The sequence below is a fragment of the Lygodium microphyllum genome, chromosome 19, assembly GCF_053477565.2.
Source record: "Lygodium microphyllum isolate KBCC chromosome 19, Lygodium_microphyllum_v1.1.10, whole genome shotgun sequence".
NCBI classification, from domain to species: Eukaryota; Viridiplantae; Streptophyta; class Polypodiopsida; order Schizaeales; family Lygodiaceae; genus Lygodium; species Lygodium microphyllum.
In genome coordinates, this window is record NC_141153.1 from 63978047 (window position 1) to 64122225 (window position 144179).

Genomic DNA, 144179 nt, shown 5'->3' on the forward strand with positions numbered 1-144179 from the left:
AGATGACCATCTTCTCTTGAAGAATCCCAATAATTTCTCTTCAACGTGTCACTTATCATATTTATGATGGTCCTACGGTTAAGGAATGTGCCTTTAAATGAGAATAAGGATTGGATGTTGAAAGAATTTTCATTCTAGGTAAGCCTAGATAACTTGTTGGCCTTGTAAAATGTTCAAAAGCCTAATGCTCAAAACTTGAAGGTTGGTCTTTTCTTTCGGTGACTTATGATGGTGAAGTTTCTAACAAGCGATGGATTGTCTAAGTGGATAAAAAGCCACCCATTGTCCCCTTTGCAAGCATTTTGAGAAACATGATTTTCAAATATTTCGATTGTGCAAATTTATTAAATGAATTTGGCATTGGAAGCATGCTCTTTTATTCGATGAATTTGGTAGAAGGTTCAAGAGGGCCTAATTAGAGCTTAGCTCTGTAACTGCATTTTTGGAAGCATTCTCTTTTAGGCTAGAAAGGAAGGATGTCTCCAGTCCTTTTTGACATGTGGAAAATCATAAGAACTACAACAGTCTATAAGATATGGGAATGCATGAATCAAATGGCTTTTAAGGGCACAACTTAGGCTATGATGGATCTAGCTAATTGTTTTGAGAAGCTCTCTTCTTGGGCTATCAACTTTTTGTCTGTTGAGTGTAAGAAAGAACAATATAAATTCATCATCTATAAGTTGAAAGGCTCAATTAGAGCCCAAATTTCCTATTGTATTTCCTAACTTCAACAATGATAGCAAGGCTCACTATAAGAAGTGGGGATGTGTTTATGAAGCCTAGAAACCTAACATGACTCATATTTTGTTTCGAACAATGATTTCTAATGGTTTTGCAAGTGGTATGATGTAGTTCATGAGTGTATGCATGATTAGGCACATGTGCATTCGTATTGCCATGCACCTACAATATGACAAACCCCAACAACTGAAGAGATACTAGCACAAACTAGGACAAACTCGCTATAAGGCAATTATTTGTCTTGCAATTGCCTCTAGGAGACAATACATGCCAATAAGCATGAAGCTTTGAGAGAAAGCTTTATTACACAAGCAATTGAAATAGGACATGGAGTCTTGAAGCATCTTTAGCATATTGCTAAAGGAAAGAAGTTGTGGATGCTTGGAGCGAAGTTGCTAATGCACAAAGGGAGGCAAGTGAGGAAAATAAATTGGCAGTTTTGGAGATCTTGGGCTCTGCATTGATCCTCTTGGATAAAGTTGAAGATAAGTGAAAAACGACATAGATCATTGTATTGCTCTTGTTTTATTATCCTTGTTATCTACTTTCATTTAGGTTGCCATTCAAAGTTCCTTTTATAATGATTTATCCATCTCCATATTTGAAAGAAAGACTTTTATTTGGCTAAAAAGTTCACAATTGTCTATTTTCCACATGGCATCCACATTCAAAGTTGCATATTTGAGTTCATCTAATGTGGCTTTGCTTGAATACATATCTATTATGATCAAAAACTTAAATATTGAATTCTTTACAATTCATATTTTGAAAATTTTACACTTACAATGACCTTAAGTAGAGAGATGTGTGTTGACTTTATTACATAGAGTTCCAATAGGTGCTAGTCTAGGTTGTGATCGGTGCCATGTATGCTTGTGCCACAAGCACAAGTTGTGCAATTTTGAATGAGTTCATGCAGATTAAGAAGTCTACGCTACACGACCTATACACAAAGTGGCCAGTCGAGTGGGGAATGGCAAGGATAGCTACATGTTTTGAGGCCATCCATGATATACCTCTTGTGGTAGGAGTATTGGATGGTATAGCCATCCCGATCATCATCTTGATAATTTTTTCATGCCAACTATTCAATAAAAAGGAAATTGATTCCATTTGTGATGGCTAAACTTTGCATATGGGATTATGATGTGTGTCGGGCATGTGCTACACATGATTTGTTTTTGTTCTCCCAAGTCAAACTTGGCAAACATTCATTTTGCTAGGTTTGGGAGATATTATTTGCTTGGTGATTGCACATACTCAGTAAGGCAGTGCATGATATCTCCTTCAAAGGACTCTAGAATGGATTGAGTAGATGTAAAAGTCGTAAAAATCATTGGAACTTTATATAATCAAGTTTTCATATGCTCATGGAGAGGGCATTTGGAATGTTCAAGTTTATGTTGCTTAAAAGGCGTAACATGGAACTTGGAAATGTTCCTCAAATGGTTGCAATATATTTATGCTATGTATTATGTGCATAATGCATGGAGATTCATTTGTAAGTGATTGGGTACAAGAAGCAACATCAAATTTGCATACAAGTTGTTCTTGAAAGTGAGGCTCAAATAGAAGTGAGTTTGACTATAAGTGAAGTTGATATTGTATTAGCACAAGATATGGTGAGATAGTATAGAGAGGGCAAGTTGTAAAGGATGCTCCAATAGAAGAATTGTTTGAAATAAAAGTGTGATATTATGGGCGGAGAGAAGAGATAATATAGCCAAGTTGATGTACGAGAAGCTCCTCCAACAACATCTAAAATGCATGTAGGACGAACCTAACGAAGATTATCACGACAATGAAGAACTTAATTGATGCTTAAGGGAGAAAGCACAAGGGTGTATATAATATTGATAAGGTTACATACTCTACCTCTCTTGCACATTTTTGCAACCATCATGCACAAAGGAATGTTACTAATACGTACACTTTTGTTTCATTATGTTGTACCTTGTTTGCTTCTACATTGTGTTTTGTTGTGGAACAATATTCCTATCTTGAATCCTTAAGCTTCATTATATGACAGGGTGTGTGAAAGGCAATGAGTGTCTCCTTCCCTCTATCCTAAAGACAGATTTAGAGTAGCCACGTTCAAATTGAAGTGGAAAAGAGGTTTGGCTCCTCTACCCTCTCATGGGGATATTTGACAATTTTTGTCATGAACCATGTTATGCAATACTTCTAATAGCAATGTTGCTTATGTCAAAGACAAAATTGGGATCCCCTTTTTCTTATAGCAGCAAGAACCCCCTTTGAAAGCATTTTATGTATGTAGTTCCACCAATAGCATTGTTGGTGTTATATTATTGGAACAACAATTGGAACCCTCTTCTAAAGCATGCTTTTAGTTCTTACACCAATAGCATTGTTGGTGCTATATTGGAACAAGAATTGGAACCCTCTTCTAAAGCATGTTTTTAGTAGTTCTTACAATAACAAGAACCCCCCTTTTTAGACATAGATTGATATTGCATTATATTAAAGAATAATGTCACTTTTCAAAGGAGGGGATATTAGATGGCTAAAAGCTTAAGAGCCTTGCTTAGATCCCTATGACTAATTTTCCTTAGCAAACATGAAATTTATAAAAACCACTTGACTTTCTTGACCACAGTGGTCTAGCTAATTACTAAACATCGCCATTGAAATATCTTGCATTTCTTGCCTCCCATAGAAGAGGAAGAAAAGTGATGCGTATTAGTTATAGACATAGCTTGTTCAAGACCTCCAAGTTGCAAGAAATACCAAAGACACCATATTCCATGCCATGTTCACTGCCCATTAATCAACATCTCTTCTTCATTGTTGAGCCTTCTTCCATAAGCACATTTTGCTAAGTTTTTCATAGTATCTCTCTCCAAGAGATTTCTTCTCTTTCATGTTTGTAGAGCCATAGGCCTTGCAATCTTATGCATTGTTGGAGAATATTTGCAAATTCATCCCATGTGTGGGAAGAGTTGCTAATTATGGCATGCTTGTAGTATTCCAATGCACCCTCTACCATATATTTGAATTCAATTTGCATGAAGTGTCTAGGATTCAACACTAATGCCTTATGTTGGCCTTGAGCCATGTTAAACTTGAACGAGCTTAATTGCAATACACTCGAATAGTGGTTAGCTAATAAACATTTAAAGTTGATGTATGCACTTACAAAATATGGTTGCCAACAATCATCCTTAGTGCAAAGCCATCTATCCAATCTTGCCCAATATTTGAGCATGCTTCGGGAGTTGAAAGTTGGAGGTGGCTCCCTTACTTGCAAGATTAAGGCCAAATTTGTCCTCTACTACTTGCCAGATTACCAACTCCTCTCCAAGGATTCGGACAACATTAGTTGAGGCATCCCCTTCCTTGGTGATCATATTGAAGTCTCTGCCTATCAGCCCTAACTCCAACTTAAGATCCATCGATTCACTCCATGAATACTTTCTCATTATTATGTCATCGAACCCATAGATGTTGACTACATCTAGGCCATCAGCCCTGACTTCGACTTAAGATCCATCAATTCACTCCACAAATACTTTCTCATTATTATGTCATCGAACCCATAGATATTGACTACATCTAGGCCATCATCCTCCCAATCCAATGCTACTCGATTTATTATGCCATCTTCATATTTGTATTTTAACCTTGGAGTTTTGCTTGTCTTGACAATTGTGATGCACTAGAGTTTCCCCTAAGTATTCCTCCCACGTAGCAAGTGTAATCTCTATGTATGCAAAATTGTTCCCACTCCAGCAATGCATTTTGTGCTCTTGAAGTAGTACTACATCAAACTAATATTTGTAAATCCACTTCTAGAGAATGACTCTTTTGACTTTAATATTAAAAGAAGTATTTCCAACATACCCTGCTCATTAAACCCCACTTTGTTTTGTACTTCACCTTGATTAGCTGATTTGTCAAAGTTGGTTTCTGTTGTGAACCAACTATAGTATTTGGCCGCATATATTCTAGTTCCATTCTGATGGTTAAACATCTTCAATTTTGCATCAATTTCAGGATATTCTTGCTCTAGCGAAATCCTATTAATACTAATGAAGGCATTTGCTTTATTCCTACTTGATTTAGGGATGGCCACTTTATTCCAAAAATTTATAATGGCTAGTGGGTTAACCCATGTGCTCCCAAGTACTACCATTTCTTACTTTTCTTTGCCCTTCTTATTCATGACCACTTGCCACTATTCTTCATTATCATTTTTTATGTTACTTTTGGTACCATTTATCAGTGGTTGCTTTTGCTTTATAACATCCACCCAAGATTTCTTATCTATTGCCATCTTGCATGTAACTTCTTCCTCACTACCTCGCAACATTCCCTATAATAGTGCCCCAAGTTCCACAATTATAATAGATACCAACAATTTTACTCCTTGACAATTTGAAGCATAACTTGTCCATGTATGGTACATCCATATCCAAATATTTCATCTTCTATGTGTCCTTTAGAATGGAGCTTGGACACTATTGCCTAGGCAAGTTCCCATGCAAACAAATGCATGGGGTGCCACGTGGCAAGGCTCCTTAATTTGGATTTACTCCCCTGACATGGAATTAAGGCCACTTCCTCCACACTCATCCTTTGCTAGTTTTTCACCATCCTCCCTGATAAAAATATTTGGAACTCGAAGCATGTTATGTTGTAGTTCTTACAATAACAACAAGCTCCTTATAATACAAATTTATTAGCTTCTTGTTTTTACTCTTTTCAAGATTTTTATCTATTGAAGCAATGCCCATGTTGGTCATTGATGGGACTACTAGCACATCATGACAAACCTTCAAGCGAAGCATGTGACATATAGGGTAGATGGGTATCACAACTACTAAGGAGTAACTATAGTAGGTATATAGCTACTCAAAGGAAATATTGTATCACAACAACAGTCAAGATTAAGACTCCCCAATACCTCCATAGAAGCTCTATAAACCCCATTGAGATATTTGTAAAGAGATAACCTAGACAATAGCATATTCTCACAATACTTATGTATCTTAGCAACCTTAAATCAAGGTTGCCATGGCTTAGAGTGAATTGTGCTTGGCCCATTATAAATAAAGTTTATTAATTAGTTTCATATATGCTATTAGTCTCTACAACACTTGTACCATTGCAATCTTATTAAGTACATGTCCAAATGTCTTGAATTTCATGTCTCTTTCATAAACTTGATAGTAGGTAATTCTATGTGAATTATGGACCTTAGATGTCTTATGTTGATTTACACTTGCTATTTGGTATTTTTGGGCCTAAGACACATATGTGCCACTATTTGAAATATTAATTACTCATAGTGACCACAATCAACAAAATTTCTACAGAAAGGAGTTCATGCACACCCTCTCCCAAGGGCTACCTTTAGAAACCCCACCAAGTCCTCCCTAATGATGTAGGCTTCACAATTGTCATTACTCATCTCCAAAGCAACCTAGCGGTCCCTCACACACCTCAACCCACAAACACCCCATTTAGCTTTCAATCACTCACCTATTTTGTTTTGTGCCACTCATTTTGCAATCCACAAGTGTTAATTGTATCACTCACACCCACCCTTTTCCTTCCCTATCATCATGGTAATGGTAACAGTCAAACCACCCATGATTTTGCAGTAGTAAGGAGGATAACCCAAATCCTCATACACACACATGTCAAAAAGTGTGCCTTGGACAACCTAGGCCCAGTGAATGAAGCCCAAAAGTGGTAGTCCTTGGATCCCCTCTTGATGAAAAGGAAATTGCTTTGCTAATCAAAATTTCAATCACTCACTTTGTACCCTACAGTGGTACTAAAGTAACCTTTTGTTGGTGCTTTTACAAATGAAAAATCCATTCCCAATAGGTTGAGAGAATTCATCAAGAGAAGAGAAAGGAAAATAAGACCAAGGTCTTTGTACTACTCTCTCTGGCCACATTGTGATCTATCATACACCCCCACAAGCAATGTAATCAACCAAACTACCCAAGTGGGTTGTTCCCCCAAAAACTTCAAATTATGAAGCAAGAAAAAGAAATCCTCAAAGAGCAAGAACTTGGACACCATTCTTGTGAGTCCAATAGTCAAAACAACTCCAACAAATAAAATATTAGTGATAGGAATGTGCCTAAAGTCGAATAGCCCAAAAAACCTTGCAATGAAAGATGAAAGAAAGAGCACCCATGGAGACCCCATTCTCGAACCACAATTATAGCTATGGTGCACAAAGTGTGTCAATCTAGGCCACCGCACTTTGTAATGTGGACTAAATCAATGTTGGTGTGAAATTTGCTGCACTATAACACACTATAACAATATTTGTGTTTACAATGGCCAAAGACATAGACCAAGACCGTAAACTGCAAACATAAATACGGTGCAAAAAGTGCAAAAACCTAGGATATCTCACTTCCAAGTGTGGAATCAATCAACATTGGTGCAAAATTTGTCACATTAACACATATTACTAGCATTTAAGTTTGCAATAGTCGAAACCATAAGCCCCATCCCAAACTTTTGGAAGCTACATGTAGCAACTAGGCTAGTAATCTCTTACATCAATTGCCTTAATAAAGATCTCCCTTGATCCTGCAAGGACAAAAATTACCAATATGTGTGCTTACAATGGTTGGAAACTACCAACCCCATCGCAAACAGTGGTAGCTAGCTATACTAACTAGACTAGTAATCTCTTGCGTACAAATTGGCACCAAAAGGTGGGGGCTTCAAGTGAGGAATCAAAAAGAATATAGTAGGTATTGACTTCAAGAAATAATTGCCTTGATAGAGATCCCTCTTGACCCTATGTTGATAGCATTGGCCATGCCTACCGATTTCAAGGCTGTTGTGGCTACACACCCCAAAGGATGCCAAATCATCCCTAAATGTACTACTTCTACATTGAAGAAGGGCATTGCAACTCTAAGTGCTCTATTAGCCATTGATGCAATCAAAGGAAAATAGAATCAAATAGGGGGGAGAGGGGGGAGTCACTATATGTAAACTCTTTATATCATGTATGTTCAAAGGGTATTAGAAAATACCCTTACATGTTGTAAGGTAACAAAATGAATCATTTTCCTTTAACCAATTTATGGGAATTTTCCAAATTTTAATTTAAAAAATCCCTTTTGTACATGTAATCTTGTAAATTTTACCAAATAAAATAACCCTTCTATTGATCGCACATGGTACACTTACATTTTTTGAGGCGACCCCCTCGAGTAAATAAGTTAAGGAAATATAAGGCTCTTATTGGTATAATTAAAATGCAAGGAATGTATGCTCTAACTATGAATGCCATCACTTAATCTAGTGTCAAAGGCCAATCAATAAGTTAAGGAAATTATTAACCCTTAGACGAATACGGTGGAGAATCTGAAAAATCTAAAGCAGAAGACAAGGCCAAGGCAAAAGTGAAATGGAAGATGAAGGCACACCAAGAAGAATCTGGAAACACAAGAAGTGCAAAAAAGTCCTAAATCAAGGAGAAAGGTGCATAAGAAAAAGTGCAAGTCAATACTTTTGTAAAAGAGCGCAAGGGGCACTATGATTTATTTTTAGAGTGTCGGGCTCTCACCTGTGCAATTTGTAAAGGTAGATGGGCGATAGGAAGGAAGGTAGAAAGATAGGAAGACAATGGGAAAAAGGGCCTAGGTCATAATCGGCCATGTAAAAAAGGGGATAAGGAAATGACCGTCCAAAAGGGATTTAGGGTTTTGTATATAAAGTTAAAAAGTGAATGAGAAGCTCATTCTTAAGTGTGGCCAAAGTAGCTTTCCTCTTCTTCTTCTTCTTCTTCATCTTCTTCTTCTTCTTGCTTGCTTGAGCTTGTGCTTCAGAGAGGAAGCATGAGAGTGTGAGGGAGTGAGTGTGTGAGGGTGAGGGACCGTGGTGGAGAAGCTCTCCATCTTCTCCTCTCTTATTCTCTTCTCTTCTCTTGCTCGTGGCAATGGATCTTGGAGCGTGGAGCTTGAGGATTGAGCTTGCTTGAAGCTTACACTTGGATCGTGGAGCTACGAGAGTGCTCGAGAGAGGAGGCAACTCGAATGGGCATGGAGGTAAGCTCACTACACTCGTAGATAGAGATAGCACGTCGGCTATGTGAGAGGTAGCCATTAGTGCTCCGGCTTGGAATGCTTGAACAATAAGCGGTCTGTGGCTCTTGGTGGTTGAGCTTGAGCTTGCCTCTACATTTTGGTTTCATTGCCGGGACTAACGGATTCAAGCCTTGAGTGCTTGCGCACTTCGAATCGAGAATTGAAGTAGGGTTTTCCCCGAATTGGTGCTTGAGGTAGATAGGTAGGAAGCGAGGGAGTTTAAAGAGGTATTTGATCTCCTTAGCAAGTAGGCTTTTGGTTTTTTGGATTTGGAAAAGCAAGTTGGAGTAGTGTAGGTGTTTTCTTTGTGATTTTTGTTTGGATTTAGGTAGGATAGGAGCAAAACATTGTGAGCACACAATAGGATTTTTACTACTATATAACAGGCTAAAACGAGGAAAATAAGGGTAAAAAATGACCACCCGTCCAGTCGGACACTCTTTGACAATTAGACCAAGCCCTTGGTTCGATCGGACCAACCGTCTGATCGGATACCCAACCATCCAATCAAACAACCTTCCCCAATCGAACCACCCATGCAATCGGACACCCCATTTGTCCTGTTGAGCGCACACAACAATTGGATCACTCTATAGTTGGACCAACCATAGGACTCGAACCCAACTACCAATCGGACCACTCTTTGAAATCGGACCTAGTCCAGTTGAACAGTTCGACTCTGAAAGTCAGACCACCCAGAATCGGATAGTCCGATTGTGAGAATCAAACTAACAAGACAGAATAAGAAAATGTAGACCCATAGACCATATAGAGGCGAAAACACATTATAGATCTATCACTCGGTTGAAATCTAGAGCAAGTAGTTCAAAACTTGGTTATGAATGGTGGTCCTTCAAATCGCACATGGTGTTTAGTGTAATGGCCATGCGGGCCGAGGGAGACTCCCCCCCCCCCCCGGGATCCTCGCAAAGGGGGCCTCCGCACCTCCCCCAAGTAGGTTGGAGAGAAAATGCACTCCGTGACAGGTCCTCCAAATTAGATCCTAGTATAGTGATGGCTTTACACAAGCATAGATTCTCACTTGCAAAACAACAACCAAAAGCCCATACCTGAACAAAGACAAACAAAGCTAGAACCTCAATGGGCCAATCTAGCCAACAAGGGTAAATAGACCACACCATAAAAACATGTATAGGTTGTATTCGGACTAGATCTAGTCAAAGCAGAATGCAACAACATCAAGCTACAACTGCGAGGACGACTAGACATGATAGTCCTGACGATAGATGCACCTTGAATGTCACTGCACAAATGACCCAAGACATCAGTGGAGAATCCACATCTGATTGTGTAGTTGGGGACTCAAATGCATGTGTCAGAAGGCTTAAATTTATAAGCCAAGACTTGGAAGCTGAAGACATAGTACTACCTACTTATCTTAGGGTCAAACTCACCGCACAAGGAGAGCACATTGTCGATGCTCTCATCGATGAAGGAGCCAATTTTAATATCTTGACCTATGAAGCATGGACCCTACTAGGCCAACCCGAGCTCACACTGACTAATGCAACTCTTAATCCTTACGGGGGACACCCACAAGCACTTATAGGAAAGTGTAAATTCCTTGTAACTATTGAAACTGAAAGCTTGCCTATCCTATTCCATGCTCCTCCAAATAGTGCTAATTGTGGAAAGGAAACCCTCCTAGGATGACCCTTCAAAAGGGCGACGAAGTGTGAGGCCAATTATGTAGCACAGAGGATACACTTGACAATACCGGGTGGTATAAGGATAATCACAACCTTTAATAAGGGTGACCTCATCAAACCTCAAGGGAAAGACAAGGAACATTTTAACATACAAGGCAAGCCTAGTAATGAGAGCAAGGACTTGTTGAAAGAGTTGATACAAGTGCATGTTGAATAGAGAGAACCAGCGAGCGAGGCCATGCTTGAAACAAGAATGTTAGGAGACAATGCCAAGGATAGGCTTTGGACTTATAAATATTGTAGAAGACTACAAAAGAAGCCCAAGCCTTATAGACAAAGGTATCAATGGAGAGCCAGCACAATGCCGGGATGGATATCCAAAGTGTTGCTACATGCTCAAGGGTATTACGTAGGTAACCGATGGATTTGGGTACCAAAACCCCCTGCTAAACCACCTCTATCAGCGCAGATCTCATCAAAAGCAAGCGCATATGTCTTCTACCTCACTCAAGACCCTACAATCATAGATCTCTATGCTTCCCATCAATACAACCCTGACTTCTTCAGCTGGTTTCATCCAAGACTACATGAGAGGAACCCTAAGCCATCTCTTGGTTCTACACTAAAGTCACTCGAACCTCCAGAGCAAGAGAAAAACAACTCTAAACACAACACCCAGTCTGATAAGAAACAATGGAGGCATGTTCCAATGGGTAATGACAAGAGCTTAAAGCAAACACTCCTTGATTAGGAGCAACTGTCAATACAATCGAATGAGGAGCTAAATAGAGGGGAATTAGCTAAAGATCTAGACTCTCTAAGAATAGAGGTAGTTGTACCCTCACAACCTAGCGAGGTTGTTTAGCAGGCTACAGCTATGTCCCATGAGGACACACTAGAGAAAGAGAATGCTAAGGCCCAACCAAGCACATCAATAGCTAACCTAATTCAGGGTCCCAAGTCTTCAAGAGATACACCTCAATTGCCCAAGAAAAAGAGGAGAAAACAACAAAAACAACGGCAGTTGCAAGTGGTTGTAGACACCAAGAAGATTGAGACTAGGAGTGCTGAAGAGATGAGGAATAAATCATCGAGTCCATCCACGAATGAACCCATTGGCATCTCTCCTAGCAGTGGTGAAACCTCAGACACATCAGTGTGTTCTGATAAGTCAAAACAACCATTACCATCAATGGTTGCTTGCAACACTCAATCCACCGACAACAACAGAACTTGCATTGACCAATCAAGAGTGGATACAACATTGTCACAACAGGTTGACAAAACTATACCAGTCACATCTGAGGAGAACCATGACACAAGAGCAACAAAGCCTTAGGAGAAACATGAAAACCTTGGGGACATAAGTAATCCTAGCATTGACCAATCTTACTCATCTAGACCTGAGCCCCCAGCTATGCTAAAGCCTAGGGAAACTCCAAGAACCTTGCATGAGATAGCAGCCAAACAAGCCTTCATAGAACATAGAAGTGTCACATAGTGCTTGACCGAGTTGGAGGCTAAACTCAAATTATTAGCATATGCTTATATCCTTTTGTAAAACTACCAGCTACCAAAAGTTAAGGCGTCAATGAGCTCAATTATGCTACATCGTGTTGACAAAATCACAAATGATGTCTCAAGAGGCCTTTAAGTATATTTCTCCTCAACATCGACAAATTTCTCCACCCCATTGAACCCTTACTTCATCCACACATTGCTACAAGGAACCAGACCAACAGACTTCTAACTATGTAATATCTAAGTATGCACGTGCACTCACATAATATCTGCACCACAAATCTATACATTGTTTGGGTCCTCAAGTGCAAGACAATACTCTCGGCTTGCTTAGAGTTCGACTTGTCTCCCAAACTAATCAAACTATGTCTTATGCATGATAAGAAGACTAGCACTAACCCTTAGGGAGAGACCACATCTGTGGGGTTTTCAATTGTAGGTATTGCAAACTCCAACAAAAGTACCGTCACCTCTTTATCAACACTCAACTCTGAATTCTTATCCTTTATCGTCATGTAAGCCTACCAAAGAATCGTCACCCGTAGAATCCCCAGAACATCAACACCTATGCCAACCCATGAGTGCAACTCCCAACCAAAACCAGCCCTATCACTAACTTCAACAACCTTATCACCAACCAATCATGCCAACAAAGTGCCACCAACCACCTTCATCCACATCACCACCAAAACTCCTCCAAGGCAAACCACAATAGTTCCTTCCGCCCACATCTTTGGTGCATGCCAAAGCCTGCTATCTATAACGGTGAGTGCCATGGGACTGGCACTCATCTAGGAGGGGAGTAATGTTAACCCTTAGATGAACAAGGTGGAGAATTCGAAAAATCTAAAGCAGAAGACAAGGACAAGGCAGAAGTGAAACAAAAGATGAAGGTGCGCCAAGAAGAATCTGGAAACACAAGAAGTGTAGAAAAATCCTAAATCAAGGAGCAAGGTGCACAAGAAAAAATGCAAGTCAATACTTTTGTAAAAGAGCGCAAGGCGCACCATGATTTATTTTAAGAGCGTCGGGCTCTCACCCGTGCAATTTGTAAAGGTAGATGGGTGATAGGAAGGAAGATAGGAAGATAGGAGGACAATGGGAAAAAGGGCCACCACAGCCAGCCATGTATAAAAGGGGATAAGGGGATGACCACCCAAAAGGGATTTAGGGTATTTTATATAAAATTGAAAAGTGAATGAGAAGCTCATTCTTGTGTGTGGCCAAAGTAGCTATCCTCTTCTTCTTCTTGCTTGCTTGAGCTTATGCTTGAGAGAGGGAGTGAGTGTGTGAGGGTGAGGGACTGTGATGGAGAAGCTCTCTGTCTTCTCCTCTCTTCTTCTCTTCTCTTGCTCACGGCAATGGAGCTTGGAGCTTGGAGCTTGAGGATCGAGCTTGCTTGAAGCTTGCACTTGGATCGTGGAGCTACCATAGTGCTCGGGAGAGGAGGCAACTCGATCGGGCATGGAGGTAAGCTCACTACACTCGTAGAGAGAGATAGTGTGTCGGCTATGTAAGAGGTAGCCATTAGTGCTCGGCTTGGAATGCTTGAACAATAAGCGATCCGTGGGTCTTGGTGGTTGAGCTTGAGCTTGCCTCTACAGAAATATAAGGCTCTTATTGGTATAGTTAAAATGCAAGGAACGTCCACCTAACTATGAATGCCATCACTTAGTCTAGTGTCAAAGGCCAATCAATTACCAACCAAGAAGAAGTAACCAATCAAATGGGAGGCTCAAAAGGGAGCCCAACATGAAGTAGATGCTTGGCTAGATAAATTGTCATTGCTACTAGGTAAACCCCCTTATCATTGCCCAACACGAAGTAGATGCTTGGTTAGATAAATTTCCACTGCTACTAGGTAAAACCCCCCTTATCATTAATTATAGAATCATTGTGTCAAGAAAAATGCAAGGTTTATGCTTAAGATTGCTTTAAAAAAAAAGAGATACACCAATTAAGAATACTTGACACTAAGCATCTACCCTTGGGGGGATGCAAAGTATCGAATGTGGCATCAATTTTGCATTGCATTTACCTCGATCTCTGGACTATATTTTGATTTCTTTTCTTATATCATTGGGGTACAAGCATGGAGGAGAAGCTTTGCACCATTATCTTCACAAATTCAATGAAAAGATCCACACCATTGGCTATAAGGACCAGAGGAGAATATCCACACCATAGGCACACCCCCCCCCCCCACACACTTCTACTTTGCTTTATATTTTAATCACACACATATAACCATTTTGGCTAAGCTTTGTTGTTTTTATCGCTTATTTAAAAAAACTCATCGTGTAGGCGTACACATGTGCAAAGACACTTACACACATGTACATGCTCATATACACACATAGACACATATTTATTACTTCTCCTTGATTTTCTTATTGATGCTTATATATACTGACACACATGGACACACATACATACAGATCTCTCCTACACACGCACATGTGTGTGCCCGCACGCACACACACACACACACACACACACACACACACACACACACACACACACACACACACACACACACACACACACACACACACACACACATGCATACACACACGCACACACACACACACACACACACACACACATGCATACACACACGCACACACACACACACACACACACACACACACACATGCATACACACACGCACACACACACACACACACACATGCATACACACACGCACACACACACACACTCTCTCTCTCTCTCTCTCTCTCTCTCTCTCTCTCTCACACACACACACACACACACACACACACACACACACACACACAGTCACACATGCATTCTAAGATTACATGTCTAATATATGAATTATGATACGACCTTCTAATACTTTTCAGATTATATGTATATCTGTTATATTCATGTTGCTTAGTGACATGTTGGAATATTGGTCTGTTGGAATTTGTTGTAGTCACAAAGAGTACTGGGTTGACTGAATCCATCATCAACCAACTATAGGGCCTGATTATAACTGCATGATGCAAAAGTGCATTAGCTGTATAATGTTAGTTGATTCTATTATTTGTGGTATACTGGTCTCCTTGGCCAAGTTATTAACAATATTCATCTGGTCATAAATATGCATACTCATTCGACACATTAGGATGCTAGACCTGATAATTAAGTTAATGTTGTATACTTTCGTAAAGTGTAGTTTTTTGAATGTCTCTGATGCTTATGTAGGCTGCATGCATGGCCGGCTTCATCATATTTTCTAGATCTGTGATGTGTGCTGCATTACAGGCTTGGATGACCTTTTGCGATACCTTTAAGGATAGTAGTATTACTAGCTATATTTCGGGCATGTCTATATGAAAAAGAAGTCATTTGAGATGCAACTAGTGCAAACTATGCCCTGAACATGAAATAGTGAGACCCCAATATCAGAGCCTTGTGTGTGGTAGTAATAGGATTGAATGACACATGATTGTCCATATTGCAAGTATGATGTCTCATGATGATATTTCAAGGCATAAAATGGGGATACTTAAGTATTTCGTTTTTTTTTTTGGTATTATCGCTTGATGATTGTATGGGTCTTCGAGCATATTGGGGACTCAGTGGACATTCTAGAATGGATATTCATAGATATGTAGCCATATATTGGTTTAGCTTAGCCATCAAACTCTGCTAATCTTGCATTATCGCTACATAAGATGTCGATATGAGCACATACAAATGCGATCATTTAGATAAGACAGTAGTGACCTCCAAAAGTGCTCGAAGAATATAAAATGTTATGATATGCTTTAGCTTCTCATTAAGAGCAAAGAGAGCCTTAGCATCTTGGTAGGTTTGCATTGCAGGCTCATTTATGAAATATATTAGTTCCTCCATTAACTTAGATTAAGAGGATAGGGACTTGCAAAAGTGCTTAAAGAATATAAAAGGTTATGACATGCTTTAGCTTTTGATTAAAAGCAAAGAGAACTTTAACATCATGATAGGCTTGCATTGCAAGCCCATTTATGAAATATCTTATTTCCTCCACTAACTTACATTAAGAATGGTTTTTCCTTTGGAAAGTGAAACCTATTGAGGCTGCCAAGGACCACCATTACACTAGGCAAGGTTATTATGCCTATACTTAGATGAAAAATAAATACCTTGGGGTTCATTTTGATAAGATTTTTGAATCAGGTATTCCCCCTAAATTGTAGCATTTATGATCATAAATTAATGTCTCACACACACACACACACACACAGAGTTTTAGTAGCCTAGTAGTTTGGTGGGATACTTAGTGATATTATTATCTACTAAGTGATAAGGTAGCTTAGTAGCACTTTGGGCATGAGTTTAAAAGTTGGTTAAGATTTCATAGTTATTTAAGTATCTAAGGATTTACCTTGGTTAAACTCAAATATTATATCAATTCCTCACTTACCCACCTACATTGTTGTATTGTCTTGGTGTCCCTTGTACCTTTGAAAATTCTTTCTAACTAAGATTGAAGCTCCATTAAATGATCTGTGATGAATGGAATCTGTATGCTTTGATATGGGCATCCATTATACAAGCATTAGCCATGAGCTTCTATCTATGGTAGGGTTGTTGTTTGAAGTTAGGGGTATTAAGGTAGCTCTTTTTACTATTGCACTATATACCCATAGTTTTTGAGATAATTATATTGCCATTTAAAGCATTCTTGTGTATGGGCCTTACTTATATTTAAGTATGAGGGTTTAGAAAGATTGGAAATATATATGAATACATTGAAGAGACTACTTTGATTTTATGAGAAGATCTAACTTGTACCTTATATTCCATTGGATAAGGTTTCACTCAAGGGTTTTGCATGACAATATTTACATAAATCCTTAGGATTTAGTTTTTCAAGCAGTTTCATAGGTGAGACTAGGATGACAACTCAATCTGGTGATGATATCTACAATACGCACTAGAATATAAGGTTTTCACCCTCTTCTTTTGTATGGATGCATGTAATAATTGGACCCTTCTTTTACTCAAGCTGGGAAAATAACTCCCATGGACTACTTTCGACTAAATCCACTTTCTTTTCCTCTCCCTACATTGTACATTTCAATGAAATTTGAATTTGTGTACTTTCTCAAAATTAAGTAATTTTATATTATTATTTGAAGAAAAATATTCCACAGTGAAATTATTTGCTTTATATGTAAATATAATCTCATGTGGATATGTAAGGTTTATATTTATCAACTTGAATCTAGGATAATTTATTAATTTTCAAAAAATTTATATTGCTCAATTTGTTAAGGAAATTTGGTACTACACACACACACACACACACACACACACACACACACACACACACACACACAATTCTTGTTCTTTCCATGACATGATCCACTTGAGAAATTCCACATGTTCTTCGACTACCACGCCAACATTGACTTGGGGGTAGACACGGACAAGTATCATTAGTTTATTGCATTCAACATTGTATGATTCTCATTTCAAGCTATGTCGTCTACCATTTTATGGAGAATTCTAATGATAAAACTAGGTTTCGATTTAGTTGGTGGTTTTTGTTGTGAGTTGAGTATGAGTTATGAGATATTGAGTCAATGGCACTTGTTGTTTTGAAGTTGGTATCATGTGTAGTTTCTTGAATAGGTGCTAGCCTATGCTTGGGATGCTCAAGCATACTACTCCTTTTTCTTATTTTCTCATGAGGAGAGGTTTTGTGTAAATCACTCTACTTTGCATCAGGACGTGAGGTGGAAAAGAGTAAAAGGAGAAGATAATGGGGTAAGGTCAATGTCACCCAACTTGGGACAAAATCACTTAAAGATGTCAGAATCGTCTTGAAGTGGAGTGTAATGGTCAAGAATGTGTGGGCCTTCAATAAGGCAAAAAACATAGCCATCGATATCAAGCACCATGCTTTCTCATCCCAATTGACTTGCTATATCAAGCTCTTCTTGTGAAGTGAAATTTCCATACAAGGAATGTTTCTCGGGTGTTTCAACAAGTTTGACACCATGAACAGTCGAGCAAGATGTAGGTGCTACACATGTTAGGTCATCCATTACAATCAAAGTGTCTTTCTTTGCTCAACACAACAGTCATTAGTTGACTTCCAATTTTAGATGTTAAGCCTTGAGTAGAATATTGTTTTTATTTAAACACACTTTATCCTTCTCCTTTCTATTCCAATGCTTCAAGTTGAGAAGTTGCATTATTCTTTCTAGTAGCTTTGGTGTTCTCTCTTGGCTACCGAGTGGTTCTATATTCTCTACTTGTGCCTCGAGTAGTTCTTTCAAAGTTCTTTTTCCATCCTCACTAGGATTTGTGTTTGACTCTGACACTCCAAGGTTTTTTAATATCATGTGACTCACCCACGAATCCATCCAAGCCTAATGCTAGAATTATTGTAGATAAATATTCCCAAAGAGGATTACTTCTAGAAAGGAATTTGCTAAGGGAAAAGTAGGTTTTCTATTGCTTTTGGTTGTGTGCTTCCATTTGGTCTCTACCTTTCAATGGGTATCAAAGCTAAGCATTAGAGGGGCTTCTTTATCCTTTGCTTTAGCCTAGGTTCAAAGCTTTAGCTTAAGGTTTCATGGTAGCCATTTTTTATTCCCCCCTGAGGTATACATTGAGTCTTTCATTCTCCCGGCTTATTCTAACTTGTTGCTCCCAACTTATTTAGGAGGTTTCCAGGGCTTAATTAATCCTTGTTGAGTGCTTATTGAGCTAAGGAGCAACCATTCTATCCATTTTGAGTGGATACAAAGGATGTTGTATTAGTTGTGGTTGGACAACTATGGTAGCTTGATAGCACTATCATATTTTGGCCATAACTTTTGTATATAGTATTTAATTCAGGCTTTCTAGAGCTAGAAACAAAGAGCACAATGAGAGCTACAAATCTAAGTATAGAGTTGATTTTACATAGTTTTCTATTCTCCATTTCACAAAAATAGGATAGTTTTGGTTTGGATAACAGATAGTAAATTTCATAATGCATCTTTGATGCTTCAAGGATACTATTTTGGTGCCTGAATGGTATGGTTATGCTTTTGGGATATTATCAAATTGTTTAAAGCTTGATTAGCTTAGATTTGCAAAGGTTTATTGGTATCATAATAGTTTGGATAGCAAGCATACAATAGTAAGCTTCATGCTTTGAATGCATATTGTGCCTACATGGTATTTTGCATATACTATATGTCTATGGTGATGTCTAGCATTGATGTATGAGCATGGATATAGTTATGACATGCTTTGGTACTTGGATTTAAGCTACTTTTGATATACTTAGACTTTGGCCGATTGCTTTTAGCTTTTATGCTTACTTATGATAGGTATTGATGCTTCATTTGACACTTTTGCTCATAGATGTATTTGTGATGCATTGGGCTTCCTAGATGCTTTGATGCATACGTCTTGATATTTGCTTGCTCACTTTGCATTTTTGATCCACTTCCAATGGGAGACACTTATACTTTCTTGGCAGAGCTTGGTTCTTTGAGAAAGTGGAGGTCTTGGTTCATGAATATGCTCTCTTATATGGTATTAGACACAATTACCTCCACTTATGGGATGATTTGATTTTGTATGCTTTAGACACAGACACTTACCTCTATCAACAATTTGTCAGTGAGGTATATGCTTATGGGATTTATGGTTTAGTGACACTTTGAGTTTGTAATAGTCTTTGGTACTAATGGTCTATCCATAGTCACTACTAGTTGTATTCTTTGTATCCTAGTTGCTACTCGGATAACCTTGGAAGTGGGAGCTTGATTTCTCGACTACTTTCCCATAATTGGATTAATATACACTAATGTTCTTATTTCAAATTTGCTATAATTATAGTTTTTAGCATTGGCTAAGTTTTGGGGGACTAATTTGTAGTCATTTATAACAACCCATTCTCTTGGATCTTACAATGGTATACTATCATTATGGTCGGTTCTTTGAATGATAGTATTATTTTTTATATTGAAAATCTTGATGGCATAAGGTTCACCTATTGCAAGATGCAGACATGGCAAGTACTTGTTCAAAAGAAGTAGGTTAGGCCTTGGAAAACCAAGAGTGTAAAGCTTGAAGGCATTGATCATGATATTTGGAAAGACTTGGATGAGCTATGTAAATCCATTATTATATTGTCATTGTCAAAATAGATTTGATACTTCCTGAGTCATGGGACACTTTTCATACTGCCGTATGTGCTAATATGCCTAAAAATGACGTGAAACTCTTGGATATTGACGGTATCTTACTCACAAGGAGATAAATAAATAAAAATGTGGATGCATCCCATACTTCTCATACATTGATTGTTAGGTACATACATGATGATAAGAGTGGTAGTGACGACCATGGTAGAGACTCACAGAAGTCTCAATCTCATGGGCAATCTCGTAGTAAGTCACATGGTCATAAGATCTCTTTTACATATCATTATTGTGGGAAGCAGGGCCATATTAGGCTATAGTACCATAAGATGCACAATGATAAGCGCAAGGAGAAAGGCAAGGAAAAAGTGCAAGAAAAGATTAATGATCATAGCATTGTTCCTAGTAAGTCCATCAGCGTGAAAATTGAGGAAATAAATGCCTTGGAGTGTAAGTTTAATGATGACTACATCTTGGCAGCTTCTTCTCTTGATGCTAGTTAGTTGGTTGATGTCTCGCCCACTTTTTCTCAATGTTGGCTCCTTGGTTTGGAGCCTTCTTTTCATGTTACCCCACATAAGGATTGCCTTCATTCCTATCACAGCATGACAGGTTCTGTGAGACTAGGAAATGACTTGGCATTGGATATTATTGGCATTGGTGATGTTAGATTGTAGTTTGCTTCATGCATAACTTTTGTTTTATATTATGTATGCCATGTTTTGGCCTTTATCAAAAACCTACTCTCTACTAGACAATTGGATGATGCATGATATCATGTATCTTTTGGTGATTCTGCATGGAAAATTACCCATGGTAATCTTGTCTTTGCTCAAGATGCCAAGGCTAGCAGCCTTTATCCCTTGCTTGTATCTAGGTCTGTGATGGGCCAAGTTCTCCTTTGGGTGCTCTAGCGACATTAGGTTGATCTCACAAATATGTTCCATACTCTCAAAGGTTCTAGTGATTGACCCCACTCTTGCTCTGAACTCCTCAAGATCCTTTGTTTGTGGAGTGCAAGCCAATAATGTAGCTCCCCTAAAGAGTTCATGTTTCTTAGCCATAGTGTATCTATATAGTTCCATTTAGAATTTATGTTGCCTCTTATTATGTAGTGCTACACCTAACTCAATGGATAACTTATTGAGGTTTCTTCATAAAGCCTCTAGGTCTCATTTCCTACTAAGCTAATAGCTCATATTAGTAGCTATGGTCTCTTGTTCTTTATAACATGTATGCGAGCCTTCATTGAACATGTACCTCTATTGATGCTTGTACTTTTCTCTCCCATGAAGATTTGTCATTGCCTTTGCTTGAGCAATTTAGAGTGTGGCATTCATTAATTGGCCATTGATCTCTACCAATTTTTTTTGTAACTCTTTCACTTCTTTCTCCCTAGCCTTGATTTCTAAGTGATGCACTTTGAGATGAGCCTAGAGCTCATGTGGTTGTCTAATGATACAATGAACTTCCTATAGGCTTCCTGAGTCTCATCTAGCTTGCTCTAAAGTTTCTACTTGGTCTTGATTGCATTTTCTTTTCTCTTCTAAGCTCTCCACACAGCTGTTCTAAGACTCCTAATTGACTTATTATGCATTGTTCTATAGGAGGCTCTTGTGTATTATTAGTGGATTTGGAAAAGAATTGTCTTTCTTCATGGGATGTAGTGAGGACTTCCCATGAGGATTTTTATTTGGTTATCTTTATAATCTATGTTTGCATGTTTGTCATCATCAATTCATGGAGGATTTCTAGGTTAATTGGTTGTGGTTCTTCTACCACCTTCTCCTTCCCCTTCCTAAAAACTACTCTCCCCTCTTTTAGCTAGGATTTCTTCCTCAAAAGATTCCCATATGGACCTTTCATACTCCTCTTGGTTTTTCTTCATCTTGGTTTCTAGCTTCTTCCACTCCTTTTTAGACCTATTCTTATCAACATGGATTATCAACCATTGCTCTCCTGTTTCCCCCTCATAAAGTCTATTGAGATCAAGCTCAATTCCTCTTCTTCTCTTTGCTTCTTCTTTTGCATATCATTCTCTTCTATATGGTTGGGATTCTATGTTTCTTCCATCTACCTCCTTTCTTTCTTGAATGTCTTCATCTCTAAGCATGTCTCTTTATGGCGGTGTGGGTTGCCTCACAAATTGTGAGGTCAAGATTTCCTGAAGAGGAACTCCTAAACTAATAGGTATGATCCAGATGTACACATTGCCATCATTGACAATGCTATTCCTTGCCTCTATGCAGTTGGGCTTCACCCCTAGATCCTTTAAGAGAACCTTGTGGCTATTGCCTAAGGATTCAGTGACGCATTTCAACCAAAGAGTATTCAAATCTTAGTTGAGCAATTTCCCTCCATGATGTCCTCTAACAGCAATTTTGGTATCCTAGATGGAATGGTTATGGCTTTATTATACGTGAGCAAGTGATGGAACACCTATGCTATGGCTCATAACTCCTCTTTTCGAACTGTCTTCAATAAGATCCCTTTTTTGTAGTACTCATGCATCCCATATTTGTGATATCTCGGGTATTCACTATATTCTAGTATACTTTCTTATTTTTGCTCTAATCAAAAGTGTCCCTTCTATCAACTTTGGAGTGAATTCAATTCTTGCCTCCTAGTCTTCATAGCACTGGCCAAACTTATGTTAATAGAGGAATCTATTAGTATTAGTATTTGGGCTATAATTCCTTATATGAGAGTTGAACATCTCATGAAATGGATTTGAGTTTCCATGGGCTTGACATAATTGGCTAAATCATAGTTGGCTATGAGTTTGTGGGTGGTTTGATACTTTTTGATCGAGCTCAAAAGGTTGGCTAGGATTCAAAATTGAAGGGGACCCACTTTCCACATGCTTACTTCCATGTTAGAGTCTAATGTTTGTTGTGTAGATAAAACTATTTTGTATTTATTTAGGGGGTCTTTGATAAGTATTGGGAGTGGTATGGTCCTAAGCATGGGGGCTATTGAGTTGCCATCTGCAAGTTAACAAGATAAAGTGCCCATTAAGTTTACTTGGATAGAATAATTGAATCTAATTCACTTAACTTCTTTTTACCTATTTAACAAGTTACCAAAAAAGTTCACTTCATGTGGGTAGTCAAGGTCTTCATGTATGGAGGATTCGGAGGATGCCTACCATAGCTTTAAGATTTTCTCCTCGTTTAGAAAAGGATTCAAACTTATGAGCTTGGAGGAGTCAGTTAAGACGTGTGCATGATTTTTGTAGTTTTGGTTGGTTTAAATATGAGTGTTTATTTAGTAAAATATTTGTTTTCTTTTGTTTTGTAGATCCACTGGTAAAAAAATTCATGATTATACTTGAGCTCAGTGAGGACATCTAGATTCGAGGGTTGAACCATAAGTATGGATAAGTAATGCGAGTAAGGACAAAGTAATAAGGGGTCATTAAAGCAACTAGCAATGTATATAATCAATCTCAGTGAGGGCATCTAGATCCGAGGGTTGAACCATACGTATACATAAGTAAGACATAAGGTCATTGAGTAATAAGGGGTTGTTAAAGCAACCTGTAATGTATAATTCCTCTTCAATCAATATTTCATCTAGGAGTGATGATGCAGTAACTCTTTAGGCGTGTTAAGTTTGTGCTATTTGATAATGGATCTTAAAGTAGTCTCACAATATTTGGGATCACATTTTAGCAAATTGATTGCATGGCATTGTTTAGCCAAGGTAATGAGGCGGTTGCTCATAGTAACCATGTCACACCATTATCTATACTAGCTCCTTGTGAAGAACCTTATAGAGATGCGTCGTTGCTTTGAGTGCCTCAACTTTGGATTGATCTTTGAGTTTGGTAGCAGGTGCATATGTGGGAAGTATTTGACACTTCACGATTGTTCTTAGGAAGTTCACACAAAAGTTGCTCCATGAGGGAATACTTTTTTATATAATTTTACTTGCTCTTCCCAACTAAGGTGCCACTAGGAAGTAAGCACAACCGTGTCACCATCACCTAGACTCAAATCAATCGTTGCAAATAGCTTTACAAAAGTACCAAAGGTTGATTCGGGCTACAAAAAATATTATGTCACTAAAGCATTTGGTTTGTCGAGCCATTTTCTCCACCATTTTGTAAATTGAGTAGTAGTGTTGATTCTTTTTTAAATTGGTCAAAGGTAGTCGCATATGGTTACATATACCCTAAAGAAAGACACAATAATGATGTCCTCTATAGTGTAACTTAATGTTATGGCCATTTAGATGGGGTTGTGATTAGAGCAATGTTTGGTAGTGCTATTTGGTCTCCTAGGCCTTCAAATTTTGCTATCATAAGCACTTCACGAGGAACAAAAGAGTTCACAACAAGGTCCTTTGGGCCATAAACCATTGTAGACTTGGAGTTGTCATTAGGAACAAGTATTCTAGAGGTCTTATGTAAAGAATGGTTAAATTTTTTTGAGAGATTTGATAACATGGTTTGTTTTACTTGGTCTTCCTATTATTTTTTTATAGAGGGAGTAGCGGGGAAGGGCTATTATTATCATAGTTTCTATTTTTGATTTCTCATGTTGGCTTCTGTAGGATAGGGCAATGGCTCATTGTAGCATGGCTATATGATATTGAATTGTTTACGGAGTTAGAGTTATTGACAACCTTGGTAGTACCCTTGCCTGCATAATAGGGCCTTGGGTACCCATTGAGGCATCATGTGTGGCCTTTATCAAGTTTGTTTGTGCCTTTGAGATCGCCATTGAAAATATTTTCTAGCTTGAGTAGACTTCAGTCCCCATTGGGGCTAAATCTTAGACCTCCATTACAATTAAGGAGATGGGCTATACGTGTTCACGGTTGGTAATTTTGAGCCTATGCAATTAGAAGTTGCTTAAGGAGAGCAATTTTGGATGGTTGTTGAGGTGTAGCCTGGAAGTAGTGATATGGATGTTCCCTATAGTTGAATCTTTTGGACTAAAGACTAAGATGCCCTTGCATTAGTGAACTGCAAGTGAATGTGCTTGTTAACATAATTGACATTGCAATTTGTGAGATCTTTGAATGGGCATCCAAATAGTATTTATGTTCCAGCTCGTTCTCTATTCAATAAAATATAGAAAAATACATGAATGCTTTTAGTCTCCATAGTTAACATTAGCTTACATTTGCCCAACAATGAGTAGGGCTTGCCTCCATAGGTATCTAAATCAGAGAGAGTTACTTCTTGTAACAATACAGGAGGGTGTTGACTTCAACCCCCTCGTTAATGAGTATATAGGTCATATCTTTGGATGTGGTTAGGTCAATTGGATGTGAAAATAGGTGGGTGGAATTATAAGATCATCCTCTGATCCTAAGCTACTAATAGTCACTACCCAAATAATGAAGCTTATAATTTTCGGAGAAAGGTTGTTGAACATGATGTTGAGTTTGTTGCTCCATTTTCTTGTACAAAGTTTGTTTGACCACCACAATAGATTTGATGGGAACATCAAGTTCCTTCATGGGTGACTCATGTAAATAATACATGGAGGATTGTATCGTTTGATACTTTGTCCTTCCAAGACCTCTAACTCCATGTTACCTATCCTGTTAACTATGCATATTTGGTGGGGTCCAAGGCCTCAATGTCTAAGCTTTTGTTTATGGCATTTTATTAGTAAAAACAAGTCATCAAGTTCCTTCATGGGTGACTCATGTAAATAATACATGGAGGATTGTATCATTTAATACAAATTTTATTGAAGTGTTTGATACTTTGTCCTTCCAAGATCTCTAACTCCATGTTACCTATCCTGTTAACTATGCATATTTGGTGGGGTCCAAGGCCTCAATGTCTAAGCTTTTGTTTATGGCATTTTATTTGTAAAAACAAGTCATGGGTTGCCAAAAGGAAGGTTTATATGAGGCATTTGAGTTTTTTGAGACAATGGACCCAAGCCTCATGCCTTCATAGCATTATTGCACCATGATATAACGACTAGGTATGAGAAACTTAAATGGGATGACCGAGTTGGTTCTATAAGTCATCATAAAGGGGGTTTGCCCCATGGCCATCTTGTAAGTTGTTTGATTGATGGATTTCACTCGATCATTTGCTTGAGGGTAGTTCGGGCTAGACTTGCTAAGCAGGACGGATAAGGCTCAATGGGATAGCTAAGTCATGATATAACTTGCTCCCATAGGAATTGTGTCGTGCTCTTGGCATCATTCTTACGAGTGGCCCTAGCCTTTATCCACTAAGCATATAATCAATGCAACATTGATGTGCTGAGCTTATGAATACTAGGCAGCGGGATGAATGTGTCCCATGAAGTCTATACTTTTCAAATAGTTAATGGGTAATAATAGGGAAGAGTCCCATTTTGTCTTTCCAAATTAGTAGTTTAGTTCTTTGGCACTCATCACAATGTTTGACAAAATGGGCCACATCCTTGAATAGGATTGACCATCACAACTAGGCGTACTATCATGGTACTTGTATCAAAATGACCACATATAATTCCTTTGTGTGCTTCGTGTAGCACGTCTCGACTTCATGCTCATATATACATCTTCAATGTCAATTGTCTTGCCCTAGACAATATAATTGGCTAATGATCATTTGGCAAGGTCAATTCTTGATCAAGCAACAAATGAGACACATTTTCAATAGGTTAGTCTAATAGTCCATTTTCCAAGATGTGAACAATATAATGTGCCTAATGGGGCATTAGGTCTACCTTGAATAGTTGGGCTTCTTATTATATTCCAAAGAAACGAGCATCATAGAGATTATCATCAACCCTAGTCACTTTCTTTCCACTTGTTATACATGACATGGATTGGCAATGAAACATTGCTTTCCTTTCTAGACAACCACAACAAAATGCAAACCCTAGTAGGAGTAGAATCCATAAAGTTATGTGGCTTGTAGCATAAGGTTTATTCACCAAATATAAAAGCACTTGATGGCCTACAAAATAGGTGAATGCTATGATCAAGTAGTGATAAAACTTTTCAATGGGATACACCATTGCTATCCCTTCACTTTCTATCATTGAATAATTCATTTATGCTTTTTATGAGTTCTCTACTAGTGAAACTCATAAGAAAGTTCATGTTATATTCACTAGATTGGCACAACATAGCTCTAATTATGCCTTTGTGAGTTATCTACTGGTGAAACTCACAAGAAAGTCCATGTTATATTCATTAGATTGGCACAATAGTTCTAGTTGCTATTTTTGAAGTGTCAATATATACATGAAAACCTATTGTCCAATTTCCTCCTTCATATTTTTTAAATCACTTCGGGAGATCCTATGGTTTTTTCTAACTCTTGGTTTTGGATTTTTTGTCTAATAAGAAGTTCAGGAAGTCCTTTTTTCCTACGATGGATTGAGAGTTTCAATCTACCTGTGGGGTTGGATTCATCGCTTCCATTCATCTTCAAGTAGACATCTTCTATGAGTGGAGTATCAAAGGTTGTGTCTATTTCCTTAATAGCTTGCAGTACTTTCAATATGGGAACCAAGTGCAAGGATCAATATCTCGTTCATTCATAATTAAGTACTTCTAGAAACTCCAACAATTCCAACTCCAATTCAAAACTGACTACACCCAATCTATGAGAAATTCTCCTATGTGAGAGGGCTTGGGGTGCATCAAGATTTCCTTTATGGCCCAAACATCAATATCATAGTCAATGGAGTCTGTATCAAATTCCTTTTTACTTCCATTTTCTATTGGTTGTTCCCCCTCAAATTTGCTTTTCTCCTCGACATCTACACCTTACTGTTGCATTAAAAGAGGAAGAGGTCATTGTGGTAATCAAATAAAACTAGGTGGAGGTTTATCCATCATCGATTATGTCCATTAAGCAATTCATAAAAATTTAGGATGTTTGCTTCAGGCTTATCAAGGAAGCATGGTCATCATTGACTCAATATTTTATGTATTTCAAGCTTGTTCATTGGAATGGAATAGTCCTTAGTATGGTTTGGTGGCAACTCATGCATTCATGTACCTCCCAATAGTATGGGTCCTCTATGGAATGATAATTCAAAAGTAGTGGTATATGCATCCAGTTCTACTCATTCTCAAGCATAGGATGTATCTAGTGAGAGATTGTTGGGCAAGATGGTAGGGGATATCTCCACACAATATGCTAAGCATTGCATTAAGATTAATTGAGATGTTCTCCAAGTCTCGATTTCAACTCATGCCACTTTCTTTCTATTCTTGAGGAAGACTAAAGCGTTGCCCCAGTCCTCAATAAGTTGTGTGTTGCATGTCCAAAGATATCCAAGCAACAAATCATAGTCAACTCCTTTCATGGCAACAAATTTAATTGAGAATTGCACTCTAGAAGTAGCCAGTATTTAACCACACCATGTAGGAATTTGTGAATCCATTAGCATTAGTCCAATTGAAATATACCAGTTTAGTAGGTACATTTCCCCATGCACAAGGCACATCCTAGTTAATTGTGCTTACTCGAACTCATATATCAATAATTTCATATCTTATGGAGTCATTGAGGGCTTCCACTGGGAGGATAACGTGACACTCTACTCCTTTCCAAAACATGTTCACCTCTAAGCCTCCTAGAGTTGGAAAGGTTGAGAACCTAGGTTTTTAGCCATGTGGTGATCTTGTAAGTTCTATTCCATCCATCCAATTTTTGAACACTTGCCATATGGTAAGGCTTCCTTTCATCAAGATTCTTAGGGGAGTCAAGATGTTTGTGGATGCAGGGACTAAGATAATGCTAGGTTCAATCTCGTGATACTAGAATTGTGAATGCCCTACATCATAACTAGTTACTTGCTTTTGTTCTTATGGGTGTTGGCCAAAGTATGGTGGTTCAATGGTGGATTCTCCAAGGTTTAGGGGTTTTGCAAGGGCAGTCATGAGCAACATATGAGAGAGGTTGGGAAGATTGATGGTCTCTATAGCCATCTTTGTAAGTAGCTCCTCTTGCATTGTGTTAATCCATTTCTTAACCTTATTGATGGTGATGCTATTGGTTAGGATTGGGGTACTCTCCCACTTTTATTATAGTAACTGTCTCACTCTGGGGTGTTGTCATTGCAGTCTTTGCACTAGAAACATGTACAATGAGTTGAAGGGTGGTTAGGCCTTTACTCTTTAGCTTAATATTAGTGTGCTTTCACCTTTTCTTAGCATTCTTTTTGTCTACCATCAATCTATTTACTGTTGTTGGTCCCTCAATGACAATCCCACCTTTCTTACTTTATGTTAGGGTGATGCCATTGATTGGAATTGCGATGACATATCTGTCCTTGATCATTTCAATAACAAAGGGAGTTAAAGTGTAAGGTGCTTGCCCATCGGCTATCTAGGCACGCTTTAAGCGGTCTATCAAGAAACGAATCTAAGCGTCATTGCCCAGCACTCCCATGGAATGTTTTGAGTTTTGTCGCCTAGGGTTTCCCGAATCCACCTCGCAATAGAACGTTCACGGTCGAACCCACTAGGATCAACCTTAAAATTGGGCTCATAGTGGCCAAGGTCTCCTAACAGCATTCTAGCGTCGAATCCTGGGCATCCTACTTTACGGATAGATACCCAAGCCAAAGTAGACCCATGTCACACTTGGTTCAAAGAGAATGGGAAACGAGAGGGATGCACTGCTCAACCTCTCTGCCCATAAGGCATAGTCCCATTCCGGTCCCCTAAAATGACATGAATTAGGGTTCTAATCTAACAATTCCTAAGGGTCGTCGGACGTCGGTAAAACCTTGTGAGAAGTCTCCCAATTCTCTGGGACCACCCTGCCGTAGGAGAGACTTGTCGGGGGTCTGCCCACCCACTTCCCTTGATAGCTTTAGTTTTCTAATTAGGCCCTACCACATTTATGTGCGACATTTAAAATCAGCTTCATTAATTAAGCCTTTTAGGAACATGGTTTATTTGCGTAACTTATAGCACATACACGAAAACAAAGCAAGCAATCCTTTGGCAAACAAGTTCCTTAAATTATATTCAAGTTAATCTTTGTATCCCGCCCATACAGGAGAAATTATGTATCCCTTCTGTCCAACAAAAGTAACTGGTCCAAATCACATGGCACCACAAATTGCATATCTTTCCGACCCAGCGGAAGATACACAGAATTCCATAAGGGTATTCTACCCACCAAGATTCCACCCTTGTAACTAGTATTTAGGGTTCTAGGATCCCATCCTGGGTCACGAAGGGGCTCGTTAGATTCTAGGAACAATGCAGGATTTACAGCCAGAGTCCCCTCTAGCACCCACATTTCCTACTACCCGAGACTATCCCTACTGACAGGCCTTTCGCCTACGGAGCTGGTCCAAGCCTCTCGTAGCGATAATCATGACCCCCTTGGAGTAGGGTCTCGCCGCTGGGGGTAGCCTAGCGCGATCCTTCCTTAATTAAATCCTTTAGGAATCAAGTACAAATAAGGCATTCAGGCCTAATATCCTTTTCCAAGAAAACATTCCTTTATTCCCATGGCAACTTGTCATCACAGACCCTTGCCATGCATTTACCATAAATCACAAGCACTTGGAATAATCATCCAAACAACAAACTAACAACCAGTTGAATGTAAAAGGATTTTGGATGTTGTTCGATCAACCAACAAAAAAACCAATTGTATTCTTTCCAAACAATGCAAGAATAGGCGATATAACATTTCCATTGCATATTTGCTCTTCCCCTTGGGATCTAAGAGCGATACTATGTAAAATGTTTCTTAACACTTCCTTCCTTCGGCTAAGGCATATGTTAAGGGTTCAAACACTATCCATGACGTAAGTTCTATAGGTCACTTACATTTATCAATGACCCACTAGGATGGGATGACCCTCTTCGTCATACTAAACAGAGGGGTTAGTATCCTCATCATCCATTGATTCTTCAACACAATGAAAAATAACATCACTAAAGGGTGAGTAATGATTGGACCTAGGGTTTTAGGGATTCTTAAGGGTTTGATTTCAACTCTTTGCATCATTTATCTCTACTCCTAGAGGGTTATTAAGGCGAATGGTGATGCTAACTGTGGTTACCTTGGATAGTTGAGGCTACAAATACTAGTGCACAAGGTATGTGCACATGTGCAGTGTACTAGTACATGTGTGCAAGGGATGTCCCTACACACATGTACTAAGGGCATATTAGTGCATGCGTAGGGTACTAGGGCACTAGGGGCACACTAGTACATGTGTGCAACAATGTTCAATGAAATGAGTATTGTGATGTGGTCAAGTGCACAAGTGGATTGGAGTGCAAGGGTATGAGTTGAAGTGTAATGGTGTGCACCCCAAGGTATGCATAGTGGAGGTTGTAGCAGAATAAGTGTAGGGCAATGCACCTATGTGTTATAGTGTGTAGGGGTTTGCAAGGTACACACATGTAGAATGCACTATGGTGTAGGGATGTGTATACTAATAGTGTGCTAGATTGCTAGGTGGATTGTGCACATGGATATGCACTAGGATGTGTGCACTAAGATAGTGCAAAATAAGTGTATGCATGCACTAGTGGCTGCACAAGTATACTTGTGCACACTAGGTGTGAGTTAGTGTGCATTAGGATACAATGGTATTCCCTATGTGCAATGAGATATGTATAGGGTGCTTGTAGTGTGAGCTATAAAGGAGTGCACAAGGGTGAGTGCACTAGGGGATGATGCAAGGTGAGCATTAGGATGCAATGGTATTCCCTATATGCAAGTAGATATGTATAGGGTGCTTGTAGTGTGGACTCTATAGGTGTGCACAATGGTGAGTGCACTAGAATAATGCAAGGTGAGTGTCCAATGCATCTGTGCACTAGTATACAAGTTGAGTGCACTAGTGCTTGTGAGCACTCGTGTCTATTATGGGGTGGGTGCAAGTATATATCGTAGTGCATAGTGCTCAAAGGAGTCTATGCACTAGTTGGTGCATAGTGGGTGTTAGAAAGTGTGCACAAGATAGAGTGTTATGGGCTACACAAGTGCACTAGTGCACTAATGCACATATGTGCAATGTGCAAGGAGGGCGCATGCAAGATGTGCTCAAGGAATCTTAAGGCACTTGAGTGGTACAAGGGATATGTGCATATGCTCTGGGAGGCATAGTAGGGGTTCCAAAAATTAGATTAACATAGATAAGTTTAGCACATGGCATTTCTTGCGTACATGATAACTTGTAGAAGCATAGTTGCAATGGAGAGCAGGGTTGTAGCATTGTTGCATTACCATGGAGCCATCTCATGTGGTGGGATAGTTGATTAGATATTGAATGCTCCCTCCTCTCATAAAATCCTATGTGCTATGAATGTTTCCTCGCTCATACTTAAACTCTCACTTTGGAGTGATAACAATTTAGTATTGTTTTGATGTCACAAACCTTGTGCTCTTTCTCTCTATCTATCTCTTACTCTCTTTACCTCTTTCCTCTTAATGTTTGAGTAGTTTTGTACAACAATTTGGGGTAGTATGTTAATTTAAGAGGTTGTCAATTTATTGAAAAAGAGCTTTGATAGGGACCATCCCTTTTGGTCATAAATTCAAGGCAAAAGAGTGGTTGCATTGGATCTTATGGGAAGGTCATTTATTAGTCCTGTGGTAAATTGGAGATAGAGAGAGAACAAGACAAAAGATTGGTAGTGGTTATCCTCTCTTTTTGGGGATTGTGGAAGAGAATAAACGTTTTTTCTAAATTTGAGGCAAGATTATCTCACTTCTTGTTGACAATGAGTACACCTTTCATCTCTCAAGCAATTAATGAGCATGAATACATTGTGTAAATAGCATAGATATATACTATGTAGGGAATGTTGATAATAGAAAGTCAACCACAATATATGTTTTTACCATATATGGTGGTACAATCTCATGGATGTCTCATTTGCAAAAAGTGTGGTATTATGTACTACTAAAGTTGAGTATCTTAATTTGCCATAGAGGCATACAGAGAAGCCATATGTCATATTCATCTAGTGGAAGACTTGGGCCTTGGTGAAGATATGCTATTGTTGTACAGTGATAGTTAGACTATCATCATGTTGGTAAAGAATCCTGGTGTTTATGTAAAAACCAAGCACATAGAAGTGAAATATCATTTCATTTGTCTAGTTATTGAGGACAAGAAAGTTGGGCTTGTTAAAGTTTGTACTAATGATAACTTTGTAGACTTTTTTTACTAAGAGTCTATCCTTGAAAAGTTTGCGCAATGCAGGGAGTTGATATGCATTGGGTGAGAGTAACTTGTATGCATTTAACTTGCACGTTCTCTTATTCTTTTGTCTCCCTTAAAGGCACATTAGCTTTTAAGTGGGAGGTTGCTAAGGTAAGTGCCAATGTGCCTGGCCACCCATCTTACTCAATAATCCTAACTATATATGTACACGCTCTTTCATTATTCTGAGAGTCATAAGACAATAAAGTGTTGCTCACAAGCAAGCTATTGGAGACACTAAAACATAGCATCCTCTCTCTCTCTCTCTCTCTCTCTCTCTCTCTCTCTCTGTCCCCACACACACACACACACACACACACACACACACACACACACACACACAAGCATACATATATATACATATGTAATCTCCATTCTGCTTGTAGCTCCAACATGCTGCATATGTGCACAAGGAGAGAGGTGCACCTATAATCTCCAAGTGTGTATGCTTGCACTAAGTGGGCACAATACAAATTGCAGATTGCTCAAGTGTGGGGTGTCAAGTGCACAATGCACATGTGTATTGGTTGGTGCACTAATGCATATTATAATAGTACATGTGTATGTGTGCACTAGTGTAGTACACATGTGGGCGATGGTGCACTAGTGGTAGTGCATTGATACACAATGATGAATGGCCCAATGGGATTAGTGCCTAATTATCAATGAGATGTTTATATATGCTAAGTAGAGTGCAAGATACATGCACTAGGGTGAGGCTATTGTCAAGATGGTGTGCACTAAAGGGAGGGACTAGTGAACTTGGTTTAATGAATAGTGCACGATGATTAGTGATTGATGCTCAATGCACACTGCATCAAGCTAGGGTTTAATGCACAAGGATATGCACTTCTTGAGCCAAGCTAGAGTTTAGTATACAAGGATATGCATTATCGAGTGCATGAAGTAATGCAAACAAGGTTTAAGAGTGTAAGTGTGCTAGGTGGAGGGTGGGTACCCACCATGAAGTGAGTTAGGTGCACAATAAACGTGTAAAGATGGTCTAGTGTATAGGGCACCTGTGGGTGTATGTGTGCACTTGTCAATGTGAAGGATGTAGTGTACAATTGTAGGCGCACAATTCGATGCAGTGTACAATCAATGTACAAATGTAGGTGCAAAAACCTATGCACTTTAAAAAAACGTCAATGGATAGAGGAATAAGATGATGACTTTAGTGATAACCCAAACAAAGCTTTACCATCACGACATAAGAATATCATGTATGGCAACGATGAGAGAGAGAAGAGGCGCTACCCTTACTCTATAGTTTAGGCTACTCCAAACTGTCAAATTCAAATAATTTACTATGCATGAACTGAATGAGGCATACCTTGCATAAATCTCCTTTGCAACCCTTTCTCTTCTCCTTGTTGTGTTTCCAAAAGGGAGCTTCTCCTCTTCTTGTGGTGGCTTCCCCCATTTGAGGCCTAGTGGCAGTCTTTGGGCACTGTGCAAAGGGAGACAAGAGAAGAGAGAGACTAGTGGGTATGAGGTTATGCTGGGGGGGAGAGAGAGAGAGAGGTGTGGGGAGGACAAAGAGAGGAGGTAAAGATGAGGATGTGGAAATAAATGTTGCATGTTGCCTTTGATGTGATTAAACACATGCTATTGGTACAAATTGTATGTTGTGCATGAGATAACATGCTTGCTACCCTCATGATGGAATCGCTTGCTCAAGACAGCACAAATAATGATGCATACTGCCCTCATGATGAAATTGCCTACTGCAAGATGATTACACCTGCTACCTAAGAGATTACATTGTATAATGATTAAGTAATATGCTCAACATCCATTCATAGATGATGATGCCTTTTGCAAGATGATTTTGTTGTTGCAATGATGGAGCATTCAGGACATCATAGATAATGACACCAACTGCAAGATAATCGCATTTTCTACAACGATGGAGTATTTAGGGCAGCATATACGATGATGGCTACTACCCCTAATGATGGTTGCGCCTGCTGCAATATGATTTGATGCATATCACTGGAGATGACGATAGATTCTATTTTCGAAGATGATGAAAACAACAATGAAGCTACCTTTTTTGATCTTATTAATGCTAGAGTGCAACCATGCATAGACTTGTAAGACATTTTAGATGCCAAATAAGTCAAGTTTCTATCACATGGCATGCCCTTTTCTCTCCTACTTACTAAAATTATGGTCACGTTTACTTTCAAATGCAAGTAGTGATTGAACATGTGGCATGACTCTTATTGTTATAATTATCATTGCTTTCTATAGTATACTTACTTTTTTGTCCTAAGTGGTAGTCATTAGCACCTTGTTCTCATGTAGAGACTCTCTCACCCTCCTCTTTCTCTCCACGTGCCTGTGCTCATAATGAACCCTTTCATGTGGTCAAAGGTATATCTTAATCCCTTTCAAATTGTGGAATATGCTACCTTCACCATGTGAGGGTACTCTTGACACAATATAAACATAGGAATGTACAACAATAATTTTTATGTTTCCAATTCCATGTACAATAATGTCTTAGTATTTGTTTTTGTTTCACAATGTTCATTCTACTTATAACTATGATGTACCTTCATAAAATAAGTGGCAAATAAGAATTTCCTTCAACTCAATGGATAACAAAGTTTAAGCTCTCAATAACAATGCAACATAAAAAGAAAAAAAAAACTAATCATTCACATGTGTTTTGGAGATGGCACACATTCTCTTATTTCCTTATGTGAGGCGCATAAGTAACTTCATGGACAAACTTCCTTGGTCTTGGAAATGGAACCAAAATGTTTTGCTCTATGAGCTCAATGTAGGACCATTGGACACACCCTTATTATTTCCAAGCGATTCAACACACAAATTCTATGACTCTCTTGCACCTAGCCTACTCACATGCATAGAACACAACAGTCTAACTTAGCAAACAATAGCTAGATTCAAGGTGGTTATATCGAGCACACATATCGATGCTTACCACATTTAGTTGCAATGTCCTAACAAGAGTCACTTACAATCCATATACATAGCCCTTCACTCACGATCTTGCTTTCAATGTCATCCATGTATTGAGAGGGTTGTCGATGATGAGCTTGAGGAGATGAATATAATGAGAGAATTTGTTGTCACGTCCCTCACTCTCTCACACTCTAAACTTCATGTGTTCACACTCAAACATGCAACTCACCAAAATGGTAGGGAGAAGAAAAAGAGAAAAGAGTGCAAAGAGCTTTACAATGCCATGTTCCTCACTCCATACACTCCCTCTCCTTCACTCTCACATATAGACCAAGGGTAGCAAGATAGATTGTAAGCTAGAGTTGGCACACACATGAATAGTTTGTTTCATTGTTTATATACAAGTTTTTAAAGGTTAGGGTTTCCACCTTCCCCTTAGGTATCCAATCCATTTCCAAGTCTCCTGATCAATCTCATGCACCTACCTTGGCTTAAGCCTTACTTTGAATTGACTTTTGCACATTCTAATCTTATGGTGTCCGTCAAGGTTGCTTACAATTTGCATGAGCTTGACTCTCAATAGTTCACAAAAATGTGTAAGGTTAATAGTTAGTATAGTAGCTTCAAAAAATTTTCAAAATTTTTCTTTCCAAAAAGTCACGGAGGCTATTTAAGATGTTATTAGTTTTTATAACTATTTTTAAATATATTGATACTTTTGACATTTTACGTCTTAACTTTCCTTGTAGCTTTCACTTTGATTATTGAACTTAGCCTTTGACCTTTGACCCTTTTTTGTATTTGGGTAGCGTAACCCCACTTGCTAGATCATTCTAGTCACATGCTACTTGTTTTAGGTAAGAGGGGGTTTTTCAAGGTATGGATGATTTGACAAAGTAAAGGGTGGTAATTGGTGGATCATGCTCTTGCTTTGTATCTACACGAACTAACACTTCCCGTGGGGAGTATTTGTCTTTTAATGGGTGGAGGATGAAAGTGCAAGTCTATGCTAGTGTTTGAAGGGTTTATGAAGAAGTAAAGTGGGATAGAATCAAGTAGTACAAGAGTTGGTGGAATTGGTATATTGTTGGTATAGAGAAAATAAAGAAAGAGAACCTTGCTCGATTGGTAGCTTTGCTAAGATAATAAACACTGCTTACTTGTATGTAAAAATATTTTGTTATTATTATTTTGATACTATCTTTTCACATCTTAAGAAAGATGTTTAAGAGGCTAAAGTTGTTGGCCTTACATAGTATTAGAGCTTTAGACCTTATAGAAAATTGTGAGACAAAAAATAAGCTCCTTTTTAAAGGGAGTAAGAAGTAAGTAAGTGGAATAAAGTAGCAACTAAAGCCTGGCAGTTTTGGAGTCTTGCATGTAAATTGGGTAACTTAAGAAAGAGAATTTGTATGTTCTCTCTCTATCACTAAACCAATCAAGGTCCAACTTTGTTATGTAAGTGATCTTTATCAAATAAATATAATATCTTTCAGCATCCAAAAAAGATGTTTAAAAAAGCAGTTGAAAAATCCAAACAAACTACAATTACTACAAAAATAGCTTGTATGTTGGAAAAGCACTAGTTGTAGGAAGCTGAAATACCTCAACAGAAGAATTCCAAACAAGGGAGGAGGAACTTCAAAAGGAATACAAAGATATACTCTATGTAGCCCAAAGTTGATTCAATGTAGAATCTAGCAAGGTCACATTTAGAAAGGGAAAAGAGTCAATGACAGAAGAGCCACAATCGTCCAAATACACAAATTGCTCTAGAAATTCATGGTGCAATAGGATGCAATTATTGCACAACTCAACAACAAATACAACTCTATGAGAAACATGCAAGAGTTGCAAAGCTCAGTTCTAGTCCCTCAACCTACCAAACACAACATCAACATCATCATGATGAAGGAAGATACCAACCTCAATCAAGTTGAGAGAGAGCCCAACAAAACTTGCTAAGATTCAACACCCTTGAAAATGAGCTGTAGGAAGCCTTAACAAAATAAGAAAAAGCTCTTATGCCCTCATGGAAGCATAAGAACAATTGAAAAATAAGGACATGTAAAGGAGCTTAGAGGCCAAAATTGATGAGTTAGAAAGAACTAGCAAGGAGATAGTCAAACCAATAAGGACATGTAAAGGAGCTTAGAGGCCAAAATTGACGAGTTAGAAAGAACCAATAAGGAGATAGTCAAACCAACCTCTTTAGAAAAGAACTATGAATATAAGGTCTCCTGAATCAAGTTGCACCCCTTCAACAACAAAGTAAAAGGTTCAAGTTGATCATGGAGGGACTTGACATGATTTAGTCAAGCACAGAAAAGAAGTTGAGCAGGTTATGGTAGAAAGATAGCTGACCTTGAGCTACATCATAATGATATGCTTAAAAAATTTGCCATTAGTTTAGCCTCAACATATGATAGGGATATGTGGAAGAAACAAAAGCCTCTAGCCAAGATCATAATGTGGATGCAACAAAAGTTATTCATACAAGCCATCTAATAAGTCACATCTCTAGCTAAAGAAAAAAATGCTACTATCCCCTCGAGGTTAAGTTGCATGCTCTACAAATGCTTTTGTCCACAACTTTGCATCAAAAGTCCTTCACATTGATTAAATAAATGAAAAGGAGGCCATGGTTGAAGCTCTCCACTTGCCTAGCCATACCTTACTTGATTCTATCCCACTCTTCTTCTCTAACTGCTTCATTTATGTTTTTTAAATGTGAAAACATATATAATTGAATTTCAAAAAAGGATGTCCCAAATTACATAATTTGTAGGGCTAGTAGTGCCTCGACACTACCACATCAAGCTCTTCCCTATCTATTTTACCAAACATACAAGCACTTTAAAAATCCACCATGCTAGATTTTTAGCTTTTCCCCCAGTTGACCAAAGTGACCTCATTTTTAAGCATCCCTTCCTTGCCTCCTAGAGTTCCATCAAGACCAAGCACCTTAAGACTTCACAATTCCAATTTTCCATGCTTCTGCAAACAAAGGAGCCAAACTCTATTTTATAGAGGGAGTAATACATCCCTCTACAAAATGTGTCGAATGCTTTCTCAATGTCCTCTTGCAACATCACTATTTTCTAACCGGATCTGGTAGCCCAACCAATTGTCAGCATTGCATTTAGAACATTATCTAGAAGACTTCTACCCTTTATGAAACCATGTTAGGATGTAGATGCTTCTGCAACAAATGAGCCAACCTTGATGCCACAACTTTAGTGAACACCTTGTAAATGGTGTTTGTGAGTGAGATAGGTCTCGAATGGTTTAGCTGAGTGCACAGAGATTGTTTATGTATAAGGGTAATCATGCTTTTGGTCCAGGAAGAGGGCAGGCTTCCCAAACTCTGATACATGTTAACGATCTTAGTGATGCCAGTCCCTAAGAGTCCATCAACAGCTCCATTGTGATTCCATCCTATCTTGGGGATTTGCTCGTACACAAGCTTCTAAAAGCTATCTCAAGCTCTTCAATTATGAATTCTTGGTTGAGACTCTCATTGTCCGATTCTAAAATGACAATAGACACTAGTTGTAGAAATTCCTTCAGTGTTGAAGGATCAAGGCTATTGGTGGGCCCATAATAAGCTTTGGAAGTGAGTTTTACATGTATTTGCAATCACCTCTTAATATGTGATCCAACCCCCCAGGCTATCTTGTAAGGCAACCAAATTGCCTTGGCTTTGGCCCTATTTAGGGTTAACAAATGGACCTTTTCTATTTCCCTAACTAGCGCTGCATGTTTAATCCATTGTGCATGCAAGACCTCTTCTAGCTAAAAACCACCTAGCCTTCTCCCTTTGGCTTCTTCAAAGTACCATGTAAGTGTCTATTTAGCCCATCTGATCATGTATTGCTCATTTTGACACAACCATGACCCTTGGAGAGTAATACAATGCTGAAGGGTGTTGGCAAAAGTTGCCCTTGGATCATCTATTCCTTCTACTAGTCTTTTGGCCATCACATTCAAAGCACCTTCTTGCATGTAAGAAAAGCATGTTTGCTTGAAAGGGCATGAGTTAACTACTAGCAGTTTATACTGCCCAACAAACTTTTGAATTCCAAGAAGCGAATGGTAAGTACAATTGGAAAGTGATTTGATAAAAGGTAGCTCCTATCCACATGTAGCTCCACTATGGGAGGAAACCAATCTCCTCCATGGGTCGCAAACCAATGATCTAGTTGAGCCCGATATCCTAGGGAGCTAAGAGAATTGTATGACATTATTGCATCTAGACTTCCAGATTGCATCCTTTACATCCAACAAGCATAATTTGTTGGAAAAACAGGTCCATGCTTCTAGCTCTTCACCCTGCAAGAGTGCAACATGCAATGACGCATCTTCCTCCAAGGTAACCATGTTAAAATCCCCAACAAAAATCCCTTTCTAATGTCGATTTCTTACAAATTGTTCCACATCTACTTTCTCAATCAAGCCTCATCGAAGCCATATCTGTTGATCAAGTCTAATTGCTCTTCTTGCCAATCAATAGTGACTATTAGGAGTCTTCCATCACTTGAGGAGTGCTCCAATCTAGGATTCCAAATCAGTTCTCACTAAAGTGGTGCAGCCAGAGCTTCCTCCTGGCTCACTTTGCAAAAAAGCAAACCACCTCTCCATGTGGAATTGTTTTCCCACTATTAGCATGCAGATTATGTGCTTGGAGGGACATGGCATTTATTTTACTTCAAGCCATCCATTGCCAAGTGAGTCCCCTCTTGGCCTCATTGTTAGCCCATTTGATATTGAGAGTGGGCAATCTAAGTAGGTTCCACTCTATTTGCCCCTTGGCTTGTAGTGTCACGTTCCTCCTTTGTTCGCCCAACTCCCTTCTCAGCATTGACCAAAGGACCCGCATTACCAAGACCAACACCTCCCAATAATCCTAAGTTTGGTTGTACCTGAGTCATAAACTAGTCAACTCCCTACTAGCCAAACCTATGCAAATTCGATGATGCCTTGACCTTTGCCACTAACCTAAGGTACTCTTGTTCCATGTGCTCAAGAGGGACTCTATTGATTTGGGAAAAAGCATTGGCTCAGCCATGGCTATTCCTTGGAATAGCCGCTTTATTCCAAAAGTTTTTGATGCGCCAAGGCCCTACTTTTGCACAACTTGGCCCTTCCTCCTTTGATTTGTTTTGCATTGACCTTCGCTTCCTATTCCTAACTTCATGCCACTCACCATCATTGCTTTTCTGTTCGTTACCCAGATCTTTCTCCTTAAGACTTGTGCTGGACTACATCAACCCATGTTGAACCTTCTTTGCCTTGTTTGCTACCTTCCTTAGTTGTGGCCACCACAGGGCACTCTTTAGAATAGTGCCCCATTGCCCACATTGATAGCATGCTCCTACATACTTACTCCAAGTAAGTTTGAGATGGAGTTCACCCAAATCAATGTCTAAGAACTCTGGTTGAGCCATATTGGTGTCCCACAATAAGCACAAATGGTTGCGGATGGGCTTGTAAGATGGGGAACATAGAGTGGTCTCTCAAGCCTTTTTGCAATCTTTAGCAAGAAATTCCTAAGGTATGTTGGTAAATCCAACACCTCCACCCACACTGGACATTCTTTCCTGAGTTTGTCATGCCCCAACTCCACATCGGCTGCTATGCAGTAACGTACACCAAGTCTATGCCCCATAAATACACGCCCTAGGCTTGGACTTTCTATGGTGCCTCTTTCCTCTTGAATACCACCTCAAATAGACCTTTACCATTGGAATATATCTATTCAATTGCACCCTTCTCCTTGAGTATTGAATTGAACCAGGCCGTAGTTTCCATGGGCCACGGGGGACTTGCCCCTCATGAAGAGGACTAGCACCACCCTTGATTTGAAGTGCAACACATTTGCACATACTTGCTCAGCATTGAGTGTGAGGCTGGTTACACACCAAACGATGGATGCCCATTTTGCAAGTATTAACCAATCAAAATACTTCTTTAGGGGTTGGGCGTTTGTAGTCCTTTACACACTAGAGAGGACACATGGCCTGTTGTTGACCTGTTAAACATGTGAACTCCCCACCCACTTTTGGATGGGGAATCTCCCTCGCCCACTTTTGGATGGGGAGTCTCCCCCACCCAGTTTGTAAAGTGATGGACAAGGGTGCACTTTTTGTATTTGCAACCAATCAAAAAATTTATAAATATAATAACTTTTACTTTTTTGCAAAATGTGTCATTTGTGTGTAAAGGCTTTGGTGCCCATGTCTGCGCCCAATTTCAAAAATTGCACACCCACACTCTGGGTAGGGGTTGGGCATTCGCCATTTGGTGTGTAACCAATCTGACCTTCTTAGCAACTCCTTCCTTTCTTTCCTCCATATTACAATTAAGGGAGTCAGCCAAAATATCGGCCACCACTTATGGGTTAGCTTGTAGTTGGAGGTGAATATCTTCATTGGTACTGATTGACTTATTCGCCTGCTCAGATGGTGCATTATCAACTTTGGCAGCTCTGACTCCTTTTGAGCATGCTTCTAGACTGTCAAGCTATTCTTTCATTGGCTTATCCTCCCTTTTTCTTTTATGCAAGCCCTTGGCATTTGATTCGCCTCGCAATAGAGAGCCATTATCTTCTACTTCTTCGACCTCCATGTTTGCAGCATTTTGTTCTTGCTCTGCTTTGGCCTCTGACTGAGTGCTTTGCATAGAAGATCCCAAATGGAACTGTGCACATGAAGAAGACTACCACGTGGCAAGATTGGCATGTGAGTTGCCACGTGAGTAGTTAAGAGCAATTAATTGGATTAATTAAACATTACTCTTGAGTGTTTATTTACAGCTGAGAGAAGGTAAAAAACAGACTGCAAGCACCTTAGCTAGCCATGGCTCCTTCCAACCTGCTCGAGCTCGCGCTCTCAGCTCCCCTTGTTCCCACAGTTATTTGGGTTGTCTTGATCGTCACCGTGCTGCTATCCCTGATACCCTCCCCCTTCCAAAATTTCCTGCGATCCATGTTCCTGAGAGGAAAGACCCTGCAGCACCGGCCGGCTGCATTGCCTTCTGTAAGTTGGGAACAAAACCCATTTCCAATCGGTCTCTCATATTGCACCCAGCTGTTATCAGCGTCTCACAAATTACATCAGATCGCTGGTAATTGGATGCATATTACATAAGGTGATTGTGTCGATGTCGAAGATATCAATCAACAACTGACAGGAGGGTGTTACATAGAGTGCATTGCATGAACCTATGGTCGGGGCACAATCAGTTATTCCAGCAAGTGGTCATTCTATCACAGTTATTGTTTGACATTTTGCAATGTGGGGAAAGGGGCTGTTTTTCCTTGTACTTCCCTTTAGTGTTCAACATCATTAGCTTTTGCTTGGGACGCACTGCACACCTAGCTAGGTGCAGTTGGGGGCAGAAGGCTGCCAACCCCTTGGAAAAGATGTTATTTTCCCTTGTTTTCCTTACGGTGTTCAACATCAAGAGCTTTTGCTCAGGAGGCACTGCACACCTATGGTGGAGGTCTTCTTTATGGCTTGTAAATCAAGTTTGTGATACACCTTTGCATATATTTTGTATCCTAACCTCACTGTCCAGGCTTGTAAATCAAGGTGTTGAGGCTGCAATACTTGACCCTCTCATTTGCCCGTTGCGTTGATACTCCCAAATGAGGTTTATGAGGATAGTGACATCCATTTGGATGTTTTATACGATATGAATGCCAACAATTTGTGGTTTACAGTCATAGCAGCAATATAAACACCTTGTATATGTCTTGTATCCTAACCTGATTGTTCAGGTGTTGGCAGCACAACATTCTGACCAGCATCACCCTCTGAGAGGTAGGAGGTGTGTCTGCAGGAGGCAAAGGATCTTGTGCATTATTTCTGGAAGCCAGATCTTATAGGCCTTTACTGATGTATATATTCTTCACAATAAACTTATATATCGAGGAATGTTCCTCACCATAGAGCACCATAGGCTTGACACAGTTTTTTTGGGTGTGCCTTTATGGGAGTTGCTCTGTATGAAACTCTGTGCCATATGATTTGAGCTTTTCACAGTCTAAAGATTTCATCCACAGACTATGATTTCACCCACCATGACGTTGAACAGAAAGTGTTCCGTTTATTCAGCTAAAGGAAGATACATATTGTATTAGCAGACGAATGGTCTATAGATGGAAAGAGGTGCGTGTGTCTATGTGTACACATACCTTGGGAACACCACTTTCCTTATTGTTGGTGCCAAGTGCCAATAACTGATTGATGGCCCTGCACCTTGGCCATATGAAAGAATGTTTGGTTCTGGGCCTGACCAATCCCTAGGGCCTGCACAATCTCACACCCATTGTGCCATCGTGCACCTGTCAGATGGGTTTATACGGTTATTATGCCTACATACGCATCTCGTTTGCATGCTTGATGTTATTGTTGGCGTTGTAGTGATGTTTTTCTGACAGGAACAAAATAAGCAAGTCTTTAAGACCACCAACTTTCATTAGCATGCTTACTTTCTTGTCTCTTTTTAGCTTGAAGTTTCCATATGATCTTTATTTTGTGAAAATTCCTACAGGCTTTGTATATGGAATCAATGAGACATTAAACATTTATGTTTTTCCTGTTACAGAAATTCACAGTTCCACAGAGTTACTTTCTTCACTTCTATTTACTTGGTGCAGCATTTAATAGCTGCATTTTAGTGGTTACTCTTGCTTACACTCGTGTGAAATCATCACCATCACTGAACACGCTTCATAAGAGAGATACACAAGAGGATTGTAAAGCCATGTTCTTGTTGGTGCTGTTCGAGCTACAATTATTGAGAAGGCTTTATGAATCCATCTACATTTCGAAGTTCAGTGACAATGCACGAATGCATGTACTAGCATATTTGCTCGGATTGATGTGAGTAGTTTTCTGTGATTAGTTCATTTTCATGTTCTTAGAAGCTTATACTGCTACTTACAGAACTGAAATTTCTATTTTCATGTTCTTAGAGCTGATGCTGCTACTTACAGAACTGAAATTTATTTCTACAAAGCTCATCAACTAGAATTTGCTCCAAGGACACCTAGAAATAAAATGAATGATCTAGAGGAGCTAAGTAAATTGGCCTTAGTGATTTAGATAAATGTTTTTGTATGCTTTCTGAATCATCAGCTTGGATTGTGGCTGCTACTTCCACGTCTCATGATCTAATGTGCACTGGGAAAAAAAGGACAAGTGTGCATGTCACACCTTTGAATCACTCCATGACACGAAGTCAGAGTTTATTAAGAACAGTGTAGTAACCCGGTCTGTTTCTGTTGAATTTGAAGTATCTTTTGGGAGTTTGGTAGGCTCAGCTGAATAGCAACTTTATTACATAAGGGTTAAATTTGAAGCTCTAAGATGGGATCTGAACCCAAAATCTGGATCTGGGATGACTGCTCTGGTAAGCCGTTAAGTTTTAGGACATATTGCATGAAGCAAGCAAGAACTGGCCTTTTGGACACCCCTTTTTCCTAGAATAGAGTGTGCCATTTTTGGCAAGTAGCTTACATCTACCAAAACATGTCTATGGCTTTAGGCAATTGTGGTAAGGAAGTACTTAAATCCATAAGGATGTATTCCCAATGCTTATTTATAAGTAGACAATGGTTGTAGAACACCAATGATAACTTGTGAGATAGATCTCATTCACTGGCAGGAAAAGCATGGTGCAAAACTTAGTTAACAGTCTCACTCCAGCAGCTTGCAATAACATGCACGTCTTCATACTAGGATTAGCAGGATAAGGCACTGTTGGAAATCCTGATGAGCATCTAGATTAATCATGTGTTGGATGAATATAGTCATGGTGGACCAAAATAAATGTAATTACAATATTATAATGCTAACTACAATGCTGATGAGATTTAGAATAAAAGTTGAGAATGCGAGTTGATTTTAAGCAATAATCCATCACTCGTGAGATTGTTAGCTTGCCTATGTTAGTTATGTTAGTTTGTCATCTCTTGGTTGTGAGCTCTTGTCAGAGTTTGATGGAGATATAGGAGCTTTCGTAGTTTAGGTGCATTTTCTTCAGCTGTTGGCTTCTTGTGTGCAAGCCTAGGCGAGTTGCTGCTTTCCACAATCTGCCCACACTTGCGGGACATTGTCATTGTCATCTAGGATTTTTTTGGGGCCTCCCTATTTTTTTTGGCATTTTTCGGAGAGTGACCAGCATTTATGACCCTTATAGGTGTAGGTTGGCTAGTTTTTAGGTCTTTTGGCTATTTATAGGCACATCCCCCACTTGGTAGACAGACACTCTCTTTAGTCTTCAGTCTTCCATTTGCAGGTGCACACTTCGACACTTTGACACTCAGTGCTTGGTGCTGCCATTGTCATCAGCCTGATCTGGTGCCCTCATTAACGCTGTGGGTTGTGTGCTGGGAGTGATTAGTCCATCCCCATTGTATCAGCATTCTTTTTCAGTTGAGTGCAGTATTCTTCCTTTATCTTCTGCTTCTTCTCTTTCTCTTTCTCTCTTTGCTTCTCTCTCTCTCTCTCTCTCTGCGTGTGCAAAAAGAAGCGGGAATACTTGAGCAAACTAGAAACATAAATATATTCTATGCTCTTGGGACAGGACATCAAGAGAGCATGGAAAAGGATGCATGAGAGCCAGGCACCTATATAGATTCCTAGATTGGATGATTGGCATGAATATGCTTGCACACTTTATGACGTTCTTGGCCAAGAGCCTATGCCACTCCCCTCAACCTCAAGTCCAACAAATTGCAAGTTTTTCACAGAAAAAAAAGTGAGGAATGCCATATCGAAACTGAAAAATGGGAAAGTCCTAGATCATGATGGTTTTGTAGCATAACACTTCACACATACTTGTGTTATCTTGGCACGAGCGTTGGCTCACATCTTTAATAGGGCAGTCTATGAGGGCTTTCCAACTAGTTGGTCAAACCATACTATTGTGCTGCTCTATAAGAGTGGAAACCGTGTGCTACTTAGTAACCATCAAACTATCTTGATGGCCAAAGTATATGGCTATATTGTGGAACAAGCATTGAGTGAATGGGCCGAGATGCATGGCTTGAGATCAAAAGGCCAAGTTGGCTTCAAGAGGGGATATACAACTCCAGACCATATCTTTACATTGAGGGCAATTATCGAAGAAGGTAAAGCATTCAAGACAAAGATCTACTGCTGTTTTGTGGACTTTCGCAAGGCCTTCGACATAGTGCCATGTGCCTTCGACACAATGCCATGTGCTAGACTCATGGGAAGAATGCAAGACATCGATATTCTTGTAGAGATACAGTGGAGTATTTATGCCTTGTATGAGACAGTGTCAGGCAGAGTACAGACACCTAAGGGCATCTCAGGTATAGTCAATAGCACCATTGGGTGAAATAAGGTTTCCCACTTTCACAGATACTATTTGGGCTGTACATAGATGAAATTTAAGAATATGTGGACAGAATTGGTGGGCCGGTCCCGCTAGTTCTGGTTGGAGTGGTGATACCATTATTGCTTTATGTAGATGATATTGTACTTGTATCTGACTCACCTGAGGGGCTAAATAGACACTTGGATGCATTATCAGCTTTTTGCAGAGATAGAGACCTTAAGGTGAACCTTGGGAAAACTAAAGTTATGGTATTTAACACCTTAGTTGCTTGGGTGCCTAGAGCTGAGCACCAGTTTACTTTCGGTGGAGAGCCAGTGGAGATGGTTAGGTGGTATGTTTATTTGGGGATCACATTGAAGGGACCAGAGTCCTCTTGGAGAGAGACATTAGAGCATAGTTACGAGGAACGGGGAACGGGGAACGGGAACGGGAACGGGACCCCCTTGGAACGGGGGGAATGCCTAAAGTTAGGGAACGGGAACGGAGGGAATGGCGCACACGCACACACACACACACACACACACACACACACAGAGCTCGTTACGAAAAAAAGAAAAGAAAAGAGAGAGCTCATAGATTAAGCTAGTTGGAAGATTGCAAATTGGTTTATCTAGTAGCATGGTGGAAGTGAGAAGGGTGGCATGATATGCTAGGTACAATATGGGACAACTAGATTATGGGTAGTAGTATGATAGGCATTGAAAAGGTCATGTTCGAAGTGCCAATTTAGTGACCTAATGGATCACGCTTTTCAAGGGGGAACCAACAACACAATTAGTAGCAACATGATTAGTAATCATATGTCACACACACCCACACATGTGCACATGTTTGTGTATATGTGTGTGTGTATCTATCTCGTGTGTGTGTGTCTCACCCACTCACTCACTCAGGCGGGCAGGAGAGGCGGGAGCAGGTAGGGCCCAGGCGAGGCAGGCGGGAGCAGGCGGGCAAGGCAGGTGGAGCAGGCGACAGAGGCGGGAGCAGGCGACAGAGGCTGGAGCAGGCGGGTTCCAGGGAACGGTCATTCCAAATAGGGAACGGCTACTGGAACGGCGCGGAATGGGGTTGGGAATGGGGCTGGGAACGGGCAGGAATGTTCCATGGGCGTTTCGCTCGTAGACACATGCCGGAATACGTTAATCCGTTCCTAAGGCCCGGAATGGGCATTCCCTGTTTTTATGCATCAGAGGCTTGTTTGGCAAAAGCATATGTAGCCTTAGGTGCATTGGAGAGGCAATGTGCTCACATACAGTTTCATGAACCATGTACCAAAATGTGGCTTTTTGACACCTTGGTTATGCCCACGCTCCTATATGGGGTAGCTATTTGGGGTCCGAGTCTCTTCCACATGAGGAGACAGCATTTGGGAGACCGGGATGGACCATAGAAGGAATACTATGATGAGTGGGAGCATATGGAAAGACCATTGGTCATGATGATCTCACGTATGATACAAGCGAAGAGCTGACCCCACATGAGATTTCATATATAGACTATGGGAGCTCCCCCAAGATAGATACCCGTGGCTAGCCTTGGCCTCTTTTGGACAGCCAACGGTAGATGGTGACAAACATTGTTGGTATGCTCAGATGAGTACACGGATGAGTTTACTTGGGTTGTAGATTGACGGACTACCCCCCTTTGACTATAACTTGGATTGTCCTACACTTGACCTAAGTTGATCGAAGCTCAACCATGTGATCAAAGCAGACATACTAAGGTTAGATAGAGAGAAGACTTGGATCTGACCCCCCTCCCCCCATGGCACAAGGATGGCACACTATGAGACCCACTTCCTTTCAAGTATCTGAGGATGGTTTCATCACTCGACCCGGTTACATGGATACACAACTGCCTCATGGATTGCGCACAGTTATTGGTTAGATGTGCACCTCATTTCACCACTTGAGGGTTGAGATAGGTAGATGGGAGGGCATACAAATAGAGGAACACTATATCGGCCAATGCATGGTATATTATGATATATGAGGCAGATACCATTGTCTATTTCGAGAGGTTTTTGGATCCTTGAGATGAAGCATGCAATGTGAGGATCAGAGATGCGTGGATTTCTTCCTCTTGGAGCTTCAAAGGCGTAGAGTAGTTATTCTACAAAGTAGAAGGCCCCCATAGCTCGGCTCACATATATAGAGAGTAGTCATTGAATTTTTCACTACTACACGATCGAGTATCACACATACCACCACTATTGCCACACAGGCTACAAGAGTACATCATCATTGGATTTCATCTTCTATGGGTGTCCCTTTGGATAGAGCAATGGCACTCAGCTGGTCTAGGCACCCATGTCCACCTAGATGAAGGCCTAGAAATCCACACCACCGACCAATTAGAGCCATCATTGAGTGCCGCAGGAGATGGATGCTGAGATGCCTCAGCCATACAGAGATACATCTCCTTAGAGGACAGACATCTCATTGATGGAGAGTTTCCTTTTTCTACTTTTACTTTTAGATCATCGACATGCTTTCTTTTTATAGGATAATATTTCATTTTTCAGTCGTATAGGCATGTTTTTCATCCTTTCTCGTTCTAGATGAGAAACACACCATCATTGTATGTATTGCTTTGGTCTCATAGGCCACATTGGCCTTTTAGAGACATTAATATACTCTTTCTTTCTTTCATTCTTTTCTTTCTATGTTCGTGTTTCTCTTTTGTTGTGCACTCTCACATGGTATCATCTAGTGCTGTCAAGTACGAAAGGTATGATATGGCACGGTATAATAAAATATGGTACTAATTGGTACCTTAAGATTTTATAAGGTACAGTACGGTATTAGTACGAAAAAGTTTTTACTCACCTTTATATTTTGAAGTTAGATTATGGAACAAAAAGGGTGTTCCACTCAATAATAAACAATGTAGGATGTGGATTGTTTTTACTCTGGTAATTTAATTTGGATGTATTCTGTGCAGTGGGACCCAAATAACACCAAATGACCAGTGCCACTTGTATATATAAGGATTATACTATTTTCTTTGGTGGTTGTGCTCCTAATAAATTTGGGGCTATGTTGGCTGTTCGTTCTTCATTGTAGTCGATCCTTATTAGGATGTTCAAGGTAGATTCTTGATAGTGGAGATTATGTATGAGGGCAAGGCGTCAGCGAATATTGTCAGTTCATGAGTGAGTCTACACATTCCAGTGGGTTGAGCACTTTACTACCAATTGTGATGTGGTTGCTAGATTTGGGGCTTGTTTTATGGCTGATTGTTCATTTCTAGGCCGATCAACTTTTACTTACTGGTACAGGTTTACTGGCTGACTAGTTCATGATCTTGGCCTATTTATAGGTTGTGGCTCCCTCCTCTAGTTGTCATTTAGCATACACTTATATGTAGGTCCTGTTGAAGAGAGGGAGTGTTGCGCTAAAATAAGCACTACATGCTGAATTAGCCTCTTAAACAGCCCTAAACATGCTTAATCAATGAAAGCCCTAAGATGGTGCACGGTTTGAGAGAGTTTTAAAATGGTGCGTGGTAAAAGGTCCCAAATTTTTTATAAATAGGTAGGCTGCCCTCCATTCAGCCCAATCTCGTTTTTGCAAGTTTCAGACCCTCTAGCTTTGCTACCCACACCCCGTTTGCGGAGGACATGTTAGTTGAAGCTGCTTGTTTCTATCCACATCCATCACGTGCCTATTTCTAGTGTCCCATGCAGCTTTTTTGCCCTATTTGCTGCTGCCAGCTGTCAGGTGTCCTCAAGGAAGGCTGTGTTCAGCCTGGCGGCTTGTTCATTGGCTGCATTTGCTGGTTCCACCCCTACAGGTAGCGTTTGGCCCTTCTAGCTGTCGCCTTGCACTCAGATGTCATCATACTGCTGTGTTTGGTCTTGTGCTTGACTGTCCATGCTATCAACAAATCTTTGTTTTGTTGTTCTCTTACTTCTCTGCTTGTCCGACAATGATCTGGCACCATAGTCTGCTGCATTTGCTGCTATTTGACATCTTGGAGACTGCCTTGCTGCGTTTTGGGATCTGTCAAGAGTATGACACACTCTTCCACTCATCACCTTTGTCTCGGTCTTCCAGACACGAGAGTTTGGGATATGGTTTTCATTCCTTGCATGGTTTGTTTGCTACATGAGCCTTGTATATTTAGTATTCAGTCATTCATTTAGATTTTCAATGTGTTCATTGTCTCTGAGTTACCCTAACCCTAATTGTGTTTTGTTGAGTTTATGCTTTGTTGTATGCTTTTATATATGTTTCTGCGTTAGGGTATTTCTTCACATGGTATCAAAGCAAGGTTCTTTTCCACGAAATGTCAGCCTTTTATCTGAAAGCCCTTCGCAAGAAGCACGAATAATAGTAGGGCAAGATGATCATTGTGATGCTCTCGAGCCTAGCCCATCAAGATACGGGAGGAAGTGGGCTTCACAGCTTGCTCCTTCTGACATGGCCAGAGAGTCTTCGGACTACCGTGGAGTCCATAGACCATATGAGATCTAACAAGCTGAATATCGAGCTCAGGAGTTGATTGAAGGCAAATTTGAGTTTTTTCCTTTAGATTCGTTACACTAGTCTAATGAGTTTGTAAGAAGGACGGAAGCTCTAGAACATACTGGCTAGCTGTACATGAAAACTAGCATGGAGTACAAACCATTTCCTCTCTACCATCATCATCTTCATTCTTATTTATTTCATCTTTTCGATACACTTCTCCACCTACATTTACTCCTACGTCAAGTGTGCATGTTATCACTTCTCAATCTTTTGAGTTTACTTTCTCTTGTTCACAAGATATAGGTGATGGTCATGATAAAGAAACTCTTCAAACTACGTATTGGTTCATTAGCCTCGAAGAGGATAGGTTTTTCTAGTTGCACTCAAGAAAATGTAAAAAAAAATTGCAAGAATCTATGGTGAGTGCTCCTTTTCCATCTTTTCCTAAAGCTTTTACATCTCATGGTCAATTTGCTTTTGGTGAATCATCTTTTTTTATCATTTGCATTTAATGGACAAAAGAAATCTAACACATTTCCCACAACTACACAAATGACAGATCCATTTAATCTCCCAGCCATTATCTTGGATGTGGCAGGCAGCCAAAGAAGAAATGGATCTTGGGGTGGCAAGAGAAATGCCAATGTCGGTGAAGTCCGTTGATGAAGATTGCCAATAAAGAAGTTTTCCCCCTTTGAAACACCAAGGGCTAGGAAATCCATAGCCATATCACCAAGATCGTCCCTCTTTGAAAGGGATGGGGGATATGAGGAAACCGTTGAAAGAGAAGGTGGGGGATGGAAAGGAACCTATGGAATAAATGGTGCACAAGCGGGAACAGGTGTAGCAATAGACTGTTGCGGAGGATACTTCATCATAGAAGGGAAATGGAGCATGTAAGCTCTCTCTTTTGCCAACCTATTGATAGGATAGGTCCTGTAAAAGAATCCTCAATAACAATGGCATGCTCAGTGAAAATCGTAGCAGTGTTAGCCTCGTAAGGCCATAAACAGAGAGGAGTGGAAATCCGAAGTTCAGAACATGTAGGGCTTCTAAAAGGGAGCATGACATGTGGGCGGGCAATAATGGCAAAGTGCCAACACCGGTAATTGGCACCGCTACAATGTTACCAATAGTGATGGAACCCTTGGATGGATGTAGATCTTGCAACAAATCACCTTGTGGAGACATATGCCTCGAAGCACCACTATCCACCAACCAAGGTTGTTTAGAAGACATGGCAACCTTTGAAGAAGGCTTCTTTGCTAGAGCATGGATATGAAGAAACACTGACTCATGGGTAACAACAGGTGTAGAGGTAGTAGAAGGCTCCGATGTGGATCCACCTAACTCCTCCCATAGAAGTGTCTCACAGATCCTTGATGTGATGAGGTTGGTGTAGAAGGCATAGAATCAAGGAGATGATAGCTAAGTTAGAAGGTTCATAGTTATGTCTTCAAAGGATATCATCGGACCAAGAGAGGCAAGCTCACCCCTCATGTCCTTCATCTTAGTGATGTATTGCTTCATGGAAGAGGAGTCATTGATACTGAGCATCTGCAACTTCTTCTCAAGGAAAATCTTGTGAGCAAGTGTCTTTTGTTGATAGATATTAGAGAGACATAAGCTTGCCCCACATTGCTGTTGCAGTCTTCAATTTGCGAACATGAACAAGGATAGAATCCTGCAAACTCATAAAGAGGAAGGATTGGGCTGGAGAATTGATACGATCCCATAAGGTTGTGCAATCCATAGATGTCCCATCTACGAGATCCTCCTTAGGACAGGGGATAGATTTAGAAACAAGCTCCCAAAGATTGAAGGAGTCCAAAACACACTCCACCTCATAGGACCACAGGGAATAGTTGGAGCCATCCAATCGGTCCCCTTTGGGAAGCGAAAGAAGCACAGGTACTTGAATAGAGGATACCAAAGGATTCATCTTCATGTCTGTGAAAGATGGGTAGAAAAGGGATGAGTATGAATGGGAGAGTCCTCCCTCCAATGATATTTGCGATAATAGTCATGCCTTTGCTCAAAGGAGTGTTGTGAATGACCTTTCCCATCTAAGTTATCAAAGCTTGAAAATGGAAAAGACATCTTCCTCTTCTGCAATCACCCACAAAAAAAACTTGCATTTGGCTATAGACATCCTCAGAATAGAAGGAATCGGCTCGATCTTGATGTAGAAGGTCTGTTGGAGGGGAGAAGAATGTCACCTGCACACAGAAGGATGCAGAGGCACAAATTGCTGATGAATATGCTATTGCCTGCTCCACAAATGTTGCGTTTGATTGGGAAGGACTGTCGCCTAACCAATAAATTGTCGCCACCACCTAAAGGGTTGTGTTTATGCAAAACGCGGATGGAGATGTGTTGCTTGATTCTTGGAAGAAGTTGCCTACATTTGGATGATGTCGCTTGGCCTCCTGATGAAGTTGCAATCCACCAGATATTGACATCTGGCCACCAGATGATGTTGCCCACATACAAAAGCTGGTGTTTTCAGCAAATGCAAGGCTGAATATCTGCGTTTTGGATGTGGATGGTCTCCTTTGCAAGAATCAAAACTTGTGTCTCTCTCTTAGACAGTGATACTATGCTCTGATACCATGTGAGAGTGCGCAATGGAAAGGAATGGAAACACAGAGACAAAGGAACAGAGAGAGACTACAAGAAAAGAAGAACAGAATTTGCACTGAACAAGAAAGAATGTTGATACGAATGGGAAAGTGAAAAGAGATTGATCAGTCCCTGCACACAACCCACAGCATCAGTGAGGGCATCAAATCAAGTTGATGATGATGGCAGTACCAAGCATGGAGGAAACGAAGTGTTGGAGTGTGCACCTGCCAAGGAGAACAGAAGATTGGAGAGGATGAATAAGTGCCAAGTGGGGGGTTGGCTATAAATAGCCATAAAAGCCCCTGTAGGTGCAATAAATGTTGGCGGACCAACATTTAATACTGGTTGTACTGGAAAAATGCCAGAAAAATACCAGGCGACCACAGAAAAATCCTGAGTGGTAGGGACAATGTTTGACAGGTGGAGGTAGACTGAGAAATGCAAAAATTGACCTAGAAGTGCACAAAGGAAGCTGACAACGAAAGGTAACGCATAGAAAGGCATGCTCAAGTAGAGCTGCCTCCTCCATCGAAACACATGATAGACATGTCAAAGCTCCTAATGTCCTCGTTTGATTCAAATTGCAGTCACAAGAAGGAGATGACAAGGTATAATAATCATGATTGCTAACATGTTTTTAACTTACAGAACCTACATGTTAGGCCTACACTTACAAAACCTTGCAAAAGAGATTGGAATCTGCAAAATAGAGGTTAATAGTGAGATGCTCCAAAGCAAAACAAAACAGAAAACGAGAGCCAAAGACAATGCAATGAATGCGTATGTATGAGTGAATGCATCGGAAGATTGAAGAAGGGAATACAAAAGATGGGGCCACCATTGCGTACATCCATTAGCAAGTCTCTGCCAATGAAACACTTGACAAGGTGGAGAAGTGGTCCTAGATGAAGGGTGCAAAGGATGACCTAAGGATGGATGCAAAGAGTGCGATGGGTGGGGAGCTAGCAAACCAATTAGCTAATTCTTCAGAAGTACTGAAAGATATAGGCTACTGAGGTTGTTTACATGCCATATGTCCAGTAGCCGCTATGGTAGATGGAGGAGCAGTAGGAGGTGTAGCCCATTGGATTGTCTAGTAGGAGTGGAGGCAGTCGCAGTGGTTTGTTGGGGTTTCTCAGGAGGAAGGCCTCAAGCCTTGGTACGACACTCCTCGTCCACATGGCTTGATCTCTGGCAGTGTGTGCAAAACCTATTTTTCAAGAAGTTGTTGCTAAATGGGTTTTGTTGCTTTGGTTCCGCTGGAGGAAGGGGGGTCACCCTTGTTTTGGCTTGCCTTCTCATCTTGTGAGTGTTTGCCACTGCCGGTTTCCCCTTGCAAAGAAGAGGCAATGAGACCCCTCTTGCAATAAGAGTATGTGGAGAACTCCTTGTGGACTCAATCGTGTAGTCTCATGTAATACAAGAACTGGCACTTCAGCAATTAGGGCAATGAGATAATGTGCTGAATGAAATGGAAGTATTTTTCAAGTAGCTTATTTAAAAGGAATGTAACTTGATTGTCATCTGACTTCAGAGAGCTAGTAGTAGCAAACTCAGTGAGTAATTGCCGATATTTAGCCAACTTGACTTTCAAATCACCCCCTTACTTAATGGAAAACTCTTGAAGCTCAAAATCGAGATTGATATACTGAGTGCGATCTCGCACCGCATAGTAGTCAAGGAGATGACTTCAACTCTCAAATGTGAGGGGGAAATGCTATAAGTGAGAGTGAAACTCAGGAAGCAACCCTTGCATAAGCTCAACATTGGTTGTGGCATTGCCAGCCGTCCATGGACGGATGTGATCAGGGTGAGCTAATCGAGGGTCCAGTGCAGGCTCTAGACCAATGATGAGGTCCCAAAGGTCGTGAGATTCAAGCACTTGTTGGACGAAGTTCAACCAAGTGGTGAAATTCGACCTGTTAAAACAAGTCTTGTCCGTGAAGGCATTCTTGATTGGTGCAATAGGAGTGGTAGTGCTAGGAGATGGATAGGGTGTGTAATGGGGGTAGGGTGGATAGGGAGGGGGAGTGGAGTACACCTCGGTATGAAGCCCAAAGTGCCCACCACGCATGTGGGAAGTGTGCATAGTGGATCCAAATGTGGGCATGGGCATGGTAACCGCATGAGGGGCCCATGAAGGAAGGATTGGGACACATGGAGCAGAAGATAGAAATCCTTGCATAGAAGTGACCCATGGAGGGTGTGATGACGCATCATAAGTAGAGGATGGAAAGCCCTATGTTTGGAAGATCGATGAATGGGGATGTGAGTATCTGGGGATAGTTAGGGGGATGCCCATCACAATCATCCCAGGGTGAAAAGAAGTGTTCACTTGTGGGTATATAGAAGGTAGTGTTAAATGGTGGCATTCCCGCTAACGGTGTACCGGGGTGAAAAGTGGAAGTGAAGTGAGAGTAGGTAGAATATGGTGTGGAGAAAGAGAAAGTGCGAGGAGCAGAGATGCAGAATCCAATTCCTAGGGTGCTAGATGTAGAAGTGGAGTGCAATTCGAGGTTTTGGAAGGAAGAAGAGAGGAAATTGAGGTGTGGATTAGAAAGGGTGGGATGGGAGGGATTTGAGAAGAGTGGTTGACATGCTCAAATGACTCAAAAGATGTAGGTATACTTGATAAAGGATGTGTGCTTTAAGAGCCCCCTCTATTGATGTTTACATACAAAAATCATTCAGATCTTGCACACCAAAAGGAGGAATAGGAGAGAGTTTTGATTCATATGACTCAACGGGATGATACGAATGTGACATTGGGTATGGCTGAGATGAGGAAGATGGGTTGCTAGTCATCCCAAATGTCATATGCCCTCCATGATTGAAGAGGTAGCCAGCCTCACCAACTGTTTTGGATGGAGTAGCAAAGCTGGAAGGAGGGGTGTAAGCTCGACTATACATGATGTGCAAGTACTCTTCAAACTTAGAAGGTGAAGTGAAGGTGAAGGTGGGGTGTCGTCTTTCTTGCCGAGTCCATATTGCCTCCTCAGGGCCTCCAATGATGGAGAAGTCTAATAAGACATTGTGAAACCTCGAGGAGGAGGTGTTTGAGAGATTATGAATCAATTATGGGTCGATCGTGTACCTTGCACAACACCAAGCCTCCACAATATCCGCATGATACTCTTTAAAAGAGTATTGGCTTTGATACGATGTGAAGATATGCTAGGGTTTGTATTGAGGAAACACGGAATTTATTGCCATGACTGAAACACAAGGACTTAAACGGTGACGTGCAAAACTCAAACCCTAAACTCAAAGCGCAAAACTCAAAACTAAAAACACAAACACACATAGAGAAAGAAGAAAACTCTGAAGTGAATGAATTAATGTAGTAAATGAATGTAAGAGTGTACAAATGCTCAAGGGTAGAGCGAGGAGTATCGAAGAGTGACGTCCACCACCACAGATGGATCCCGAGTGTTGTAACCATCAGGTAGAGATGAGAAGACTGTGAATAATGAAGGGCAGCAGGCTGGTCACCAAAACACAGCAATTGATGACTAAAATCTGGTAAGTGCATCAGTGTACCACTAGAGAAGGCTGAAAACTGATCACTTGAGGTAGAGAACTATCATGCGACAATAAGAGAGATGCGTGTTGATGTAGGTGGCTTGTTGGACAAAAAAAATGCAAGTGCTACAACAATCGTTTGATGGGAGAGATGTGAGTAGCATGTCGCCTGATACTAGATGCTGAAAATGTAGGCTGATTAGCTGTTATGATGATGCAGCGGATAAAGACCTCCAGACAATAGGACGATGGTTGGAAACAAGCCTCCTAGGGTTGGATGGTGATGGGTTGCAGTTGGTGGCTGGATAGCAGATGGTAGGTGGGGTGAAGAAATGCTCTAAATGTAAAAAGCACGAAACCAATTGCATGACAAAGCATAGATTGATAAACTTAGAACACAGTTAGGGTTAGGGTTAGGATAACTTAGAGATAGTGAACACAATGAATAATAAAGCGAATGAATAATGAATATACAGTGTTTATGCAGCAAACACACTATGTAGTGAATATTGAGCCTCCAACTCTCGTATCTCTAGGATCAAGGTAGAGGTTATGAGCTGTAGAGTGTATCGTACTCCGAATGGAGCTTGAATTGCAGCAAAGGCAGCCTTTGAGTATCGAACACCAGCAAACGTAGCCAAGGAAGGTTGGATCTGATGTAGACTATAGGTACTTGAGGAGAGAGAAAGACTAAAAACGCAGGTACTTGAGAAGAGAGAAAAATTGGGCGACAATTGTTAGATGCAAATGCTAATGTCAAAGGTGAGAGAATGTCAAGCAGCAGTTAGAAATTGCAAATGCAGCATTTAGAGGAGAGAGAAAATCCTAATGATTGTTGACAATAGGTGGTGACAAGATTTAGCAGTAGGCGACAGCTCCCAACAGTAGGCGACAATTGCATAGGCTTAGCGACAACAACCATGTATCGAAGGTTGAAATCAGGCACCGGACGAGATTAAGGGAGAGTGGTGGGCTATATGCATATTTATAGAAAGTTTGGGGCACCCAAATTAGGGTTTTGCATGTGAGACACAATTACTGTCTAGGATCACGTTTGTTTTTTAAAATAAAAGGTTTTTTTCACTAATTAAGCACATTTTGGGGCTGTTTAAGCCAGGCTAATGCATTTTTAGCTCAACATCCCCTCTTAGACCCAAAATAGAGCCATGAGAAATAAGCCCTTAAAATATTTATTCTTTTATTCCAAGGCGTCCTATCCCAAAGTCGCTAGGGCATTTGACAAAGGGTGCATGGTGGTTGCCCGGTGACCTACCAAGACTACAGAGACGATGGTTATTTTACTAGGGGAGCCCAAGTGACAGGGCATCAGACCAGGGGTGCACGTCGGTTGCCTGGGGGCCTACCAAGTCCTGCAAAGGCAAATGGAATTGGCAATGGACTTTTTGAATTTTTTTTTTTTTTTGGATTGTTTTTTTGTGTTTGAGGGTTGGTGGTGTGATTTGTTCAAAAGATTTAGCATTAAGTGATGGTTTCAAATTAGTTTTCGTCCTATTGACTCATTGTATCCCGAAGGATGGGAATATAAGGATGGATAGTCCCACTATCTTCGTACAACAAGCAAAACAATTCCACACACTACTAGGATAAGTGTCTAGGGATATCTAAGTGGGTGTGTGCCAATCATATGGAGAATATGTGGAGAAAAAGGCAAAATGGACAAGCAAGCAAGACAAGCAAAGCCAACATGCAAGCATAGAAATAATATGTGTGTGTGTGTGCTAATCATATAGAGATTATGTGGAGAGAGGCAAAATGGATAAGGAAGCAAGACAAGTAAAGCCAGTATGCAAGTATAAGAAAAATAGTGCCTTCGGAGATTGCCATGTGCAATGCCATGATTATGGTGGATCTAGAATCGATCACTTCAAGGGTGACCGAAAGGGGATAAATGTGCAGAGATGCATGTTTACATGAACCAGAATGCCGATACACGAGGTAATGCAAAGGGGAATGCAAATATTCATGCTCATGCAAAATGCGATGCGATGGTGCTACTTGGATAGTGCCCTTGCAAGGGAAATGCTCACTTGGTGAAGCGCCCTTTTACAATCATGTCATCTTGACAGTGCGGATGAAGTTACTAATGTCCATAATACATAATACAAAAGAAATAAATGTCTGAAAGTGAAAAGCTGTAAACATCATCACTCTCACTATCAAGAGAAGAAAACCGACCCCTCTCAAATTGGAAGGAGAAGTAAAAGGGAAGCACTCTCTCCCCATCAAGCTGAAGAAGTAGAGAAGGGTGTATCCAAGCTGATCCATGGTAGAAGATATTGGAGAATCGGTCGATTGACCACCTTGGTCAAAAGATTTGCAAAATTGTTGCTTACCGGCAAAAACTCTTGATGCCGCTTACCTAGTCGACATGCTTTACAAACCTCTCAAGATAGTTTTATGCGTGGAAGGCCCTCAACCATCCCTTGATGTAACAACTTATAAAGAGAGGCATAGCCAAGATGTCCTAAGCGAAAATACCAAAGACACTCGGAGTTTGTAGGCTCTCATGCGGTGACCAAAGCTTTGAAGCAATGGAACTCCGAATCATCGGTAGTCGGTTCGGTAAAAAAGTAGATCATGTGGTAAAAGCCATTAGGTTGTGTCTTGCCACGAGCAATCACTAAACCAATTTGAGAGTCTAGGACCTCAACTATGGTCGTTGTGAAGAAAACAACTCGCCCCAACTAGCAAAGCTACTAAACGGACAACAAGTTTACCCCAAGTTGGGGGACATGATAGATATCATCCAGCAAAGTGAGATCTGGACCCAAGTCAATGGGAAAATTGATATGACATTGGGCTTGAATCGTGACCAAGGAGTTATTTTCTAAGCGAACACTCTTGGCTGCAGTGGCTCAAGAAATAAAAATGTTCTCTCTAGGAGTCATGCGATGGGTAGCTCTACTATCCACAAGCTAAACATGTATTGGCGTGCTCGACTGAGACGAGTGGGCCTTTGCAAGCACCTCATGAGGAGGTATCTTGCAGATATGAACGAGACTCTCATCCGATGTCTCTAAGGAGATGATGTGGGCCTTTGTAGACCAATCAGACAAACCCTCTGGAGTTGAGTAGTTTGTTGACTGTGATGACAGACCGGTGGTAGTGTGGGTCTAGCCTTGCCATTGCCCTTGCTGAGGGTTGCCACCACCTTGCTTCCCTTGTTGGGGGTTACTCGACTGGGATGTGGGGATTTGATTCTTGGATTTTGGTTGCGTGCCTCTTGCCTTAGATTGACACTCGTCATAATGGCCAACCTTTTGATAACATTGACAGTACCTATTCTTTTTAGGTGCATTCTGCTATCTTGGTTTTAGTGTGGATTGATTATTTCCTTGGGATTCACTAGCCCTATGTTGATTTTGATTTTGATTTGAGTTATGTATGCTTTGGCTTTGCTGCCCCTTGTGAGAAGATGCAACAAGAGCTCTTCTATCGAGGACGTGTTATGAAATTGATCGAACAACTGTGCTAATATAATAGCTAACACTCAAACTCATAAAACGTGGGCATTTGAGGTTGAGAAATCACCTACTATACAAAATTGAAATATTTTCTTGGCAGCTTGTTAAGGAATAGAGTAACTTGATCATCAGAGAACCTAGGAGCCACAATTGTTCAGAACTCGGTGAGGAGACGCTGATACTCAGTCAACTTGACTTTCAAGTCATCCTTGTTTGTGATTTTTGAAATTTTGGAGCTTATGATACAAATTGATGCGATGGGTCCTATCCCAAGCCACATAGTGGTTAGTTAAGTGTGCCCAACGCTCAGATGCTAAGTCGAATTGCTGAAGCTGAGAGTGAAACTTAGGCAATAAGCCCTGCATAAGCTTGATAATAGCAAAGGCGTTATGAGCCTTGCATGAGTAGACAACCTCGTATGGAACAAGGACAGGATTAGGTTGGGGTTCTGACCCCTGCATTATGTCCCATAGGTTTCGAGAGTCTAAGACATGTCTCATTAAATTTGACCAAGTGGTGTAGTTTGACTCGTTGAAATGTGTCTTGTCATTAAAAGCATGCTTGGCGGATAAGAAACTAGAACCATGAGGTGTCTGGAAAGGTGGATAGATGGAATAAGATGGTGGTAGTGGTTGTGGATAAGAAGGAGGAGGGGGTAAAGATGGATAGGTAGAAATAGATTGTTGATGTCTAGTGAGTGCAAATTGCTGCGAAGGTACCGAAATGGACATAGGTCCATATGATACCATAGGTGTAGGTGAAGGCACTAGGACACAATAGCCTTGTCCAAATGTCGGCTAGGGCACTATAGAATGATCGGATGTTCCACTAGGTAATGCCATAGAGGAAAATTGCGATACCAAACGATCCACACTTGAAAAATGCCTTGGGAGGGGGAAAACTCGAAAGCGTGTATGTGGGAGGTTGAGCCTCCGTCACAGATACACCTTGAAACATGTATGTAGAGGTCCTAAAGGCTATGCCTAAATGTACAAAACCCCCCTGGTGTGGTGTGTGGTAGTGGATAATGTGGTGCACTTAACGGAAGTGGAAAGGAAGGTTCCATTAAATGCACTAGATAAAGATGCATCTACTTCATATTGACCATAAGAAATAAAATCGTTGAAAGGAAACGGAAGGGTAGGAATACTTACAAGTTTTTCTTTTAGCTTCTTACCTAGTCTTGAGTTCATGAAGAAATGCCTGTCTTCCTCATTACTCACAAACCAAAGGTTGTTTTGAAGAGTCCCTTTTTGATGAGCATCTCCAAAACCAACAAAAAATACAGAATTAGTTGTCATAGAATCTGAAATAATAGGGTTTGTACTTGGCATTGGAGAAAAGTAGTTCAGTGGAGTGATATGTAATCCGAACCCGGTTCCACCTGCAGATGGCTAGTCTGTAGTGGAGATTCCAAAGGTTTTGCAAGATTATTAGTTTTGTGCACTGAATCTAAAGGAGAAAACTTAGGTTTACCTTCAATCTTCTGCTGAGTCCTATGCAGAAGGATGAGATTATACTTAGCAATAGAAATTTGATATGGTCTATGGACTCCATGGTAATTTGATGGTTCTCCCTCCCATGTCAAATCAGGCAATAGTAAGCTAGGAGGCCCACTCTTGATCGTTTTTGTCCATGTTTGGCTGTGGAGATTGGAGCGGTGTTGTGAATGTGTTCGAAATCATTTGACCCTTTTGTTGTTCCTTTTGCGAATGAGCTTTCCAATCAAAAGCCAAGGGTTCATAGAGAGTACCTAGCTCTGATACCATGTGAAGAAATGCTCTAAATGCAAAAACATAAAACCAATCGTATGACAAAGCAGAGATTGATAAACTCAAAACAGAGTTAGGGTTAGGGTTAGGTAACTTAGAGACAATGAATACAATGAATCATAAAGTGAATGAATAATGAATATATAGTGCTCATGTAGCAAACACACTTTGCAGTGAATATTGAACCTCGAACTCTCGTATCGCTGGGATCAAGGCAGAGATTATGAGCTGTAGAGTGTGTTGTACTTTGAGTGGGTCTCGAATCATAGCAAAGGCAGCCTCTGAGTGTGCTGAACACCAGCAAATGCAGCAAGGAAGGCTGGGTTTGATGCAGACGACAGTGCAGGAGAGAGAAAGACTAGACTGATGGCTGAAATCTATGCGGTAGAGTCAGAAACCTGCATAAAAGAATGGGGTTGGATCCTCCCAAATTAGGGCTTTGCATGTGGGACACACAAACTCTCTAGAGTTGCTCCCCATTTAGTGAAACCTTCTAGAACCGCTCCCCGGTTAATGAAACTTTTTGTAATTTAGTATTTTGGGGCCGTTTTAAAGAGCTGGTTAGTGGGTAATGAATTTTTAGCTCAACATAAACAATGTGCATCTTGATGATCAGCACGTGCAGTAGGGTTTGCAGGGAGGAACACGGAGTGAACTCGGCAAACATGGAGAAGAGAAGGGAAGAGAGAAGAAACTCTGATGAATTGAATGATGAAGACCTAAATCACGGAGTGAATGTGATATAAGGAAACAAGAGTGCCGTAGCACAAGGAAGATGATGAAGATAGCCACGAACCACGAACCGCAATGTCCTCTTGAAGGGGTGTGAGGGCGGTGGAGAGGCTGGAGAGAAGGGGTGACGGATTGAATGAATCAACCGTGAGGAATGAATGAGAGAGTGGCCTATAAATAGGCACAATCAGTCTAGGATGGCGCCTCTTTTTGGGGCTGCAAACCCTAAATGCAAAACGCAGAAACGCAAATGCTACATGCTAAAGAATGCTCATGCAGCAGGTGCCACTTGGACAGTGTCCCTCGTGGGGAAATTGTTCACTTGCCCAAGCGCCCTAGTACAAAGATGATGAAAATATGCAATGCATAGGAGGAATGTCGGACTTTGTGTGGTGCCGAGAACCATAAGGATATGCCCGTACTCGATCTCGGGAGTTGGCTCCATGCTGACCAAGAGACGAAGAAGATCCACCTGTTAAGAAGACTGCTAGGGTTTGCACTGAGGACACACAGAGTGTACGACCACGACAGAAACACAATGACACAGAGGGCAAAACTCAAACCCTAAACGCAAAACTCAAAACTCAAACACAAAAACTCAAACACAAACAGAGGAAGGGAGAGAGAGAACACAACTCTGAAGTGAATGAATGCTGTAAATGAATGTAAGAGTGTATAGTGTGCTCAAGGGCAGAGCAATGTTGGAGTGTGACATCCACCGAAGACGGATCCCAAGTCTGTGATCACCAGTCGGAGTGTAGGAGTGCTGAATAGTGAATGGCAGCAGGCTGGTCACCAAAACGCAGCAGTTTGGAGGCTGGAAACTGGCAAACGCAGCAGTGTACGACCGATTGGGGGCTGGAAACTGTACGCAGTCTGCTGTAAACAGTAGGCTGAAACAGTGTCTGAGAGTGTCAGGGCCTGCAATGCTGAAAACGCAGGCTGGCTGACCCTGGAGATGATGAACAGCAGGCTGAACAGCAGTCTGGGACAGTTTGGAGCAGTTGCCAGTAGCTGAGAGCTGTCGCCTACAGCAATGGACAGGCTGAAGATGATGTGGCTGCAGTCGATGATCGTTGGATAGTAGATGGAGGCAGGATTTAGGCTGGAAACTAGGCGCCAACAGCAGAGCAGAGGGTGTGTGGGCTGGTGTAACCTGCAAAACAAGGATGATTACTGAATGGGGGTAGCCTATCTATTTATAGATGTGGAAGGGCGCCCCAAAAATTAGGGTTTCCACTAAACTTTCTCAAACCGCTCCCTGTTTTAGGGTTTCCACTGAACTCTCTGGAACCGCTTCCTGTTTTAGGGTTTCCACTGAACTCTCTGGAACCGCTTCCCGTTTTAGGGTTTTACTCTAAAAGAGCATTTTTAGTATATTTTGGGACTGTTTAAGAGGCTAATCAGCAAGTAATGCATATTTTAGCTCAACACTACCCTGTAAACTGAGAATATCACCTGAAAGGAGACCTTTGAAGATAGTCAAGAGATTGGATGAGCTGTAGAATCCGAAACTCAACCTCGGGAGAGAAGCCACCAGCTTCGTGACTGCATGTTGGAAGGAATACGAAGGCCTAGTCACCAAGTCGCTGCTGAAGACCCAAGGGCCCCGATCTAGGTAGATCCTCTAGATCCTGGATATGAGTAAAGGAAATGATTGCTCAAAGGAGAGCCACTCCTCAATGAAAGGTGGTGGAGTGTGAAGAACTTCATGGCATAGAGGGTCCATCTCTGAATCTGAAGGAGTAGAAGTAGGAGCCCCCTCTGAAGTCCAAGAAGAACGGGAAGCCCCCTCTGAGGGCGAAGTAAGAAAATCTCCCTCTGAATCCCAGTCTGAGAGAGAAAGGCAATCTGACCACTCATGGCTCATGGGTTGCGAAGTATCTGATGACGAAGGAAGTGCCGCTGGTCATGCCGAAGAAGGTATTTGAGGCTCAGAAGAAAAAACTGGAAAGCATCCAGAAGTGGCCTCTTGAACTTGAGTGGAAGAGGGTGGGGAAGGAGGAGGCTCAAGATGAGCCAAGGGTGGGGAACAGTTGCGCGCTCTCAGGAGAGTGGATTGTGGAGGAGATGTGGGCCGAGGAAGCCACTGTACTCAAAAGTAGGTGGGGGAAACCTCCGCACTGTGGGGTGGTCTCCAGGAGTGCTTATCACCTCGTAAGGTCTTAGAGTCTCCGTGTGCTCGAAAGGACTTAGTGCGCATTGGGTGCGGCTTATTGCCTTGAGCATAATACTCCGATAGCCGATGCAGAACGATCTCTGTGGCCTAGAAAGAAGAGGTGGCACAAGGAGTGTTTGGCGAAAGACACATATACTCCGGAGGGGTGGGGAGCAAAGGTCGATGTTGACAGTCTTTGGTGGGATGAGCATTCGTGCCGTAGTAGGAACACCCAGTAGAAGGGCAATCTGTCGGGAGAGACGCCATGGTAACAATGTGGTAAACAAGATAAGGGAGGGTGGGAGGGAGAAAAAGGATATCTCCCAATGCGCAGCGGAAATAGTAGAGAAATCAGATGTTGATGCCGGACCTACCACTGCCGGTCTTTGTCTTCTTTGATGAGGAGAATCTTTGTGGGAAAATCCAACCAAGGAAGCCTGGACCTGATGCAGACGACAATGTAGGAGAGAGAAAGACTAAACGGAAGTGAGAAGAGAGAGACAAAAAACGCAGGTTGTAGAAGAGAGAAAGACTAAACGCAGGTGAAGAGAGAGAAAGACTAAAAACGCAAGCTACAGGAGAGAGAAAGACTAAAAACGCAGGAAAAACCAACAGTAGCAATCAATATACTGAAATCAACTCCGAACAGTGTGTGGTAGGTTGGAGCATGCACCAAACTGTTATAGACAGCAATGGCTAGCTTGGACCGTGATGTCCTCCGTGTGGAGGGTGGGAGGGAGAAAAAGGATATCTCCCAATGCGCAGCGGAAATAGTAGAGAAATCAGATGTTGATGCTGAACCTACCACCACCGGTCTTTGTCTTCTTTGATGAGGAGAATCTTTGTTGGAAAACGCAACCAAGGAAGCCTGGACCTGATGCAGACGACAATGTAGGAGAGAGAAAGGCTAAACGGAAGTGAGGAGAGAGAAAGACAAAAAACGCAGGTTGTAGGAGAGAGAAAGACTAAACGCAGGTGAAGAGAGAGAAAGACTAAAAACGCAAGCTGCAAGAGAGAGAAAGACTAAAAACGCAGGAAAAACCAACACTAGCAATCAGTATACTGATCAACTCCGAACAGTGTGTGGTAGGTTGGAGCATGCACTAGACTGTTATAGACAGCAATGGCTAGCTTGGATCGTAATGTCCTCTGTGTCCGGGGTGTGGGCAGCAAGTTGAAATACCTGAAATCTACAAAAACGAGATTGTTTTTTGAATGGAGAGTGATCAACAATAGTCGCTCTGCTGTAAACAGTTGCAAACTGTGGGTAGAAGGCTGGAAACAAGTGCCAGATTGTACATGATAGCAAGGGATTGCTGAGACTGCGATGTCCTTCGCGAAAGGGGTGTGGGCAGCAAGCCGAAAACACTTGAAACCTGCAAAAACGAGATTTTGATGCAGCGGAAGAAGAGAAGTGGATGCCGGCTTTTGATCACTTTATTCAAAAAGTGGGTTCCACGGTCCGACACTAGTTCCTTCGGTGGACCGAAATGATAGATAATCTGCTCTAAAAGGAAACTTGCAATCTCTTTTGCATTGTCCTGTCTCGTCGCCCGCGCTTCTAACCATTTTATAAAATAATCAGTTGCTACTATAATGTACCTCTTCTGAATAGTAGACGATGGGGTGATAGGACCCACAAAGTCAATGCCCCACTTCTCAAATGGAAGGATAGCCATAATAGGCGTAAGTGGGCGTTTCCTATTCTCTCTGCTGTCATGTCTTTGACAGGTATCACATGTCTTAACGTACTCAAAGGAAACTTGGAAGATGGATGGCCACCAATATCCAGCTCTTAAAGCTTTCTGTGCGAACCCGCTACCGGTCTTTGCCGTCATTGGAGTGGAGGATATTTGCCGCTGTTTGAGCAGATCCAGCTTTGATACCATGTCAAAAGATGACGTACCAGCGAGACAGTAGGGTTTGTGGGGAGGAACACGGAGTGAACTCGGCAAACATGGAGAAGAGAAGGGAAGAGAGAAGAAACTCTGATGAATGGAATGATGAAGACCTGAATCATGGAGTGAATGTGATTTAAGGGAACAAGGGTGCTGTAGCACAAGGAAGATGATGAAGACAACTACGAACCACGAACCGCAATGTTCTCCTGAATGGGTGTGAGGGCGGTGGAGAGAAGAGGTGACGGACTGAATGAATGAGCCATGAGGAACGAGTGAGAGAGTGGCCTATAAATAAGCACAATCAGTCTAGGATGGCGCCCCTTTTTGGGGCTGCAAACCCTAAACGCAAAACACGAAAACGCAAAAAACACAAACCGCAGGTGAAGGGTTTCTCAACAGAGAGTGTGAGAGGGTGGTGGTGGTGGGGTAGTTCGGCCTTGTCTATATATTCATATAGGTGCATAGAACCCAAAAATGAGTTTTTCTTACGAGTGGATGAAAGTTTGGTAGATTAAACTCTTGGAGCTAGGATTGACATCTTGGTTCATGGTACAGAGAGTAGGATTGGCTTTCAATCCAAGCTCATATGAGGCGTCACTTTGGTAGTTTGGCCAAAGGTGGGGAATCCACGATCATTTATGCAAGCGACATTGTCGATAGACATAGAGAGTTGCTTTCTTGGTTTGGTGTTCTAGTCATGGGCATACCATGTACATTCATGATGTGACCAAGGTGGCAAAACATAGACACACCCATACTTAGATCAAGCACTTTATTTAAATTTTTAGCCAAATTTTATAATCATGCCATATACACAGGTGTATTGGCAGATAAGACACCTTTCTATAATGAAAAATAATTAGTTTAGTCCACATCACAAATGATACTCAATTTCAATGCAACAAAAACACATAGATTGGATCACATTATTTCTGGTTGAGCATCACCTACCATGAAAGCATTCATGTCCCAAGGCTTGTTGTGATCAAGGATGCAATCGCATAGGTTCGTAGATCATTTATTGATTGATGAAGTATCATTGCATGAAGTGAGAACCCATGAACTAACAAACCATTCACGAATGTATCATATATAAGTTTAGTGTACACCATAACCTACCACATAATATAATGCTAAGTTAATGTGTCTAGATAAATTGGAATGCTTTTGTTTTTGTTTCCGCATTTGGGGTGTAGAGACAGCTTGCCTAGCTGAAATGTCTCATGCGCGAGGAGGTGATCTCATCCAGCACACTGATCTTCTGTCCAAGGAAGACTTGGTTCCTTGGCATATAGCAATTTCTACTACTGCTTTGCCGTGACTTTTGTACTCTTTTAGTCATCTAATTCTTGACTTTCTATACTTTTGTAGGCACTTGAACTAATATAAATTACTCATTATGAGAGAGAGAGAGAGAGACAGAGAGAGAGTTAGAGGTTGGTGTCATGTTGTTGAAGCATCCATGCATCCATGAGATTGGGCATTGGAAAACCCAAACTAATAGACTTTGTGCAACCGCATATTGTTTTCTGCTTTTTGTGTGTTTGGGGCTCTTGGCATGATTGGATTATCAGGAACGTGTTCATTTTTTGTTCCCATTCTAGAGTGGACACTAGTAGTTTAGCACCATACAATATGCAGGTCTCATCTCCTTGGATGATTTGGCTTATTGCAATGCTGCAGTTTCTTCCATTTCCTTGTTGTACATATAGTTCTCTTGTGACTTGTATTTTAACGTCGGGTGCAAACTCACCTCGCCAAGTTGAAAGGTCTTCTTCATTGGCAGTTTGACCTTGTTCTGCACCACCGATCTCCTTTGCAGGGAGGACTTGGTCCCTTGGTATATGGCAATCTCTATTGCTTCTTTGCCATGACTTTTGTGCTCCTTTAGTAATTTGATCTTTTGTAAAGCGAGGTTATGCACGATGGCCTAGAGCCATCTTGCATCTTGTTATCATGTAATCTTGTACTTTTTTCATAATTAATACAATTACCTATTATGCAGAGAGAGAGAGAGAGAGAGAGAGAGAGAGAGAGAGAGAGAGAGAGAGAGAGAGAGCATAGGCTTAGCCTTACCTGCTATTATGGTCAATGCAATTTCTCTATGTTATATGCAGCTACTATGTCATGGCTCCTTTGTCAATTTTCCCTGGGGCTAGAGAGATCATGATAGAGTTGGGTCGGTGGTTGTATTATGAAAATGGCGGTGTTGAAAATTTGGCTTTTGAGTTCAACTTTAGAGAATTTTTGAACTCTTTGCTTCATATTGGATGGTTACACTGGATAGGTGCTGCATTATTTATCTGGGGCTCAATGCATCAGCACCACTGTCACAGAATACTGGTACACATTCTATATATACCTCTGTCGAACTTTGTGGAGTTATGCTTAAGCTGTTAAATAACTGTTGACCATTTCACAGGCAGCGTTAAGACAGGATAATGGTCTGAGTAAGCTGGAAAGACGTGACTATAAAATTCCATATGGAGATTGGTTTGAATATGTCTCATCTGCACACTATTTTGCTGAGATTGTGAGTACAAATCCTCTAAAGCTATAACTGTGACCGGTAGCAATTTACAGATTTAGTGCTGGGCACAGAACTTCTATATTTTGGCAGGATCAGCTGCATTCCTTTCTGATTTCTTTTACAAATGCTATGTGAAAATTTTCTCAATTGCTACAAAAGTTTTCCTTATGTTTGTATAGGTTTTGATTGCCTGTTTCAATCATCAATTGGTTATTCAACTTATAGTTGCCCAATGAACTATGAGATGAGAAGAACTAGATCAAATTTGGCATTTTGTTTCTTGGTGGGTGATTTCCTTTCATCAGACTGTGTAGGGGTAGTACTCAATGATCCACGCTCACATAGCACTGCAAGGTCACGATTGCGGATCTTTACTCGGAGAAGCCATTCTGAATTACTGTACACTGTTGAACTTAGTGTTGCTATTGAAAGGTCCTGTTGGTAGCAATGCGAAGCTTTTGTCTTGTGGCAATTTCAAACCACATGACCTTATTAGTCACTATGTATAGTCCTGATCTGCTATGTTCGCCCCGTTAGTTTCACACAGAGGTTGGAGTTGATGTGCTAGCTTGGGCCATAGCCAATATGGTTGCAAGTGGCATGGGCAGATGGCCTAGGTGGGCAGCAAGTGACCGGGTGCCTGTAGGCTGGCAGGCACATAACTAGGCAGGGAGCACACAACTGGCAGATAATGTTGGTGGCGCTGTGAAGGGCAGGCAAATTATTACACGAGAGTCAGCCTATTGGTTAACATCCTCAAGCTGTGAGACAGGTACCCCCTTGAGCATGTCTGCTGATCAAGAAACAAACCTCACTCTCCCAGGGTAATAAGAGGTTTGCAATGATGGGATTAATAACATACAGCATTGAACTAAAGCTGATGTTCGACTTCAACTGATATCAAATTGATACTAGGCTGAGATTACAGCTTAGATTGTGTTTGAAACAAAATGTACCATAATTAAGGAAGAATGCACAAGATGTATGCAACAGAAGGCTGTAAAATACAATGTTTAGCAGTGTAAAAGCCTGGTTATATGCTAAAAATATAAGAGATCAGTGGTGCAAAATCTTAGACTGTTTCAGTACTAGCTTGAGGGCTGATTAAGGTGATCAACAAGCTATAAACATGCAGAAATGACTCCAAACGAGCAGCATTAGCTTCACCTTTCCTGTTTAGAGAAAATAAAATTTAATAAATTCCCGTGGGACAAAGTATCCCAAGGCAAAGTACAAAGATAACCCTGCAAGGGACTTTCAAAACAAAAAAATTATACAACAAAGTGACAGTTTATTACAAGGCTTGAGTGAATAACCAATCAGGAGGTCTTTAGTGTCAAACCATGTTTGGCTGACAGTGAAAGAAAGTCTGTCCATCCTAGAGAGTCGCTGCAGTGGATATGTTTGTCCAAATCCTAGAGGGTCACTGCAGTGGATATGTCCAATAGATCTATGGTATGACTACATCTAGCCGGTGTAGTCATGCCATGATCTCCATACCACCTTGTATCCTCTCCCATCTGCCTTAGACACTATGGAAATCTCTGTCCAAATCCTAGAGAGGCAGTGGATATGTCCAATACATCCATGGGATGACTACATCTAGCCGTCCAAATATACTAGGCAATGATGCTAGCTATGAGCTCCCAGCCATGGTAGTGCCCTTGAGTCCACAGTGACTCTCAAAAATCTGGTGGTTGACAGTGAAAGAAACTGCCAGAATCCCAGGTCTCAAGAAAAGCATCTCTCCTTTTCCTTATAATCACCATACCACCCTATATACTCTCCCATCTCCCTTAGCGGCTATGGATGATCTCTGTCCAAACCTCAAGTCCTTACTAACTCTCAAAATCTGGTGTGGTAACCCTACTCAAGAGCTGACTTGAAATGAGAAAGGCATGACTCCCCTACGTATCCTCATATCCACAAGCTGGGTTTTATAGAGCTACTTAAATCAGGGAAAATGCACCAAAATCCTCTATTAATACAGTGGTAGCCATCCCTTTATCCCATTTTGATCATTCATCATTTCCCTCAGCCTACAGCCATCTTTCCTCACACTGCTGCCCATAGCCCATCTTGGAGTTGTGTAGCGTACACAGGTGCTTGATGGCTTACCTCTCTTGGAGAGACCTCTTGAGCATGTATGTGAGGGATGCATTTTGGAAAATGCATTGATTTCATTTCTTCATGATGTTGCTTTTAGAGCAACTGCGAGATTACAGATTGTGCACTCGGATGTATGTGGTCCTACGCAGACAAAGTCATTGGGTAGCTGTTACTATTTTGTCACTTTCATTGATGACTTTACTCATTTTTGCTGGGTCTACTCTTTGGTGAAAAACTCAGAAGTGTATGATGCATTTTTGGCTTTTGTAGCACTTGCTGAAAATCAATTTGGTTGCAGGATTAAGACTCTCCATTCGGACTGAGGGGGGAATACGTGTCTTTCATGTCGAATAAAATTTTGAAGCAGAAAGGGATCGTCCATCAATACACTATTGCTTATACTCCACAACAGAATGGGGTTAGAGAGAGGAAGAATCGGTCACTCATGGAGATGGCCAGATGTATGTTGAAAGCAAAGAGCCTTCCACATAGTTTTTGGACAGAAGCTGTTATATGTGCTTGCCATGTTTTGAATAGGTGCCCTACAAAGGCATTAAAGAATGACACGCCTTTTGAGGCTTGGAACAACCGGAAATCTTTTGTTGGACATTCTCATACTTTTGGGTGTCTTACGTATGCTCACATACCCAAGGTACTAAGAAAGAAGTTGGATTACAAGGCTATTAAATGCATTTTTGTGGGGTACAACAGTGAGAGAAGGATATAGATTATATGATATTGTCTCTAGGAAGGTTTTTGTCAGTAGGGATGTGGTTTTTGATGAAAAATCAGAATTATCCCTTGCTGGTTTTGATACATATCAGGCTGCCAATGATGTATTCGAAGGGTTGCTGCCCATTTCTTTTGGTGATACTATTGGAGCTTCAACAAGTGAACTTAATGTTCAGCCAGTTGCTCCATTGAGTAATCGAGAAAATCAGCCATAGGAAGTTCAGCAGGAGCTTATACACAGTTAGGAAGCTAGGCAGATGCCTAGATGGTATTTGCAGACTATGAAAGATAGTCATTTGGATGCTCCTATTGTTGGTCATACTAGAAGGCAAGCTCGTATGTATCATGGTGCACATACAATGGAGCTTGTTATGGCAGCAGATACACTTGACGATGAGGAGCCTAAATGTTTTGAGGATGCACAACATAGTGTGCATTGGAAGGCAGCAATGCAAGCTGAATTTGAATCTATCATAAAGAATCAAACATGGGATTTAGTGTCCTTGCCTGTTGGGAAGAAAGCCATTGGTACAAAGTGGATCTATAATCTGAAAAGGAATGCAACTGGATCCATTGACAAATATAAGGCCAGGCTTGTGGCAAAAGGCTACGCATAGAAGAAAGGCATTGACTATGAGGAGACATTTGCTCCTACATCCCGCATGACTACCATTCGGTCTATGGTTGCTTTGGCAGCCCATTATGGTTGGTGGATTGTGCACCAGTTTGATATTGAGGTAGCATTTTTACATGGGGAACTTCAAGAAGAAGTGTATGTACAACAGCCCATTGGTTTTGCAATTGTGAGTTTTGAATACTTAGTGTGCAAGTTGAAAAAGGCTTTGTATGGTTTGAAGCAAAGCTCTCCGAGCTTGGTATGCAATGATTGATGCCTTTTTACTGAGCCAAGGGTTCATAAACAGCTCATCAGAGTCTACACTTTACATATGTAAAGAGGGGGGATCCTTGCTGATCATATGCCTTTATGTTGACGATCTTCTGCTTACAGGGACACATGCTTGTCAGATTTCAGCATTCAAACAAAATTTGCAGCAAACTTTTGAGATGTCAGATTTGGGGCCTTTTGCACTATTATTTGGGTATTCAGTTCATTCATGATGCTAGAGGCATTGGATTATCATAGTCTAGATACATTGGTAGACTTCTTGAGAGGTTTGGCTTACAGGATTGCAAGCCAATTTGTACACCAATGGAGATAGGACTAAAGCTAAAGCTATCCTTGCATGATGATAGTGATTTGTTTGATATCCATACGTATGCTCCAACAATTGAATGTCTCATTTACTTATGCAACACGAGGCCGGACATTCAGTTTGCAGTCTCAGCCCTGAGCAGATATATGCACTAGCCACGCATGTCACATTGGCAAGTTGTGAAGCGTGTTCTTTGTTACTTGTAGGATACTAGGACTCTTGGTTTGCTTTATGCCAAGGGGGGACCACTGCAACTACATGCTTACAGTGATTCAGTTTGGATTGGTGATTTTGATTCTCGTCACTCCACTAGTGGTAATTGTTTCTTTCTTGGCTCATCTTGCATCTCTTGGCTTAGCAAGAAACAATACACTGTTGCCACATCGTCATGTGAAGTTGAATACAAGGCAGCTTTTACTACCATAGTTGAATGTGTATGGTTGAGATGTTTGTTGGCTGATTTAGATGTATTTGTCATAGAATCTACTCCTTTGTTTATTGACAGTCAGAGTGCTATTGTAGTGGCATGGAATCCAATGTTTCATGCATGTACGAAACACATAGAGATCCACTATCGCTTTGTCAGAGAGAGGCTATGTGCAAGTGATATTAGTCTTGTCTACTGTCCTACTACCAATAATGTGGCCGACATCTTCACCAAAGCTCTTCTTGATGACAAATTTGAAGCATTTTGCAATGCTTAAAATTTGATCTCCTTTGGTGGATGATCCTTGTATATTGATTACTCTTCACTCCAAGGCTGTTTGTCGGGTTTGACTCATGCCTACGCTCACAGAAGAGTGCCAGTAATCCTCGGTAGGACACTGGGGTACTTTTTATTCTCATTATAAGAGGTTTTTTCCCCTAGATTTATTCTCTTTTATTTTATGTGCCCATGTTACATAGTTTGGGCACTTATCGTGTTTTACACCTTTTGGGTGTGAACACACTCTGGCAATCCTAAGGTTAAAAGGGTTGTACTTTATACTTGCACCTTACACTCTTTGATTATTGTATTGGGAGTTGTGCCTTCACTCTCACACACTCTCTTCACTTTCAACTGTACTCTCAGCTGAGCCTCGATCTCTGTGCACTCACACCTCTCACGAGAGAGAGAGAGAGAGAGAGAGAGAGAGAGAGAGAGAGAGATTAACGTTTGTGTAAGGCCAATGTGGCCTATGAGACAAAATCCAGAGTACATTGATGTGTATTGTCATCTCATCAATAAGGTGGAGATAACATTAAAATAAGTAAGTCGTCTATGAAACAATGTTAAGAATAATTGTACGATGGAACTATGCTAGAGTAGAAACATGTCTAGTGTTGTCCCATTAGTAGAAAGAAAGGGAGACCCAAAGCCAAGAGAACTATGTATAGAAAGGCGTGATAGAGACTGCAGGCTCTAGTTGATCTCAAGGTTTGCACATGATCTTAGCTATAATGCAGTCCCTAACTGCTCCACTAATAGGTGGTGAGTCTTCAGTGTCTCGAGCTAATGCGTTGGATTGGATTGTGGTGCGGCCTCCTCGAGCGTGGTCTTGGTAGACGGGGTTACCATGCTCAATGAAGTGAAATGGCTCTATCCAATGTGACTGCACGGCATGGAATGGGAGGTGTTTGGCAAGGCAGCTTTGTCTCTACTAGGCTAGTAGTGTCAATAGGACTAGATCTGTGACAAAAGCATTGTCAGTGCTCTCTATGTGGGTCTCTTTGGGTGAGCTGGCCTCTTGTCTCGTAGTTGTGTTGTGCGGTGCCTCTGGAGCTCCAAGAGGAAGAGACCTAGGTATCTTCGATCCTCATACTTCATGACATGATGAAGAGACCCAAAGCCATCACGGAAGAGATAGTGGTACCGTCCTCATATGTCATAGTATACTGTACATTTGCATATGTAGGGCTCCTCTATTGCAGGCTCTCGTCCACAAAGCTGGCAAGTCCTATCCTCTAATGGAGTGTCCATCTACCTGTCTCCATTTGTAGCCTATGAGTGGAGGTGTGAATTTATTCAATAGCGGCCCATATACTGTGGTAGAGATGGGTGTCTATATATAGTGGCCGAATTGTGAATCTATCATCAAAGAGACAAGAAGTGACTCCAGTAGAACTCCATCCTCAATCCTAAAGGAAATGGTGGGTGGATCCATATCCTTATTGTCTCACTCCTCAAGATATCAGCTTTGATCACCTAATTCAGCTTTGATCGGCTGAGAGAAAGTGTAGGGCAATCAAGGCTATAGTCAAAGAGCAGAAGGTAGTCAATATCCAAGCCATGTAGGCTCATCTAGATAGTCATCTGTGAAAAGCAATAGTTCTTCTCATCCTCTAGTGCTACTTGTCTAGATGAAGTTAGTGCCGAATTGGAGTATCTAGGACGTGGGAGCTTCCATAATCTATGCCAAAAGGTCACCACTATGAATAGTACCTTCGTGACTATAAGTATTACCCCTAGCTTTACTTTGACAATGGGATGTGGGATGGAGGGCTTGCTCCTAATCATACGTGCTATCATCATGATGAGTGGCCTTTCCATGCTATACCAGCCATTATAATAATCTCTCTCTATTCGAGTCTGATCAGTGAGTGGGCTAAGATGCCTATGGTACAAGCTGCAGCAGCCCCATACCTCTACTCCATATAGTAGTGTAGGTGCGACCAAGGTGTCAAACAACCATAGTTTGGTGTGAGGTTCTTGGAACTATATGTGAGTACAGTCTCTACATAATGCGTGTACGAGACATTGTATCAAAAGCTTTGTGGAAATCTACAAAGCAACAATAAATCCTCGTCTACCCTCCTCAATAATGGCTCCGAGTGTGAGGATATTGTGTAGTGTGGTATATCCGTGTCTAAAACCTGCGTGTCCTGGTACTCTCTTGACTTGCATCCCAGCCCACTCCTTGAGTTCATATTCCAGTATAGATCCATATATCTTGGCCAAAGTATGGCCGATCATGATAGTCCTGTAGTTGCTAGGGATCAAAGGATCACCACTCTGACCAACGTGTAGGGAAGCCCTCACATACTCCTCTATTGAACATATGTGCCAGCATGGGTGCTAGCATGTCGCAAGCATGCGAGAAGTGTTCTACCACTAGCCCATCCTCATCCTGTGCCCTCCCATTTCATAGTCTATAAATTGCATCTCTAACCATTTTCTAGGTGAAGGACCATTGTGTTGGCCTACATACTTATGGGCGCTACATAGGTGGCTGTCCTAGCAGATCATATGGCTGTTTCCCATAGTGAAGGCAAGCATATAGTGATGTAATTTGTATGGGGGGACTATCTTTCATGAAACATCTTCCATGCACTCTTGCTATCCCATCCCAAAAATAGTTGATGTATGTCCGCTTTTTCTTTTTCCAAGTAGTCTTGCTTCTCCTTCCACACAAGGCATTTGAAGAACGTCCTTGCTTTGAGAGAGAGAGAGAGACAGAGTGTGTGTGTGTGTGTGTTTCTCTGCTGGTCATAAGTGACGGATTGTAGCGGAATGAAATCATGAGCATGATAGATTGTAGTTTCTTGAAAGGGCAGGACAATTCAATTTTTGACCATAAACATTGCATCTCGTTCCTTGCAGACTTTTTATGGCCTGAAACATTTCTTGAAACATCTCAGGTTTGGCTTGAAATGCCATGTGATGCTGTTTCAAATTCGCGAAATGTTTTGATCCAAGAAATGGGTTTCAAGAGATTTTGACCGCATTGTGATGTTTCGCCCGTTCCTAAGTATTGTTTCAGACCTTTTTGCATAACTATGGGCTACACAGCTTCCTCACATATCAATGCCTGGTAGACCTTCCTATATCTTTTCAATACATGCACCTCACATTGGCCAAACATGTTCTTTCAGGCGAACACCTAGAGTCACCATGTTCCATACTTTTAAGGCCACTTGTCAAACCTAGTTTCAATGCTGCCTGCCTATCCAACACCTCACACAGCCCCTTCCATTCTTCCTTTATGGCCAAGCATACCTTATCAAACAAGATTGCTTCAACATTTAACTTCACAACTTGATTTAATATAAAGCAAGATATTTTGGATTCCTAGGACTTGTCACAAGAAATCCCCTTTTCCACATTTAGAGGGGGTCCTTGTTTTCACCCCTCGAAAGGGGAAGCAAGTGGGTGGAAAGAAGAATAAGGCTCAATGGGCTAGTGAAGAGCAAAGTAGCTTTCCACCCTAGGATTTGAAAGTGGGTTGGCAAAGGTCCCCAAGAAAAATAGACACCGCATGCATTGCTAAAATGTTGGTCATCTTGATAATGAATATTATTTGAAGGCCAAGGGCAGCCCACCCAAATCTTGATCCTCTACTCCACCTAGGACCTCTAGCACATCCGGAGAGGACAATGCTGCCTCTCTTCCATAGCCCATGGGGGTCATTGCTATAGTGTCTATGGCTTATCCACCACAATTGTGAGGTGCTTGAATTGATCAGTGGAGATCCGCTGATCATATAGCAACTGGAGCATCCCCACAGCCAGCAGCCCCTCTTATGACATCTGAGGGGTTATCTAACTGATCCACTACCCCTTGCATGCCCTTTGATCCTCAACCTCTCTTTTTCTCCCTTGAGAATAGATAGGATGTGTCCTTGACCTCTACTGGCGTTGCTATCTATCTCTAGTGTGCAGCTAGAAGCAGCTGAGCCCAATTTGCCATGCGACCCTCTGGCCCAGCGGACCTTGGAGTGTAGTGCAATTTAAAAGAGTTAGGAGAGAGGCAAAATCAGTATTCCTGCATGGTGCATGAGCAGTACATTGGCATTGCATGATCTCAAAGTGTAAGAGAGAGGATGAAGTTTATCAAAAGTGGGTTTGAAATTGAAATTACAAGCTGTGAGAAATGGTAGTGAGAAGGGTAAAAGAGTTGGTGGATTTCTTGATAAAGAAGTGGAGGATGATGTTGGAAATTTTGTCACTAGTGTCAGGACTTTCAGCCACTGTGTTACATTTCAGCTTACATGACTTATCATCTAAAAGCAGTTAGCAGATCAGACTAGTAGTTTTGGCAGTAGTTCTCCTTGGGATTGCAGCTGATGACAATCACATTCTTAGCAATAACAATGTGATCGATTATGATCATTTTATATTTCCTTAAAAGTGTTTCAGTTTATATATAGCTGATCTGATTATTTATTGGGTCCGACCTGATTAGGGCATTCATTAAACTGGGCTGGTCAAGTATCTATCGGTTGTATTTATTGTCAGAGCTGCCATCAATTGAGGCTATTCACTGTGTGATTCAGTTCAGTACTGTGGGATTATATAAGGGAAAGAGGGCAAGAGTGAGTTTTGAGAGGGGTATGTGAGACTTGAATGGATGGTTGGGAAGAGGGCACATAGGGGAATGAGGGGGGTGTATAGATAGTGGAAGGAAAACAAGATGAGAAGTGAAACATCTCCCTAGGATCCAACCTGCACACAAGATACAACACAAACCATATCCACAAATAAAAGCCTAAAGGGATTGGACATTAGACTCATCTCCTAGCCATAGAGCCAAGTGGGCTTACCCCCAAGCTTGGGAGCAAGTAGGACTCTAGTCACCACCACATCCCAAGGGTTAGAACTTGGTGTCCCATACCACCAACCCACACCATTCCGTTGTATGGATGCGTCGGCCAACGGGCCAAGAATCCAAGAGTGGTGATCACACAATAATGTGCATAATAGGGCCTTGAGTCCTATAAATGGGACTCGACTACCCTAGCCTTGAAGTGCCTTTAGTGCATTCGCACTAACCCACTTCATGACCACTACGACTAATGCTACTAGCACCCATCCGAATGGCCAAGGACTAGCCAACTCGTGGCTTTTCACGGTTAACTTTGTAGGAATGAATTGGGCCATTTTCATCAATTAGTTGACCACAACCTAGATTCCATCATGGCCTTGATTTGTATGGGGCAATACTACTACAAAATCCGTAGAAATGCTACTCCACTTTCTATTTGGAATTTGTAAAGAATGTAACGTCCTTACTTGTTTGTGCGGTTTAGTTTTATTAAGTTGACACTATAGGCACTCACATACATAAAACTCAACTATAGACTTAATATGCGGTTAATTAATATAGTGAGTAACCAAAGCTAAAGTCTCGTGTATGCTAGGGTGTCTAGCAATCATGGCACTCATATAGCACCCTTTTTTTAGTGAATCTCCAAGTCAAATTCTTGCATAAGCTCCGCTTATCTTGCCTTGTAGCCATGGATATTGGGCTGATCACAAAGGTATTTTAGTGGATGGTGGTCACTCCAAATAATAAACTGAGCATCGTACAAATAATAACGCTATAATTTAAGTGCATGGATGACCACCAGCAGTTCCTTCTCTTGGGTGGTGTAATGCGTTTGGGCATTAGTGAGCTTATGGCTCTCAAATGCAATAGGTCGGATGTCGTGGTAAAGAGTAGCACCTAAGGTAGAATCACTCACATCTATATGAACCTCAAAAGGTTTATTCCGATCGATAATCTATAACATCAGTGTAGTGGTAAACAGTTGTTTTGATGTTTGAGAACATTGATGGAGCTCATTAGTCCAAACAATGGGCCAAGAGTCCAAGAGTGGTGATCACACAATAATATGCACAATAGGGCCTCGAGTCCTATAAATAGGACTCGGCTGCCCTAAACCCGGGGCGCCGTTAGTGCATTTGCACTAAGCCATTACTAGCACCCATACGGATGCAATGACATAACAAGAAGACTGCTGGTGGCAAAGGGAGAGGCTGGAGAGGTGAGGGTGCAGCTAATGAATTCTGTAATAACATAGACTCTACACATGAACTATTTTTTCAATCACCAACATGTCTAGTGGAAGGATGATTGCATTCAGTTCACTCTTCTTACTCTGCAGCAACCTGGATGACTGAATTGGGTAATCACAAGCCCTTAGGTTGAACTAACAAATCAATAAATTTTCTTTCTGTGAATTTAAGCTCACACTGGAGTTATCAACTGTGCTACTAGTAGCACATAAAACAGTCATTCAAGGGTTGTACTGTTATGACTTGTTCAATTGGCAACATACGGAGTGACTGGTCTAAAACATAAAACAGTCACGTGCACAGATATTCAGTGTACTAAATTACTGAGTTCTCAAGCATGAGTGTTTATGACAGATTTTGAATGATCTAGTATCCAAAAAGGTTAGCTTATGTTAAAAAGTTCAGTCTAATTGGTTATGTGGCATAATTCATTCAAAACTTATTCTGTGCCAGTTCTAAGAGCACATATAACAGTATAAAAGGTTAGTTGATGTTAAAAAGTTCAGTGTAACCGGTTGACACATTTAGAACTCACTCTGAGCCAATTACTTCATTCTCATTCCAGGTGATATATTTCAGTTTCATTGTCGCACTTGCTGGTCAAGGACTGGATGTTTGGCTGCTGTTCATCTTTGTGGCAAGTTTTTCTCTCATCCTTTATTTTAAGTAGTTGTTATTCAGAGAAGTCATTAGTTTTCTCTTTTTGGCTTTGAAAACAGTACCTCTTTGGTAATTCTTTTGCCACACAGGCTCTTGAACTATGTAGTTGACTTGGTTTCTAAATAATGTTTTCACCAAAGTTAATGTCTTGTTGATCCAGACTAGCCAGTAGTCCACCTCACCATACGTTCTCTTATGGTAAGAATATCTTTCCTTCCTGGTCTTAGAAGTGGATGCAACAATGGAAGCATAAACAGATGCTGAAATAAATTGCTAAACACAAGATAGAAAAGGAAGCACAAAAAGACACTATAAAGAAGAGAACTCAAAAGGAAGCTTGGGAAATGGAATCCATATACCAAACACGAGATAGTTGTGTACAACGGTGAGTTACAAGCTGCATGGACATTGGCACTGGTTCCCTCTCTTCAACAAAACCTCCAAGTGATGAATGATTGGCTGAGGAGGGAGCCCCTGAATATATAGGCCAAAATAGTGCCAAAAACGGCAGCAGGTCAGCCAGCATAAAATGCCTAAAATACTAGATAATGTCAAGCATAGCCCAAATTCACACATCTAGGGTTTGCCTAAGAGACTTTTGCTCGGCGTGGTCGAAGATGAGGAAGGAGAGTTGTGTGGCATATCTTGGTGCTTGGTGGTAGGTTGAGAGGGCGAGCTTCACTCCCCATGGTGGTCTAGGGATGGAGGGGGCTGATGTTTGCTCCTTGAGCCACTACAATTGTCTCCAAGAGCCAAGCTATCAAGCGCACCTTTTTAGTTTGGTAGTAGCACACAGCTTGGGCAATGTGAGTGCACAATGGAAGAGGAAACATGATCATAGAGAGAGTGTGAGAAGGTGGAGAGGATTGAAGCTAAACTGAGAGTGCAGTAGACAGTGCGGAGAGTGAAGCACGACACCCAATGCAATAGATTGAAAAGTGTGTGATGAAAGTACAAAGTACAATCCTTAAACCTTAGGGTTGTAAGAGGGTGCACCCGAAAGTATGTGCAACATGATAAGTGCCCGTAAATGTGTAACATAGGCACATAAAATAAAGAGAGTAAATCTGGGGGAAAAAACCTCTCGTACGAAGAGTAAAAAGTGCCCTAGTGTCCTACTGATCACTGACACTCCTCTGTGAGCGTAGGCATGAGTGAAATCCAACAAAGAGAAGGGAAGAGAAAGATAGCAGTGAAAAAAGAGAATGGAAGAAGAAAATCTGCACTGAACTCCAAAAGAATGCTGGATACAAAGAGGATTGATCAGTCCCTGCATGTAGCCCAAGGCATTAGTGAGGGTACCAGATCAGGCTGCTGACGGAATGCAGCACGAGAAGATGGAGGAGAGCCCCAAATGTTGGAGTGTGTTGAAACCTGCAAAAGATAATGACCACCCAATTGAGTACATGCTGTACATATGGCCAAATCTGCAAAAAACTGGTTGACTAAGCATTTAATGCTGGCCAACCTGCATGAAATAATGCAGGAAATGCTAGTGCAAATAAAGAATGCAGATCGCCCCATTTGTCCAGTGTGAACACAATCCAAACTACTGAAAAAGAAATGCACATGTTGGAAAATAACTTAGCGAATGTGAACACACCTAAAACCAACTAAAAAAAGGAATGCATGCTCTAATAGAGCTGCCTCCTTTGTCAAAACACATATAGATTAAGTGTCAGAGCTATTAGTGTCCCCATCTGGCTCAAACTAAGGCTCACAGGCTAGAGATAATTGTGTTGGGTTTGACTTATGCCTACGCTCACAAAGGAGTATCAGTGATCCGTAGTAGGACACTGGGGCACTTTTTACTCTTTGTAAGAGAGTTTTTTTTCCCCAGTCACAATTTTCTCTATTTGTGTGTTTAGGTTACACAGTTCGGTCACTTACTGCACTTTACACACTTTTGAGTGTGAACGCACCTTAAGACTCACAACTGTAAGGTCTAAGGGTTGTACTTTTACTTTCATTTTGACACATTTGAATTGAATCGGGTGTCCAGCTGTGTCTACACTCTCACTCTTTTTCTCTCTATTGTTCACTCTATGTACTGAGCTTGGAGCTACCATCCCAATCTTCAACATTTGGTATTAGAGTGCCCAAGTTTGCCAAGCTCCCCGTCAGCTCAGATCAAGGTTTGTCAAGCTCTCCACGAGCTACTAGAGCATCTGCCGCTAGCTGCCCCCCACCAGAGCTGCTCATCCAGCATCAATTGCCTCTTGCTCACCTGCAGGCAGCGTAGCTTGCGCCGCCTGCCTCCCTCGCCTGTCGTTAGTAGCACTGCTAGTGCCCCGTCTAGTTCTGCTTGAAGCGCTCCTATCCCGCAGAGCCCAACTACGCTACCCCTTGGTCTTGCCACCGCTTCCTTGTCGAGCAGTGCCATTTGTGTGCTCTGCAGGGGCCCCCTCCTGCCTTCCTATCTAGCCTATGCCACCTACCACCAGTGTCGCCAACGCTTGTCTAGTCTTGCTAGTGCTTGATAGTACCGCCAGTGCTCGACGGTCCCGCCACTACCCGTCTGCACACCACTAGCTCCATGTCAATTTGGGCAGTTTGGGCATCCACTCGGCTTGTCTTGGAGATGATAGGTATATTTTATTATTTGATTCGGGACATCAAAGCTACAACAAGCGGCTTTTACCAAAAAGGTGCACTTTTGCTCCAAAAAGTGCTTTTGGGCACACATTGAAGAAATTTATTCAACATGTTGAACTTGAGGTTCATTAGGAGCATGTACATAATCAGGAGGCTAGACAAATGTCTAGATGGTAGTTGCAGACTTTAAAAGGTAGTCGTTTGGATGCTCCTCTTGTTGGTCATACTAGAAGACAAGCACATTTGCATGATCATGCTAACACAATGGAGTTTGTTATGGTAGCAAACACACTTGATGATGAGGAGCTTGATCGTTTTGAGGATGCACAACAGAGCGTGCATTGGATGGCAGCAATGCAAGTTGAATTTGATTCTATCATGAAGATTCAAACATGGGATTTAGTTACATTGCCTATTGAAAAGAAACCAATTGGTACTAAATGGGTCTATAAGATGAAAAGAAAAGCGGATGGATCCATTGATAAGTACAAAACTAGGCTTGTGGCAAAAGACTATGCGCAAAAGAAGGACATTGATTATGAGGAGACATTTGCTCCTATTATGGTTGGATTGTGCACCGTCTTGATATTAAAACCGCATTTTTATATAGGGAACTTCAGAAAGAAATGCATGTTCAGCAGCCCATGGGTTTTGCAATTGAAGGATCTGAACACTTGTTATGCAAGCTGAAAAAGGCTTTGTATGGTTTGAAGCAAGCTCCACGAGCTTGGTATGCAAAAATTGATGTCCTTTTACTCAGCCAAGGGTTCACTAATAGCTCATCAGAGTCTACTCTTTATGTATGCAAAGATGGGGGATCCTTGTTACTGGTCATTTATCCTTATGTGGATGATCTTTTACTTACAGGAACACACACTAATCAGATTTCAGCATTCAAGAAAAAATTGCAACAAACTTTTGAAATGTCAGATTTGGAGCCTTTACATTACTATTTGGACATTAAGTTTATTCAGAATACTAGAGGCATTGGATTGTCATAGTCTAGATATACTAGTAAACTCCTTGAGAGATTTGGCTTCTAGGATTGCAAGCCAGTTAGTACAACGATGGAGATCGGACTCAAGGTGTCTTGGCATAATGATAATGATTTGTTTGACATTCATACATATGCTCTAGCAGTTGGATGCCTCCTTTATTTTTGCAACACAAGGCCAGATATTCAGTTTGCAGTTTTAGCCTTGAGCAAATATATGCATAGCCCACACATGTCACATTGGCAAGCTGTGAAGTGTGTTTTTCGTTACTTGCAAGTTACTAGGACTCTTGGATTGCTTTATGCCAAGGGGGACCACTGCAATTACATGCTTACAATGATTCCAATTGGGCTGGTGATTTTGATTCACATCACTCTACAAGTGGACATTGTTTCCTTCTTGACTCATCTTGCATTTCTTGGCTTAGCAGGAAACAATCCACTGTTGCTACATTGTCTTGGGAAGTTGAATACAAGGCAGCTTTCACTATTATAGTTGAATGTGTATGGCTGAGATGTTTGTTGGTTGATCTTGATGTATCTGTCACGGAGCCTACTTCTTTGTTTACTGACAGTCAGAGTGCCATTGCAGTGGCATAGAACCCAGTGTTTCATGCATACACGAAACGCATAGAGATACATTATCACTTTGTCAGAGAGAGGCTACATGTAGGGGATATCAGCCTTGTGTACTGTCCTACCATCAGCAATGTGGTAGACATCTTCACCAAAGCTCTTCCTTGCGACTTTGAAGCATTTTGCAATGCTTTAAATTTGATCTCCTTTGGTGTATGATCCTTGTATATTGATCACTTTTTACTCTAGGGGGGTTTGTTGGGCTTGACTCGTGCCTGCACTCACAGAGGAGTATGGGTGATCCGTTGTAGGACACAGGGATACTTTTTACTCTTCGTAAGAGAGGTTTTGTCCCCCGATCACATTATTCTCTATTTGTGTGTTTATGTTACATAGTTTGGTCACTTACCGTTGCTAGATAGTCTAATAAATAAAAATTCATTTTGACATAATAGTATCCTAAAAAAAAAAGAGAACGAACATTTAGCGACGGGAGTTGCAAGTGCTCTTGGTCGTTTTTCGGGATCTAAAGGAACAACACTTTACACACTGTCATACTTTAAGGCACTTACAAAACTCTAAGGTTTATGGGTTGTACTTTGTACTTTCATTTATACACACTTGAATTGAATTGGGTGTCGAGCTGTGTCTACACTCTCACTCTCACTCTCTACTATTCACTTTGTGTACTGAGCTTGGAGCTACCATCCCCATCTTCAATAGACTGTACAAGTCATGATTGCAAATACCCCCTCTCAGATCTTGGATGTGGGGAAAGGCCAAAGAAGACAGAAGGGATCCAAGGTAGCAAAAGAAGTGCCAATACTGATGAAGTATATCGACGAAGCTACTTCTTACGATTTTGGGAATCCACCTCTAAAACACAACAAAGTAGATCTTTGCATGACTCTTTGTGATGGTCGGAGTGATGGGGCTGCCTGTCAAAGGAAGATTGAGCGGTCCTTCTCATCCAAGTCATCAAATATGTCAAATTGGTATTCTATAGCTCTTCAAATAGACCTATAAACACACAAAAAACTTGTGCATTTTGGAGTTGAGTTGGTCAAAACAGAGGGCCCCACAGTGCACACACTTCGTAGAACACTTGGGCAAGGCAAAAAATCGGAGTCCTTTGCAATAGTTCTGCTCCAAACAACATTTGCAATAGTTCTGCTCCAAACAACAAATTGAGTGTGTCCTCTATAAAGAAATACTCTGACACAAAAACACAAATAGCAATCGTACGACAAAGCACAGATTGATAAAAGAATAAAGTTAGGGTTAGGGTAACTCAGAGACAATGAATATAGAAAATAATGAAGTGATATAACTGCTGAATATACAATGCTCATGCAGGAAACACACTATGCAGTGAACGAATACTGAACCTTGAACTCCTGTATCTCAAGAATCAGGGCAGGGGTAATGAGCTAGAGAGTGTGTCGTACTCAGAACGGATCCCGAATCGTAGCAAGGCAGCCTCCGGATGTCAAACACCAACAAACACAGCAGTGAGAAGCTGGATCTGATTTAGATAGTAGTGAGAAGAGAGAAAGACTAAAAACGCAGGTAGGACAGCCTGCAGGAGAGAGAAAACTGCCAAATGCAGGTAGAATAGCCTGGCGACAGCCTGTAAGAGTTGCTGATTGTTTAAGGAGAGAGAAAACTGCCAGTCGACAGGCAGGACAGCTGGGCGACGACCTGTAGGAAGCAAACGCAGGGCTGTGATGATGTGGCAGGCTGTACGGCAGCAGGTCTATGCAGGAACGGCAGTTGCCTGGCTGGGATCAGCTCCAAACTGCGTGAAGAGGGCTGAAAATCAGGCGCCAACTGATGTAGACAGCAATGGACAGCTTCGGCTGAGATGTCCTCTGCGAACAGGGTGTGGGCAGCAAGCTGAAACACCTGAAATTTGCAAAAACGAGATTGTTGAATGAATGGAGGGCAGCATACGTATTTATAGAAAGTTTGGGTCCTCCCAAGTGAGTTTGTGCTTATGGGACATAGAAACTCTCTAGGATCGCGTTTCTTTTAATTAACTAGGTTTCTTCATTAATTAAGCAAGTTTGGGGCTGTTTAAGTGAAGCTAATGCATTTTTAGCTCAATAGATGACGTACCAATGAGATAGTAGGGTTTGCGGGGAGGAACACAAAGTGAACTCCGCAAACATGGAGAAGAGAAGAGAAGAGAGAAGAAACTTTGATGAATGGAATGATGAAGATCTGAATCATGGAGTGAATGTGATATATGGGAACAAGGGTGCCATAGCACAAGGAAGATGATGAAGACAACCACAAACCACGAACCACGAACCACAATGTTCTCCTGCAGGCAGTGGAGAGGCTGGAGAGAAGAGTTTGTGCCTACATCCAACAATTTTGCAAATATTTTGACCAAAGCGGTCAACTAGCCGGTTTTTCAGTACCCGTTACATCTTCTCTCCAGCCTCTCCACTGCCCTCACACCCCTTCAGGAGGACATTGTGGTTTGTGGTTGGTGGACAATATGCAAAAGTAGGCTGAGTGGTGGACAACCTTATATACATATTTATCCATATTCCTTCATTAGAGTGGTCGTCTTTGGATCCACCATATTCGCGGCAGGTTACATGGCAATCTCTACAATAGCATTCTCACTCTCACACCATATGGCACATAATCCCATATATTGTTTATCATCAACACCCACGAGTGATTGGGATAGCTCTCTTTTTTGTGATGTTGGATTTGACTATCCCTCTCTCTCCCCTAGGCATAAATACTTGAAAGGACAAAAACAAACCAACCAAAAAAAAAAGCTCAAAGTAGTTTCATCGCCTTTGCTGATCTTGGTAGGCCATTGGGCAGCCAACAAGCACCCTTTATTCAATGCCTTGGCCTCTTTGGTGACCCTTTGGGCTTCTGAGGTAAGATAACCATTTGGGCCACTGGGCAGCCGATGTACACCCTTTGTTTGATACCCTAGCCGTTATGGGGTGGGATGCCTCTGCACTATGCTTTGCAATCCCTCGTGGGTATTAGTTTTGGGTCTACGAGGGCATTTTGAGCTAAGAAATGCATTACAAACTTAGATATTTCAATTAGCTCTTTAAAACAGCCCTAAAACACCTTATTACAGAACTTTCCTAGAGAGTGTATGTGTTACATAAGCCAAACACTAATTTAGGAGGATCCACACATCTATGATGCAGGCAGCAGCAATATGCTGAAAATGCAGCCTGCTGCCCACTCTATAGCTGATAGTGATCAGAGAACTGCTATTGTCAGCTGCCTGGGAGTGGCCTGCACTATGGAAGTAACCTGTAGAGGCTGGTGACTGTTTTAGACTGCTCCAGATGGACTGGAAATAGGTCACCTGCTGTAAACACAGCGTACACAATGTCAAGGCTAGTAGACAGGAGTTGGGTGATGGCTGGCTGCACCATGAACTGAGGTATCTGCCAATGGAGAGGTGCAGAGAGCAATGGCTGATGGAGAAACCTGCAAAACAAGGATAGGCTGGGTGGTGGGTAGCCATCTATTTATAGGTGTGTGGATTCTCCCAAATTAGGCTTTGGCTTATGAGACATAGACGCTTTCTGGGAAAGTTTGGTAATAACATATTTTGGGGCTGTTGTAAAGAGCTAACTGAATGGTTAAAGTTTGTAATGCATTTCTTAGCTCAACACCTTGATCCACAACTTTCATGTAAGTCCAAGGGCCAGTACAAAAGAACTCTTGTGGTAGAAATTGAGCATGCCATAGAAAACCGTGGCATGTTGTCAAGGCAGAGGTTGGAAACGGTGTGGGAGAGGCTGCTCAGTTGTTGTTGTTGGGGGGAAGATATGGGTGTGCGAAGCTTGTCACTCCTTGTGCGTGCGGGTTGGGGGTGGGGTCGTGGTGGATGGGGAGTGGGGGTGGTAGTTGGAGGAGGGGGTGGAGGTGGGTGTGACAATGTTGAGGGCAGTCTGGAGTGCTATGAGGGGTGTGTGAGGGACAAAAGGGGGGGAAGGGTGATGTGGCAAAGTAGTTGGCGAGGGTGGGGTTGGAGGGTGGTGTGTCTAATTGGGAGATGGCTGTGGGGGTGGGTGGTGCAAATTTGGGGGGGAGGGGCGGGTTGCAAGGGGATGTCTCTGCGGGAGCCCATGTTAGCGATGTCGGAGCATATGGGGTTGAAAGTCTACCACAAGGGTAAGAGATAGTAGGCTGAAGGGAGATACAGGGAGAGCAATAATTGATGAAAGAGAAGGGGTTCGAAGAAATAGAAGATGTAGAAGAATACTCATAGAGGTAACGTCTGTCAATTTGTTTTTGCATCCCGAGAAGATAAATCCCTTGTAGACAAAAAACGTGCATCAAACAGTAGCTTCCTCTTTGTTGCCCAGACCGCCAATCTGATGCTTCTGTTGGCTTTGGAAGGAGGTAAAATAACAGGACACTTGATTAGAATTCTCCTAGATCACTCCTTCTTCTCCCAGTTTGGAGTGTTGTTTGCTGCCTGTAAACTACGATTGATCCTTCTTTTTGCATAAAATCCCCCAAAAATGGCTGAAAGCCACTTGCTTTTTTTACATGTCATCCTATTCTAGAAGTTGTCTATAGCTTTTGGATATTTACAAAAAATAATATCTAAAATATAAAAAATAGGCTAAACTTGTCCAAAAATCTAGTATTTTTGAACCATCCACACTACGGACATTGACACTAATGACTAATATGGCATTGACTCTCTAGATTAATAAGAAAGCCGAATAACGATGCACTCTAGAGCTTTTCACACTGTGTCCGTATAGCGGCACGACATCCACCCCCTCTTAACTTGCACATCCTCCGGCATGTGCCAAAGTCTTATGAATTTGCAGTGTCAGAAGAAGCATCCTCTGCCATGTCAATGTCTTCATCTTCTACCTCTTCTTCTATATTTTTATGTTCATGATTAGTATCCAAATCCTTCAACTCATATGGTGAAGACTCCCTACGTTTAAAGAGCTTGATACGTTTTCCAGCCACAAGAATCCTTAGAGCTGTCCCATCCATATCATTTAATGCATAGGTAGCATTGTAAAAAACAAACCTTACCACATATGGACCAAACCACCGCTTTGCCATTTTCCGACTGGCACTATGCTGATTTTCCAAGCTGCTGTCATAAACCAACACCTAGTCCCTTCTTGTATAGCTTGTGGTCGAAGTTTGTATTGCTTATCAAACCTCTTCTTCTTCTTGATCCTTGTAGTCTTCAGCTTTTTCATGGCTGTCTCAATGTCTTCAGGCCTTCTTTCTAAGTGTCTGATGCATAGGACCAGCAATTTTTCTCTATTCAAACCCTCTTTCCATAGTAAAACACTCCAAATAGCAATAGTCTCCTCAATAGGCATGATTGGCTGTTGTCCATACATTAATTCAGTAAGCATATACCCTGTAGCTGCACTATGAGTGGTCCTATCAGCCCATAAAGCAAAGGATAACATTCTTGGCCACTCTTTCATCCTGCCCTTGTGTAACTTTGCTAATGCCTTAATGATAAGCTGATGACCTCTTTTACTTTTACCATTTACTTTAGGATTGTAGGTTGAAGTTAAAGCCAGCTTGATACCCAATCGTGAAAAGAAGTCACGAGCCTCATCCGCATCCAATTCTCCTCTATGTGCAACCACTTTACCAACACAACCATACCTACAAAATACTTCTTCCAATAAGAACCTGCAAACTGCTTGAGTAGTCTTTGTACTAAGAGCTCGACCTTCCACTTGATTTGTCAAGTCTTATCGTGCAAGCACAAGATATCTCATATTCCATAAACCTGTAGGCATGGTAACCAAATCAACTACCCATTTGTAGTGCATAGACAATAGATAGGTCAGTTGCAACCCATCTCTATGCTTTACCATGGAATACATCTAAGAGTCATTACATAATTCTACATAATGCTCCACATCTTTATACATGTTCTGCCACCAATATTTCTCTTTGAGCTTGGCAAATGTGCCCCAAACTCCTCTTTGTTTAGCACATAAACTTTCATGAAACTCTTGCATCACTTGTTGTTGAGAAGCCCTATCTCCCAATACACGTACTAGAGCTCCTCTCTTTTTCTTTGCATGCTTCCATAAATATCCGTCTTTCAAGAAAACCTATAAGCTTTTCTTTTAATCCTTTTGAATTCAGCTTCAGACCACTCAACCTTCTTTGTCATGAGGCTGAGATATTGGCCTATTTTCAGCCAATCATCCTCATACAACTCTTCCAAAAATTGTGTTTTCACTGAAGCACTAATGATGCTTTCTCTCTATTGCCCATCTTCTCCATGGCTATAAGTTCTTTTCTTACTGCTGAAATCCCTATTACAACAGTTGAACCTGTTGTATTTGCTGTTATGATAGTTGTACCTGCATTAATGATAGCTGTACTTGCTGTTTTTAGATCTGTATCTGCAGAAACAACAGCTGCATACTCATTCCCTGCTGTCATAAAGTCGTTTTCAGCACCTATCACATCGTCCTCTTCATCTTCCATTAGCTCCTCTTCATCTTCAAACCTTGCTCGTGAAAGCATGTTAGCCACGGGGTTTTCTCTACCTGCAATATGCTGAAAATCAAAGTTAAGTGACTTTATATATGCAATCTACCGTAGCATGGCAATATTGGGAGTTGAACAATTTACTATCATGCCCAATAGAGGTAGACAATCAGTCTTTACCACTACATAAGCTCCCATAAAATACTCCCTATTACACTTAAGGGCTGTCACTACATCCCAAGCTCTCTTTTGACTTGAAAATACCGTCGTTGTCACTACACTTAAGGGCTATCACTACACCCCAAAGCTCTCTTTAGTGTTGGGGCTGAAATCAATAAGCTCTTTAACTTTTGAACTATCTTCGTATGTTGTTTACCCTACTAAAACTTTTGCTCTTTTCTCAAGAGCTGATATAAACTTTCAGCCACATGAGCAAAATGCGGAATCCACATCAAGTAAAAGATACATGCACCCAAAAATCTTCTTACCTTGGATACATTCGAACATGTCTCCCGCATCCTGCTTATGGCATCAATCTTTACTGGTGAGGGCTTTTTTCCATATGGTCCACAGATGTGCCCAACAACTAATACTTCCTCCACTCCAAAAACGGACTTTTCTCCTAACAAAGTGAAATGCACTTCTTCAAGACGGCTCAAAATCTTGTCACAATCAGTAAAATGATCAGCCACAAATCTTCTACATCCATGCTCATTCAACTCTTCATTCTTCTCATAGATATCACATCCTTTGATCGACACATCATCAAGAAAGGGTAAGGTCAATTGAGGAATATACTCCCTCAAAAATTTATGCATAGCATTCATCATATGCGCCACTGAATTGATTGCTCCCTATGGAAGTGTACACATCCTAACCAATCCAAGCGGTGTCTTCATGGTAGTGATATCCCGGCTTTTCAATGCAAGCTCGAATTGATAATATCTTGAATATAAATCTTTCATAGAGTAAATTACCTTGCCTGCAAATGCTTCTGCAAATTCATCCACTATCGGGTTTGATCCAACATTCCTTATGGTGACTTTATTAACTGGTTGTAAATCCTGTATAAACCTCAAAGCACCATTCTTCTTTGGAACAATAAACCACCGATTCGAATATGGAGTTGAAGAAGACTCCAAAATGCGCATTCTAATCTTCTCGTTCAAAAGGTCCAGCAACTTAGGCAAATATGCTCGAGGCACTGGAATAGACTTTAAATTCCATGGCACATGAGGTACTGTAAAGATCACCATAGGTGTAACTATGGTTGGATCAATACATCCAATTTCATCTGGCTGAAATGCAAAGGCCTTCCCATGCCTTGCCAACATCTGCAAGAAAGAAGCTCTTCCTGCATGCAAAAGAAAGCTTCTATCACCAATTTTCAGCTCTTGTAAAGTTTCAATTGTAAATTTATGTCCTACACCATGTGGATCTCGTAAACTAGGCTGTTGAGCTACTTTTTCAGCCAACCCATCACTTTCAAGCGGTAAAGGCAAAGCCACAGGCTTAACCTTCTTTGCAACTATTTTATACTTTGTATCCACCCTTGCTTCAACCCTGTTTTGCAGGCCATATTGCAGCCCATAACATTCATACTCAGCAAACTCTTGAATGACTTCATACATCTCTAAAGTGTCAACATAAATAACCTCTTTTTCTGCCCTATTTTTAGCATTAATTGTTGCAGGAATTTCAGTCACTGTATCAATATCAATCAGCCCTGAAAACTGTGATGTCTGTTTCTGATGCTCCTTCCACTGCTACTGAGGAATGTTTGTAGCAGTGGAAGGAGCAGGCTGAGATGCCCATTGTGCACATTCTCCTGGAGGAGGAGTAGCTGGAGCCACAACTCTAGGTCTAGCTTCTTCTCCACTGACATAATCCCAAAGATTTTTTGCTACAAGTACATTCTTCATTATAAAGGACCAAAGTGAATAGTTATTTCCATCCAATCTGTCCTCCTTGGATACATAGATGAAGACATCTCCTTCCTTATTTGCCATGATTATCAATTACCAAAAAAGGCAAGAGAGGAATATTGAAGCGGGACCAAATTGGAAATCTAAAAATTTCCAAAAATTGCAGGAAATAACTTTCTGCAATTAGTGTATAGAGGTACACTTTGTCAAAACTTTCTGTAATGCACGCAATCCAAGGTGCAACCAGTGTTCAGCAACACTACACCAGCAAAATCTCCAAAATTTCTTGCTTCAAATCTATTCAAAACAGTCTTTCAATGACTGTAACCGCGGAGCTGAGCTAAACAAAGCTGAGCAGAACCACTGCTGCTCTGATATCAAATGTGAGAGAAGAAGACATGATTGAAGCTCAGCACAGAAAAGAGTAGACAGTATGAGAGTGAAGCACGATACCCAATCCAGTAGACTGAAAGAGTATAAGTTGAAAGTACAAGGTACAACCCTTAAACCTTAGGGTTGTAGGGGGTGTTCACACCCGAACACAATAAGTGCCCGTAAGTGTGTGTCGTAAGCACATACAAAATAATACCATAAGTCTGGGGAAAAAAACCTCTCCTACCGAGAGTAAAAAGTGCCCCAGTGCCCTACTGATCACTGACACTCGTATGTGAGCATAGGCGTAAGTGAGGCATGAGTGAAATACCCAACAAAAACAGCCTTGAAATACCTTCATTTGCAACCATCAAACCATATGTCTTCAGCTCTTTTTCAGCCTATCCTACATATCTCTTTTCAGCCCTGCACATGGCTGCAATATTCTTAAAAATTGCCAAGACTACATGCTGTCCAGTCCTGCAATCCAAACACAAACACAGTTTTCCCCTTTCTAGGAGGCATAATTATCTTCATAGAGGCATTGCCATAGTGTCCACTTACAGCAGTGCTATCTAAAAACCCTTAAACTCTTGTGCATTAGGTGGCATGGGATTGTCCCGCAGCCTATTCCGATTACGGGGATGATTCACACAAACAGTGAGAAACTGTACTGCCTTTGTATTGTCTTTGCTCCAAACCTGAGTATATGAAGAACCATCATCCAAGGCTTTTGTTTCTAGCCTTGATTCCAAAATATAGGGCTGTTCCAAAATCACCAGATAACTATATGAATCCTGCACAAAAAAATGATATTCATCCCTAACATCTCTAATAGTCACGGGTACATTCAGACAAGTCGTATAAAGATCTCCTGATTAATTGTTTGTTGCCCGCATGCACCATCCCGGATCTATATCAATCGGCCAATCTCCATTCTCATACAAGCTGCGTGCCATAACATCAATTTCGAAACCATGATCGAAGAGAGCTATGCAAGGCGTCTCTCTTTCTCCCACTTTAACAATTGTCTCTATTGTAGCACGAGCCCAATGCGTCTGTGAATAATGATTGCTTGGAATAAAATAAGCATCTTCTTCTTCATGTACTTGTTGATGGATATCCCCATTATACATAGCCTTCTCTCTATGCTTACTGTTGCCCATAAGACCAATTTCAGCCACCATGAGCTTGTTATCTACACTCCCATTTAACCTATTTTTAACATCAGCCTGCTCCAAATCAGCATTACATGCATCATCATATTCCCTCTGAAGTTGTTTCTCTATGTCTTTGTCAACCTGCATCAATGCTTGCAAAACTTCACCATCAAATTGTCTTTTTCGTTTCAGTATATCAATGATTGCATCATGAAATTCACGCTTTGCGATTCCAAGAACTTCGCCAAGTGTGAATTCCACTCTACTGCCAAGTATGTGATCTTCCAAGACCTTTTTAAGGTTTATGGCAGTTTCAAGATCCGATTGTAACTTTTAATCGGGCTACTTACTCCTTTTCTTCCCTTCTTGTTTCTTCTCTTGAGATGCATCCTCCATAACATACTCAGGTATGGCTTTTTAAGTCTCTTATTGTTGCTCCATTTTACTTCGTGTTATGCGTTTAGATGGGCCTAAGGAGGAAGGACCAAGAGTGTCCTCATCTCTTCTTCTCTTTTCTTCCACAAGAGCTTTTTGATTATGAACCTTAGCCAAATAAACATAGGCTGAAAATGAATCCACTGGTGCACTCCATCGTGTTCTCCCTCGTATACTCTAACTTGTAACAGCCAATTCAGACTTTGTTATTTTGCATTTTTCGATGCAATCTAATGCATGTATTACACGAGATTTTGCTTCAGCCATGCCTTCTTTACGAGCTTCTTCAGTTCTTTCAATTCTCAACCCATATGTGGTTGTATCTATGGCAACAAATGCTGTCCTTGCTGCCATCTCTTCCAACCTCTTTTGCATGCCAGCATTTTCAAAATTTGTCTCTATTGGAAAACCAATTTCGATTGCATGTATTTTGCCATCTTTCCAAAAGACTAACCTTTTTGCTTCCGCTTCATGGTAGGTTGTACAGTCTCGCTTTTCATTCTGTAAAGTGTCACACTAAATGCATCTCCTCTTGTATTCTTCTTTGTATGGTCTTTGGCTGTTGCATGACCCTTCTCTTATACCTTAAAATCCAACTTTTCCACCTTTGCATAGATTTCTGTCAAATTCAGCCTCAAATTACGCATGCCTTTGATTAATTCATCCAAAGCATCACCTTTAAGAGCTGGACTAACATGTATAGCCGGTTTTCTGCCATGGCCACAAGCGCCTTTGCTGCAATTTCAGCCCCCTTTTGAGCACTGGTAGATGTGAGCTTGTACCCATCTTAATTTCATCCGCTCTCCCTTTACCAACATATACACTGCCTCAGTTACTGTTGCAAAGGTTGTGCGTGAGCTGAGCAGAGAGTGAAGGAAGTTGAGAGCAGTAGAGTGAGAAGAGTGAGCACGACACTTGATTTTTGGTACAAAGACTTGTGTACCATATTTTAGGTTTTGAATATATATAAAATACAAAGTGTAAGGGTACGTTCACACCCGAACATGGTAAAAAAAAGGCATGGTAAGCCTTTATTTCTAACAACCTCCCACCTAAAGGCAACGTGCCTGAAGGTAGAGGAAAGAATCAGTGTATGTATGTACAAAGTTGAAAGACACGTATACTATCCGATCCCCATCATCTGGGGGCAATGAGCAAACCGCTCAATCGGAAGACCTGTTGTGAGAAGGTATGTAGGATTATCATTTGTAGGTACCTTGACAAGCTCAATGCCTTTGCTGTCAAGTATATCCCTGATAAAGTGATACTTCACCTGCATGTGCTTTGTCTTTGCATGAAAGACAGGATTCCGTGCTAGCATGATAGCACTCTAACTGTCACAGTGGAGGATAGGAACATTTGTAATCCCAAGCTCTCTCACCAAGCGTGAAAGCTATAGAGCCTCTTTGCATGCCTCTATGGCAGCCACATATTCTGTCTCTGTAGTAGACAGTGCAATACACTTTTGCAGCCTAGATATCCAAGAGATTGTTGCTCCCGTGAACATAAACGCATATCCTAAAGTAGACTTCCTGTAGTCAAGATGGCCAGCATAGTCTGCATCCGTGAAACCAACAACATATGACTTCTGCTTACCAAAGCACATATACAAATCCTTTGTGCCCTTAAGGTATCTCATGATACCCTTCACTGCTTTCCAATGCTTTTTGCCAGGATATGCCATGTATCTGCTAACCACTCCCACCGCAAATGCAATATCAGGACGTGTAGCAACCATAGCATACATTAAGCTACCAACAGCTGGAGCATAAGGTATCTTGGCCATTTCAGCCTTACCATCATCTGATGTAGAGCTGTCATCTGCACTAAGTTTCACATATGGAGGCAGTGGTACACTAATAGCTTTTCCCTCCTCCATATTGAAGCGTTGTAGAACTTTCGTAATATACTCCTAGTGTGACAGATAAAGAAGACCCTTTGATCTGTCTTTGAGTATACACATTCCAAGAATGTGATTTGCCTCACCAAGATCTTTCATATCAAAGCTATTGTGTAGGCTCTGCTTCAAGTATTGTGTAGGCTCTACTTCAAGGAGTCCAAGGCATGAACATCCTTGCCTACAATTAGCATGTCATCCGCCAACAATACCAAGAGAAGCTGCCATCTGCTACCTTCTTGGTATATAAGCAGTGATCAACTTGAGAACAATGAAATCCCTAGGATTGCATGAATTTATCAAATTTGTGATACCATTCGCGTGGCGCCAGCTTCAGTGATGCTTGCAGACTTTTGTTGAGTTTACATACCATGTGCTCTTTTCCCTTTGCAACAAAACCATCAAGCTGCTGCATATAGATTTCCTCATGCAGATCACCATGTAAGAAGGCGGTTTTTACATCCATCTGTATGAGTTCCATGTCCTCAGATGCAACCAAGCCCAAGATGGTTCGCAAAGTAGTCATTTTGACTACAGGAGAAAAGATTTCATCAAAATCAATTCCATGTTCTTGCTTGTACCCTTTAGCAACCAAGCGTGCCTTGTACTTGGGCAAAGAACTAGAAGTGACTGTTTGTCCTTTTGGCAAATGTACCAAATGCCAAGTGCCATTCTTCATGATGAGAGATTCCATTTCTGATAGCATTGCTTTTTGCCATTTCTTACTATACTGTCTGTCCATTGCTTCCTGGAAGCATGACGGTTCACCACAATTTGTTAACATGACATAATCAGCCACATAATTTACTCCAAGAACAAATCTATTTGGCTGTTTTTGCACTTTGGTCAACCTACGGACCCAGTGGTCAATATTAGTTGGCTGTTCATCCTGTAAATCTGCATTAACAGCTTGTTGTTCTGCAGGTACAGCTTGTATAACTGGTTCAGGTTGTTCCAGATGCACATGTTCTTACTGAATCTGTGGGACATCATGGGCAAGATCCTGCTGATCATTTACAGCATCATTCCTTGCATTTTCAGCAGGTATTTGCTGCTGTCTAACGGGCATTCTTAGCTGTCCTATTGGTACATGCTCCTGGAATACAACCCTGTGCATACAAAGACGGCTTGCCCAACCACACTTTTTGGGGAACCTTTGGGAAGCAACATGGGGGGATGGTGAGAGGGTGCGGAGCCTGTGTGCAGTGCCTGTGGAAGGTGGAACAGCAGGGAGTTTAGGTGGGGGATGCAGTCAGGGTGGCAGGTGGCAGAGGAGCAGCACCAGCGGCCAGCACAGGAGGGAGCTCACACAGGGGGTAGCAGAGGAGTAGCACCAGCAGGCAGCACAGGAGGGGCACCTGTGAGCAGGCTGCAGCACACGGAAGGGGGGGGGGGGGGGGGGTGAGTGGTTGGTGGTGTGGGGGACTCAAGGCCGGGGGCAGCAGCAACTCATCAGCTTGGCAGCTTGTACATCCTCAACCCTGAACTTTCCTTAGATGCTATTATTCAGCATTCAACAATACAGAAAGTGGAATAAGTAAATCCTGATATATCTGGTTTGTAGGACAGCAACAAGGGCTGTGGCCTTCAGGCTATTTTGTATTGTTGCTTATCATTTCTTCTAGTATGCTGAAAGGAAATCCTAGAAAATCCCTGATCACTGCCAATGCTAGTTAATGATTGTATGCATGTTGTATTTCACTACTTAATGGATCCCTAATCACTACTTATGATCCTATAGATGTACTAACAATTCTAAGTGGAAGCTATATTAGTCACTTGGCCTCCATGCTTTGCCCTAACTCACACATCGAGCATAGGAGCCATAACTGTGAGAAGATGCCATTCACATGGCTCTGTTTACTAATGGCATTTGCAACCCTGTGCTCTTTGCCAGACACAATCTCTAAATTTGAGATGGCAATGTTATCAATGGCACTGCTTGGGGGTCATTCTTTAATGGAAGAAAACTATGTGCCGCAAACATACTAATTCAAGGTCTTGAGTATATGCATCACTGAGGCACCACTGCAAGCAACTTCTGAGCATAGGTGGGTAGTTTCCTTGCCTAGAGGTTTTCTTTCGTTCATGGGATTTACGATGGCCAACCTTCTGTTGAAACACAACCACCCTCGATTATACATTGTGGTTGAGGATGCATGCAATGGTAAATATCTCTCTGAGAAAGTGCTCAGAAAAGTGTAGAAGAACGTCATCACCTACTAATGATGACTTGGTTTGGTTCTAAGGCTAGTGGATAGCATTTTGTCCCAGTCTGAGGACACTTGCTTTAACAATATGACCACTTAGCAAATCATTGCATTAAATAGATTTCCATCTTTTGCCATTGAATCTATTATCCTTGAGTTTTGGAAGCATTTGTACACATTTGATCATCCTGGAGTTATGGAAGCTCTTGTACACAGGTTGCTGATGAATAAATTTGGATGTCTTTGGATGAATATGGACCTTAATGCCACTAAGGAGACTCTGTTGGATTTACCTTTCTGTGGATATCAATAGAGGAGAGTCGAGCTTGAGAGTATCACAGTCTTCTAGCTATGCATGACAGAACATATGTTTGTAATGGCATTTTTTTGTACAAACATCAAATGATAGACTTCTGTTTAAGTGGGTGTCAAGAATTTTGCGAGTGTTTTTGTTTGATTGTCTAATTTGTACATGTGGACGTTTTGAACTCTAGTTATTTATGTTATTAAAGTGGCTTTGGTCGATTGTTGCAGGTTCTCAACCTTTCAATAGCTGCTCAAGACACACATAAGTGGTATCAATCAAAGTTCGAGGACTATCCAGCCAATCGGAAGGCAATTATTCCATTCATATATTAGGGTTTGAATCCATCGAATGGTTTTCCTTGGTTCATATATGAGGCTTTGAATCCTTCACGTAGTTTTCCTTGGTACGAGTTACACATGCAAGTGTTTATTTGAATTGTGGTGTATTAAATATCATACGATTCTGACATTGTTTTCTTCTTGCTGCAGTTCCCTTTCTATAGGCATCTTACTCTCATGTGGCAAGATAGTCTTTAGGTATAGATGAACTACGTGAGAAGATGATAAATTTTTATCCGCTTGTTCTGTACTTTGTGTAGGTTGTAGATTTATGTGTATATTGAAGATGTCAAACAAAATGAGAGCAGGTGCATTATTGTGGTATGAATCACACTGCTTTTTTCGCGCTTGGATGGCCTTAATTATTTTGAGATATATTGAGTGAATGACCAAGGGTGTAGATTCACAAGTTTGGCTATCTTGCACATTAACGTGATCATATGGCCCCAGTCACCCACTCTTTGGGCAAAGCGTTGAGGATGATGAGATTCCTAATTCTATTACAATATTGATGGGACAAAGCACCTATTAGGGTATCAATTAAAGTCTTATTGTATGATGTTGAGATCATACACAAAGAGGGACTTTAATCTGAATCTAGGGAAGGCCAAAGAATCTTTAATACCTCGACTAACAAGATCACCATCTCAACACCACAGTGAAGCAAGTGTCCTCCTATGTCTCTTCTTGGGTCACCACAATGGAGCAAGTTTCCTCCTATGTCTCTTCTTGGGTCACTTTTGCTAGACCCAGGTTCTCATGAGACTAATAAATGCAAAGACTCATACCAAGATTCATAGTGTGATACACGAGAGATCTCGTGTGCCTCAATCTATGGCTTTTTGACATAGTTGTCCCCTTAGAATTTGTTATTATAGTTGCTTTCTCGAGATTACGCTTATAATGGATGAAGGATGAAGAGATTGCTATTTATGATGCATGTCAGATAATGTATGGCAAACGGTTAGTTTGTATGAGATATATTTTGTAAGCTTTTTGCACCACCATGTTGGTTGAGGCTTTCTTTTGGATGGTCATGAACATCCCTAGACTACCACAAGTTGACTTGAGATAGGTACCCTTAGCAATACGCCACCATAGGAGAGATTCACTAACTCGATCCTAAGTAGCGATAGCCATTTGAATGTAGGGGAAAAACCACAAATATAAAAGGATAGTGACCTAGAGGTGGCATGGTATACTCAAATTTCTTTAAAAAGGAATAAGATGCCATTTTCTTTTGCTAAGAAATGACTATTTCTTGATATCACCATCGATCTCGAAGCGGGAAAGTACCAAACATTTTAATTTATTACATATTAGAGTATTTCGTGTGGAGTCCATGAAAAAGTTCTTTTTAACAATTGATGTGGATGTACGTGAGTTTGTGCTCATTGAAAAGAATCCAAGCAAGTGTCCTTCAATTATCCTCCTCTTCACTCTATGACCCTTATGCTTGCTTTCTCAACCATCATGTCCTCTCTCCCTCTAATGTCACTCTTTATCACTCGTAAAGCATGATAACCTTATGTACTAAAGCCTACTCAACTCATTAGCTATTGTATCACCTCCCATCCTCTACTACATTGTCGCAAATCTCGTCCTTAAATCCACACATGCCTACCAATGAGCATAGAAAGTTGAATTATTCATTTCTCACTAGAACATCATCACCCTTCAAATAGGCCAGGAAAAAGCCACTTTTAACCCACAATTGGTATGGCTCTTACCGAGGCTTGAATAATTTGGAACTCATGCACTTCATCAAAGCTAGCAACCTTGGTCTCACATTTTCAATATGCAACTTGTCATACTTGGAATATCAAGTTTTATTGTAACCAATTTGACATTGTGTGTCCCCTTCCCGTGTAGTTACCACAAATATGGACAAAGTAACCCTTAAAATAATGTAACATTGAAATATGCTAAAGATCCTCTTTCGAATCATTGCTATCACAAGTAAGTAAACTATGATAAGTACAACCACCTACATGACAATCTTCTTGCACGATGTTGATCCGTGCCATGCACCTTTTGTGAGGTAGCCCTAAACAAAGACACAAAAGAGGACATATAGTTGACATTTTTATGAAAAATTTGTACCCTTTAACAAGCCAATAGATGTCACAACTTAAGCTATACTAGCAAACATATTAGACAACCATAAGCATAGAATATTCCACTCAATCTCTTCATGTTTGAACTTAACATCATGATTTATATTCACTCAATTTTTGGGGCAAACCAACTCATTAGCTGAAATGGTTCAAAACAACAATCAAGTTCTCTAGGTCTAGGGGATTAACATGTCAAATAGCCAATTTTTAGGTCCAAGATATTCATCTTAGCCACTAGGGATGCATTTGCCCCATTAATAACATTTTTCACTTTGTCCAAGTAGGGTTAGAAATTTTTACTTTATTAGGTAGAATGCCCTTTGGTGTGAGTTACCAACCAACTCTTGGTACAAAAATAGTGTCTTTATAGGAAATAATTACTTTGACTGAACAGGGCTAGGATGAGAAGCACTATTGGAACTCCAAATTCGAAGTGGTTAAGAAGTTGCCTATTCCATCCCCTTTGAATCTCTCAAGGGACCCCAAGACCCCAAATCCCAAGGAGTCTCCTAAATCAATCAGAGTTTCTCTTGTTACTTTTATTGAGAATAATGATCCAAAATCATGCACTGATGGGGTGGTTTTTTATTTTGGAAAAAACTCTCGCTCAACGGTAATATCAAGCTCAATCTGTAAGATTTGCTTCTTGAAAGATTGACCGCAACTTCTTCATTCAAGGTATTGTGAACTCAGGATGTTAAGGAAATAACATTGTAATAACCTTCTATTTTACTAAAGTGCTTCAACTTGCCTATGTTTCTCCTTTTGTCTCTTCCACATCCAAACCTCTCCTTTGACTCTTCTTATCCCAAATCATTCACCAAGCTTGATCTTTCTTCAACAAACTTATTTGAATCGACTTGATCCAAGCCCATATTCTTAGGATGGGGTTGAGGTCGGTTGGGCTCAACAATGATAGTCCCCTAACATGCCAAAACTTGCAATCACACTGTCTGTGGTGGGATAAGTAAGAACTAGAGAACGACGTTTTTCTCTCTCAATTTTCTTGACGAAAACAAATTATAAATTGATAAGCTAAGAATTGACTACCATTGGTCGTACTGAAGCAAAATCTATGTATACATGCTAATTCTTCTAGGCAATGGCCAGGCCACATGTATAGGTACTGTCTAGTCATTGGTACCTCCTAGAAAGATGCAGTAAATGTATCTTGTTCTTACCTATGATGCTTGCTCCAAGCTCACTCCAATAGAATGGGAAGGGTATTCTACGTTATAGAAATCCACTCTCTTAGAAGTTTTGTATCTCCTGTCATTAGGCTTGGATAGAGCAAATTTGTTCTGCATGAAAAATATATTCCCATTAAACCAATGACGAGTATACAGACTGTAGTATGTACTAGCCACACAAGTGAATTCTTCCAGTGGAATTTGTCATTTCTCCTATCCTTCCTAGCCTTATTCTCAATCTCATTATTTGGTTGCGATTCAATCATTGGTGCAACATAAAAATGTTCCTCCTAAGCATGCAGTTGACACAAATGGTAGGAATTTTGAGGTATCAGCTTGTTATCCCATAGAGCCACTCTTATCCTGAGAGTGACGGCTCTTCCACTTGGTTAGCACCATCAAATCATAGCAAGTCAACTATCGAACTATTTGGCTAATAACTCTTTGCTTGCTTCCAATACTCAGCAGCCTCTGAAGAATACAATATAGAATACAGATAGAATGCAAAATATAGAACAAATGGATGCCTTTGAAGCATCACACGTATGATTATGCATTCTTGAAAATCATGGTAGCCCGACTTTAATTGAACTAGATAGAAAATTGCTTGTTTATCAGGAAAGATTTCCATGGGTGTAAATTTCCTGGTTGCCACTTGTGGTCCACTTGCAATCACATTCTATATATAGTAGTTTCTTTTGACTGCAAGGAGAGAGACCTTGAAGTTGTAAAATATGTAGGGTACCATAGGTAGTCCATCTAGACTGTATAATGACCATACTTTGAAGCTTGGGGCATAAGATTATGCATTCTTGAAACTGATAGTATACCAACTTATCTAAACTAATTGAAGGTTTATATGTGAAAATTTCCTCACTACAATTATGGTCAGCCGACAGTCCGGTACCATGAATCGCATGTAGCAGTTCCCTTGACGGAAAATTGAAATTGTGGTTATGAAGGTTTTTGAACTTGTTAAAGTCCCAAACATCCAGTCCATCCAAACTGTATAATGGCCATAAATTGTGGACGTCTCTCATATGATGGATACTATGATAGCCAGCACCCATGATTGGCCAAACATTCCTATGAATACAATCATGGATGTTGGTTGTCCACACACTCTCTGCAAACAATAAAAGTTCGTGTGTGGAAAAATGGGTTGGCACAATGAATATGCATATTATCGTACTAGTATTCTTCTATTGAGAAACTTTGAGATTTGGATTTATCAAAGTCTCATTACACTCATGTCAAATTTATGTATTTACTGTTGTTGCACAACTATCTTTGGAGTTCTCAACCAGTGCAACAATAGATTGTTATGTATATTTACCTATATAGAAATAATAACAATGATTTTCACTCCTTAGTGCACATACTAAGATTCAAATGCTTTGTTTGATATATAAAATGGCAAACTTTGTGCTTGCATGTTTCATACTTGCAAAGAATAGTAAAGACAAAACTTCGAGGGAGTTGGACCCTAAACACACTCATTCAATGTGTCTATCTAGGAGGTTGCCTCCACAACCAAAAAAGAAAAAAACATTTGACTTAAAGAGGGTGATTGCCTTACATCTATTGCAAGGCAAATATCCTCTCTCTCTCTCTCTCTCTCTCTCTCTCTCTCTCTCTCCCCATATCTTGCAAACACATGAGACACCTTGACCTTTACGATATCTTGTCCTTTATAGTACCATGACATCTTGACCTTTACAATATCTTGTAGACACATGAGAGGCACAACACCATATCTCCCTAGGCACCCCATATATCACTTTGCATAGGAGACTTTACATATATATAGTGGCTCTATGCGTGACAGACTACAAATACTAGATTTGAGCAAATCACTAGAAGAATGCACAACTTTAGCTATGTTTCCATTTCCACATACTTTGGCCCCCATGCTCTACAACCCCCAAAAAATGATTGGCACATGCCTATAAAGAGAGATTTCTTTGAGCACTCTGACATACGGCCAAGCAAAGATGCTCTTTAGATGCCTAGTGTGGAAGGAGTAGCAAGACTATTTGGCAAAAATTGAGATAGAGATATACCATCTATTTTTTGGGATGTAGTAGCAAAAGAGCATGGAGAATGTTTCATGAGGGACATCCCCTTATAGAGATTACATCACCTAATGCTCAGTTTCATTCTAGTAGACAATTATATAATGTATTGGGATAGACGCCCATGTAGCCTCCACAGGTCCACAGACCAACATAGTGGTCCTTCTTCACCAGTAAGATGGTTAGAGAGGTTACCTATAGACTATAGAATGGGAGGGTACAAGATGAGGACGATCTAGTGGCAGAGCACTTTTCACATGCATGTGACATACTGGCACTTATATTGGCATGTATGTTTAAAGGAGCATGTGACGGATTTCCAATAATATAGTCCGACCATACTATACTCCCAATTTTTAAGAGAGGTAACCCTTTGATCCCTAGTAACTATAGGTCCATCATGACCACCACACAATGGTAGAGATATACGAATTGATATTGGAGCATGAGCTTAGTGCATGGGTTGAGATGAAGGGCAGCAAAGCACAAGGGCAAGCTAGTTTTAGATGTGGATACATCACATTGGATCATATCCTCACACTCAAGGTGGTCATTTAGGAGGGCTACAAGAGGATTTACTATTGTTTTGTGAATTTTTGTAAGGCATTTGACACAATACCTCAAGCATGTTTCATGTAGAGATTGTAGGAGTTTGGAGTGCTAGAGGGTATGTAGTGGGGCATCTATACATTGTATGAGAAAGTGATAGGCTATATGCACACACCTATAGCATTGTAGGAGTAAAATAGGGATTCCCACTTTCACCCATGCTATTTGGACTTTACATAGAGGAGATGTCAGACTATATTGATAGAAGAGATGGAGCTGGAGCTAGCCTAAGTGGAGTGTTAACATCACTACTACTCGATGATATTGTACTCATTTTAGAATCACTAGAGGGCTTACAATGTCACTTGGATGCACTATATACTTTTTGCAAAGATAGAGATCTCAATAGGAATATTTAAAAAACCAAAATCATTGTATTCAACACCTTGGTAGCATGGATGACCTGATGTATTAGTTCACATCTGGGGGAGATGTAGTGGAGCATGTGAGAGAATATGTTAAGCTGAGAGTTAGCTAAGGCTTCATTGACATGAGGCTATGTAGCCATAGGGGCCCTTGAGAGCTAGTATGCCCATGTGCAATTTCAAGAACCTTGCACCAAAATATGGTGGTTTGACACACTAATTATGCCTATTCTTATGTATGGAGTTTGAAGTTTGGGGTTACAATCTATATCATAGACGATTGAGCCCACTTGCTTAGCAAACTGACCCAAAGAGAGACCACTATCATGGCTAGGGTCGCATAGAGAGACTATTGACAATGATGATATCGTGCATGATCATGAGTGAGCCCTCCATTCCACTCCCTATCATCAAAACAAAGTTACGGGTAGCAACTATGGTTGTGGAGGCACTCTTTAAGGCAATGACTTTCTTACATAGGATATGGGAGCTCCACATCCACACATATCTAGAATTGGCTTTGACTTCCTCTATACAGCTCTAGTAGAGGCAAGTGAGATGGAAGTTTAGTGCTCCCAAATGGCAACTTCGTTGAGCTTGCATTGGCTAGTGGACATAAACCAAAACCTACCCTTTGACTGTAGCTTGGGCTGTTCTACACTCCCCATCAGCTAGTTTGAGTTGAATCCAATCATTAGATCCAATGTCTTGAGAGTTGAGACATGGAGGAACTTCCATGTGGGGAGCCTTAGCTTGCTAGGCTCATCGACAAAGTTAGTGTAGCAAACTGGAGCCTTGTGGATATATATCATCTTTGGACACAATATTAAATCATGGCACCATGCTAAATCAATGACATGGTATTTTTAAAAATCTCACCTAAAGAATAACAAAAGCAAAAGATTGCTCAAAAATAATAAACCAAAATCCAATGAAGAAAAACATCTCTGTGGTGAATTTTTAACGCATCGAGCAGTGGCATCTAGAATGAAGCAACCCATAAGTACTACCATGATGCATGGAGGAAACCACAAGTGTTAAACATGAAAATAACATGTTCATCCCAAAAATTGCACATTAACCACCCCATATGACATCGTTGGGAGAAAAATATGGGGTTATTCATGACCATTACAATGATTAAGTGGGTAGCATGTCTTGTGACATACTGCAAAAAGTTATGGGGTTATTCATGACCATTACAATGATTAAGTGGGTAGCATGTCTTGTGACATACTGCAAAAAGTCCTCATAATGATGAGCAATATAGATGCTTGGTACATTATTCATTTTCATTAGAAAATAATTAAGACACTTCGCTTTCATAAAAAAGTAACCAAACATTGATACATTAGTTAAGTAATTACTAAGTAATGAACTACATCACTACTTGTTAAGAAACCAATAAACTATTTGAAATGAAGTGACTTGCAAAACACTCAATGCCTAAGCACGAAATACCACATCACTAGTTTAAAAAAACCAACAAACTACTTGAAATGAAGTGACAAGCAAATAACTCAAACACATAAGTGAGAAAGTCCACATCACTTCTTGCAATGATGTAGTGGTTAAGGAGTGAGTAATCAATGCACATGGGAGGGATGCATGTTAAAGCAACTAATTGTCAATTTGTAAACAATGAACTAAAACGACTTAGTGAAATTAAATAGAAAGTTGATCCATTGCAGATGCTTGGGCTGATTCAATGGAATCTCACAAAACTAAGTGCAACCCATGATGTATACATGTCATCTCTTCTTACAAAGGCTACATTTCAAGATCAAATGTTAGATATCATAGATTTGTGCATATGCATCAAAGACGCTTTGTAACATGGAGACACATGTCCATGCCACTTTTGTTCTCCTTTTGCTCTCTCTCCCTATGCACACTTGCCTACATTTAAAGCAAGAACCTTACATGCTAGATATTTATAATAGTGTGGAACACATACTTAGGAAAGAAAGCACAAACTAATACACGTCCTTAAATCCTTGGTTGCGATGTGGTCCCTTCCAATGGAATGTTAGTTGTAGATTTTCCACCATCTACAATTTGGCCCAAATGTATTTTTCCTCACTTTCATGAGAACTCCAATTGACAATACAATGTGATTCTTAACAATCGAATATTGTTAAGAAGCTTAAACATTCAACAAATAAGACAAAAATCACAACTCCCTTCAAACTACACACGACAGAATTACAAACCACATTTGTCTCTCAAAGTATCAATATTCATGTGCTAAACATAATGGTACTCAAAGTATTAACATTGATGTGCTAAACATAATGAAGCTTTAATAATTGGTAATATTTGAACTGATATATCAAGAAAGCAAGGTAGCTACTAAAAGTTGTGCAATAGCTCTTTTGTTTTTTGGTTAAGTCTATAGATGGATATTTCTATAAAAATTTAACAACTCTTATATACAGAATGGTGGCAAGAGTTTCAATAAGCACACTACCTTTAGTATGAAAACCAAGGGCACTCCCAAGGCTAAATATTTGCAATATCTTGCTACGATGTGCCGTTATTCTTTGCAATACCTTGTTGTGGAAGGCCGAGAGAGAGAGAGAGAGAGAGAGAGAGAGAGAGAGAGAGAGAGAGAGAGAGAGAGAGAGAGAGAGAGAGAGAGAGAGAGAGAGAGAGAGAGAGAGAGAGAGAGAGAGAGAGAGAGAGAGAGAGAGAGAGAGAGAGAGAGTTGTGTAGGCAGTTGGAGAGGGATTTGCAGGAGCACATAAACTATGACCAATGAAATGCTCCAACCCAAGGAGGTACTCCAAACAATCGATGTGCATACATGGGTCACACGTCATTCAATGGCTATCTAGTTTTCTATTCGTCTAAAAGACTACTAGATATAGAGTTGTAAATGTTGATGACAAACATCATTAATGACTAATGACACAGATAAGTTTATGAATTACTCGTTGAAAATCTTTTATAACATAGGTTGCATTGTCTTATAAGAGAAGATTGAGCATATGACACCTGACATGACATTTGCAATGAATAACACCAAAACCTTGGAAACCATCATAGAACACCCACACATGGTCTTTAATCCAAATAGAGAAATGTTTCCATTAGAGGAGTCCTATAGTAAAGGTCATGAGGCAAACAAGAAAAAGCACTATATGCATGGTAGATAGAGGTAAAGTGAGACACATTGCTAAAGAACAATATGAGCTTATATATCTCTAGTGGTGGTTATTTATTCTAAACTATATTAATAGTTTGCCTCATACACACAACTCATCTTTTATATTCTAGAAGGACCGAGTCCACCATTTTATATGCTTAGCTTGCTTTTCACTTGGGGAACACTAAGTCTATTGCTACGATCTAGTGATCTAGAAAAGGGAGTTTTATCTCACAAACATAAAGACAGAGCAAAAATAAAAATGCTATGAAAGAGCATTAAGATACTATCTAAGATGTCAGGCACATGTAATGAAAAACTACAAGAAGGATAAGATCCTGGCCCTATCCTATACATCTGACGGACTTCCAATAGCTTGTCTTCTCGAGAGGATTCCAGAGAGAGCACATGCCCAAACAACTGTGAAATGACTGCGAAGTAATCAAAAGCTTCTCATGTAGGAATTAAAGTCTTCTGATTTAGGAAATTAAGTACTCTATTGTGGTGTACTTGTCAGGCTACAGCTCTAGGCTACTCTCCGCAGAGATACGGTGAAAGCAGGCGCGAGGAAGTCTTCTCTTCTGAAGACTTAAATCTTACTCTTGTGGGGTACTTGTCAGGCTATGGCATGCATGCACAGCTCCCCCACACCTTCACCATGGGCATCCATGGCTATCCCAATCAGTGGCTCCACTTCGGTCGAGACCCCTGCAACTTCTTTCATGCCCGATGTGAGCTTTTCTTTTATGTCTACTACCTGCACCTGTTCAAATTTGTTCTCAGAGCTGCAAAATTGTCGTCTACAGACTCCCCTCGTCTAGTAGCTGTTTTATGTCTTCTAAGCCAATGCTCTGTTCTCGTGGAGAAGCTGCTGCATGTGAGTTCAAACCATGTCTTCTGAGCCAACCATTCTTTCTCCATCAACAAGCACAAGGTGATGGGGATGCATATCCGCATGTAACTCGTGCCGTCATTAAAGGCTCAAAGAATGGGTCACTTTCACTAGCCAAAGGGAGAGGATAAGAAAAGCATGAGCACCTGCAACCGTGGCTGCCAACGTAATCTAGTTGGTGCTCAGACAGAGACAGAGAGAGGGAGAGTGTAAGGGCTTTGTAGTTATACCATGGCATTGTTGTCAAAAACACCTATATAGAGGGTAGTAGTGACTCTGAGCCCTACTTGGTTTCTACTCTATGTGTGATTCCCTATACCCAATCGTGAACCCTCACGTGTACAGCATCACAAGGATATAGACTTGGGATGTACCTTTTTTGTAATGTTTCTTTCATTGAATAATACAAGAGTATACCTTGCTCTCATATATGTCGTGTCAAGTGAGTGATTGAGTACACGTGCATTACACTTGGTATGAGAGCAACTCTTACTCAAAGTGAAAGAGTGCTCACGAAAGTAGGAGAGAAGATCCAATGCCCCGAGATCGTATTGTGACAACCACGTTGTGATGCCCCATGTCGTAACACCCCATGTTGTGTCACCCCATATCGCGTTGATCCCCATTTGTGACATCCCCTAGCATGACGAGCCCCGACATAGTGACCCCGACACAAGCCAACATCTGAAGCTGTGACACGCCTTCCTCGCGGTACAGCCACCATCTGAAGGCAAAATGCGGCTTCCTCGCATTGACAACACTAAAGCCGAGACGCAACTTTCCACAACAATGAGGACAACGGAGAGAATGCACCCATCCCACTGGTTGAAAAGAGGAAGAAGGGCTAAGGTCAAGAATGGAGAGAAGCTCAAGAAGAAAAAGTAGCCGGCTAGAGAGGCAGTTAGAGGCCAAGTTACGTTTGTTGGACTCAATCTAAAGGAATATGCAAATGAAAGAAGAAGAAGAAGAAGAGGAAAAAAAGAAAGCTTGAAGTGGAGCAAGGTTACAAAGAGTGGGTGGTACAACAACGTGAAGAAAAGAAGAGACAAAAACTATAAGAAGAGGTGGATAGATTGGTCGATAGGTTAGAAAGGAAGGAAACATTTAGGAGAGTGCAAGATACAAAGAAAGACAAGGAGAAGGCAACTGAAGTAGAAAGCAAGAAGAAAGACAAGAGGCAAAACAGTAAGGAGGAAGAGAAGAATGAGAGTTCAAAAGACGAATATGGCAAGTTCAAGATATCCCAACCCACCAAGTTCAAAGAAGAGAGCGATGGGTTGATTTTGAAAAAATGGATTGCAGAGGTAGATAGATACTTGAAGTATACTAGAATCACTGAAGACACAAAGGGAGAAGTGGCAACCATTTACTTTAGAGGAGGGTGTTGCTAGATTGTGTCTACTGAAAGAGGAGGAAGGATGCACTATCTTTTCATGGGAAGAACTTCAAGAGAAATTGAAAGACTACAAATACTTGAACCATATGCATTTTAAAGTCTTCCCAATCAATGAACTGATGATCCTCTCGATTGATATAGTGCCAATATGTGTGGGCAAATCCTTCCAAGTGGGGAGAAGCAAAGATAATTTTTTGATCATCCATGCGAGGGTAGATATTGAAGTAGGACTCTAACTTGGATATCCATTCTTCCAAGTTTGATGGTGAGGGAGATTTCCCATTATAATTAGTGAGAAGGATCTTGTCACACAGATCATGAGGGCCTTGCTGCCCATAGAACCCTTGCTATCAATGGATACCATAATGGCCATACATGCTTTGCTATCCATACATACCATGTTATGCATTTATCCCATGCTGCCCATGATTGCCATGCTGGCCATTAATACCATACTGTCCATGATGGAGCTGTGTCATATAAGTCCCATTGGGGCTCTAAGGGAGAGTAGGGGAACTTCTACCAATGGTGGGAGAGGGACTCATTAGAGGGTTGGTTGCATGGGTGATGGGGGAGCTTAGCAGAGGCTCATCATGAGCATGAGAGGGTTCACCAACTTCATAGGTAGAAGGGGGAATACCCTTGGATCCAAGAATTCCCTGTGGACAATGTAGGGGCTCCAATGGTGGAGGCCATCAAGAATTCCCTGTGGACTATGTAGGGGCTCCAATGGTGGAGGCCATCAAGATTCGTGCTGCTTGGATTCATTCACCTTTTCTCAGGACGACGAAGTGGTAGCTGAAGAGTGGTGAGTTGCTCAAGGATTTGCTGAGTCCTAGAGTTTTAGAGGGCCATTTGCTTGGGTGCTTCATCAATTTTTGACATCATTTGATAGTGGTTGGTAACTATGTCATTATACCTCTCCATGTGATGAAGCTCATGTGGGGTGTAACTTTTGGTGGGGGAAACTCCAATCGGTGAGATTTTTGATTCAAATAGAAGGGGAGGAATCCTCTTCAAGATGAGCTACTAAGATTCGTGATAGAAAATGATAAAAAATTTTGCAATTGGATTTGTGTGTCTATCCTAGAGTGTGTCCACAGTGAGCTTAATGCACAAAAATGGCCATAACTTTTAGATTGTAGCTCCGATTGATTCCAAACAATAGAGAGGACAAAGCCCTCTTCGAGATGAGTTATAGGTTTTTCTCCTAGGTGTAATATATAATTTTATGTAATTGGATCTTTGTGACTATCCTGATTGACTGTGACTAAATCATTGTCTGTCCCTTGATGCAAATGCACTGTATGGATGGCTCATAGGCTGAGGGGCCTGAGAAACATCATAAACAACATCCTTGATATACTGATCATAATCCCAAGTACATTTATATGTCCATCTACTCTATCATCACCACATAAGTGGAGCTTAATGCCATACATCTCTTTTGACTACATATACCTCAAGTGTCATACATGGGTACCATAAGCACTAAAATTGTGTCCAAAGGGGACTATTTCATTGGGAGTGGTGGTGACCATAGGAGGATACTTGCATCTGCATACAAGTATCATGTTTTGGATCATCAAGAAGTGGGCAAAGTTTTTCCCGAGGAGGTTGGGTTGTACACCCCTTCAAGGTCTTAAGTGGTAAGGGAGAGTCACCTCTCTTTTGGCTTACCACCTCAACTGGCATCAGCCTTTTTCCTTTGTCGGAGTATACGGGGTAGACATTTTTATTAAGCAATCAACATGATATACATTAGAAAGGAAACATTGGACCGTTTCATGAGATGCAAGGATGAACAAGAGCTTGGATAGGGATTACCTTGGCAGTCGAGTGACTCACTAGTTGCTACTCACCCCTTTCTACAAAGGCTTATTACTCACTTGGGATTAATCCAAAGTACACAAGATCAGGAAAGATTTAATGTTAGAAAATGCAATTAATTTAGGATTAATGATGCATTGGGAAATAAACAGGGCGTGGATTTAAGTGGGTACATGCATATAATGAAGGATTGAGCTAGTAAAGCCTATGCAATTGTAATCTCTCCAACAAAAGGAATTAAGATCAACAAGTGGATTAAGATGAGATATTTGTGAGCTTGGGTATACGAGGATGAACAAGAGCTTGGATAGGGATTACCTTGGCAGTCCAGTGACTCACTAGCTGCTACTTACCCCTTTTTACAAAGGCTTATTACTCACTTGGGATTAATCCAAAGCACACAAGATTAGGAAAGAGTTAATGTCAATAAATAAAATTAATTTAGGATTAATCATTATGCATTGAAAAATAAACGGGGCATGGATTTCAATGGGTATATTCATACAATGAAGGATTGAACTAGTAAATCCTATGCAATTGTAATCTCCCCAGCAAAAGAAATTAAGCTCATCAAGTGGATTGCTAAGCTCCATGTCTTCAATCCGGGTAAGAAGGGAAAAAGGGGCTAAAATATCTCTTGAGGATGAGCTTTCAGAGGTTATGGGCTGATTTGTGAGCTTGGACTAAGCTTTAATGGCTATCTCAGATAGTATACAATAGGGTTTTCAACATGCGGGAGCTCAAATGTTGGAGAAGAAGGTTAAAATCCTGCTCAGGTCTTCTCCAGCCTCCTCAAGGGTTCTCAATTTGCTACTATTGGGAGTGTGGGAATCAAGTCTAGTAGTGGTGGTTTATATCCTAGAGGGAGTTGGAGCAAGATCTTGGGGATTATAGGGGGTTGGCAGCCATGGCAGCTTACAGGAGAAGAGAGAGAAGGAAGATTGAGGCAAAAAGTAACTGTGACTTTATCTTCCTCTAAACTCTCGAACCTCCAATTTGCCCTGGAATCCCTAAAATTTGGATGACAAGGAGTGATGACATGCTAAGTTAGCCATTTTACCTCTAGACATGTCTAAGTCTCCAACCATAGCTCTTTCTTGCTCCAAAAAGCCAAGACGTTAACAATTGCTGTACTTGTACGTGTAACCTAAGTAACTAGGGTTTGAGATTTGAAAATGTACTAGATGGAGAAAGAGGAAAGAAGAAAAGGACCAAAGCCTGATGCTCTGATACCACTTGTAATGAATGAAGCTGAGAGGAGAGAGGAGAATGAGCTGAAGAGAGAGAAAGAGAGAAGGAAAAAGAGAAAGAAAGACTAAAAGAGGAGAGAGAAAGACAAAAAAGAGGGGAGAAAGTAGGAGAAAGCCATGGAAGCTCAAGATGAAGGTGAAGAATATGTTCTTGATAATAACTGGATGCCCTAAACTGGGAGTCTTACAACTTATATAACCAGGTCAGCGTGATTGGGTGTCTAACCCCTAGTTTCTATGTACCTGACTCTTTACATCTAGGTTGCAACAAGGTTTAGAGATGTTATTTTAGATCTACATGTGCTTGAGAGGTCAAAAAAGTGAATTTATAGGGTGTTGGATTGTTTTATATAGCAAAAGAAGAATATTGTCAAAATATTCAAATTCAAATTTGAAGTGAAGTATGATAGATCATTCTAAAGAGATATTCATTAGCTTTATTTTAAACCAAAAATTTCCTCATTTTGATATTGTGATGAAAAGTTATAGCCATTTTTGTGATAGAAGGTCTACTTGGATTGCACTTTGATAGTGAGTTGAAACGGTTGGAAATAAGGGAAAGAACAAAGCCAATGAGGATGTCTAGCAACAAATCAAATAGGGATGTGAAGTATTACTTGGGCCACATCATAATGAAAAGGAATAACATGAATATGGTGCATATAGCATGTTGAATGCCACACTTTGTTAGCATGAGACTAGGCATTCCATGGGACAAAATAACCTTATTGCAAAGCTAGATCAAGTGGTTGAGCAGATGGTTTAGTTAAATGCCCAAAAAAAGGAACTCATGGAGCAGATGGCCCACTCTACTAGGGATTCCTTGGAAAAAGTTGCTTCTTCCACTAAAGAATCTTTGGATAAGCTTAGTGCTCATATTTTCATGCTTTTGGAAGCACAAATGGTAGATAAAGAGAGTAGAGATAAGCAATCATTTCAGCAATTGTTTTAGCCATTGAATCCTAATCCACAACTTCGTATTATTGGGAAGAAGGGCATACCACATACCACTTATGAGATTGGGTTCAAACGTCTAATCCTCTTCCACGATCTAGAAGTTAGCCACCTATTCCTCTAGGGAGATTTTCAAACCAACTGTCGTAGGAGTGCTTATATTCTTTTAGATCCCATTGGTAACTATATGGACATACATCCCCAAGCATCCAATGGGTAGCGAGGCTTTTTAGAAAGGGAGCTTTGTAATAAGATAGTGATGACTAGGTATAATGGCCATTCAGTTGCACTTGCAGATTTGGAAGAGTGGACCTCAAAGTTAGAGTCTTACTTTGACATCTTCCCTAGGTTTGATAATTAGAAGATTCACTTTGCTATGCTTCACCTTGAGGTTTTTCTTATACATGGTGGAGATACATAAAAAGGGATAACCAATAGGTTGACAATAGGGAGGATTTCAAAGCAAAGATGGCTCAACTATTTGTATTTCCATAGAGAAAGAGAAATTGGCTAGGAGGTGGTATTAGTTGGATTAAAGAAGCTTATCACTTAGAGAGTATACCGATTGAACATTACCATATATGTTAAGATTGTGAGTGAAGATGCAAAATTACATAAGTATATCTATGGTTTGGACCCTAATTTATCAGCTAATGTTATGGCCTAGAAACCTTCCATACTATTTTACACTATTCAGTTAGCTAAGAGGTATGCTCATAAGTATATGAATGATATACCTATGCAGGCTTCTTTTGGACAAAAAAGGACTATTAATAGACATGGAAACTTTAGTGGCAATTATGCTGAGTCTAGCACTCCATTTGGAAAGTCCCCACATATCCCACATGTAATGCTTCAAGGCAGCAAAGTGCTTCAAAGACAATATTCAACTATAAAATTGAGCCTAAATAGGGTGATAGTAGACCCAAGAATACTTCAGCAAATGGTGGAAAATTTATACCCATGGATATTTTTAGAGAGTGCAAAGAGAAGGGTCTATGTTTCAAGTGTGGTGAAAAGTACACGGTTGACCATGCATTTAAGTGCACTTATAAAAATGCCAAAGCTAAGAACTATAACATGATTGTGCGTGAGGATGTCAATGTAATTGAGGGATCGATTGTGGATGCATAAACTGAATTTGAAGATCATGATGATGATCTTGAGTAGAATCAGTCTTATGACCTAGTACCAGATGGATTTCCATTTGACATTGCTGGATGTGTTCCATTTGATCCAGGTGGGAAGGATTTGCATACTGCTACCACTACCCTTTGTTCTATTTTTGTGGATAGTTGGATAGGTTCTAGGATCCCTAATACACTACATGAAGGACACCATTTATGGAAAGGATGTGTTTAGCTTAATAGACAATGGCAATACACAGTTTTGCAAATTGATGGGCAATCTATCAATTTACAAGGAACCCATAGTAAGTTGGATTTTTAGCTTATCACCATTAAGAAACTCAAGGAGTATAAGAAGCGTGGTTAGATTTTTATTTTACACCTGAATAAAGAGGTTGAAGATTAGTCCAAAGATTTAGTTGGATAATCTAGTATTAAAATCTCTACTTGAGGAGTACATGGTTTTGTTTGAGATGCCTACATCAATACCTCCCAAGAGAGCAATGAATCACCTATAGACCTAGAGCTACACTCTAAGCCAGTCAATTAGCCACCCTACATATAATCTAAATGTGAGCACAGAGAAGTGGCCAATATAATCAAGGAGCTTGTAGAGATGGGTTTTGTAGAGTCCAGTTCTTCACCATATAATTCATTGATCTTGTTAGTGAAGAAGAAAGGTGGATCCTTTAGAATGTGTATAGACTATAGGGATCTAAACAAGATCACAGTGAAGAACATATATCTCATTCCTAAAGTGGATGATTTGCTTCATGAGCTCAAGGGGGCTAAGTTCTTTACCAAAATTGACTTGAGATCAAGATATCATTAGATCCACATGATGGGAGAGGGCGATGAGATTAGAACAACCTTTAGGATTGATCGTGGGTTACATCATTTATTGACGATTCCATTTGGGCTTACTAATGCCCTAACTTCCTTTCAGAGGTTGATGAATAATATTTTGCAGTATTTCCTCTTTAAGTTTTTTCTAATGTTCTTTGATGACATACTGATTTATAGCAAGACATTCAAGAACCATTTGTCACATATGAGAAAGGTCTTTGATATGTTAAGACACAATAGACTATTTACTAAGGAGAAAAAGTGTTCATTAAAGCAAATAGAGGCAGAGTACTTATGCCATATTGTCAGTGAGAAAGGGACACAAGTTGACCCTAAGGTGCAATGTATCATAGATTGGCAAACACTTACCACTATACTACTTCTCTTAGAGGATTTCTTGGTCTATTGTCATTCTACTATAGGTTCATAAAACATTATGCAACTATAGTAGCTCCTTTGACTAATAGATTGAAGAGAGGAGCTTTCTTTTAGGATGCCCTTATAGATAGAAGCTTCAATTAGTTAAAGGAACTCTTAAGTTTTGCTCCTATTTTAGTAATACCCAAACTTCTCTAGAGAGTTTACTTTACAATGTGATGCTAGTGGTTGAGGTATATGGGTTGTATTGTTATAGGAGCATGGAATCATTGCCTTTGAGAGTCCCAAGCTCATGGGTAAAGAGATGACTATGAATATATATGAATAAAAGATGTTGGCTATTCTTCATGCAATAAAGAAGTGGCATCCCTATTTGTATGGTAGTTGGTTTAGAGTCAAGAGTGATCAAAGGGTTCTAAAGTACTCCCTTACCTTGTTAATAAGTAGCACATGTGTGTGGCTACCCTATAAAATTATGATTTAAATTACTGTACAATTGGGCCTTAGTCACCAATGAGGGAGAAGCTAGAGATGAGAGTCTAGGGGATGATGAGCAGTCAGAAGATGATGCTTCTGATAATGAGTACGAGGATTTCCTCTTTATTAGTGAAGAAGAGAGAGACATGTACGACACTAAAGGAAGGGTAATAGAACATATCAAAGCAAACTCCAAGCCCCAAAGAGGGAATGCCTATAGGATTGAGAGAGGAGTCATGCGGATTGAGTGCGATCATTGGAGCATGTAGAAGCAGTAGATTATGAACAAGCAAGAGTAGCTCATCCATTAGCAACACCTTTGTTTAGGATAGACACACCCACGCACCCACGGAGGCACGAGCCACTACGAAGAACAATGCTAGGACCATAGCAAAGTTCTTGTGGGAGCAGGTTATCTCATGATTTGGTTTCCCTATCGAATTAGTAAGCGACCAATGCACTCACTTCATCAATGAGGTGATTGCCCACCTACTCTCAACCTTCTTAATCATCCATAGGAAATCCTCACCCTACTACCCTCAAGCTAATGGACAAGAAAAATCCACAAAGAAGATCTTAGTCAATGTCCTTACAAAGGTAGTTTCCACCTCACGAAGTGACTGAGACAACAAACTTATGCCAGCATTATGGGCTTATCGGACAGCCTATAAAATGGCTATAGGATAGACACCCTTTAGGCTGACCTACGGGGCTGAGACAATCTTGCCATTAGAATTCTTTGTCCCTAGCTTGAGGATAGTAGTACAAGAGAGATGGGAAGGGAAGGAAGCTTAGACCGACCGTCTCATGGAATTGGAACGACTCTCTAAGACTTTGCTCATAGCTACCCATGCCCTAATTTGTGAGAAAGCATGATAGAAGATGTGGTTCGATAAGCATGTCAAACAATGCGACTTTGAGCAGGGAGACCTTGTTTTTCTCTACTCGATAAAGGGCCACAAGTAGAAAATAAAATTTCGAGGATTAGGACCTTTCCGAGTGTGCACCATTAGTAGGACGAGCAATGTAGAACTTGAAACCCTTGAAGGTGAGGGCATAGGCTTCTTTAATGGCAGTTGCATAAAGAAGTACTACCCTCCCACACATCCATTGTATGAGCCTCCTACACTAGAAGCCCCTGTCAATGTCCGCATAGCCACCATCATCAAATTAGAGGACGAGGATGAGGTGATAGTAGCACCAGCATACCTGCACATCACGGCCACCACCCCCGGTGCAGGCACGCATTTGATGCCTTGATCAATGAGAGAGCTGACTTCAATGTCTTGGCTTATGCTCATTGGACCCTCATTGGTCAGCCACAGTTATAGCCCACTAATGCTAAACTCAGCCCATTTGGGGGCAAGTCATATGCACTCCTAGGGAAGTGCAAGATCGCAGTCTCTGTCGAGTCTGAGAGCCTACTAGTCATCTTCTATGTATTGCCAAATATGAAGGATGTAGGTCAAGAATTACTGTTAGGATGCACTTTCAAGAAGCAAGCACATTGCAATGTGGACTACGATTTGCAGTGTATTCACCTTTCCATTGGCAATGTTCGAATCGTGACAACTTTTAGCAAGGGCAGCAAGGCTCTACCAAAGCCTGCTATGGCACTGATAGAGCTACCTAGGACCACGCCTAAGGAGGGGGGGTTGTGAGTCATCACAACTCACCCAGACTGCAAAACCACTGCCAACTAAGGCCATCCCCAAAGCCACAGAGCCCGCACTTAAATGGGTACCAAAGCACCAAGGACCACTCCTCGTAGCAAGCAACCATACGACCACGTAAGACCAGTAGTCACCATTCAAAACCTCAGAGACAACCTCGATGCTATTGATGTAGGCACACAATCAAGTTGCGATGGATCCCCAAAGATCTGTTGTGAGCCCAAGGATACTACGAAGGCAACACTTGGATATGGGTGCCCAAGAAGGGAAATCCTAGAAGCATAGCCTAGCCACGACCATCGCTTGCCACCCCATCTCAAGGAAGCCCCACTCCCGCTAAGGCAATGACAACCCACGAAACCCAAGTTGCAAGACCCACAGAACCCACGACTATTGCAGTTAAAAAACCCCAACCAATCTATCGACCAACGCAGTAGCCTGATATCCTAGAATCATCTAAGTCCAGAGAGCTTGGCACCCCAATGGCTGCGCAAGAGAAAGGCAATGCACCATCTATGCCACTGGAGCCACCCTCAGTAAACCAAAGCAGCACTGGACCACGGATCAGACTATGGAGTTACCCTTATGAGAGCGGAATTTAGGTGACGGGAAGTGCTTAAAAATAGCTAAAAATTATGAATATCGAGGGAAAAATATTCACTGTCAAAGGCAGCGGCTCGATCTAGGACGATTTTAAGCACCAAAGTGCTTTAAAGGCGCCCGAGCGACACTTGTTGATTTTTCATAATTTTTCAGACAGTCGTGCGGGTTGACACGAGCTATTGGCCAATGCGGGATGCTAAGCCGGACGCCCAGGATTTTTCAGAGCTCGATTCCGAGTCCGGACGGGGAAATGGCCAAGAAACCGGTCAAGATATGAAGGGGTGGACAAAATTTGGCCAAAATGGGCAAGTGACCCTTGGGAGCCCAAATTTAAATGTAGCATGAAACTTTGGAGAGGCATGATGCATAAAAATCGTGGAGGAAGCGTGGAGAAACTGCGCCCGAAATGGAGAATTCTGATTTCAGTCTTTCTCTCTCCTCCCTCTCTCTCTTCTAAAGGCAAGTTCATGTGGGGAGAAGAAGGAAGAAGAAAGAATGGTGGAGGCTTGTCCGGCATGGATCGGATTGCTCCACGGGCTGGAAATGGTGATTGGTGATTGTGCTGGACATGAAGTGCTGCTGGTTTCCAAATCTACAGCCATGGACATGAAACCCGAAACACGCAAATAAGCGGTAATTTAAAATTTTCAAAGGAAATTTGAGCTTTTATGGCTTTTGATTGATGAAATGCTGTTCATGTGGGATAAAAATTGTTCATGTTACTGTTTTCTATGAGTTCTTGCTGGTCATAATCAAAAAATCAGAAAAATATGCATTTTGTGGGTCAAGATAATATGCTAAAACACGAAAAACATGAAAAATCAAGGGAAAATGATGGGTTCTGGCATAAAAAGGGGGAGGTAAATAGGAACATCAACTAAACTTTCATTTTTCTGCAAGAAGGAACTAAGGGCCACAGCCCATAACCCGTTCTTAATTTTTAGCAATTAAATAATGCATAAAAATAAGGGAAAATACAAGAAAATGGTGGAAAAACCCTAAAAAATAGGGAAAAAATACATTTTGGGTTCCGAAAAATAAGGATAAATAAGAGCAATGTTTGTGAATGTTTGTGGGGACTGAAGCAAGAGGATTTGCCTCAGTTCAACCCCACCTTCTTGTTCTAGTGTGTCTTTTTCTGTTTTTTCCACATAAAATGATGGTGAAATACCCTATAAATCTATCCAACGATGCAATACTTAAATGGGGAAGGGTAGAGAAGTTGAAATATGTCTAAATGCCGTGTGAAATGATGGGAAAGTTGCTGATTTCTATGCATAGCATTTTAGGATGGATGATAATTAAAATTAAGAGCTTAGTAGCACGAGGATCACCTCGGTGCTAGGCCCATGCAACAAAGCACGAACGGTAGTTGGAAACCATTAAAAAGAATGATTTGCACTTGTGCACGATACTGTTTTGCTAAATGTTTGAGCACTAGACATTCACCAAATGCATAGAGCATGAAAAGAATTTAAGAGTATCGGTGATCAGCTCCTGGACATGCATTGCAATTGGTTTATTAGAACATGACCTACGATGAGAGGCAGTGAGGTACCCATGTTGTAGGCTAGTCGTGGGATCCTAAAGGGGAAATTAAGTAAGGACAATGGTACATTCCTGGACACACTTATTGGGTACCTTGAGCGACGTTTGTGCGAAATGTCTAAATGTTGAGCGACGCATCGAGGGGCCAATCCCCAAGGTGTAGGAGAGTCGCAGAGGGTTGACGGCATTCAGCCGTAGGAGGAACCCCATGTGTATGTGATTCGAGCCTTTTGGCTATGTGAAAGGGACTCCCTCTGAGGAGTAATATTGGGTTAGGATCAGTTGGACTACAACGTATTACAAACGCAATGTGCAGGAAGGCAGAGATTTTGATAGACGCTCCTAGCCGCGAGGCCGAGGGGTTGTCTTGTGCATAGTGACGAGGTCCGGCTAGTGCATGAGCCAGTGCCGGCCCGTTTTTTGGTCCATCAGTGGTGCGTCTGCCGGGAGCCGCTTAAAAGTGGCGGTTCTCGAATCCTAGTTGTTTAAGGACCAACTAGCAGTTTATGCCAAAGGATACTGAGATTGATCCGTTATTTATTGATAAGCATCGTCTAGCAGAAATCCAAAAGCAAGAAAGAGACGAAAGAGCTAGGCGACGTGCTGAAATTTTTAGGAGATATTCCCCTAAGCGTAGCGGTGCTGAACCCTTACGAGGGAGTGGATCTAGTGGTCTTAGGACCACAAGCAGTAAGTTAGGAGAAGGCGGAAGCTCTAGTGCTCCCCTTCCTTCTATAAGCCAGTCCACGTGAAGTACGGGAAGTGTAACCCCACCGTCCCCTATTCCTAGTGCAAATCCAATCCTCGTCATGGCGCAGCCTATTGCAATTTTAGCAGGAACGACGGATTTGCCGGCTCTAGGTTACCCGGTACCCATTTTTAATGGGTTAGTTGAGGAAGATGCAGAACTCCACATTAGGGAGTTTCAAAAGCTGATGTTTAACTGTCGCATTCAAGAGGAATGACATTTGATGATGTTCTTCAATATGACTCTCAAAGGAAGAGCCGCTATATGGTATCATGGTTTAGAAGCCGGAACCATATTGAACATTGATGCATTTTATGGAGCTTTTCGAAGGGAGTTTGCCCCTGAAAGGGGTGGGCAATATTGGTTGCGTGTACTCAACGTGACCCGCCAAGAACCACACGAAGATATTCGTGCTTATGCGAAGAAGATAAAAGAGGTTTTCCGTAAGTTGGACACCTCTATCCCTATCCCCGCAGCTGCCCAATTGCAATATTTCCTACATGGTTTGGACTTTAATATCCAATTGCAGTTGAGTAGTGTTCCCTTGGGGGATATAGATACTGCCATTACACGAGCAGAAGAGGTGGAATCCCGACTACAAGCAGCCTATGCTTCTCGCGGCAATTCAAATATGGGTTTAGTATTGGGAAACAATGTGGCAATGACCAATGGCAGTAGTGGTCAAGGGATAGCGATGGCTAATCCTAATGGGAGAGGGAACATGATGCAGAATGTCCCTTTATTACCAGCTCCCCCTAGCATGTCGATGCCTACAGGCAGTCAAATGGCTCCAAGTAGTGGAGGCCAGGTAGTCAATTCTAACACCATGCCTGTAGCTCAACAGCCTGTGCCTAATCGAATTGTTAGGCCGATTGAACGACATGGTAATGACCAAGGCTATGAGTCGAGTTCTTCCAATGTTCTTGGCAAGGTTAAGGACATGATGAAGCATTATACCGACATGATTACGGAGCAGTATCGACAAATAGCTGTTGATGTCAACTTCCTTAAAAAACAACAAAATTTGATAGGAAGTAGATACCCGGAGGAGGGTGCACCGTCGAGGTTTAGTTGCAAATGGTGTGGCGGGCAGCACTATCCAAGAAATTGCCCAAATGTTAAGTGCGACATTTGTGGAAAATCCGGCCATTTAGCAGCTACTTGCTGGAGTAAGATCAGTTCCCTCCAGCGAGGAAGTCGGCAACCGGGGCCTGTTAATCATCGTGCCCAAGGAAATGATTCCCAGCGAGAGGACGGGCCTAAACAAATACTTCAACGACCAAAGACTACAGTGGAGGAGCTACCTAGTGGTACTGGGGTTAGTTTGATTGAGGCTGTACGCGTTAATGATGCTGAAACCTCTAATCTGCGAGCTGTTCTTACAAGAGGTCAAAAGGGTAGAGGAGCCGACAGGGATAAGCCTGTCGACGGAAACCCTAAACAAGGCGACAAAGGAACGCAAGTTTTGGATCCTGCCATGGAAGGGGGACCTTTGAAGCCCGTGGAAAGTAAAGCCGATAAGGAACCACCAAAGAAGAAGGTGAAAGTTAAGAAAGAGGCAATAAAGCCGGTTCAGCGACCTAAAGAGCGGATGGTTTGGCGTGAAAAGCGAGCTCTATCGAACTATCATGAATTCGATTTGGCAAGCTCTCTTTGCGAAGTCAAGCCGGATGTGAATCTTTTACAGCTTATTAAGCTTTCCCCAGGAGTACGTAAGGAATTTAGAAAGATCCTACGTACCGGGTATATTGTAGAACCTTTGGGTATTGCGCGAGTTGGTGATGACTGGTTCGAGCATGCTGAGAAGCATTGCCCAAGGGTTGCAGCCTATGTCGATGGGATATTAGTAGATTATGCCATTGTCGACACGGGATCATCTGTTAACATTATGAGTTTTGAACTGATGGAAAGGTTGGGTCTTGCGATTCAGAAAGATACCTCCACAATTCTCAGAATGGCAGATGACAGTTTGAGACAGCCGGAAGGCTGCATTACTAAGGTCCATGTCACTGTTGCAAATGTAGAATGCATGTTGGACTTTAGGGTGATTCGTTTTGCAGGGCGGCCAAGTTACCAAGTATTACTTGGACGACCTTGGATCTTGCAAGCGGACTGCCAAGTAGATATACCTGCCGGTCGACTGATATTCGGCAGAGGTGCCCAGCGTGTGGTGGTTGATGCTTATCCTGAGTCCCCGCAGAGTGAGAGAGCTCCTCTATCTTCTAGAATTGGAGACATTAGAAGATTTATCTGGCAGTGAGACATCATCGAGTGATGAGTCCAAAGAGGGATCCACCACGGAGGACATCTATCAGATCACTTTGAATGAGCCGATAGAGGGCCAAGATCGTATAAGAGATGCAGATGTTATCGAGCTAGACCTTGGTACGCTTGGTGATTCACGGCCAATCAAATTAGGTTCTATGCTCAGCACAGCAGAAAGGGAGGACTATGTGGCCTTGATCCAGGAATTCCGTGATATTTTTGCCTGGAGTTATGATGAGTTGAGAGGCATTCCTCCTAGCCTTGCTGTTCATACAATTCCGTTGAAAGAGGGCAGTCGTCCTGTACGGCAGAAAGTAAGGCGTATGCCTTTCGAATTGAGGGACGGCCTGTTTGAAGAGTTACAGAAGCTTCGAGAAGCGGGTTTGATTTTTCCTGTGCAACACACGGAATGGTGTTCGCCAGTTGTGATTAGAAAGAAGAAGAATAATCAGATCCGTTTATGTGTAGACTTTAGGGAGCTGAATAAGCACACAGTTAAGGACTATTACCCGTTGCCATTTATTGACTAGATTTTGGATCAATTAGCGGGTAGGGAGATATATTCGTTTATGGATTGCTTTGCAGGATATAACCAAATGGCAATTGCAGAAGAGGATAAGTTGAAAACAACTTTCATCACTGTATTTGGTACTTTTGCGTACCATGTGATGGCCTTTGGTTTATGCAATGCGCCTGGTTCGTGGCAACGAACAGCAGATAAGACATTCGGTGACATATCCCCTGAAGAGTTGAAGGTGTTTATTGATGACTTAGGGGCTGCCACCGTGAGAGCAAGGCAGTTGATCATTTTAAGAAAATGCTTTGAGCGCTGTAGACAATTTTGCATCGCCCTAAACCCACGGAAGTGTGTTTTTGGAGTACCTTATGGGCTATTGCTGGGTCATGTGGTCAGTTCGGTAGGAATTGCGACAGACCCCGAGAAGGTCAAAGTTATAGTTGCCATGGGTCCACCACGCACTCCGAAAGAGGTTCATAGCTTTCTGTCTTCGGTTGGTTACTATCGTAGATTCATTAACGCCTTAGCAGAAAGAACGTTGCCACTTACAAATTTATTGTCCTTTAGCTGTTCGTTTGTATGGGGTGACCCTTGTAAGGTAGCATTCGAGGATGTGAAACAAGAGCTAGCAAGAGCGCTCGTTTTAAAAGCACCTAAAAGAGGTGAGGTGTTCTATATATTCTCAGCAGCCACCATGTATAGTATCAGCTGCTGTTTAGCCCAAATTTGGGAAGAGAAGTGGTACCACCCGATTGCTTTTGCTAGTCGGAAGCTGGGGGTATCCGAAATCAATTACACCTACATGGAGAAGCTGTGTCTAGCGATGGTCTTTGGGACCAAGAAATTCAGGCATTACATTCTCTATGAGAAAGTCGTGCTTTATACGAAGGCGGAGGGACTTCGACTATTGATGAATAAGTTACAGCCGCCTGATCGTTTAGCGAAGTGGTTAATCACTTTGCAGGAATTTGATTATGAAATCAAGAGTAAGCCACCAAGGTTGCAAGGCATCGTGGAATGTCTTGTGGACTTTGGGGAGCCGAAAGAATCTGTGGCTGAAGGTAGTGATATGGAGTGGTTATTTAAAATAGATACGGCATCTATTCCCTCCTGGTATGCTGCAATAACGCATTATTTATCAACGGGAGAGGCGGGATCCGAATTATCTAAGGCTGAGAAAAGGAAAATTAAGCAGCAAGCGTTAAAGTTTGCATTGATCGCAGGTACATTATATCGGCAAGGGGTTGATGACATCTATCGCCGGTGTGTGATGCCTGATGAGGTGCCATTCATTTTGGAAGAGTGCCATGATTCTGCTTGCGGTGGCCATTTTGCTGGACGGCTTACAGCACAGAAGGCTTTAAGAGCAGGTTATTGGTGGCCTGCCATCTTCCAGGATGCGTTTGCGTATGCTAAGCGATGCGATATTTGCCAACGACATGATAGTCGAGAGAATAGGAAACGACCACTCACCCCTATTATGGCGATACTTCCATTTGAGAAGTGGGGAATAGACTTTGTGGGTCCTATTACTCCGTCATCAACTACGCAAAAGCGGTACATCATTGTAGCAACTGACTACTTCACAAAGTGGTCAGAAGCACGTGCAACAAGGAAAGATGATGCTAAAGAAACTGCTAGTTTCCTTTTAGAGCAGATAATATGCCGGTTTGGTCCACCGAAAGAATTAGTGCCGGACCGCGGAACCCATTTCCTAAATAAGGTGATCAAAGGTTTGACGGAGTTGTGGCACATCAAGCATAACAAGACAACCCCCTATAATCCGCAAGCCAACGGGCAAGTCGAAAGCACCAACAAGCAGCTTGTGGGCATCCTGTCCAAAATTGTTTCAGAAAAGAAACGGGATTGGGATAAAAAGTTATACATGGCAGTGTGGGCTTATAATACGACCTTCAAACGAGCCACTGGCCATACCCCGTTCAAGTTAGTATATGGGAAGGAGTGTGTCTTGCCTCTAGAAATTGAGCTGCCGACTATTCGGTTTGCCATCAATCATTCTTTGAGCGATGAAGACGCTCTTTTTGAGCGCTTGACGACACTGGCACATTTAGATGAGCTTAAGTTGCAGAGCTTATTGCACCAAGAAGTGGCGAAGCGCCGAATGAAGAAGCTACACGACCTCAAAGCCAAGAAATACACCTTCAAGAAAGGACAGCTTGTTCTGTATTATGACGCACGACGTGAATTATTCCCAGGCAAGCTAGAACCCAAATGGGATGGGCCCTATAAGATCGTTAGGATAGGAAAGAATAAATCTACAGTGTTGTTAGCTGACCTTGAGGGGATAGAATTTAAAAATAAGGTTAATCTTAATAAGATTAAACCTTATTATTTCTGATTGCACTAATGCTATGACTGCCTTGCAGGTCTAGGCAAGATCGATCAAACATCTGCAAGGAAATCGTGATAGAGGTTGATGGGTCGTCTGATCCCTTATTTAGAACACCCATATTTAGAACAGAGGTATCATCAGGGGAAGCTCATTTGGTGGAGCAAAGGATACAAGGTGATTGAGCAAGAAGGCGGGACATTTATTTGGGAAATCAAGGTCTTCTGCCATCACTGCCTACAAATTTTGACGAGCATCCCTGTTGAATTCAATGATGATGGAGGGATGGAGCCTACAGTCCACTCGTTGAATATGCTGAATTTCGATTACCATAATTACGAGTAGAGTCCGGGATGGCGGGATATGTAAACCCTTTATGGACGTACACCTTGTACTTTGATGGGGCGTCCAGGGGTGCATGTAAAAAAGGAAGTGTAGGAGTTGTCATCCGAGACCCCCGACGACGCATTGTTATGAAGTTAGCTGCTTATCTCGGGGCGAATTTTACTAATAATATGGCCGAATACAAAGCCCTGATCATGGGTTTGAATATTGCAAAGAAGGGTGGTATCCGCCAGTTGTTGGTAAAAGGGGACTCTCAGTTAGTTTTAAATCAACTCAATGGGACGTACATGGTACGAAACCCCATCCTTTGTATGTACCATCATACTGCCATAGCCCTGCTAGACGAATTCGATAGAGTGTCTTTTCAGCTGATTCCACGGAATTGGAATCAGTTTGCCGATTCATTGGCTAATTTTGCGTATGAAGAAGACCTCTTCTTTAATTGTGGCCCTTGTCCCGATATATCTATTGACGATGAGACAGGACCTGGTTGCTTGTGGGGTATGCTTTCTGAACATGCCCTCTTTGGCAGACGATGGTTGATCTGGGTGATGCAGAGGGTAAGCGAGACTCATCTGCCTTTATTATCTTGGACCCACAGACTGGTTAGACGACATGTGATGCGAACACCTCTTGCGATATATGCAGGAGGGATAGGTCATAATTTAATGCACTTAGTATAGGGCTACAAGCCTCTATTCCCCTGGGAATAGTATGCTTTGATGTCTATCATGGTTGTTCCCAGGTGGATGTTCTACATAGTATTGTTTTATTTCATTAGGCCAAGAGGGCCGATTCAGTTTTGTAGCAAAGTCATGTCTGATTTCATTAGGCCAAGAGGGCCATTTTCCTGTCTAGTGCAGGTACGTTTAATTGGGTTTTTGTTTTAGTGTTGTGCTGGACAGATTTCGTGTTTTGTGGAATTTGATGGAGCCTGGAGGAGCCTTTGCTGCGATGGAAGCTTCTTGTGGCCAATCCAGGTGATATTTCTCCTTTACGAGTACCTTTCTTTCCTGTTATATGTGTATCTGTACTTGTCGAGGGGATCTATTTTTGTTAGGGATCGGCAACCAAGGCATGAAGTCCCAGGTTTAGGCAAAGTATGTTTGAGGGAGGTCGGAGTAGTCATTGCCTCCTGTAAAGACATTGTTAGGCATTGAAAGACCTGTTTGAGAAGGAAGTCCTAGTGGCCCTGTTCTGCCAGCCTGCTAGGCAGCCGTTCTATGAGTTCTTGTTAGTAGTGAGGCAGTTAGAGAAGCCTGCTAGAAGGTAATAATAATGATGCCAAGAAACTCTGTACATCCTAAAAGATGAATATCAATACGAAGGTGTGTAAAAAGGGGTTCTAACCCCTATCAAAGAAAAGCAAAGAAATGAAAATATATAAGCCGTTGCTCATTGCCTTGCGAAGGCCTGGTAGGTTCCTGGGGACGAGTCAGACCCGGGGCCGATACCTTGTCTTCCTAGGGGTGGCTTCTTGCTGGATAAATAATACCAAAACAAGGAAGGGTGGAGCGAAAATAAAAGTGAGCGTTAGAAAAGGATTAAGTGTCGCCTTGCGAGGGCTTGGTAGGTTCTTGGGTGCCGAGACAGGTCCTGAGACCGATGCCCTGTTCTCCTTGGGTCAAGACGCTCAGCTCCCTCCTTTTTAGATGCCCAAGTATGTTCATCCAATACAAACCCCAAAAGAAGACATGTACTGGAAGAAAGTACACTTTGATCAGGCTATAGGAGTCCTCGCCTTGTAGGAGCTCCTAGTTGTGTTGTCTTTAGTTGGTCAGTAGTTCAGACTACCACTTAGGGCAACCTCTTTGACAGTTCTTTTCAGTTTGGCTGTGTTGGAGCAGCTGGTTAGTGACTCGCTTCGGATCTTCTATTAAATGATGCTAGGCCTACTCCTTGTGGATGTTATGCCTTGTTTCTGCCAGGGGTAGGGGGAGCATTGTGCTGAGTTTTATGATGATAATTGTTTTGTATCAGTTTGATGCTTCTTTGGTTGTTTATGTGCAGATATGTTCGTGGATTCGACGGGCTGTGTCGCCCTATCCCGTGGTCGCCAATGAGAGCGGAATTTAGGTGACAGGAAGTGCTTAAAAATAGCTAAAAATTATGAATATCGAGGGAAAAATATTCACTGTCAAAGGCGGCGGCTCGATCTAGGACGATTTTAAGCGCCAAAGTGCTTTAAAGGCGCCCGAGCGACACTTGTTGATTTTTCATAATTTTTCAGACAGTCGTGCGGGTTAACACGAGCTATTGGCCAATGCGGGATGCTAAGCCGGACGCCTAGGATTTTTCAGAGCTCGATTCCGAGTCCGGACGGGGAAATGGCCAAGAAACCGGTCAAGATACGAAGGGGTGGACAAAATTTGGCCAAAATGGGCAAGTGACCCTTGGGAGCCCAAATTTAAATGTAGCATGAAACTTTGGAGAGGCATGATGCATAAAAATCGTGGAGGAAGCGTGGAGAAACTGCGCCCGAAATTCACGCCATGGATGGAGATGCTCAACCTCCTGCCTGCAAACAAACCCCCCCAATCATCATTGGCCCTCATTCCCCTCTGTATGCTGACTCTATCGCCGCCCTTCGCTCGCGCAATGATGCCCTCTTTGGAGAATTCTGATTTCAGTCTTTCTCTCTCCTCCCTCTCTCTCTTCTAAAGGCAAGTTCATGTGGGGAGAAGAAGGAAGAAGAAAGAATGGTGGAGGCTTGTCCGGCATGGATCGGATTGCTCCACGGGCTGGAAATGGTGATTGGTGATTGTGCTGGACATGAAGTGCTGCTGGTTTCCAAATCTACAGCCATGGACATGAAACCCGAAACACGCAAATAAGCGGTAATTTAAAATTTTCAAAGGAAATTTGAGCTTTTATGGCTTTTGATTGATGAAATGCTGTTCATGTGGGATAAAAATTGTTCATGTTACTGTTTTCTATGAGTTCTTGCTGGTCATAATCAAAAAATCAGAAAAATATGCATTCTGTGGGTCAAGATAATATGCTAAAACACGAAAAACATGAAAAATCAAGGGAAAATGATGGGTTCTGGCATAAAAAGGGGGAGGTAAATAGGAACATCAACTAAACTTTTATTTTTCTGTAAGAAGGAACTAAGGGCCACAGCCCATAACCTGTTCTTAATTTTCAGCAATTAAATAATGCATAAAAATAAGGGAAAATACAAGAAAATGGTGGAAAAACCCTAAAAAATAGGGAAAAAATACATTTTGGGTTCCGAAAAATAAGGATAAATTCTTCTCTTCTCTCACGCGGCTATGGAGGATGGAGCTTGATGGAGAGGGATTGAGGTTGCTTGAGCTTGCATCGAGGATCGTGGAGCTACCGATGTGCACGGGAGAGGAGGATACTCGATTGGGCATCAAGGTAAGCTCACTACACCCCATAGGTAGGGAGAGCGCGTTGGCTATGTGAGAGGTAGCCGTGGCCGCTCGGCTTGAAACGCCGGTCCGTAGGTCTCGGGGGTTGAGCGAGAGAGCTCCGTTCAATTTTATTACTGGCTTGCCTTTATTCCCACAAAGACATAGTTCACTACATCACATGTGGCTAGTTAGTTCACGGAGCATGTCTTTAAATTGCCTTGACTATCATAGGTGATTGTGCATGATGGGGATACAAAGTTCACAAGTATCTTTTGGCAGGCAGTATTTAGCTCCATGGGTATTAAGTTGGCTCCTTCTACAACCTATCATCGGCATATGGATGGCCATATAGAAAGGGTGAATAAGTGGTTAGAGGGCTACCTTTGCCATTTCTATCATGATGTGCAATATGCGTGGCATTCTTTGTTACACTTGGTTGAGTTTGCTTATATAATAGCTCTATCCATGCTAGTATTAGAGGTTCGCACTTTGAGGCTTTGTATGGCTACAAAGTCCCCCTTTCCACAATTTTTAGTGAGAAGATAAACCCTCACAGGAAAGACAAATTAGATAGGATGCAGATCCTTCTTCAGTAATGCAAAGTGAAACTTAGGAAAGCCTAAAATCAGATGAAGATGTATGATGATGAGAAGAGGCGCCCTATGGAGTTCTAGAAAGAAGAGTTAGTTTTGCTGAAAGTACCCAAGTCTCATTGCTCTACATTGAAAGATGGTTTCAGTAATAAACTTGCTCACATGTTTTATACCCTATAAAATTTTGAAGCATATAGGAGACTTGGCATATAGACTAGAACTATCCTCTTCCACTAAGTTTCATAATGTTTTTCATATTAGTTAGCTCACACCATTTTATGGTACCTAGATGGATACAATAGATGAGCTACCTCTTGCTATTTAGGAAAGCTAGCTAGGATTAGGTAGCCACAAAGAAGCTTTCACTCAAAGGCCCATATCATGTTCATCTTAATGAAGCATTTATTGGATCACATATAGGCTTTAACAATACCAATTCTCAGCTTGCAAGTGGAATTCTTCCCTTTCAAAATTACCCCAACTTCCTCAAGCTACCCTTAGAGGGGTCCTGCTTACACAGGTGGAAATCAGGTACAAAGACCATGATGAGAGAAATCACAAAGTACTAATTCTCTTTTGATCTCATCATTTTGAAGGTTAGCTTCTCTGAACTTATTCACAAGATTGTGCAAGATCTCTATTGAAGAGAAAGAAAGAGGTAGTTTCTACCAACAGAGGGTCAGGTAGACCCAATTGCTTAACAAGAGAATGCCTTCACAATTTTAAGAGGTTGCATATGGTATTTTGGCAGACTTAATGGATAATAATTAGTATTTTGCAATACATGCAAAGTGCATTATTGTAATCCTCAAGAATTTTGAACTTCTAAGGAATCTTCAAGTAGTAATGAAGGATACATCTGTCCTAATGGAATGAGTACTATTTGTAATGCTACCTTTTTTGGATAAGTATCCTCCACATATATAGGATGTGTGATTTCTAACTATAAGACTGTTGTACTAGCTTAAAAAATATGAATGAAGTTTTTGCATTTAACTTCACTGTCAAATTGAATGTGAGTCCTTTTTCTTCTTCATTATGATATCTATTATAATGGTTGATTTCAACATAAAAAAACATGTGAAAAATTGCCATAACTTGTTATACACTTTACTCTTGATGCATATGTAGAGTCTACATGGTATGAAAATTCTAAGGATTAGTAATTGCAACATTAATTCCTCGATTATCAATCCATACATTGGGTCAGAGGCTTGACTTATCCATCCTTAATTGGATTTTTTGGAGTGATCCATTCGAGGCCTCTCCATTTTTATTGGCCTATGGTGGTCTCCTATTGGATCAAAATACTTTCATATGGAGAGGGGGCTTGCTTCTTGGTTGACATTTAATAGAACTGTTTGTGCCACCCTTGCATTTGTTTAATCTCCTGTGGCCTTCCACCACATCCAAGATATGAGAGTGCAGGTTAGTAAACATGTTGTCTTGTACAATCATCTCTTACTTACAAGCATTAGTCTAAGTCAAATGAGGATATTAGGAGCTTTAACACCACATGTGATTGCTTGTGATTTCATGTGTTTTAGATACTTTATATGGAGGACATATTAGTGCATTTTGTTTTGGGTACTTTAGGTTGTCTTATGTACTCACATTATTTTGGATTGGCCACTTGTATATCAATTGTGGCCCTAGTTTGCCTATTTATAAGTTTCTTGCCCCTCATTCATTCATCCATAATGATAATTACATTAGCTTGCCTCCTTATTATTTTGAATAGGATAAATTTTTAAATTCTTAATCTTATCAAAATGCAACAAAACTTAACACATCCGCCCATTAGGTGGCCAAGAGCACACCAAAATTTTTGGTCCAAAATAAATGCACAAGAGGGCCTTGGTCTGAATTTTGGTGTTTGAGCCATATTTTAGGCAGTCATGATCCAATGCTCAAAGTATTATGAAAAATAAGATAATATAAGACATCTTGTTTGTTTGTCTATCAGAGGTCACTATGCAAGCATCAACTTAAAATATCTCATAAAGATGTTAGGCCGAAAGTGGTCTTCAATTCCAGACTTCGAACTAGGGACTTGCAAGCCTCACTTTGACCCACAATTTCACTAGTAACCTCATTGGGACCTTATGCACCCCATGGTCAAGTTCTCTCACATGAGAAAGTACGAAAATCAAATAACTTACTTTTTCTAGCTCATCCTGTAGTTTTGTCTCCCGATTCATCAATGAGGTATCCTTCTGAGGAGAAAAAATCACAAATTTCCTCACTCATGATAGAAACCTTGGATCTTGGTCTAGAAAGGTCATGTTGCAATGTCATGACAATGTGCTCCTAGGTAGCCACTAAGATGGTACTCACTATGTCCAAGCTCATGCCATCATACCTTCTAGTCTTTTCCAATACTAGATACATGTTTAAGCAATCATCGTCGATAAGGGCATCCTTTGAATCCTAGATGAGAATCGAGAATAACTCTTCTTTCTTAATTTCCAAGTAGAGCGGCACATGTGATAGAGGCAATATTGTATGCCATCTATCTCAATAGACATTGAAGGAACAAGTTTGGGTTGCTCTTTTGAACAAGGTGGCGTTATGAGAGCTAACCCCTTGCTCAGTCACCATTTTCAACATCAATCACCATTCCATGTTTCTCTTCAACATTGATTAGCTATTTAATTAGCTCTTCTTCCCTATCGGTGATAGCAACAACCATTGGACTTGTATCTTCATCACTCTCCTCTATGGATATATCCAATGCAAGTGCTTAGATGCTAATGCAGATCCTGCTCTACAAGCTCAAAGGTATTGTATTTGGTGTGCTACCCATGGAAACAAGGCATACTCTATGCCAAGGTATGACATGGGCCAAAGCACCTATTGTGACCAATGTTCTTCCCAATTTGAAAATTCATCAACTACTCCAAAGGTGCCCAAGATGTGTTGGGGTCCCTCAATGGAGTAGGAGTGAGTGGAAAAAGTGCTCACAACTCCTTCATGACCTTAAGGTGGGGATCTTGCACTGAGAGTACATGTTCCAGGTTGAACACCTTTAAGAACATCTTAAAGATCTCATCACCTTAGCTAGTAAAGCATGTGTCATGGATCCACTCCTTGAAGTGTGTCCTTGAAGTCTGCACAAGCATCCATTGTGCCATGTAGGAGGGATATGCTAGATATGAAGAGATGAAAAGAGATTTTATGAAATGAAATAATTATAAAAAAAGCAAGCTAGTTCTATCTTAAAAATCCTAAGTTTAAAACATTAATGTATCATTCACACACAATATTTACTTATAGTTTTAACTGTATTTGCATATTGTACTGGCTAATATTTAGAGGGAGAATGCACACACACACACACGCACACGCACACGCACACACACACGCACACGCACACGCACATGCACACGCACATGCACACGCACACACACGCACGCACACACACACACACACTCTCTCTCTCTCTCTCTCTCTCTCTCTCTCTCTCTCTCTCTCTCTCTCTCTCTCTCTCTCTCTCTCTCTCTCTCTCTCTCTCTCTCTACACATGAGGATGTGTGTGTATGCATCGTATCTTAGAAAAAAAATGTGTCTATGTGTTTAAAAAATTTACTCTAAAGTGCAAGAATACATAAATAGCATACTAACTAATTTTGGAGGGGAGGCACCGCCCTTCTCCTCTTCCTTCCTCCCCCTCCTAGTATCTTGATTAAAAAATACATGTATATTATTCAATACATTCAAAATTAGGGGTGATGTCTCCCTTTCCATGGTGGATGTTTGAGTGCATGCATCTTTTCTCAAAAATTTATATATATATATATATACATACATTCAACAAATTTCAAATAAAATATATGAACACATGATGTTAGAAAATAACAAAAAAGTAGAAGATTACAAGCATAGGATATTGCAAAGTAGTTGTATTCTATTAGCCAAAAAGTACAAGTGTTGGATATTACTTGTGGAGTTGGGATATTTAAGGAGACTCCACAATTTCTAAGATATGTGGTGCCACATACTTTCCACTCTACTCTCAGCTCAACTTCGAATCTTCTTATAATCTAATTTGAAATAGAGGTTACATGTCAAATTTTCACAAACATTGCAATTTTTTGATGCATTATACTTAAGGTCCAATCATTCTCACAAATGACAATAATATCCACATCAATACTATCACATATAACTTGATTAAGGCACAACCATTCGCCTTTGAGCATCCTCTATCTTACGATACTTGAATATTAAGCATAAAGTTTGTTATGCAATAAAGTACCTATGATTGGAAATGAGAGTTAGGTAAGCAACCCCAAAATGAGAGTTTATAGTAAAATTTTACGTGAAAGGCATATATCTTTTGTGACTTGACACTCTATTGTGTCAAGACTATGAGTAATTTTTGATATTGAAGTTTGACCTAGAATTCTTATTCTATAATGCTCCAATACACTCTCTATTATATGTATATACTTTTGCTAAGTCTCAAACCCTTAGATTCCTTGAGTATGTGTGCAAAAATTGCAATTGATTAAATCAAGTTAAGTGTATATTCTTTGAGCTAGTACTTGGCTTCATAGAGTTTAATATGATTGCTATAATTTCTATGCTACACATGTGTAAAATCTCACTAGTGGGGACAATGGCTATTCTATGCTATTGAGATCCAATATATGCATATACTCAAGGGTTCTATATTCTTGACCATCCTTGGGAAGTATGTGCTTGGAATTGTAGAAAAAACTAGATCTTCTACAAGTACCTTGGGCATATGCCCTCCAAAAAGTAGTTGATTAATTTTGATGTGGTAGCACTGTTGGGAGGTAAAGGCACTTGTGTCTAGCCTCCCGTGTATTACTATACTAACAATACCCACACACCTAGATACTGCAAGTGGTGGGCATCTATCACTTTTCACTTTATTCTTTATTCATTCAGTGATATTTGAATAAAGGGAAGGTTGCTCACACATTGTGACTATTGGAGTTTCCACATCTTGTGTGTGTATGTCTCTCTTACTCTCTCTCCTTCCACCATAGCTCTTTCTTCCACTTGCATGCTTCCATTCCGAGCTTACTCCCTTAAATTGGTATTAGAGCTAACCATTTGAATAAAGGGAAGGCCGGTTACACATTGTGACTGTTGGAGTTCCCACATCTTGTGTGTGTCTGTCTCTTTTGCTCTCGCTCCTTCCACCATAGCTCTTGCTTCCATGCGCGTGCTTCTATTTTGGCCTTACTCCCTTAAACTGGGACTAGAGCCAACCATGCGAGAAGCTTCTTCATCCTTTGCTTCAGCCTAGATTCAAAGCTTCAACTCAAGGTTTCATGGTAGTCATTGTTTCTTTCTCTCAAGTATGCATTGAGTCTTTCCTTCTTCTGGCGTGCTCCAGCTTGCTCCCGCTTGTTGAGGAGATTCCCAAGGCTAACGAGCGGATATTTCCAAGGCTTACCTAAGCCTTGTTGAGTGCTTATTGAGCTAAGGAGCAGCTGTTTTATCCATTTTTGAGTAGATACAAAACATGTTGTAGAAATCATGGACAACTATGTGGTAGCTCGATAACATTATCATATTTTGGCCATAACTTTTGCATATGGTATCAGATTTATGCATTCTATAGCTAGAAACAGAGAGCATGATGAGATCTACAAATTTGGACTTTGTTCTTTGTTTCACAGAATATAACTATTTTGGTTTTGATAGCAAATAATAAATTCCATAATGCATGCTTGATGATTTGGGGATGCTATGGTTATGTTTTTGGGCTGATTTAAGCACATTTGGCTCAATTTTATCCGAGATTTCATTGCTATAATAATAGGACTAAATGCCATTTATCTAGGAAAAGCATATGCCTCTTATCACTTTATGCTTTCGGAGCTTGATATTGATGCCCAAATGTTTGCTTAACACTTGGGGATGCTTGAAAATGTCTTAGAATAATTTTGGGCTTTGATTGAGCTCATATTCACTTAGTTTTGACTATTATATCCCTATTGTTCATAGTGGATAGCAAGCAATTATCTAATAAAGATTACGCTCATTATGCTTTGAAGCTACTTGAGTACCATATATTGGATGTACTGACACTTTGGTTGTTATGTATACCTATGGATATGTTTATTGTGTGGACTTACTACAAGAGGATAGGGTATCAAATAGTTTATTACACTCATTGCAATAATGTGCAATATCTATTTTTTTCACTTTGTTTGAATAGTTGATATTGAGACAACAATGTTACCTCATTGTTACTTAATCCACAGTGCACATATACATTCACATGCATGCATGTTTCTACACTCCACCCTTCCCTAGATATTTTGTACATGCTTTGTTTATACATCTTGTAGTATTGCAATTGAGCAAATGCCTATATACAATCTCCCTCACTTGCACATTCCTCTCTCTTTCTCCTCTTCCCTCTCATCCTCATTTCACTGCGCTTGTAAATAAACACAATCTAATAATTCTAAAAGTACATATTCATCATGCACATCAAATATCAATCAAGTTTCATTGTGCTGGGGGGTGAAATTGGTGATTCCTAACAAAGTCTAGGACTGAACCATGGAAGCATGCTAGCTCAGTCAAGTAGAGAAGCATGTGCGCCAGAAGGATAGTGTCCATGGGATTTTCCTCAAATGGGGGTGGGCATATAAAGGTGTTGGGTGGGTTCATCTGCATCTTCTCCATGCTATCATCCATAAATAGTGTTGTTGTTGGGCTGAAGTGCGTGGCCAATCAATGTTGTCAAAACATGTCATGAAAAGGGGCTTTGTATAACTCCTTCCAACAGAAGCTATTGTGGGAGTTGCTCTACACTTGCCTTTTCCATATTAGAATACAAAGGTTGGTGCTTACTTTGACAACTTCACACATTCACTTTTAACCAATTGGAGTAGCTCACTTAAGTTGTTTTCCTTCATGGAGCTCCAGATGGCAATGTCAAACAATGTAGATATTTCCTTCAAAAACCTTGCAAACCCTGGCCACAAAATCACCCAATACTTGTCCACTTCTAGGGGCTTCATTGGTAATGATCCCTTTTGCTTTGGCCAGGTAGAAGCACCCCATTCATATTGAACATGATTAATTTTTGGGTTGTGGGAGGTAGCTGTACATGTGCATGTGGAAGGGTGAGCACTCATGTATTGGTATGATGAAAAAGAACACTACATTACAATAAGATATTGTACAAGTTTATGTAAACATGTTACCTTTGCTCTTAGATATCCTCCATATTTGGTGAAGCGATACAGACATGCAATCTATCTATTGGAATTTAGCGCTACCGATGCAAAGTCACCACATCTCGCATTGCAATCTAAAATGGTGTCCCCTTCTTTTGTGTATGTTTGCAAGAACGAGCTTCAAAAAGCCTTACCACATTGTATGCCACCTACAGTATTTGGTAGTCATATGACGGATTAGGAATCTACTAAATGTTTACAAAACATCTCTACAGTACTTTAATAACATTGGATCTGATATTGACCTCTCATTGGGGATCCTGATGTATCTCGCACCCACTCATTCACAGTAATCTCGTTGTTTGTGAACTCCAAAGGGATGATTCCATTGTAAGCAATATTTGAACACATGTATGCTAGAATATATAGCACATGTACATGCATTTAAAGCTTGAAATACTAATTTTAGTAATTGCATTCACTAAATGGAGCCAACAAGTGTGATACATAAATAGTATCTAGCATGACCATATCATGACTTTAAAACTCTCACCTCTCTACCTCCAATGACACAGACATGTATCTCACAATGAACAACCTATGCCATGCGTAAGGCCCAACACTTCTTCCCTGACTCCATCTGTCGTTGTCTATCCTCCACAATGTGCTCGACAAGCTCTACCCTTGGAGTGTGTTGTGGCAAGGAAAGGTAACATCTCTGTGTCCTTGAGAACACGATAAGCTAGATACATGGCATCGACTGACTCTGCCTCAATATGGGAGTTCCATGACGGAATTCCATCCCCCAATCCATGCACGACACTATCTTCAAGGAGACAAACCACCATGATATCACATGCTGTGTTTGTGGTTTCTTCGTCAACCTCAACCATCTTGTGTTGGTTGACCTCCTCCAAATGCCTCTACCAATCAAGAGAATGCCTCACTTGGCTGGTCATTTCACAATGCATCTCCAATCTCCAAATGGGTTGCATAAACAATACGCCACTTCACCTTCACCATTATAACAGCATGGGAGACAGTGACTTGCAATGGGTCTTCCATGGGGCTTTCAATGTTGTGGACCTCTGCACATTGACTCCTCGATTAGTAACATATTCTTCTTATTAAATGTTAACGATATATAATATTCTTCTTACATGTTTGTTTACCTACATGTGTGGTTGGAACATCTTGCACCATTGTAGCTTCGTGGGAGACGATGTCTTGCAAGGGGACTTCCACGTGACTTTCAGTATGGCCCTCTTGCATGATAAATTCATAATTAGCAACATATTTTTCGTTCAAAATGTTATTGTAGATAGTATTATTGAGACATGTTAGTTCACTAGTGTCTATGGTGGTGGCTGGCACATCCTCTAGCATTATAGGTTGAAAATCAAAGATTGTATCCCCCTCTGTAAAAATACAGACAATTCTTATTGGCATTGTATTGTGGAAAAAAAAACCCACGAGTCACGCTTGTTTATCGGTAGTAGCTGCCACCTCCCCTAGCACAGCTAGTCCATGTTCTTGCATTCTTTCCTTCCCTACACAAGGTCACACATCACTATTAACATCATATAATGATATAATATGTGATAAGAACTCCCACTCGTCTGGGAATGTTTGTCGGATTAAACCTTCCGCAATCCTTTCATCGCTCTCGAAAAGGGTGACATGATCTTGTCTTTTGAAATCAGATTTGGCCATGATAGAAGGGCTTACGGTTACTTCTTATAGATATATTGCTTCCTCCATTTCTTGCCAATGAAATACCAATTGAGAGAGAGAGAGAGAGAGAGAGAGAGAGAGAGAGAGAGAGAGAGAGAGAGAGAGAGAGAGAGAGAGAGAGAGAGAGAGAGAGAGAGACAAGGAGAGAAAGCGAGAGTGAGAGGGAGAGAGAGGAGGGAGGAAGGAGGAGATAGGGAGAGAGAGGAAGGTGGGGATAGATTAAGAGAGAGTATGTGTGAGGGAGTGAGAGAGAGAGGGAGAGAGTGAGAGTGAGAGGTGGAGAGAGAGAGAGAGAGAGAGGAAAATCCTGGGATAGAAAGGTGAGAGAGTATGTGTGACTATGTTAGAGAGAGAGGCATGGAGAGAGAGAGAGAGAGGGAGAGAGAGGGGGAGAGAGAGACAGAACTGTGCTAGGGTAGGGGACAAAAAACACAAACTTGAATTGTAAGGGGAGGGGAGTCCTTTTAAAGACAAAGGAGAGAGAGCGAGGGAGGGATAGAGAGAGAGAGTCACATACCTAGAGTCGCAAGGGAATGATTAGCAATGTGAAAAGGGGGGGATGGATCCCTTTATAGGTAAAAGAGAGAGAAAATAGGGGGGAGAGAGAGAGAGCATGCGATATGTGTAATTTTTTCTCACTAGAAAGGGGTTACTGGTAGCCCCTTATCGAAATTTTGTTTTTTCAATGACCTATTCTTGGAGAGAGTAAATTTTGGTCCACCTAGATTTTTGGTTTTTTTGCCCAATTAGGGGCTGCCGGGCGATCCCCTTTTTGGCGAAAAAACAAACTACAGTTCCAAGAATAGACATCATGGGGAGAAGAGAGGGCAACAGAGTGTTTTTTTTCTCCCAAGAAGGGGTTACCAGTTTCACCCAAGAAGGGGTTGTCGGCAGTCTCTTCTTGGGTGAAAAAAAAAACAGATTGGCGTATCTACCACGAAACGCGACACGGAACACAACAT

The 144179-nt window shown here is 41.0% G+C and overlaps 1 protein-coding gene across 2 annotated transcripts; it reads left to right on the plus strand.

Annotated features, from left to right (window-relative positions):
• Nucleotides 1–43061: 43061 nt before the first annotated feature.
• LOC148019958 (polyprenal reductase 1-like) lies at nucleotides 43062–102547 on the plus strand. 2 transcript variants are annotated; one of them, XR_015694895.1, is made up of 7 exons: nucleotides 43062–43306; nucleotides 44880–45157; nucleotides 70427–70652; nucleotides 70732–70842; nucleotides 82234–82305; nucleotides 101525–101700; nucleotides 101786–102546. XR_015694895.1 is itself a non-coding variant. In XM_087700178.1 (6 exons), the coding sequence occupies exons 1-6, from the start codon at nucleotides 43127–43129 to the stop codon at nucleotides 101627–101629; spliced, it is 972 nt and encodes a 323-aa protein (XP_087556304.1). In that variant the 5' UTR covers nucleotides 43062–43126; the 3' UTR covers nucleotides 101630–102547. The 2 variants fall into 2 exon arrangements, 1 of the variants encoding a protein (XP_087556304.1); XM_087700178.1 differs by having other exon boundaries at nucleotides 101525–102547.
• Nucleotides 102548–144179: the final 41632 nt, after the last annotated feature.

Coding starts and splice junctions, on each gene's coding strand:
- LOC148019958 (XM_087700178.1), top strand. CDS start 43,127: ATGGCTCCTTCCAACCTGCTCGAGCTCGCGCTCTCAGCTCCCCTTGTT. Junction 45,158..70,426: donor GCATATTTGCTCGGATTGAT/GTGAGTAGTTTT, acceptor TGTTATATGCAG/CTACTATGTCATGGCTCCTT. Junction 82,306..101,524: donor GGCTGCTGTTCATCTTTGTG/GCAAGTTTTTCT, acceptor CGATTGTTGCAG/GTTCTCAACCTTTCAATAGC.